Here is a 144,179-nt window from a genome sequence, read left to right as displayed (position 1 = left end):
AATGAAATTAAAATGCCATAATTCCAGATTATGATAAATCACACTCAGAAAACTTCTGATGACAAGTTTATAAATTTTTGTTGTGTTTGTGAGGGCTGCAGGAGGCCTAGGAGATATAAAAAAGCAATTTTTTGACAATCATTCTGAGATTAAAAATTCCACAACATTTTTAGAATTTAAAATTTCAGCTCCCTGTTGCAGAGCTGCGAAACGATGGAGAAAGATCTGGAAAGATGGAGAAAAAAGGAAGCGAGTGATGTCCAGCCTCTCTACCTCTCCTGATCTCCAGGAAAGCTGCTGACACTTTGAAATTCAGGCGACAAGGTCTGCCCAGGCACAAGAGATGAAGAGCAGCTTCTTCCCTGGGGACCCAGTTGGGACCGAGCTGAGCTCCATGCCTAAAGCCACCAGGGGAAGACACCTGAGAGGGACGAAGCTGTAGGTGATCTGACAGCCACTGGCTAATATTGAAGGGATAGGAAAGCTGTCCTTTTAATATGTGAGCGTGTCTGACTCGCGCTCTCTGTTCTCCCTGTGTTCAATAATGTAAATAAAGTCTTTAAGAAGCCCATTACTTTCATCTGCAGTTCTGAGAGAATTGCTCAGATTCTCCCTTGGCAGTTCTGTTTGCGCATAATAACAATACTAATATAGAACCTTGGGAAAACAACCAAACCAAAACAAAAAATATAATAATAGTAAGAGTAGTAATAAAATAAAGTTTTGCCTTTTAAAGATGTTTCCCTTATTTGAAAGAAAAAAAATTTGTGAAGTCTTTGCTGGTATCAAACTCCCCTGTCTGCACTTGCAAGTTTAATGAGGGGCAGCATTGTCTTTTTGGAGACGGGTGCAAGAAGTGTACGACTGAGCGGGTGAGTGTTCAGGACCAGTCCCCCCGACATCTGCAGCATCCATGGGCCAGCTGGGGCAGGCTGGGGTTTTTTCTCCCTTTCACACTAATTTCAATCTGCCTTTCAAATCTTGGTAGGGTGGGTTTTTTGTGGTGTTTTTTTTTCCCCCATTCAATCTTTAGGATTCTCTTCTCGCTTTTCATGCTGGTTCCTTTGTCATCTCATCCAGCCTTCACCTGCCGTCCGTGCCTCTTTCATTTTGGCCTTGAGCTGGTCACTGGAATCACAGGCGATCGAAATGTGCTTCCCTGCCGTGTGCTTGTTCTCCCAAAAAGCCTCTGAAGGTCTAAGCCTGATGCTAGTGAGCTCCTTGTGATGCTCTCCTGAATAGCACATCAAGGAGACAGCGACAACTCTTCCTCACTCGAAAGGAGTCAGGAAGATGTCTATCCCCATAAATTTAACCATGGTAGACCTGCATCGCTTGGTCAGAAGGTGCCTCACTGATGCTTGTCTGGGCTGACTGGAACAAACACGAGGGACTCAGACTTTGCTGGATTGTGGATTAAGTTGAAACCTTTTCCAAAGTCATGTTGCTTTGCTAAGATTTCTTTTTTTTTTTTGAAAGAGAACCTAGTATGGGAAAATTGGGGAAAACAAAACAGTGTCAAACTAGTTCTTTCAACATTTTCACTGTATCACCTTTTTGTTAGAGTTTTTAAAAACCTTTCCACTTTGAATTGCATTATTACTGCACAGTTTTGCTGATTGAAGAATAGAAACAAAACATTTTATGGAAATAAGGTGTCCATCCAACTTCAGATATGTCATTTGCTTATTTTTTCTTTGTTCTTCTTAGTGCTTCTACTCTGTGGAGAATTTTCAAACACTTGTTATTTTCATGCAATTTGGCACTTTGTCAAGTTTAAAAATCTAGGTGGACTTTGCAAAACTGAGTTGTCCCAATCTACCACCAGTGTCTTAAGACATTTCCTTTCCACCCTGAGAGGACAAAACCTCTGTTCCCTCAAATGGTGTTCCTCCGACTCAATACCATGCTCCTCTTCCTATCCTTAAAACCTTACATGCCTAAACATCATGTTTTAAAGGAGATATTTTACAGTCAAGCTTGTTCTGTTACATTTTTCACGTGTAAATTGAGCCAGTCTCATTGTGGTCCTCACATTGCTGGCTCTCTGGTTTACTCAGCTCATCATTTTGGTCTCTCTTCCCTTGGCCAACCTATTTCCCAGGGAAGGAACCTACAAATATTTTATTGTCCGTCTTTGTGAGTCAGTCTTTGCTTCGATTGCATTCAACAAGTTAGGGGGCAACAAGTAGATGCTGTCGCTGGAACAGACAGTGAGGCAGGCGAGGGGTGGTCCATCACCAGCTGCTGGGGTGAGCTCTCAGCAGAGACAGGGAGTAACAGAGGGGCCTCCCCATCCCAATAATGGACCCCTTTGGAGTCCCACTACTCATAACAGCAGGATCTGCAAAACTGGTTAGGCAACATATCATCATTTCTGTCTTTGCTGGAGTCATGCACATTGCCAGGAAATAATAAGCCAAGCACAAAGTTCAAACTCCGTCTCTGCTGGATCGTGTATCTGCTGCTTCATCCTCCCCACCCTGCCTCCCCACTCCCCTGTGCATAATCTCCAGCAAGATTATCTGAGGTTTAGGAGAATAGGTTTGGTCTATAATTAAAAATAATGGGTTTTTTCATTGTTCTATTGAAACAAAAATATAATTCTATTGAAACAAAAGCGTGTCTCAGTAATGCTTCAATTTCCATCACATTTTCAGCAGAAGAAAACGTAAACACATAGTTTCGCTTTTCATTTTGTTGAAGGGGGACTTTTTTTTTTTTTGGCTGTGGTAAAAATGTTCATTTTGATGATATTGTTGAAGTCATACTCTTTAAACACATGGCTTATATTGAAACAATGAACAAACATTATTTGATGTTTTCTGCTATGTTCGCTTTTCATTATAATAGCTCGACATTGTTGGAGTTGAAGATGTTCATAAAAATCAAGCATCGTGATGCCTCCCAATAATATTTTGAAATTTTTGATCCGGGGGTAATTTTACATTTGCATTTTGATGTATAACGAAAACAAATGTTAAAATTTCAGGGAATTAGCTCTGCCTGTTCTGACCAAGGGGGATGGAGGATTTCCTAGTGATTGTGCTTGGACAGTGGTTGTGATGAGAAGCCCTTCTGCAGCTGATGTAGTAAGAGGAAATTTTTTGCTATAATTAAAGAGGGTTGGCAGTTTAAATTTGTGATGTTAAAGAATTAATTATTAACACAAATAAAAATGCTTTAGAAATCCAACAAGATTTTATTTAGCAAAAAGAATCTTTCAAGGGGGAAAAAATCAGAATTTTTTTCAACCATTTCTCTCTCTGTTTAAATTTGACTGAATGGCAGGGGAAGACCCTCACATCCATCACTCAGCTTTCCTAAAAATACAGAACTTTTTTAAAAAACAAAACTCTGTCTTGTTTGTTAAATTAAGGTATTAGAACCTGTCTCTCTGCTCATCTCTTCTCCAGGCCAGGATTATGTTTTGATTTGTAATAAAATTTGACACAAATCTGACAATATTTTGACCAAGCTTTGCATTCTGGAGATTAAAATAAGCATCTGAAAATGGCAGCATCCCTTGCAGCTACATTCCCTGGCCTCCTCTCCTTCCCGCTGCCTCTCTGGCCGGTCAGCTCTCCTTCCCGCACCCCCGACACCTCTTCGCTTGCCGCTGCTTTCTTGCTCCTCATGCCCAGGCTCCGCGGAGCCTCCTCAGTCCCTTCCTTCTGCCCGAGTCCCTCGCAAGGATCACCTTGGCGAGAAGGACTTTCACCCGCTCCCTCTGACTGCCTGGATCCCTTCCACCGCCGTGTCCTCACGTCACAGCAGCATTGCGCGGGTACCGTCGCTGGCCCTTACATTCCTTCACAAATTGAATTCATCATGAACGTATGAATAAATCCCCAAGAGAATAAAAGTTCTCAGAGGTAATTGAATCACACAAGAGTGATGGGACTTTCTTTTTTTTTTTTTTTCTTGACTCATTCCCAGCCGAGGTTCAATCAGCATTCATTACTCCCACCTCCCTCCATCTGAAACGGCAGAACAACTGGGTGAAGGAGGACTCTTAGCCTTCTGATTAAATCTTCCAAACATGATGGCCTATCAAGCCCAGTAATTTGTGAGCCAGGAAACATGAGATTTTAATTCAACACAGATAAAAAGGTGCAACCCATAGAACCAGCTGAGAAGAACAGAGGAACAGAACCGTATTGAGAGTATGATGGTTTAAAATTTTCTTTTGAAAGGACAATTTGATTAAAAAGTGTTTGAAAATATTTTCAAGCACAGAGCCACTTACAGTAGAAAAATGCTGAAACAATTAGCAATCAAAAGAAAATCTTTTGATTTGACATTTTTGCCCTCTTATTTGATTTTGCTTCAGTTTAAGGAAAATATTAGGAAAAGCACCCTAAAATTGAATGGAAATAATAGCAATATTCCACACGTACATGCCACTTGATTAAACATTTAGATTGCAGTGTTGTGACATTCTCAAAATGAAACATTTTGACATTATGAAATGGAATTTTTCAATACGCTTGTTTTGATCTTTCTAGATCAAAAATATCCTGGAATTCTCCATCAAAACGGTGTTTCGAGAATTCACTTCTCAGGCTGATTTGAGGGAACGAGATTTCCGCTGTGCCAAGGCTCCAGCAGCCAGCGACGCGCGGAGGCTGTCAGCCCGGCGGTGAGCGATGGGGAGGCACATCTCACCGGACGCCGTCCCCACAAGGGCTCAGATGTGGCACCTCAGGATCACGTCCAGAGGCACACTCATATGTCGAAGGCTCACACGTGCCTTTATGCCGATGAAACTGAGCCAACCCTTGGCCGTGTACCACGAAGGCCCTGACGTCCCCAGCTGGGATCTAACCTGTGACCTTCAGCACTAAAAACACAAGACTTTGCCGCCTGAGCTAAAGAAAATATTCTGCAGCTGCAAGAAAATCCTGGGCTCTGCAGTGCTTTTGCCCACTAGAGGGAAGTGCATTCACACGCACACGGGGTGAGCGTACAGCAGTGCACATGCGATGGCTTTGTGCGCTCGGTCCCCACGCCGGGACTGAGCTGGACACAGCGGGAAGGATGCTGCAGCGTTTGGCTGCCCGTCACGATGTCTCTACCAAAGCGCTGATGGAAGCTGGAGGAGGCAACAGGCATTGCCTGACTGACCGACCGTATCCCCACGCTCCAGCCCTCACCGTTACCAGCACACTCGCACAGGCACAGCCGCTCTGTGGGCAGATGTCCCCTTAGTGGATAAATTTACAGTGGCAAAACTTGAGCTCTGCAGGGAGAGGATTGAGCTACATGCTCACGTGAAGAATATAAAGTTGTGCCTGAACTGGTGGAGGAACACTAAAGATCTGGCCCTAAGCCATTTCAGCGCTGTCTGCGCTTGGAAAACTGCTAAACGCACAGATGTAATCCATACAGATGGGTTTAAACACGAGCATCCAAGGCGATGCAGCAAAGTGCACGCAGTGACAGTATGTATATGTGAGCAGTCAAACACAGGCTGTATGAAATTATATATATATGACCAAATACACGCTGTGCTGTCTGACCGTTTGTCCAGCCAGCAAGGTTAACATAGATTCTCCTGAGCAGACTGGCTTTTAAGGCAAAGCTGCTACATGCTAATGCAAATGTAAGAGAAGATATATCTCCATGAACGCAGAAGCAAGGTAAATGTATTTGTGACATGCAAATTTGAGCTGCACAAACCTGTGGATATAAGCTGCCTAATTACCTGTATAAATCTGGGAATACTGACATGTGACTGTGCACTGTGCAGCGCGTCCCTCACACGTTTTGCGGGGAAATCGCTGTTCTTTCTCCCTTGGAGTCTCTGTCTCCCTGCTGCTCCATCTCCCAGGGAGTCCAGTAATGCTGATGATACTGGTATTGCGCAGAGACTGATTCCAGCATGAGGTAAAAAGCCTGGCACCTCAGCTTTCAGCTTAAAACACACTTTTGGACAGCAGTGGGCACTATAATTAACCTGTTGCTATTCCCTCCCCCTCCAAGTGTTCAAACTTCTGTGAGCTTTTACACTTCAGCTATTTTCTTTTCTCTGCTGTAAAGGGCTGTCTCCATTCCTGGGGAAAGCCCATTGCACTCCTGTTTTGGCATTTTGTTGCAAAAACCGCTAAAACTTGTGCCTTTTCCCTAGTTCACTCCAACGGCTCTCAAGAGCAAAGTCTTCAGCCAATTTAAATTTGTGATACCCTGTGGAAGGCAATAGAGATTTAATGGAGCTACTTTGTGTTAGAGCATCTGGCCCCAAATTCTCCAGGGAAGCAGAGCATCATGTACCAGATCAAAGGGCCAGGTTGATGTGTGCTACAAACAGGGAATGGGGAAATTTGTTGAGATGGAAAATGATTTTGCCACCTGCTTCCTCACCTTGAGCAGGACCTAAAACAAAGTCCCTGGCAGGGTTCCTAAATGGAGTTATATTACAATAATTAACAGGAATATTATTACTACTAGTAGTAATTTTTGATTTACAGTTTCATGCTTGTTCCTAACTTCTTTTATTCTTTCATCACTCAAAGAAAGAAGCAGTAGAATACTATGAGATGAGGCTGGCTGATGTCATGGTTTAAATATATTTCACAGCTAGAAATATGGAAAACCCATAAAGGAAGCCTGTCCTGATATAGTGAGATTTCCAGGGTAATTTTTTTCCTGATCTGAATACACTGGTGAAAATTCAGCTCAGATTTGGGGTGTTTCTCCATCAAGAACATCCTGAGGTTTGGTCTTATTTCTTGTCTCAGATACCAAGTGCTCTCTATCTCTTGTATCCTTAGTGTAGGATCACTGCAAAACTCAAAACTGGAAGACGTTGTTTATCATTATGTTAGTCCATACAATAATATCATGAAGCAGAAACCGCATGGGACGTAAGGAGCTGTGCTGCTTTTTGGGCCTGAATTTTCCAAATCAGAGGCAGACACTAGTGGATGACTGAAGGTTTTCTTCGGATCCATGTTGAAAGATAAAAGAACAGTGTTCAACCCTACACATGAGCAACAAAACCTAGGTATGAGTTAAAATGTCAAACTGGCTTTTAAAAGATCAAAAGTAAAATAGAGACTTTATCCCAGATTATTTCAAAGTGGCTTACGGACACCGTGAGTGGTAGCTCTGGAGTGAAGGACATCCCGCCTTGATGACACCAAGAGTTCTGCCATTTTGTGATCAAAGAACTCCACTCAGCATCAGTCTTGACCATCTAAACGTGCTCTATCTACTCCATCAAATCAGAAGAGCAGTTTATGGTGGCCTTGGGGGAAATTTTAATCCCATCGAGTTTCTTCTTTCCCCAGCTTTTTTCTCCTGTTGTGGGAGCAGTTGCCAGGTCTCTATTCTCATTCTGTAACTGGAACTCCTGAGAAGAAGCAGGCTGAAGAAGAGCCAGTTTATTTCATTTACCGATGCTGTAAACCCTATCCAGCTGCTCTCCTTGTTCTTGTGAGCACCACAGCCAGGACTGCTGCTGTCTCCACGTTGCAGTGCCTCTGTCAGTGCGATAAGGCTGCAGCAGCACACAGAGCATCTGTCACCAAGGAGCAGCGTGACAGGACAGATTCCCTGACACCGTACGTGGGAAAACACACTTCTGCAAAGAAATGCACACATTGACCTGCCACAGTGTATATGCACGTTTGCATGCATGCTGATATGTAAATGTACATAATCATCTGCCTGCGCCTCAAAAGTCTATGTAAATACATTCCAAGGATCTCTATGGAAAGAAATGTATAAAGCTGCCCCAATCCTGCCCATAGGACTGAAAAGGAGTAATTTTTTATTGGTCTGATAAGCTATGTACTGGAGACAACAGGACAAGTATCAGAAATGGCAGAATTAACTCCTGTGCAGGGGTCACATGCCACCAGCTGAGGTTGTGGAAGAGCATAAGATAATCCTTCCAAAAAGACAGGGAAGCTGCCTTTTTCATTAGCTTTTGGGGGGAGATTTCTGAGTCTGCCACTGCTAGCTGAAAGATTGATCCCAGCTGGCTTCCGCCCAGTGAAAACCTTGTCTTGTGTCTGTGCTGTTACCAGGAACAGGATCAGTAAAAAAAAACCATTTTAAGATATATTTTTTCTGATTTGAGTATCTTGGGGTTTAATTCTTACCTGCTGTATGCTCCTGCTGTGACCCCGATCATGGTCAAGTCAGCTTTACAAAGAACTTCACATGGTAAAAGAAATAACGCCTATAGGGATTCACGAGAGTGCTTACATAAATGTGAAATGTTGGGCCCGTTTATTTCCCTGTTCATCTAGCTTGTGTATGTACTTTGAAAACCTTGCCAACCATCCAACCATCTCTGCAACTCTTCATCACCCTCCCTACTGTGGCAAATCAGTCTGAAGGGCAAAAAACAGAGATATATTAGGTGATAGACGCTGGAAACAACTATTAATTAGATGGGTTTAGGCATGTTATTTCATGGGGATGGGAAGAACTACCCTTTTATTTTTTTCTTTAAAAATATGGAATAACAGATCTTTTCTTACAAACTTTTGCACTAGTTTGTCCATGTGTATATTAGCTTTGGATGCATGGATACCCCCAACTATGAAGGCATCATGCAGTTTAGGCTCAGCTACAAGGTGGTGTTTGCAAGCTGGGATCAAACTGGCACAAAGGCTTTGTGGTCGGTAAGGACTCAGCCCTTCCCATGCCTGTACCTGAAGCTTTTTCAAGCTGTCTAGCTCCTATTAATCCACCACAATGGATGGACAATATCAGGAGAGAAGGTTTTCTTCCTGGTATTTTTGTCATTTTCTCTTTGCTTATGCTTCAGAAATACTGTCAGAATTAGCTTCCTAGATGGTATTTCAGGACATCTGCATCTGATTCCAGGTGGAATCAGAATGATTGGAAAACATTGAAATGAAGAGTGAAATATACTTTTAATGAAAAAGAAGACTCTTGGGTAGGAGTTGGAGGCTTATTCTATTTTTTTTCATTAATCTGAACCAAGATTCTTCAAGCCTTAGATCTCAACCAACATCTTTATCCTAACTAGGAAACATGTCCCAGTAGGTCTCCACTTTAGCAATGCTTCTTACGTAAAGTCTGTCTGAAGTGGAGGAAAAGTGAGTGCATCTGTTTGGGTTTCTTTTTTTCCCCGACATTTTTGTTTTGTTCTTTTTGTTTACACAGGCTAATGATAAATTAATGGGAGAAACCGAAGGCCTTGCTGGAACAGCTGTAAACTCAAAGCAGGAAGTCATTCAAAGCCTCCAAAACCTGGCTGTGTAATGCTGGAGGAGTTAATGATGAAGAACCGAATCCTCAGCTGGAGCAAATTGGCATAGTTTGCTTGAAATACATGAGTTTCACTGATTTACAGCAGTTCAGGATGTGGCCTGAAGTGTCTCAGTATTCTGCTTTGTTTGCATTTTAAAGTGATCTCTGCTGGTTTCTTAATGGTTTTGTCTCCTATTGATGTATTCGTGGGATGCCAGTATCCGAGCCGGTCTCCAGCAAGCGCAGATGGTAGAGCATGGAAAAGCACTAGCTCAGTTTCCTGGGAAAATCTTTTTCTAAGAATTTCGGAATAGCACTGAGGCTATTCCTATTCCTGCAAAGGTTTCTATGGGCTGACAGCTGGTACTGCCATAAGATCTAGTATTTGAGGTTTGTCTGTGCTCTTCTAAACACGAGGCAGTTTAATTTTGGAGTGGCCCAAAGATGGTCTTGCATTATAGAGAATATTTAGATTAGCTTTCTGACACTATTGAGAGTGAAGCGCTGGGAAAAAATAGCCCAGGAAGATGGTGGAATCATGATGACCAGAGAGTTTGAAGGATAGACTGGAGAACACCCTTTGGGTACAGCACTGTCAGGATTGATCCCTCCTTGGACAAGTGGGATTGACTCAAAACAGCAGTTGTGTTTCTTCGTAGTTTACATTTTCTAATACTAAAATTAACCCAGCTTGAAAGACTGCTAAATTTACCAAGAGAAAGAGTGAATAAGAAATGAGATATGCATTTGCTCTTTGGCAGAGCCAGAGCTTTATCAGTCAGCCTAACCAAGAGATAGTCTTTCTTCTGCTGATCATATTACCTGATGATCCCAGCATCATCTGGATATCTAGTCGGTGAGCAAAAAATTTGTTAGCCATGGCAGAAAATATTTTCTTAACACTTGCTATAAAGGGTTTTTAGTGGAGGACACATGAGCATTCAGCTCTGCTTCTGCCTGAAAATGAAAGACTTAAAAATTGGAGGAAACAATCTTGTTGCAATTAAGCATAGGCAAAATTGCCCACAGTTATTTGCAGCTACTAAACTAGAGGCCACTCTCTGAAAGCCAGGCTATCAGACAGAGCAGCTACTTCCAATTATATCCGACTGGAGGGGACTCCTAAGCTGCCAAGACTCATGGAGGAAAGGCATTCAGAAAAATCGTGACAAACTTCTCCCCATGGAAAAAAAAAGCTGCTTTATCAAAGTCTAAACATTTCTTGGAAATACACCAAGTGCAAAAATATTTCCATAAGGAAGATTTATGAGATCCAAAGAGAAATTTCAAAAAGCAGGAGAGAGAGAGAGAGAGAGAAATAACAAACAAACAAACCGCGTGACAGAGACCAATTTCAAAAGCAGGTGTTTAGGGCATAGACCTGGGGCACGGAGAACAAGGCTGAAACTCCAGACTCCAGAGAAGGAGCCTGAAGCTGGGGATCCCTCACCTGAAGCAGCTCTGGACAATGCTGAATGGCATCAGTTTTGCTCCAGATTGGAGCAAAAATGTAAATATGCTCTGCATTTCATATTCCCTCCCCAGCCGGGATAAAGGATTAGCATGACCTCAGTCACCTTGCTTAACCTGTAGATAACTAGAGGAACCCAAGTGGCCTGTCCAGGGGAGGAGGTGGGCCAAGTGCCTTGCTGAGGCTTTTGGACTCTAAAATCTGTGAAATCAGGAACGTGACTAGTCAAGGTGGGACCGCTGGATGCAGAGAAAAATGCACGCTCCAGTAGAGGAACCAGAAGGTTTTTTTATCTTTTGTTTTAGATGATAATTCATAGAGGGCAGGAAGACAAAATTTCTGGAGTGTTAGGTTGTGGAGTCTATGATGAAAATTTGCTGTTTCTAAACTGGTTTAGTTCAAAGAGAGTTTTGATTTAGAAAATGGGATTTCTGCATGGATATTTTGTGAAAGGTGATAGCAAGGAGGGTAGGAAGCAAGAATTCAACAGGAAAATAAAATAGAAGTCATTGCAACAGATTGCTTTCTACAACCTGTTCGGATTTTTTTTCCCCAAATTATTGGTTCACACTGTCCTTAACATTTAGATTTTCATCTGTTTGCTCCTTTTTGTGAGAGAAAAACTATGTTAGGCATCTCATAAATGCTTACATGGAGATGTTTCCCATCTGCTTGCAGATGCACCATGCTTGCTTTCTGCTAGGGACCTGGCAGTTCTCAATGTTTAAATGAAACTGAACCCACTCCATTTGCTGGATGGACAGAATCCAAGGAGCAAAAATGAACATTTCTCAGTGCTGCTGGTTCTGTTACAGAGCATTGAGCTCTGAAAATATTTCCAAACATCCACTGCAGGTTGCTTTCTTAATGAAAGACCCCCTTCAGTTAAGACCAAGAATTAAGACATCCGAAGCCATTCAAACAGCACACACTCATTTGTATTTTGTGCATAAACAGAATTATTATTTCCTTTTCCTTGGCCCCCTTCCAGTTAATTGTCTTCTTTCGCCATACGGCATACGTACCTCTTTCTGATCCAGCAGCACCATGGTACTTCTCCATACATTGTTCAGCGTGGGCTGCCTCCATCCCAGGATGGTCTCACTTCAGCGGTAGGTGGGAGGCACCACGTTTGCTGCATTCACTCTGACACTGAGGTTTCGCTGGGCATTGTTCGTCACTGCTTTTGGCACCCTTAGAAATACTTAGATGTGTAGGGCTCTGCTCTACTCTCTTCTCTATAGGCAACCTAGCCAAAATCCAGCAGTGACGTCCAAACACTCGGAACCTTCCCGGTTCTCTGCTTGCGCAAATCTCATCTGTCTCTTTCTCTTTTGATTCGCCTGCCTCTGAAAGGTTTGTGCATTTTGCAGACAGCATGGAGGCAGAGGGCGGGGGTGGCAGGAAGATGAAGAACTCGGTGATATACTGAGTATATAGAACAGTGTATAATATACTGAGTGATGTAACAGCAAAAGAGCTAAGTGAATGCTACTGCCTTGTGATTTACTGCTTGCAAATGGCTTCTCTTCTTCTGAAATACTGTTAATTTAATAGACAAACATCCTAGGATAAAGGCTCACCAGAGATGCAACTGATGGGATAAACATCGAGAGATTAAAGACCTGTGGGCAAAGTGTATAATTCTGTTATTAAAATCCCAAAGTGCTCCCTTAAAATTAGACCCTAGCAAAGGAAGAGGAGTGGAAAACCTATGCTTAAAAGGGGGAGTTATTGTGTTGAGCACTTCAGAATCATTTGCTAAGCAAAGTTAAAAGGAATAATAGCGCTGAGCTGGGTCTTCCGCTTGTTTTCCTCCTGCTGTCCCTAACTATCAAAGTGGTATCAAAGAAACCTACTTATTAGCTATGTGTCGAGAACATTTTCCAAAGGCAGCCAGAAAGCCATAGTGACAGCATTTCTGTGACCTCCTAATTGCACCCCACACAATGTGGCTGCTGTTAGGCCCAAAAGACAGATGCATTTGCAAAGTGTGTCCCATGTCATTATATCCCAGCTCACGAGCGAGCATGTCATGCCGAATGGTGCCTGTTAGGGTTTATTTTTGCAATATCTAGTGATTCCAGCTGAGATCAAGCTGTCAGTAGGCTAACTGCTGACCAGGCTCTGACACAGTCCATACCTAAAAGGCATGGTCTCAACAGGGAGACCACACAAGAGGAGTTATCGCCACCACACTGGGCAGCCAGAGGAAGCTGAGGCATAGGGATCCCAAACATCTGGATAACCCCAATCTGAACAAACCTACCTCTTGATTCTTTATACTCCATCGACCAGTTTCACTGCAGATTGCCTAAACAATAGACCAAAGTGGACGGCTTGGTCTATCAGGACGGTATTGAACCCCCCCTCTGAACATTTCCTGTGCACCCAGACAAGTGCTGAGCGAGTCTTTTCTGATGTGCAGGTCACGGAGACAGCTAGTTTGCTTTTCTTGGATGAGAGAAGGTCCTGATCTAAGGGAGAGGAAATGCTGAAGTAATCGCAATGATATATAGGAGGGATTTGAGGAAGACCACCGTGAAGCAAGAGAGCTCTGCATTCCCTTGCCACCAGCCATCAGCTGGAGGGACATTGCTTCTGTTGGCTACCAAGAGACTAACAGCTTGGCAGTGGGACGTGAGCATTCGGTAGCCAAAGACAAAGGCAAGGAGAGGTGTAGTACCTGGCTCTGCTTTCTGCCTGAATGCCAAATGTTCTGACTGCTTCTGTTAGATGAGCATTGCTGGTGATAACATGTGGGTACGGTGCGTAAATAATTGATGAGGACTCAGTTGCTTGTTGCTTTGGATAGTATAGTTGGGTACAGGAGTGCCTTTTTGACAGGAATTTTCTCTGGTTATAGCTACTGATTAGCTGGTCTTTTCACTCTGGAGGAATTTTTAGTGCTCTGGACAAAACTTGGAATTTCTGTTTCAGTGTACATTCCAGGTTTTTAACCTTTTATTCTAAGATGACTGAAAAGTCAACATTTTCCCTTGACCTATGATGGGGAAACTCTGAAGAAAATATTTTTAATAGATCTTCAACAGTTCTGCCCCCCTTTCCCCCCCCCCCTTTTCTTTTTCTTTTTTCTTTTTTTGTATATGAGAAGCATAACACACATTTAGGGGAAGGACACTTCTTTAAGATTGAAAAAATCAAAACATTCTGTTACCACAGACTAAACAGCTGTCTTCGATAGAAATTTTACTGAAATCCATGTTTGTTCCTGTAGCACATTTTGATTTTGACAAATTGATGTTTTCCAGTGGGAGAACATCCCATCAAGATGCCTGCTACTTCTGCCATCAGTGGAAATGAAGCTTGTTTTCCATGAATATGTATCCTGTGGTTGAATTCCTGGGTGTGTAGTTAATTAGGAACTCCAACAGGATCAGCTTTTGCATGAAACTTGTGAGAACTTAATATTTTTGAGGCTATTAATCTCTATATCACATTTGATTAAAGCTGTTCAATTAGTTCAAAAGTTATTGAATGGGACTGTGTAGTGGAATAGGTAGATAAAGGTATTCTCATACATTTGCACATCCAAACATAGAGCATGATTTTGTTAGGAAATTAGGCTAATAGCGTGCTTTTTAAAGGTTCATTTTGGGTGTGCTTTGATTGAGGTATGTCATGTTTTCCAGCTGAACACGAGAGACGTGAATGGTGTCCACACTAGAAATCTCCCTTATTCCCCTGATGCTTCCAGTGAACTGAGTGACACTCAGGAAATCAGTGCCATAGACCACCCCATACTGTGGGTCTCTCCACGAGTGGATCACTCCACTCCTTGTTTTATGCAAGGACATTATACAAGGACACAACCATAGCAGGGCTCCCTCCAGACTCATCTTTTGGAGCTACATTAGGAGAGAGTGGAAGAGAACCCCCAGATTAACAATTGTCAATGACAAATTACTCTGAAAGCAACCAATCATGACAAAATGCACTTTATTAAGTATCAGTCACATATCACTGATGGCAATATTAGAGTCCATAAACATGCTTTTAATGATCAAATATTATTTAATGTATGCCGAATCTCACAGTAAGTGGAAATTAAATGGACAATTTAGTGTATCATCTCTATGCATAGGCTCAGAAACATTTCTCCAGCGGATAAACATTGACAATAAAGCTGTTGTTCGACAGAATACTACAGCTGCCAGATGTTACAGGTTTTGGCCTTTGAACGTGTTGTCCCAAAGAAAAAGATTGACGCTTGCTGTTGTATTGGCATATATTCTGTAGTGAGAAAAAAGGAATTCTGATTCAATTCTGAGGGCAATAAGGGCTGTGGGTAAACGAGGGGACCTAAAAGACCTAAAAGATCCATGTTTCCAGGCCTGTAGTTGGTCAACTTAGTGGCCATGTCCTGTTCATCAGCTCTTTTTTTTTTTTTTACACCAACCTTGTCTTCTGTGTAACAGCTTACACACATATCTGCAATAAATCGTGCTAGCAGCTCAGCCAGGTACCAGTCCTGACATTGACACCAAGTTGCAGCCAGGAGAAAAACGATTTATTTAACTTTCCTTGGCAAGACTCTGTCCATCAGTGGTCATATGACCCCCACGACCACCTCAGAAGAAAATGTTTCTATCCGTTTGCTGCTTCTGACCTGTATTAATCCTGCAAAGCAACACAGCAATAAAAAGTATTAAATTAATTTGGCATGCAAGACAGAGAGCACCTGTTAACGCTCTGGTACAATACTGCGTTTGCAGAGGTGGCTGTTAAGAAAACAAATTTCTTTTTTGATTTGTAGACTGAACAAATTTAAACTGGAGTCCTTGAACACAGTCACTGAACCTCATTGTGCTTTTTATTTAAAGACCAAAAAAGGAGACACTCTTCTCAAGAAAATGTTTTAAATACGATGAACTCTCTGCAATTCTACAGTTCTTTCAGACTGCAGCATTTGCAGAAACACTGTTAAATTCACATAGTCCCACAGTACTGAAGATTGAGGAGCCAGGTTCTTGGTGTACCTGTTCACTTTGAGGTAAATTGAGGGAAAACAGTATAGGTGGGGAGGGAAATGAAAACCAGACTCAGACAACAGTGCCAGGAATGTCCCGAGACAGACTGTATTCACAGCAGGATTCCTTCTCCTTGAGTGGTTTGAATGGACATTTGCATTTAAAACTGAACCAAATTAAGGACCTTCAGCAGGTCTCCCACATTTCAGTCCCCAATACCTTCTTTTTCTGTCTGTGCTGTGATCCCACGGTATTACCACAGCTAGAGCTTCCAGTGGAAAAAAAGCTGCAAAAGAATTCCTGCAGACTCAGTGAGCAAGGTATTCTCCTCTGGGGAGAATATTTACAACCCAGAATCAAAATAACTGGCTTGCACCATAAAACTCCCCAACTCAAGCTTCACCTTCAACCCTGCAAATGCTAAAGGTGGCACATGATGCATTTCCCACTCTCTCACTTTCAGAAAATCCATCTAAGATTCTTTGAATAAATACCCAAAGAGAGGGCACATAAGCAACAGTTAACTCCTTGAGCACTGTGGTGGCACCTGTATCCGAAGACAGCCTTACCCCAGCCATGATCATGAGCATCTGATTATATCCTTCCGATAACCTGCTCGGAAATAAACTCACAAGAGTCTTCCCACTGTTTGCTCAGACTCTTAGACACAAATCCCCAGTTTATCCATAAAATCACAATGATGAGCTGAGGGAAAAAAAAAAAAAAAGAATTTTTGTGCCTCCCATCTCAGTATTTTAGTTTGTCCCCTTGCACAGACTTGCCTTCACGCACAGGAGCCATAAATCTGGCCTGTCACTTTTATGATTATTAGTGGTTAGACCTGATGAATATTGATATGTGGCAAGCGCTCTTTCGACATTAAATACATTTGCCAATTTTCCTCCTCCAAACTCCACCCGTTAATGCTTCATCCAATATGAATCAATATTGGTTTAATAATTAACATGTTTAAACATTTTTTAATGTATATTTCATGATGAGAAGATCTATGTTTATTTTATGATGATAAAATATTTAGGGCCCAGGGAATTTTACTGTGCTGTCATCACAGCGTTAGTTTGGCCCTTTTCACTCTGCCTGAGGGGGCATCTCTCTGTCTCTTTTCTGCAAAGCTGAGGCTTAAAAAGGTTTCAGCTACTTGTACAGAAGGCCTGTTTATGTGGATCTGAAGTTATCTGAAATATGTGGTGGGGCTGGAAGGGAACGACTGTGTCGTGGTTTAACCCCAGACGGTAATTGAGTACCACGCAGCCGTTCGCTCAACCCTTCCCCCTGCAAGGGGATGGGGAGGGGAATGGAAAAAAAACTTGTGGGTTGAGATAAAGACTGTTTAATAGGATAGCAAAGGAAGAAGATATAATTATAATTTATAAATAATAATTATTATTTCTATAACACAAGTGATGCACAAATGCAATTGCAATTGCTCATCACATGCAGAAGAGAAAAACTCCAGTTCCCAGCCTGTTTCTGAGCAGTGATCCCACCTCTGGGCTATCTTCCCCAGTTATATCCAGAGCACGATGTTATATGGCCGGGAATATCCCTTTGGCCAGCCTGGGTCAGCTGTCCTGGCACTGCTCTCTTGTGCACCTGGCAGGGTGTGGGAGGTTGAAAAGTCCTTGGCTTAGTGTAGACACTACAACTACCTCGCAACAGCTAAAAACATCAGTGTGTTATCAACATTATTCGCATACTAAATCCAAAACGCAGCACTATATCAGCTGCTAGAATGAAAATTAACTCTACCTCAGCTGAAACCAGGACAGACTGCCCGTGCATTTGCTGCAGAGGGAGAGTGCCCACTGTCAGCAGCGCAAGCTCAAAACAACAGCAATGGAGATGGACAGGGATCTGACCTGGAGAGACTTGTAACAGGTTCAGCTTCAAAAGCAACTCAGACTAGAAGTTCAGACTTCTTCGAAAACATGCACAAAAGTGAGCAAGGAAAGAGAAAGAGAGAGAGAGAGAGACTAAACCTGGCTCTGGGATGGCTTTAAAGAGCCCATGGTGCTTGCTGCATAAGTGGGGGCTTTCTCTTCTTCTTGAAGCCAGCAGGCTTGACTTTCCACTGCTGTTTCTGTACTGGCAAAAGCAGGTGTTAAAACAAGTTTCCCGGAGTGGGAAGATTTGGTGGGAGTTGAAATCCTCCCTACATAAGTGAAAGGGTTATTCCTTAGCGCCTATGTAACATGCCGAGGGCTTTGATAGGCTGACAGGGAAGAAAAATACCTGTATGGTGGAAAAGGCTTAAGAAACACAGATTTGGTGCTTTGCTGCTTGGCTTTAGAGGGGTCTGGCTCCTCAGATCCTACAAGACCTCACCACCACATAACCTTGCAGAGGACAAATGCAAAGAGCACAGACTGCAGATCCATGCAAACGGCATTCAGGGGATGCTTTGGCTTTGCACCGGCTCTTACACAAGGGTGAATGTTGCTCTGGCTGCCCAGGGCCACGAGGGAATCAGGGGTAATGAAGAAACTGGCTCTGAATCCACTGAAATCCAGGTGAAGGTTTCCTGTGAGACTGTGATTAATGTGATAAAGATGATTATGTTTATTTCCATGTATTTGTTGAAAATTATTCAACTGGTTATGGTCCAGCGGCTCCTGATGTTCCACTTCTGGGCAGCAGAACAAATACCTTGTAGTACATCTGATCTGGCTCTATTCAGGTACCAGCCCTGACAACAGCCCTCTTGCAGATGGGTTGGAGAAGCACTGCAAGCCATTTTCAGCAGGGCTGCTGATTTGTAGGAAAACACTTTTCTTGCAAGATTTGCTGTGGAATATGTCTATGCCAGAAATGAATTAAAAATATATATATATAAAAAGAACATATCAAAGTCATGACGTCTCCAGAGAAGAGACTTCCTTGTCAAGGTGTGTTTGTTTGATAGCACATCCAGAAGGTGGAAATGTAATGTGGTTTCACACTTTACTTTTTGAACCTATGTAAACTCCTGGCATTCACAAAAACCACAGTTCTACAGCTTAACTATGCATTTTGTGAAGCTATTAGATACTTCATGGAAGAAAAAAATCCATCGAGGGCATTAAACCCAAAGATAACACTCTGGCTCAGGGAGTCCCTGAGCTGGTGATCACTGGAGGCTGAGAAAGAGTAGGAGAGAAATACTGCCACTTGTCCTGTTTATGTAGTCTGTAGTGGCAATTTTTGGCCACTATTGAACACGCGATACTGGGCTAAGTGGACTTTTCCTTTCATCTGACAGAGCTCTTCTTTAATTCTTATGGAATGAAATGTGAAACAGAGCTGTGGCAAGGTCAGTTAGGATGTCGCTTTCTAAGATTAACCTGTGTTTTGACTTGAGCTTAAAAACCTTTTTGAAAAATGATGTGGAGAAGGTGACTGCTTGCACATCCTGTTTGACATCAGGGAACTTCCTGCAAGATTTGCACAAATAAATAAATATTTTTTCTAAAGCCAAACACCCCCACCCCACCCCCAAACCCCTGACAAGTTTCAAAGGTTTTATTTAACTTCATTGTGATTATTTTCCGCAGCTCTGGTTAGGAGTAGCAATTATATTAATCCTTCTCCTCCAGGTTGTTAATCCTAGTAAAGCAACCTGTTGCTTGGAAGATTGTATGTTGTTAAGGAACTCCCTGAGAACATTTATTCATGCTCGGGGAGTGCATTCCTAATGCACGCACTTTTAATTTAGGCTGAAATTCACTCCTAGGAAGGGGGGCTGTGCTCAAAGCCTAGGTATCACTTAATTCATGCTTAAACCCTTCAAATCAGAGGATAAAATCAAATCCAATGGAAAACTCTACTGATGTGGTTAGGAGACCTCAGCACAGAAATCAGTGGGGCTTTGGGTGAGAGAAGGAAGATCACTGAAATTAAAATAACTTCCTCTGAATTTAATGGGTCTGAGCCGGTGTGAGAGATGGGAGACAGAAGAAAGAAGCTCACATAGTTATATGAGCTTGTATATTTATGCTCCAAACCTGAGTGCATAGTGTAAATCGGATAAGACAAGTAAATTGCACCCAACGAGCAGTGAAAGCAGGCAACAGCATTCATGTGGAATCTCAATTTACACCACAGCTGGGGTCCGGAGGACCTTCACTGAGAAAGCAGAGGTCTGAATCGCAATTTGCTTTTTTTTCCCCCTCTTTTTTCTCCCAGTTCTTCGGCATAGCAGGTATGCTCCAGTGAGACCGGCAATACAGCACCATGAGGCTGCGAACCAGTCACCTGGTGCCTGCAAAGAAGCGTCCCACATCTGAGGATGCGTTCCACATACTGCTAATAGCCTAAGAAAGATTTGCATGGGCACCGTGCTCTGACAGGGATTGCTGTCATTTCCATGTTAATACGCTGCTGTTCACCAGCCAGCAACCTTTGTCCTTGTAAAATGCTCCCGTGGCTTTGTCACAGCAGAGCGGCTCAGGGGGCGAGCCAAGCAGACTCGCTGCCTAATGCTAATGGTGATATGTTCCCTGACTTTTTCCTTTAAACCTATCAGGGAAAAATTCTAAATTTTGTTGCTCCGAGCATATTTAAAACTATTCGTTACGTGGCTGTGTCCCAACCCCTTGCAGACCTTTCTACCGTCTGCTTCCTGTGAGATGCAGGCTCTGCTGCTGCCGGGGCTGCCTCACATGAGGGATGCTACGGGTACGGAGCCAGCAGCGGGCTCACCAGACACTATGGGATGGCTCATCTGCACACTAGGGCTGGAATTCCTCTCTTCTGACTTTCAGCAGCTCCGGCACAACTGTCTTCAGCCGAGCTAGATGTCTAGACTCCCCTTGTAGCTGGGAAAGAGAAATAAGCAATTCCACAGCACAATTCATCTGACTTGTTTTAGACGTCTGCCTTGGAAAGAGATGAATTGGGCCCTAGAAGTGACAGTTTCTCTGCCTTGATCGTAAAGGGAGGCTCACCAACCTGCAGGGATGCAGACCTGCAAGCTCTAGATACCTGTACGCAGCCAGATAAACCCCAGAGTACCTGTCTGGCACGGCTGTAGCCCAGGGACCCTCCACTCTGGGGTGTCCAGCAAGACCCATGGTTGTGCCCTTTCCTGAAACAAGATCTCCTCTGCCCTGAGAAGTGTGAGGTCCCAGCTTGGAGGCTCACAGTGCCTCATTTCTCTTGATCACAGTGGTTTGCTATGACAGATATTCCGATCTGTCCCTGTATAAATCTCTTCTGAAAAGCTGTCAGGCCATGTAAGAAAGAAAGATGGAGCTCCTTCTTGCAAAGTGCTGACAGGGTGCTGCCACGTACCAGCACAACAACAGGGCACTGTGCACGAGCCAGCCACTTCTCTTTCCCCTCAAGAGTCTTGTCCTCTTGCTCAGCTCCTCCTGTCCCCAGCTGAAGCATGAGAAGGCTTTTTGGTTTGTTCTTTTTTTTTTTTTTTTAAGTCCAGCAATAAAATGCAATTATTTCTTTTTTCCTGATGGTCTGCTTATCATATTTAAATCTATGTTTGATTCAATGCTGTTCTTGCCAGGTGTTTGTTTATTTTCTTACATCCCTGATTGCAAAGATATTGTTGTACATTGACATATTTCCAGGGAAGATTTTATTTTCCCCTGGAAAATCCTGACGCAGATATTGAGTGCAAACTGTACTCGTGTCTTAGGAGGCATTTTAGCCCAGTTCACTACAACCTGCTCTTCATAGGTGTCTCCAGCAAGCTCCACTCCCAGTTTCTGCTGCAGCTCTTCCCAGAAGCCTCATCACCCACTGGTCCCAGCCTCCTTGATGCTGACCCAGCATCATGCACACTGACCCCTTTACTAGAGTTGTGTGGCATCTGACAACATACTCCTAAAGAAAGAAGCAGGAGAAGCCCAAGAAGAAAGAAAATATTTTCAAACCTTTATTGGAAGAGGTGCGTTTCCTATGCACACCTCTCTCCACACACTTCCATGGTGCTCAGATGTGACTGAGGGCACAAAGTCGTAAGAGAAATGGTGAAATTGTTGAATCACAGTATTTGAATCCTGTTGACCTCAAGGTGTATGAGTCACCTTCCTCCCACAGGTACCTGTGTGCACTCCCTGAGAGGGCTGAAATGTGTCTTTTCTTGCAGGTACCTGTCTTCAAACTGGAGGAACTCACCAACATCGGGTACTTTGGTCATCAGTTGTGCAGTTCAGCTCCCTACTGTTACCCATGGGCTGTGTGTGGTAAGCAATGATGTACGTGCAACCAGAAACCTCCTCTACACACATGGACATCTGTTTTCTGCTGCTTACATGCTCTCTGCAGGCACACTGGCTTCAAAAACAAGCACAGTCTATGAATGCCAGACACGTCCTGCTATACCTGCTGCATCAACTGGACATTTCTATAGGAAATGTATTTACATCAAACACACACACATAGCATGGAGACACACAAGAATGGGGGGAGTCATGTATAATTACTAGTAGACCCACATACAAATGCAGTGAGACACACTACATGAGCAACCATACTATATTTATTTACTGGAAGGTAGTCCTGTAAAGATCCAAAGTAATCGCCAACATGCAATCTCATCTCCATGTGCAGACGTGCATGCTCAGACTCTTTCCCCTGGATTTTTGTGCTGTGCAGTCTTCAGGGGTGAATGTACCTGGTCTGTCTCCCAGCTCCATCACATTCCAGGACTTTATCCAGACCCCTTCAATGAGGTTTCAAATGTTTCTGTGCATGTTTCAATCAGTTCAGGCATGTCAGACAAGTAAGTGCTGTGGAGGTACCTGCAAATTACACCATCTGGCTGCCTCAGTGAGCCAGACAACAGGCGGGCTGCAGGGAAAAGGAGAATCCAGGCATTAAAGGAAGGAGGAGAACTTAAAACTAACCATTTGCAGATGAGGAACACTTAAAAATCACTCCAAATAATCTTGCATTAAAGGTTTACCCATTTCATTTTATTAATCAAATCTGATAAGTGTGAAAGAATTTTCTTTGGAGTGAACTCAGTCCACTGGAAGATAATTTCCAGCTTAACCTTCGTGCTTTGAGTAATGCCAGGAAATGTCCCGTGTGGCAGAATCTGCAGATTCCCAGCTCTGGGCCTCTGGGGGTAAGAAATGGTTCATAATGGGATGCCAATGGGTTCAGTACAACTGATATAAAAAGATAGCTCCACGGCTAGATAACAGATGACAGGGTCTTTTTCCCCCAGACCCATTTACAAAAGAATATAGGTAAATTTTCATGCATGAGTCTGCATGAAACAATGTCATTTCCAGCTAAAGAATGGGCTGGTCAGGCTTTTTGTCTTGTGTACAGCACTTCAAGTTCTCATTAAAAACAAACCCCCTCATACCACCTTTGCAAGGTGGCTTTAAATCAGAACTGGAGGATTATTATGGAGGGCAGAGATATTTTCAGGGAAAATAAATTATTTTCAGACAAAGTAGACCTTTTCTTTCAGAAAGTTTAAAAGGAGTAGGGGGAAAAAAAAAAGTCTTCTACTAGAAAAATAAGGAAAACCAGTTAAGCAGGCTCAGACTGGGTTCTCAGTCCGGGATGGATGGATAACCCCCTGATTGGGAGCAAGCGCTCAGAGGCAGGCTCGCTTGCCCGGGTTGAGGGCCAGGAGCAGCCAGCGGCACAACGCCTTGTGTCACCATGATGCCGACTGTACTTATCCTGGAGGTAAACCAGAGATGCTCATCTGTTGCGATGTTGATCTGGCAATTTCCCTTAGCAGAAAGGTCCTAGTGGGAAAAACAAGAAAGGGGAATAAAAGTGTTTATTTGTTGAAAGGGAAACGTGTTTTTGTTGACTCAACCTTCATTAAACGGCTCTCATTATTGCCGCAGTGTGAGCTGTTGGCACAAGCCTCTGCGCTGTCACGAAGCCCTAATGCCATCTGGAAAAGGAAGAGACGGGAAGCAGGGCAGAAGAAGAGCCTGAGCGTCCGCCCCTCTTCCCACACCCCATCCCCGAGCTTGCCCCGATCTGAAAGAGAGATGCTGTGCTGGGAGGTGCCGGCAGCCCCGTGGCTGAGCTATAAATCTCACTCAGTCAGAGAGGAAGATTTATACTCACAGCTTGGAAACAACGCCTGTAGCATACATACACACACGCTTACACACACACACATTCCCGCCCGGCAAAAACCAGCAGCTTTGCCAGGACTGAGACTGAAGACAAGGTGCAGTCCTGAGAACAGCTAAATTGCTTTCATGACTTTCCAGCAGCGTTTTGAAGACAAATTGGGGGCTTGTGTTTTAAATGTATCCCCAATTTGCATTTTGATTGGCTAACAGGCCATGCAAATTCCACGGTAAAGTACTGATCTGTCAAAGGCACCTGACAGTTTTCAACAATTGCTGAAATGGCTTTAAAACAGACCTGTGAGAGCTGGGGAGAGAAAAAAAAAATCAAAAAAACCTCTGCCTGATGAGTGAGTTCTTTCATCTGCTAAAAGCTCTCCAAGCCCACAAGCCTCAGGCTGACTTTAAATAGAGTCAATGGAGAAATATCTTCTAGACAGGGGAATGATGAAGCCCTCCAATAGTCTCTCTCCATTTCATTTGCACTCTCTCTCACACACATGTATTTACCTTTCCTCTCTTCCTCTCTCCAGAAAAAGTCCTCTCCAGGCTGGTGCTGGGTACTTTCATGGAAGTCAGAGAGGCGTCTGCCATTCAGCACGTCATGACGTTGACCTTTGGGATGGTTCTGCAGCCACGGGTCATGGGATCTTCTGTTGTGAATGACGTTGAGGCTTTACAGTACTTTTATTGCGGGTAAAGGGATTCTTCAGTTTACAGTATCTTTAAATGAATCACAAGGGATTTTGACATTGGGTTCCCAAACGCAACCTGTTTCTGGATTCGACCAAAAGACAAAATATTTCCTAAGGACATGTCACAGGGAGGCATTAAACTGCCCTGAAATACCACTTGGCAGTGTGAGGTGGAGCTAGTCGCATGCTCCCACAGCAGGCCACTGCACAAGCACTTTAGCCAGAGCAAAAGAGGCTTCGAGAGGCAGTGGCAAAGAGCCCGTAGGGACCTTTTGCCAGTTTGTCACAACATTTTTGGGAGGTATAAGGCAACAGAAAGAGGCTAGGATTTTCTAGGGTCATACAGCTGTGCTGGGTTAGCTTGTCTGCGAACGTTTTCGTAAGTTCAAAAAATGTTTGTATCCTAAAGCAAGTTGCAAAACTAAAACTTCAAGTCCTCTGCAAAGTCAAAATGAGTAAAATAAATATATAAACCCAATCTCTTTTGGTCAAGTGAAACTTTCTCTTTCAGTAGCGTATAAACCTTTTTCTTTCATTTTATCATGTATTGACAAAGCAAACAAAAAGCCCTTCAATCCCATAATTTGCTAAGCTACAGAATAAGAAAGACATTGCGAACTGTCATTTTCCACATTGCACAGGAGATAACCTTTGGACAGTGTCCAACACACACCCCATCCCAAATCTTTGAGTAAAAAAGATATTGAAACTAACCCTATCTCCATCTTAAAAAAGTTTTCAATGAGTTGTCAGTTTGGGTTGGAGGGTCCTGAGACAGTCACGTCCTGAGAAGCATTTGGAAGAATGATGGATACTGAAAACTGGAGTTTCAGGCTACCAACACTCCAAACTGTTTCTGACTCCAGAGATTTAGAGATCTCACCCACTCCTTTTCTGTGTGAAAGAAGTCAGCTCATCTTTGGGTGCCTTTTTATGGATCAGCCCACTGACCTCTGCAGAGCCCTTAGGCCATCTCCGTGCACAGTGACATAGTAATGATGGATAAGTATCATTTACCATTTTGGGGGAGAGGCAGAGCAAAAAACAATGTTTCCCAGGCCTGCCCCAAACTGTGGAGCCCGGCTTTGCACTGACCTGCCCCCTTTCCCAGAGCAGTGTGCAACTTCTCAACCCGACAGCACATTCCTCTCTCTGATACCCCAGCAGCTCCTATACTTTTGACCTCACAAGCATTGCACAATCTGCCTATGAGCCTGTTCCTCCTGCTTCATCTCAGTGATGCAGCATCAGCCTCGGGCGAACTCAACTGTGAAGAAATGACTACGCCTCGAGGCTGCAAACCTTGTGAGATACACATGCAGAATCTACCAGCTCCAACAGGCATTTTTACCTACTCGTTCCACTTCTCTTGCTTTTCCTGGTTTCAGGAAGATGTGATGCATTCCTTCTGCACGGTTCCTAGCACACATCCTGCTGGATGCTGCTACGTGTCATAAGGTGATATGTAAAGTCATCATAACATGGTGGGATGAGGAAAGAAGGTTGGCACTGATATAGCTGCAGTCAAGGGGTTCCATCCCAGAGCTAATATCCCTGAAGCGTCAGATTCTGACCCAGCTCTGCACAATGATGTATGGCTTTCCCAGCTTGCATTAGCTTTGCATTAGCGATGACTGATGAATCTCTGCACCACTTGTCTTTGCATGCTCTAGATGAGGCCTCAGCAAATTTCTTAATCATCCGCTTCTCCTACACACAGCTCTGGCCTCGCTGCATCTCTCTAGTCACCTCTTTCCCTCTTCTGTTCAACATGCAGTCCCCAGTCTTAACTCACTGGCTCCTTCTCTAGTGTTCTCTGCTTATTTAACCCAAGCACATTAGTGACTTGGTCATCTATTTAATCCTTAGCTGAGGCCATTGGAGTTGTGTCCTTGAGAGAAGAAAGAGCATGCAAGGTATTTTCCTCACTACTTTCCCTCCTTCCCCAGGCCTTGCTCTAGGAGGATTTCCCTTTGGCCTCAGCTAATCAGATGATCCAGCTCAGTGAGTGGGGAGAGCTGCCTTGGGACAAAGTTCAAGCCTTTTTCTCCTCAACAGCTTCTCTGTGACAGTTCTCATTCAGCCTTTAGCAGCAGGTATTTAGTTATTAATTTCCAATCTCCATCAGGTGGATGGTGCACAGGGATGGCTGGTCTTGGGGTTCATAGAAGTTTTCCACTTGGGAAGAATTTTTTTTAAGGTGTTGCCCTTGGCACAAACTGGACATCTTGGTAGGTTAAACACAAAGATGAGGAGGAGGTTGGAAGGTGAGGATAACGTGACTTCCACATGCAACTCAGCGATTAGAACTGGATTGCTCTTTTCTTGTTCTTTCCCATTCTCCCCTTGTGCCTTGTAATGGTCATTGGTAGCAATTTGTGTCATGCCGTCCCGGGCTCTGAGATTCTGCAAATCCATTCATTACGGCCCCCAGGAACAAATCCCATCAAATCACCAGTTTATAAACTGCATTTCAGATATGTTACATGAGCACTGATTGCAAATCTGAAGACATTTCCATTTTGCCTGAGGCCAAGATTTTTAATTTAAAAAAAAAAAACAAACCCACAACCCGTCAGGGCCTGTGCAAAGGCTCTTCAGATATTCCAACCAGCACAGTTTATTTAAAAATTCAATAAGGCAGTTTTCATGGCAGCAAGGAAAAAGAAGCAGTGCTGGTGTCTGCACACCCAGTAAGGAGGAAGAAGCAGCCAGGGTCTCATCTCCCAGACCCACTCAAGCCAGACTACGCTGCTACTTCATTTTAGCCCCTAACAGCCTACAGACCAAAAATTGAGGTACCCTTTCTGCTTGACAATTAAATTTTCCTCCAGCAGTGGAACAAGGATTAGGAAGTGGGGAGCAGAAACGGCCCTTTCAGAATAATCTGCTGCCCAGGAGTCACATTAGCTAACACAGAGCAAATATAAATGATCAAAGCTATTTCTGGAGTTCATGAGGATGGTGACAATGGCTAGAGGAAGAGAGCTGTTAGCTTTGCATAGACATAGCCATGGAAAATGGACAGAAGGTAAGTAGCATGCTATCAAAAGTGGTTGTTCTCTGCTTTGTGTGAATCATAAGGCTCTCCTTGGGAAGCAGAGACAAAACTGAATTGCTGTATTTAGACCAGAGGCGAAGAAACGTCCCTGTCTGCTCTAGACCATGTAGCAAAGCTATTTTCTGCTACCTTATGACCATTGCTATCTTGCTATCTGTTCCTCAGCCAGGCATAGACAATAGCCAAGACATCCCCTTGCCTTGGCATGGCATCAGGACAGACGCAAGCTCAGTCTTTGGAGGTTTGGGAAGTTCCTATCCCATCAAGGGAAGAAGTAGCCAGACATTAGTCATGCTTGAAGACAACAGAAAGAAACCCCTGTCACCCATCCCTCCTCTCAAGGCCTCAGCCCAAATACCCACCCCACCAGAGGAGCAGAGGCACCTGTGTGACCTCCCCCATCATAAGTATTCAGGTCTCAGCCCACTGGCAGAGGGGCTGAAGGAGTTTCTGAGCCTACTGCTAACGAGATCATTAAGACAAACATGTGAACCCTTCCAGTCAGAAGGATGAGGTGGGGTTTTAATTAAGGTAATTATACTCAGCTGGAAAGGCTATTTGCAAAGGCATTTAAAGTCTCTAGGAAGGTGCTGTGCTGACAAGTTGGGTTTAAAGATAGTAATAGTGCATGTGAAGCTTGATGTCTGTGTGGATGACTGGACTCAAGCTACCAATGTCACCAGTGTCCTGCTTGAGAAACCTGGTGCTATGTAAGAGAGGTAGGCAATGCTTTGCCAATGGCAATGTCAAGGTTGAGTTTGTGCTGAAGTGTGTCTGTAATGGAGAGGATGCTGCTCTCTCAGTTTGGGAGTTTTCAGAGCGTCAGCACTCTTTTCTCTCCAAAAAGAGGACAAAGACTTTTAACTTCAGAAATGTTCCCAGGTCAGTAATTTGTGGGGAGTGACCAATATCTGTGTCAGGTCAGCTGGCATTTTGTGTTTGTAATTGAGTGTTTTGAATTTGCCTTTTTTTTTTTTTCCTTAAACCCTTTTAGTACAGTGATCTACAACTTCTATATGAAAACCCATTGCAACTTGAAATTGGGAACTTGGCACTCTGACAATGTCAATTCAAAACTTTTATGAATTGTAGAAGATGGGTCAGAACTGACCCTGACCTGCAAGAAGCTGGGATTTTGACAGATCAATGCTTCCTTGTACGAGTCCCCATGGAAAACTTCTAATCAGCCCTTGTGTCCACTTTACTCCCCTTCCCCCCCTTTTTTCCCCCACTTTTTCTGACTAAAAGCCATTTACAAACATTTCACCCCTTGTTAAGAGACCTGTCCTTCACTTCCTTTGTAACAGCTTTTCTGAGTATCGGGGTCCATGTTAAGGACATCTCATTGTTTCCTTATCCTCGGCAAGAAAGACAGAGCAGATCAATGTGACTTACACTTCACCCTTTCCCATTCAGTGCTGCCTCTCATTTTGTTCTGCTTTTAATATCATCTTTATTGCAAGTCTGTTCTAATGCTGCCTGTTTATTTATGGCTATTACTGAGATGATGCTTTAATTGTCGGATCAGCGCCTCCAGTCCATCAGCAAAGGAGCAGGCAGCTCTTTATAAACATCATTTTTTATTTGGCTATGCCACGTGTGCGCACACAATCAGGAACAACAATGGTGTTATTCCAAATGAACCCTTGTGCAGATCTTTGTAACCTTATCCTGTCTTGAAAAGGACAGCCTTTGAGTCTGTTTATTGTTCTTTCTGTGCTGAGCATTTTGCCTTGTAGATCTGGAAAAAGGAAATTTAATTAGAGTAGTATTCAGGATGGTTTTTATATATATTTTCTACCAATTAGCATTTCATTAAGGCAGTTAAATTGCATTTGCTAGAGACAGACACAACCCATTGCAGAGTATTATTTTAAGATCTCATCTCTTTTTTTCTCATCTTGCAAGCTGAAAATGAAATCAGGTAGTGATTGATTAATTATTAATTCATTACTGGTGATTGGGTGGGTTGGAGCTGGTCAGGAGTGAGAGAAAGGGGAAAGTGCTAAGACACCATCTTGTTTTATTTCTTCGGACAACTCTGCAGGCGCTACCTGGGGTGAGCAGACCCATCCTAAAGCCAGGCAGAGATGCTGGGCTGCCTTGGATGCTGGCATGGACTGCTTCTGAGTATATCCTGCCCCGACGTCCCTGCAGGATGGAGATGGGGGATAGGGAGCAGTAATCTCTCATCAGTATCACTTCTAAAATGTTTTGGGCAAGAACTATCCTACTCTTTGGTTAATCCCCCTCTTCCTCATGATGCAGCCAGTCAGCGAGATGGATGATTGCTCTGCTGCTCTTTCTGGAGTGCTGGTGAAACAGGACACGTGCTCACTCGTGGCACGTTCCTGCTGGCTGACACCAGCTGTCCAAACTGCACCTCTGCCTTACTCTAGAAGTGGGTTAAGCTCTGCCTTCTTTCGTTTCTGTTTGCTTTGAAGGCTCCTCTCCATCCCTCCCTCTGTTTGCAGCATGGCTTTGTCTCTCTCCATTGCTTTCAAGGTCACCATTGATCAGATTGTGAGTACTTTACAGCTGCAGCCTTGGATGGGCAGAAAGAGAAATTGATTGCAGTCAATTCAGCAGCAGATTGAACTGTATTGACTTGTCCCCTATTCATGCAGACATGGAGCTTTGCTACCTTTTAATTACCACAGCTATGCCTTCTGAGCATCAATGGAATTGTTGGGTGTGTGCATGGGAGTGGGGGGGGGATCATATGGCCTTGAGGAAAGTCTCTGGAGGTGTGCGGGGATTTTTTTCTGACAAGTCAGGACCACATGAGATAAGAGGACCGGTGCTGGTTGGCCAGGGAGGGAATCCCAGGGATAGAAAGTTGTCTTTCCTCTGTTTGCAGTGGCTCTTTCTGGAGGAGTCTGTCACTGGAACTGATTTATTTTGCATAGTGGGAGCCAGCCATTTTCAAGAGAGTGGCACTCTGCTGAAGAAATGGCAGCCACAGGTCACATAAGGGTGCTGCTCCTTTGAACTGGACACACTTGGCAAGAAAGGCAGAGGTTCTTCTGGCAGAAGTCACACCGTGAGAAACATTGCTCCTTCCCTCTCCCTGTCTTTGAGCGCACAGAGGAGGGGCATGCTGCTGCAAGCTTTCTCTAATAGCTGGATAAGCCAGTCTCTTGTTTAGCAAAGTCCTTTGGCCAAATCCTGAATTCTCTTGTTGAGGAGGAAGAGCTGTTTTTGTGGTTCATGCTTATGTCTAGGGATCAGGAGGGACTGGGGGTGTTTTCCACAGGGGTCAGTTTGAACACAAGATGTGCATGATTGATTTCCAAGGAGCTGCTCAGGCTTCTCACCCTGGATTCTGATTCTGGCTCTGTCCGTGAGCTTGCAGTCTACACCGGCACTAGCACACTAATTCATCGCTATCATAGAAAGTGCAGTTGGCATTTTTGAAAGGTGCAGGATTGGCAGCTTTAGAAGACTGAAATCCTCTGTTCATCTACTGAATTGATGCCAGCAGTACCAAGAGTGAGAAGAGCAGTGATTCCAGCAGGGCTAGTGAATAACAGCTTTTTTAGCAAATTGAAAAGTTACAAAAACAAACCAGAACAACAAAATTACTTCCATTTAGGGTCAGAAAGTATTGCATTTTGATTTTTTTGACCATTAAAACTATTCCAAGTAAGACAACATCAAAGGAAATTTCAATGGAAAGTAATTTTCAAACTGGAGACAAAAAAAATCAACATTTTAAAGACAAGTAGGATAAAAAGTTAATTTTTCCATCCCCTGCTTTGCTTTTTTCCCCGTCCCCTTTTTCTACAAAGAAATTCTGTGCAGTGTTCTACTGTGACCAATACACTATTTTAGCCTCCTATTAAAAACAAACTATTAAAACACCATCAGCTGGTCACAAACACAGGCCACAGCTTCCCTTAGAACCCAGACTGTAGGACTCTTTCCCAGGCTCCTCCATATAATGTGGGGTATTTTTCTTGACTGACTAGGTAGGCAATGCTGTAGAGATCCTAACTTAGTGAGCTCAGATGAAATAGGCAAAGGGGCTTCAACTTTTCGCTTATCTACCAAGGATAACTTTATTTTATTCCTGCAGCAGGCAAAGGTCCTGAGATGTTCAATACCTATATGCATGACTAAGGGTTTAACCCCTGCTATCCAAAAGGTTCTTGTATGGCAGTAATCCCTTGTCTTAACAAAAATCACAAACCCTCTGGACTAACTAAAATGGGCTCAGCCCTGTACTTCAGCCTCTGTGGTGTAGAGATGGGGTTGTTATTGCTGGCAGACCAAGGATATCCATTGACTATTGCAATCAAAGCTACCACAGAGACCAGCTTTACAGCGTGAAGCCCTTCCTCCTGTCTGGGTAGAGAGACCCTTCCTCTTTTCTTTGCAGCATCCCAAAGGGGAGAAATGAATTCCAGCAGTTACAGCTCCCAGGGAGAGAATGTACTGTGATAATCTCCCCCAGTTTCTAGCTGTTAAAATAAATTCTTCCCATGTTAGTAAGACTCCCCTGAGGCCTCAGGAGAACAGGTGCTCACTTGACCCAAGTGTCACCTGCACCTAATATATCACATCAGCCTCGGGGGGGGGGAAATGCAGCCAAAGCTTCCCTCCCCACACCCACCCAGGGGAGTCCTGGCTCAGCACAACCACAGATGGAGACCCGCATGTGCGTTAGAAACTGCACAGAACGCACCGAGAGAGAGACGGGATTTGCTTATTGTGCTGCTTAGCCAGCCTGCCGGCTGCCGTGCCTCCAGTGATGAATGGTTCATTGGAAGGCTCGAAGGAATCATGCAAGGCTCCTGTTTGTCCGTTGCAATTTTTGAGGTGAGGCATGTATACCAAATGTCCTTCTACCAGGTGGCCATCCCCCGACTTCTTCAAGAAGGCTTCTGGATTCTTATGGCTTTATGTTGCATAGCTAGTACTGCTGGTCTTGGTCATGGAGATGAACAGCTTCCTCTGATTTTGGTGAATGAGCATTTTCTTGTGCAACTCTCTGAGGTGGAAGGAAATCAAAGAAAAATTTTCTTGAGAGTATGTTCCTTCCTGCTGTAGAAATTCCCAGGTCATCTAGTAACAACAACTTTCTGTGCTCTCCCAGAGCAACCTTAAGATGAAAAGTGTCACTCGAAGTAGCTTGAATGATGATGCATCCAGAGAAAGACAACTTGGCTGGGGAAGTCTAGGCCTGAGTGTGTGATTTTTAGGGAGAGAAAAAACTATGATGAAAGCAATGGGGCATGTCCTCTGTACATGTAATTCTGGCTGCCCACCACTTGGTTCTAGAGGTGTGTTTAGAGAGCATTAAACCCTACCTCTTGTGAAGAAGTTGGGGACAGCTGCTATAAAAAAAAAAGTTAGAGGAGATTGCCCCTGGTATTAATCAGTAAGGGATGGTGGAAGAGAGATATGTCATTTTATCTGAATAGTATTAAGACCCACATTACATCATTGCAACAGTTACCCCAAAGCCACAGCAGCCAGGTTATGCAAGGATGGGCTTAAAACATAGTTTACATTCTGATCTTGTTCACTACAAACAAACTCAAGGAGTATGCATGCTTAGGCTCTCACTTTTGTCCATACCTAATTATGTATGCTAATTATTTAGAAGATTATTAATTATTTTGCTAATTCTTTAGACTCTGCATGTGACTGGTCATTCCAAATGATGTACAACATGGGTTAATTTCACACTTCATGCCATGTTTATGCTGAAGGCTTATATTTTTTTCATGATTAGAGCAATGTAGAGAGGCGACTGTGGAACAGTTGTTCAACACAAGGTTCCTGGGAACCTCAGATGGAATTTCTAAGTAGCCAGCTCTCTTGGTGTTCACTTTCAGGCTACGTGAAGCTGAACAGTCATCTCTTGCTGAACGCAATGTTGCATGAGGACTTGCATAAACTTTCTATGAGCCTCTAGTTGCAAGTGTTTGGGAGCTGTCATCTAATATGGTTCAACAGGACCTTATGATTTAAGTGACCAATTGCTGTGCAATAATGATCAGCTTGTGAACATTTCTGAGCATCTGTTAGGAGTCCGGGTTGTGGTACTAATGGTTTTGCACAGAAAAGATGCTTCAGAAAATTAAAATCTGTTCATGGAATACTCTGGATGCAGCAAGAGTTTATGTATGGCTTGTAAATTCTTCACTGAGCTCTAAGAATAACAAACTTCTTGCAGAGAAGAAATAACTGGGGATACACACACAGACACAAGTAAATAAGAATCACTGCGGTTTTTTGGGGTGAAATGGTGAGCAAATGGAATTAGATAGGAAATACACTGATGCTTTTGAAAGACTTCAGGTCAGTTTTTCTGAGTGGCTGTTAGTAATTTACTTCTCTGCCTCACTTCCCATGTCTTGGCTAATATTGATACTCATTCAAGGATGGGTGTAGGTCCAGGGGATGGGATGAGAAAAGAGGAAGAACAGAGAAGGGAAACAGCCTTATTTCTACGCCATGTCATCATAGTGCACACTGAGGAACTGGAGAAGAGAGGACAGCCAGCTCCAGAATATGGGTGGAAAAGGCATGGAGAAACTCTTTCCCGTGATTCTCATCTCACTCCCGTTACTAAGGCGCAGGAAAAATACAGTCCTCAGTTGTGGAGCTAAAACTCTGTGTGTGTTTTCCCTTGTAGCAGACTTACAAACTCTTCCTGAGGGCCATGTCTATAGCAAAGCCTCCTCACTGCAGCTGTCTAGGAGTCACTAGAGGCAGGCCGAGTATTGTTGTTATTTATTTCTCTGTTTGCTGTAACCAATTAAACAAAAGCTTACTCAGTCTGTAAAGAGCAATAGCCTGGGGAGTGTGGGAGGGAGAAGCATTGCGAATAGGCATTTTATCTTTGACACACGCTCCTGGGCAGAGGATTGAAGGTCAATGCGTACGCATCATACCGGGCTGATTACAGTGTTGACAACCATTCACTTAGTTTTATGAAATTATCAATTGATCTGTGATTGCAGAATCTAATCAAGGCTTACAAAATAGAGTGGGTGGAAAAGCCAGTTGAGCTGGATTGTTCTACGTCTGGCTCTGGGAGGGGTCTCTCCAGGAACCGTGCAGCTTCCTGGGACAGGTTAATGCTGCTTTACCTTTCACAGCTTGGTGGGAGGACAACCTTTACTGTCAGACACCTTGTTTCTTAGCTGACAGGGCATCCTGTGCTTTTGTTGTGTTTTCATTCAAGGAGCACAAATTTGCTCACCCACTACTGAAATGACAGAGAATTGTGAATGTATTAATATTATGAAGATACTCACTTGGATTTGGTTTTGGGTGAAAGGCTTGCACATCGCAAAAGGAGTCTCTGGCCACATTTTAAAGTAATTAAAGATCTCTGGATGTTGGCAACTCTATATCCCCAAGAAAGCAGTGCAGGGCTTATCTCATGACAGTAATTCGTAAAGGACCTTCAACAAACTTTATGGACAAGGAAGCCACCACTTCTGAAAGAAGGCAACCGCTGGGAATGCTCAGCAGTGCTTGCTGGAGCCTGAGAATGGAGTCAGAAAGGAGGATGGAACATACGCAAGGGAAAATCCAAGAATTTGTATTGTTTACAAAATTATAAGTGCAAGGTTTATCAAAAGGCATCCTGACAAAATATGGGGAAAAAATGTGCACTGATATAACTTTAACTGGGCTATTATAAATTTCATAATATCAATTACTTCCTGAAAGACTCAGATCCCGGTGACACATTATAATTTGGATAGTTCATCTTTTAGCTACTTACTTTAAGGATTCCAGTTTTCATAGTAGAAAATAAAGGTTAGAAAATATCTTTTGTGACCATTCTGAAGGATCAGAAAATAGAAGTCAAATAAAATATCCTTTCCTGTTTAAGTTCTGTATTTTACAGAAAGTTCCTTACACAGATTGTAGAGAAAAATGTAATTTTTTAAACACTTGAACTTATCGGTATTGAGCAATGTGGATTTGGTGTCAATGCATGGATTTTTTCCTGGAGCTTTCCTTTCTGAAGGTTGAACAGACCTGCTATATCACCATTCTTTTTCTAGCAGGATATAGTATTTTCTGGCTATCTATACTTTTTTTTCTATACTGTTTTCTAATCTAAGTATACAGCATTTCCCTTTCAACTCCTTTGCTCTGTTGCTGGAAGTGCAGTGGTCAGGGAAATTATGCAGAAGTTGGGGTCCAGCACTAACCAACCATTAATTAAAAGAATAATGTCAAAAATGTTGCTTCTACACTTTTGTATGCATTCCTGCACACCTCAGCCTTCCAAGGTAGGTAATCATGACAAGATCCAGTATGCCAGGTGGGGTGATATTGATGTTCTTGCCTGCTCTGTCTAACCTTCAGAAAGAACACCCATTAAGAAGCCTTAGGAACGCTCTTGTTATTTCATGTAGCAACTGATGCAATTACTTCAGTGAAAAATCAGGAAAACATTACCATTAACTGCGATATGAATGAGAGCAATTCAGAACTCTTGCAAAGGCTGGGGCTCTGTTGTACTAGGAGATGTTCAGACACATAAGTAGAGACATACCTGGTCTGAGGAGCTTCATGTCTGAATAGTCAGAAGAGGTTTTTGGAATCCAGAATATTTTAAAATGAAGAGTCTGTTCTCCAAGGCAACAACAATGACTTAATACAAGGCTTTTAAAGTCAACAATAACAAAGGGATTTGGAGTGGTGGAGTGTGCCCTCTCTTTTGCTAAGTAAGATTTATATTTTTTCTATTGGTGTAAGGAGGTATGAATGGACTCTTTTGCCAAATGAAGGAAGCAATTCTCATGTAATTGAAATGAAGCAAATAGACAAAGTCTTGACATTCTGGAGCTTCAGTTTACTGAAGCTCCATATATATGGAGCTTATAATGATAACTCAGGTCATAATAAAAGCCCTCCTCTGAAATGGGGGGGTGGTGGTGGTGGTGTGTGCAATGGGAGAAAGGAGTTTTTCCCAAACACCTGCTTTGCAAAAGTGAAGGTAACTGTTCAGAGTCATGCTGGGGGTTGCTCAGGTGGTGGAGTTGTGATAATTGAAATTGGTACCTGTGTTCAAACACCTGCCAGAGTAGTTCTCCACCTTCACAGCCTGGTTTCTAAGCCTCTCTGGTACCCTACCACCACTTGGCAGAAAATAGCTGTTAAGACCCACTACTTTATTTCCAAGACCATGGTTCTTCTGAGAAGTCAGCAGAGAAATTGGAGATGTTATCCCATGCTCTCTCCTGATCTTATTGAGGTGGCTTTAGCAAGAAAATGTATTTCTACTCTCCTTTTAAAATGCTTTACAGTTTAATAAAATGGAAAATCAAATTGAAAGAGAACAATTATTTTCATAAACATTTTTGTGGGCAAAGGGGTCCTTTGGATAATAGCACTTTTATCTCTGTTTTTGAATCTCCAGGCTGCCCTAAATGCATGTAATAACAGTAAGTCATTCACAACATGCACATTCTCACAGAATTACTGTATTAAACAACTGTGTTAAACTGGTGGGGAGTGAAGGTATATCTTTTTTTATTTTCCCTGCAAACAGAACAGAGGCTGGCCTAGCTGCCATGGATAGATAAGATCTAAGCCTATGGAGGTCAGCTTGGACAGTCATCATTTACTACTCAAAGGCACTGTCCTGTGGTCACACAAAACTGCAAATGGAGGGATGGAAATAAATGGTGACATTTGGGGAGCCATAGTGGTAGAAGGGGCTTTTATTTTAATGCTAGAGATTTATATGTATAGACTACAAGTGAAACTGGAGAGCCATGGGGATGAGGTTTCCCTCTTAATCAGAAATGTGAAAACAAATCCTCAGTCAACAGTCTCTGCACAACCTGTACTAGTACTAACTAAGGTCAGGCTTTGGCTAAAACTGAAATGACTTTCACAGCTGAGTGACAGAACTGTAGAGCACTGAGTGAGCTGGTGATGATGGTGTGGGACTGTTGTCCTAAACCCCCCCTCTAACTACTTCTGTAACTTCCCTGCCTGCTAGGGAAGGGGCTGTGACTGTAGATATGGATGTGCTCCAGAAGCCAAACATGGTCATTCCTCAATGCCAGCCCCCGCCTGGGTTTTACAGAGACGAGAGGGACAGAGATAACACTGCAGTCCCACTGTCTGCATTGCCCTTTCTGTGTCAAAGAACACAGGGACTGTGATTTTCCCCCACCCCTTGCTACACCTTCCTTCAAAATCCCTCGGTAGGACAGAGGGTCAAGCACAGGGGATGGGAGGAATGAGAAACCCATAAGGCTGATCCACAATGTCCTTTCCTAGAGACTCCGCTTCAAGGCGTACTCTGCTCAGAACTCGGGCACAGACCCCAGGGAGATGATGTGAACACTAAGGCAGACCCAAGTCAGAATCCCAGACTCTGACCTCCTGGACTCATCTGCACATCCCATCGTGCCAGACTGAAAGCTTCTTTCGCTTCATTTTTACTGTAAGTAAAATCCCATGACCGAAAAGTTTTGTTGAAACAAAACCCTTTTCCCTGCAAAGTTTGGTGTCAAAAGACTGATATTTTTGAATGAAAACCCATTTCATCAGGGAATGTACATCCATCTCTATTCTGTAGATGTTGGTTTGTGTGTTTATAATGAGTGCCAAAAAGGAATGTTTTTTTTATTCTCCTGTGAATATGTGTTTGGGGAAACCATGATTTGATGGATTGCTCTCTGAGCCTTCTTATTAGAGATGTTTCCCTCTTTGGACTCCAAGGGGTAGAAAATTTTATCTTTAATAACAGGAAGCAGATATCATGTGGTGGAAATATTTCACTCCATGCTGAGAACTCTTTAGTAAAATTTTGGTGGAGAGTAATTCTGTTTTTTCTCCTTTTCCCTTAAATTTTAAAACCTTTACTAGCAGACCCTTAAACGAAACATTGGTAGAGCTGAGGCAGTGAAAATAGGAACAACTAGTTATCTCCAGGGCCTCTAGCCTTCCTTTATGCACAAAGCTGTGTTAGTTAATTCTTCACTTATTGCTGATGATATGATATGGGTTTTGAGGTACTATGGACTGAAAGCTTCCATTAGAAGAAGGTTGATCCGGGGGTTAGGAAACAGGCTTGCTATTTTGGAACCAACAGTTAAATTTACTGTCCGGACACATCTTTTCTATGTTACTTTACCGATAATTCCACTCAGTCTGTCAGGTTCTCATCTATAAAAATGATAAGAATATTTCCACCTTATCTTAAATGTGTTATGAAATAAATCTAGAAGATTGAAGGTTTCTGTCTCCCTGTGTGCACACAGACATATACCTACACTCCCTCCTCCCTTTCCGCAGAGATGTTACTTCATTCTTACAGCAGATTCACAGCTTCTAAGAGGCAAAAGTGTTGGCTTGTCCCTGAACCTTCTTTTCTCTTTGCTGTGCAAAATAACATTCTAAAGATGACACAAAATTCTGCCACCAGACATCAATTTCATGGTGCTCTCTGTAGCTGAGGCACACCCTGGTTGAATGTGACTGTGAATAAGCTCATAAAAAGAGGAGTTCGTCCACTAAGATCTGAGTCAAGTGGTACATAGGATAACAATGTGGGTGAAAACCCATTAACTGTATTTCCTAGTTATAACTATAATACATAAATAATGCTCAAATATTAATCAAATTATCATTCCTATTAATTGAATCTGAAGAATGATAATAGATTTTGGCCCAAACATAGGTGCTTTTTTTTCTCTTCCATTAGTCTGTAACAAGCTGATGTTTCTTTTTGTGTGGAGAACACAAAGCCTGAGATTGCAGAACTGGGCTGGGAAAGCTAAAATCTATTCCAGTGATCCATGGGGCAATTCTGATTAATGCTCTGAAAGCTCTTGCTTGAGTTTTCCTACCTGCAGAAGTAATATAGAAACAATGTCTCATTAGAGTGAAGCTAAATTTGTGTTTAAGTACCTTCAGAATAGAGGTGGCTGGAGCTATGCATAGCTCCAAAGTGTGTATCTGTGCACATCCTGACGTACACCTCCCTTTCTGAGGAAAAGAGCCCAGGAAAGCTTTGCCCAGTCACAGGATTTAGGTCTATCTCATCTGCAGCATCAGGGTCAGAACAACCCTATGTCCTAACATATTGCTCCTGTAAAAGTTGAGGGAGCATCTCACCCTGTCACCCAGGGGAATCTCAGGGTGCTGTGGATATATACACAGGATCACACCATATCTGGGGTTGTCTTGTACACAATTCTCCACCTCCCGTTTCCTTAGTGAGTGCACCAACTGGGAGTTTTTTCTATGAGTCTGATTAGAAACCCACTTCAAATCAATAGGAGTCTTTCCTTTCAGCAAGCAGGGTTTGAACGTGATAGTTTGTAAGACTGCTTGGGCCTCACTGGGATGAAAGGCACTGTACTGAAATGTAATACAAAAAAAGTTCCTTCTTCCACACATTCCTATTCACAGGAATATAGGTACATCCACCTACTTCAGTACACTGAAATGAATATCCACTATGAGAATAAAGCTTATCAAAGCCTAAACACAGGACAATCAGCTTTCTATGTAGATGCAAAACCTTACTGAGCAGCAGCAAAAAGAATTAAACCCGACAGAGGAAGACAGAGACTCATTAAAAAGAGTTATAACAAATCAGTTATCAGACATTTAAAGAATAAACTTGTTAGAATAAACCTGTTAAATAAATCCTCAGCAAAGCTAATTAGGTCGGTGTTACGGTGGCACAATGGCTCCCTTCTTCCATAGAAGACTTAATGATAGCATAAGCTTGTTAAAGGAATACGCTAAGTATACAATAAGCCAGCTATTTAAAGGATACCTCAGTCACTTCATCCTCTAAATCTGACCTACCTACAAATTGTCACTGGTGAGAAATGTCTCCTAGGCTCCAAATGCCTATTGAAAACCCAGGCCTGCATGCCTTGTGACACACGTCCATGGATGTGCCTCTCTTTCCAAACAAAGGGACTGGTGATGGCTATGGAAGAAGAACATGATTGAGGGGGTTTTGTTTTCCTTTCTCTCTGTGTTGTACTCAAGGTGCAAATTAACCAATTGAACCTATTCTCAGAGCTTTAATGACAATATTGATCGACTATTGGTGAAGCAGCAAGGAAAGAAAGAGAATAAAAATAATTACTTTGCACCTATATAGTGGCTTTTGTCAGTGCATGTGTAAGGATGGATGATTTGGAGATTAAAGACGTTTAACTGAGGCTTGGAATATCTGGGTTTGTCCCAGTTCTGCCTCTGGTTTTGTGTAAAACATACTCTTTCTACATCCCTCTCATAAACAACAGGGTGAACAGCAGGGTGACTACTTCTTCCTTTTGATTTCACCTGTTGCGATACGTGGATCTGTGAAGCAAGCCTTATAACTTCCCTCAGGATGATCTACAAAGCCAAATGAGGCTTTAGTAGAGTGTGATAGCATTCCCATGATGGCTTAGCCTTGCTACTGCGTGCAACTGCGGGACTGGAGATGAAGGTGCAAACTGTGATGCTCTCAGTGCTGACGTTTCCCACAAATACCTCAATGTGTTGCTGCCTTCATGCTGTTGTGTAGACAAAAATCTGGGTGAGTAACTGCAGTTAGCTCAGTTCTGTCTTCTAGGTGAAAGTTGTACAAACAAGAATAATCCCGACAAGATGAGCGCATTAGATTGGTGTATTATCACTTGTATTACATAGATGGAAGCAGAAGCAAAGGAAGGGTAAAGTGATTCCCTCGAGATTATGTGGCCATCCAGCAGCAGAGTCAAAAATAGAATCCAGGTGTCTGAGTTGGTCCTGCACGTTTTGTGCAACAGATCACTCCCTCCAGAGGTGATCTGGGTGATTTTCCTCAAGAAACATGGGAAGAGTTAAATGCTGACTGGCTGGGAGGGAAGCGATCTAAAACTAGAGGGGAAAGAAATGTTTGTTTCTGGAGAAGGTGTCACAAGCGAAAGAAAAGCTTGAAAACAAGAACTGAACACTACATAAAGAAACACTTGACAGCCACAGCCCTTTGAGTTGCCTTGAGTGTCTGTGTGCAGAATTCACTGCTGGCAACCAAAAAACAGTGTCAGCTCTAAAGGCTGAACCTGGGGTATGAATCTACTGTAAGAGCACTGGGACACTGGAGATGACAGTGCTCTAGGAGAGACATCTGGCCTGGTTCAGAGCTGCCATGGACAAAGGGATACCAAGAGGGGACAAGAAAGGAATTAAGAACCTGCAGGATCCCTCAAACTGAATTTCTGCCTAATGTTCAGGCCACTCCTGAAGAAATGCAGTGAAGGAAGTGTTTGGTATGGAAAGCTGGAACATGCTGGTACCGGAGCATGTCTGGACAGCAGGAGGTGAAGCAGCATGTGGCCGGAGTTGATTGTTAGGAATATTACTATTAGCAGGGAAAGGCAGCAGCTGAGTTCAGGGCTGCTCAGGGAAAGGTGTGCATATACAGAGTAAGTAGCAGTCTTTGCTTTGGGAAGCATCCAAATAAAATAAACAAGGTGGAGTTTTTATACACGCTCTTTAACATGCTGCTTGGGAAACTGTGGCATAAAAGCTACACCTAAACAGTCTGGCAACTGTGTTTCACTGCACAGTAAGATCTTGGTCCTAGACACCTGGATAGGGTACACCAGAGCTCGTTCTTGGTTTACTTGACTGTATTCCTGGAAACAGATTCCTGAATATTTTGATTTGTGCTTTCCTGCTCTGACCACTAACCAGAATAGCCTGAGAGGCTGTGTTTATGCAGAGAGTTTTTGTAAAGCACTTAGGCATATGCGTTTCAATGTAGTTCCTGAAAATCAATCGCATCAACTTTTTTTTTAATAAGATGAAAAGTCCTTATTGTATATGAGAAATAACCCTGCTCGAGGCATGTGGGTACTGTATGGTAACAATAACACCATTTCTCAGGGTACTGGTATGCACCAGCTATCAACCTTGTGACTCACCGCATACCTGAGGCAAAGTGCAGTTATCTCAGAGTAGCAGTGTGCTCTAAAACATGTCATTCTTTAGTGATTCAAATTCAGATTTTCTCCCAAATAAATAATAAATGATACCTACGGGGCGGGGGGGGGGGGGAGAAAAATAAAAATTGCTTCTTACTCTTCTTTCTATATTCAATACTTGCCATGTATATTGGTTTGTGCAAAGATCGGTGATAGTCGATTCTGACCTAGACTACTGTTGATGAAAAAGTGCCATTTGGCTGCATGGATCTGTTGTAAGGTGCTGGACTCCCTACCCTGGTGATTTGGATCCTCAGATCCAGAAAATGGAGTTTACCCCCTTTGTTTTGTGGCAGATAGCCAGGTGGCTTGGTGATTATTTATAATCCAGAGATAAAAAGACAACAATGAAACATCTTGTGCCATCCCTTTCAGAAGCTGAAAAAAATTGCCCATACATTTACAATATATCAGCATCAATTTAACAGTCGTGCAGTTGGATGTGTATACATGTTATGACTTGATTTTATGCTGTGAGTGGTACTGTTACTCTGTACAAACATCCGATTGTATGACCTCAGCACAGCCCTGCTAGATGTGCTCTGGCTTCTCTTGGGTAAATCAAAAAAAGAAGCACTGACCCTCTAGCTCTCATTGATGTGCTTCAGAATTAGCTTAGACTACGGATGACAGTGGCTGTCCACTTCCTCCTAACCCCTGTTAATCAAGCTAAGATATTTCTTTCTCATGCCAGCTTCACAAACATTGAGAGATATCAGTGCCTCTTGCTTTGCTATCTCCTTTGCAATTAACATTTTTGGGGCTCAGAGTTTGAAACAGATGCTGGAACATGGATATACTGGAGTGAGGAATAAGGAGAAAAAAAAACCCCTCAATTGAACATTCTAGTCCCTGCATTTGACTGCATGTGGGTTTCATCTACTAACATTTTTTTGAGTGGTCTGAAGTGCTGAGTGATTGCAGATAGAGGCAGAGTGAGGCTTGAAGCCCTCTGTGCAGTGTACAGCTCATGATGGTTTGGGAGTTACAAGTAGTTTCCTTTTGAAAGCCTTAGTCCAAGTTCAGAAGGAAACTAAGCTGCAGGTGATGAATACTGATGACTTGTACGTGGTACCAGACAATAGTAACAATAGTGAATATGAAAGACTGCTAATAAAGAGGATGGATTTGTGACTAAGATGGGAAAATCAGCAGATATGGGTTCATTTGCTTGCTCTTCTGTGCACCTCAGCAAGCTCTAGAGGAAAGTATTTGACTCCTCTAGCTTCATCCCTCTAAAATTTAGGAATTAAGTGGAAGCTTCTGATTTGTTTCCCTTTAGAGTCAACACAGAGAGCTAATTTCAGAACAAAATCCATCCCATGTTGAAGATGTTGTCTAAGATAACAAGATCACATCCGTAGAGTTAAAATTACCCTTTTCTGTTAACTGGAGAGAATAGTTAGATGAATACCTGGAACCAAACGCCTGGCGGGTTCTAATTCTCCATGAATTCAATGGATCAGATAATTAATTTTGCATCAGTTGTCCTTGGCCAGGAACCTTCATATCAATGATAGTTGGGAAACAATCAGTTTTCACTGCTTTTTCTGCCCACTACTGTTTCCTAGAACTGACCTTATTGTGGTCACTGTCTTTAAGCTTCAGTGAGAAGCTATTTCTTTTTCACAAGACATGTGCTTCCTTCCCAAGACCAGTAGCAAAAATACAAAAAAAATTTCATCAGAAATCTGGATCTCAGGAGACTGAAAACCTCATTCTGCAGCCCCCAGAGGCTCACAGTGCTCAGAACTAGTATCCTGAATGGTGAGTGTCTAGGACAACTGAAGTTCAATTTTGAAGCTGTTGCATTTCTTCCCTTGTTGGTTTGATGTTGGAAAGAGATTTATCTCAAAAGATAAGTTTGGGATATGTTAATTTAGGAGCAGTGCAAAGATGGAGCAGCTCCTACTTGGAAAGTTTAGTGAGTTCAGAGTAGTTCAGGCTTCTAGAGCTGCACTGAAGATGATTCAGTTTAATGCAGAGGAACCAGCTATCAGAAACTCCTTTCAGAAAACAAACAAACAATTCCCAACAGTTTCTTCCCACTCTGCTGGGACCTGCCAACATTTTTGCTTAGCTTGGCAGGGGGGTTCAGCCTTCCTCCCAATTCTTGCTCAAGCCTTGACTGTAAACCTTTAATTCTGCATTGGGGATGGTGGAAACGACCTCTGCTAGCTCCTTGCCTCTTAGCCCTGACCCTTGAGCCCGCTCCCAGACTGCTTCCTACCATCCATCAAAACAGCCTGGTATTTGTCTGGCTACACAGCCCTCCATATCATCCATCCTGCTTTGTGAACAATGAGATGCCCATCCGTGTGTTAAGGGATACCAACAGCAAATTAATATCGTTGGTGTTTAGGAGTTGGATATCTATGCAACCAATGCAGTCTAAATAAGATCACTACTTACTGTGATATTGTTTGCAGAGAAGAAAGAGGAAATACATTTCACAAGAGACTGGGAGAGCACCAAAATATCAATACAATGCTCACAAAGCAGTTTAATCCATTCTTAGACTGTAATAAACAATGAAGTCTGCAAAACCTGGACAAGAATACATTCTGCATCCTCAAGGAGGGCAACACAACAGGATATGTGGAAAGAAAAAGTCTGCTGGTAGCATGAGAAGAACTCAGAGTAGGGTCTGATTTTCTTCCCCAACCCATGGAACTCTGAAGTGAGTTTTTACAGTAGGATCACCACAGCCACAACATGCTTGGAGCACACAGTGGAAACCTATTTTCTTTCTTTTGTGGCAGCTGTAATGTGAACAACATGGACACTTTTCTCTGCTTTCTAGATCTCTGTTTCATGTGATGTCTTCATAAACTTCTAACTGATAGTCCAAATTACTATTTACCCATCCTCACCACCACTTATTTTTTTTTTTTGCCTAGTCCTTACAAATGGAAGACTCCCTTTTTATACCATGTATGTTGTGAATTTCTGTTCTTCATATCCTCCTTTGGCTGACTAGTTTCTGTTTCCTTCATGGGAAGAATATTATAGTATCAAAAAAAATCTACACATTGCTTTTAAGACAACTTTTGAAAGAGGGGCGAAAATGTGAGGATTGGACATACTAAAATTGTTAATAAATAAAAAAAGTCCTTAGGGGGAAGGAGAAATAAAAATTCATGTTCAATGGAGCTTTGCTGATCTGGGATGAAGATGCAGGCTTTGTTCATTGCAGGGAGAAGGTGAGTTGAAATATCCAAGGCTAAAAAGAAGAGACCACTGAAAAGAGAAAGCTACTGAAGTGAAATAATTTTGTTTTTAAAAATGGCATCCAGAAACCTTATCTTTGACACATAAGAACAGACACATAGCTAAATATGCTGTAACCTGCTTAGGTTTCCAAAGCAGCAAATTAAACCAGTGGACTATGCAGTGAGTGTCCATTCAGATGAGCAAAGCTCATTGAACACAACAATACTGTAAGAGAACATGTTGAATACTCAATGCACCAAATAATCCTCTTTTGATACAGAGACAGTAAAAGCTTTTGGGAAAGAGGCAGCAATAGCGTGTATATGAATTGGGGGGAAAGAGAGAAAACATTCTGGGACAGGAAAATTATGAGCAAAACTACTCTCTTTGCTTTATTTTATATTTTCCTCTTACTATATTTTTACAATATTGATTGCAATTCTTATTTCCAGGCAGGACATGAGTCCCAAGAGTTTGTTGACTCTGATTTTCTGGAAGAAGGTGTTACTTTATAGAGAGTATTTGAGTTGTTCTCCAGGTCCATGAAACCTTTGGGTGCCTGAAGAGTATCGTCTTACCTGTTTTCTCTCACTCTCTCCTCATAGGAATATGAAGTATCAGGCTGGGTGGTGCCAGGTCCTGCTATACCCACTGACACAGTACCCCTCCCAGATGTAGTGAGGAAAGACACACAGCATTTTTGCATCAGTTGAATGAGTAAATCCCATGTGACTGCGGTGCTTGCTCATGGAGCCTTTGCTTTGATTTCAGCCAACCTCATGTAGGACAGAAGGATTCCTTTTCCATTTCTGGTAAATGCCAAGAGCACCAATGAAAGAACACACTAGTGATAAACCCAAACATCATCTATATCTTTAAACAAGTGCTTTGCAGATATATGTTCTGTATCAGACCTGATCCCTCAAACTTCTCTGCTGTGGTGTAATCCATTTCTCTGTGGCCTTTTACCAGGGGAATCTGTGAGAATCGTTTCAGCCTTTTATTTGAGCCAATGTGACAGAATCAGGGGTGGCTTACCAGGAAGTGTGCTTTGCAGCTGAACAGTCACTTGGAAAAAAGTAAAACTCAGGAGCTTTGGATACACTGTAACTGAGATAAGCTAAGCTTCAGCCCTATCAGAACAGCCTGGAGTTTAACCAAACAGCTTCTAATTCTGCTTAGGAAAGATTTGCTGAAGATTTAGCTTAAGACAATGTTCTATAGCCACAGGGGATGGGTGAGAGAAGGACAGAGTGTCCTTGCAGGCCAGAGAAGGGGGGTGGAAGGAGGGCGTCTCCCATTGCCCTCCTTGCCCCATATACCCTTTGCAGGGTTTTTTTTTCCTTCTGCCAGCACAGCACACAGCTAGCGAGTGACTTATCTGAGGGGTCCGTGGCTAGAAATCTCACACGATGGCACGAATCGTTAAACGCTCTTCCTTTGTTGAGCTGCTGAGATTTGTCTGGGTGGGTCATGCCCTTGAGGCAACCCCATCCCAAACCTTTCCCGACTCCAGCGCTGGGACTTTCTCCCGCCCAAGTCGAGCGGCGGGACCGGGAGGCGCCGGGAGCGAAAGACGGCTGCCCGCTGCCTCCCGGGGCGGTTCGGTTCGGCTGGGCTGTCGCCAGCCCAGCCCGCTCCCAGCTGCTGCGGGCGCTGCCCGTGGGGGCAGGCAGGGCTGAGGCACCGGCGGGAGCAGCCGCCGCGGTCGCGCAGCGGAGCGGGGCCCCGGGCAGCGGAGCCGGGCAGCGGAGCCGGGCCCGCTGCGCCCCGCCACCGCCCTCCCGCCCGGCGCTGTCCGCGGTGCTGAACCACGCCCGCACGGGGAGGGGGGGGGAAGCGGCTCCTTCGCCCCTCTGCCCAAGGGGAAGTGGAGATTCCCCCCCCCCCCGTGTGCAGTCAGGCTGGGGGAGAGCCTGACGCACGTACACACCCCGCCATCAGCTCCCTGCTCGGCGGATCGAGCTCCGTGCTGCCTGGCTCCGGAGAGGGAAAAAGGAGAGGAGGGGATTTTAAATAGATGGGGGCTGCCTGGAACCGCAGTCAGTCCCGCTGCAGCCTCCTCCCAAAATCCGAGCGGGTAGACAAGTTTAGATCCCCTCACAGCCCCGTACAGCGGCCCTCCCCGGTCTCATCCTCCCTTCCCACGGCCCTGGCTCCGTCTGGCCGGAGCTTAAGTCCCTCCTTTTTGCACCCCCCCCCGCCACCCCTCCTCCTTCCCTAATTATGTACAAAACGCTTCTTAGAATAAAATGGCCAGGCTGGGGCTCCTCCCTGCTTTCCTCTTCCCCATTCATCCTCTCCAGACCGCTCCAAGCCCCTCCCCCGGTGGCAAGCCCAGCCTCTCGCTTCCCTCCTGGAGCCCTTTTCATTTTTATTTCTAACCCCCTCTCCATTCTCCCTGCTGCCTCTGCTCCTTCCCCCGATGGCTACGAACTGAGCAGCAGAAGAGAGGGGGGGCACAGGAATAAGTAAAAAAAAAAAAAAAAGCAAGAAAAAAGAAAAAGCAAAAGAAAGAGGGGGGAAAAAAAGGATAATTTTTTTTTTTTTTTTTTGCCTCTGCCCTTAATGCCCGCGATCTGGATCAAGGAAGGGGATTTTCTGTCTGAGCATGAAAAGGACTGCTAGAGCCCCAGGATTTTCACGCCTGCATTATCAGCCCAGCACCCAGTATGCGAGCTGGACACAGAAGCTCTCCCACAAGTTCCTACCGAGCCGAATAAAACCCACGGGCGACCAGATCTCCGCCAGAGAGGGACATTAGCATCAGGTAAGGCGAGCGCTGCGGCTGCAGCGGTGCCTCTGCCCCGGGCTCCCCCGTCCTGCCTCGGCCGCGTTGTGTAACGCGCCCCGCGGTACCTCTCCGCCCCCAGCCGCGCACACGTTTTGCCTCTGCGTTGCACCCCCGCCCTGGGCAGCACGGAGTTACGCGGGGGGGGCTGGATGGCAGAAGTCCTGCAGTCCGGTTAGCGATTGTGTGTGCGTGTGTGCGGTGAGCGTGGGGCCGAGATTCGCCGGCACTCGGAGGACTGGGAAGACTGGGAGCACTGGGAAGACGGGGGCAAGACGCAGCCCCTGGAGGATGCCCCGCAATAGGGGTTCAGCCCCCGACTTGGCGGGGATGGAGGTGGGGGTGGGAGGTAGCCAGGCTCCATCTGTATTCCGGAGTATCGATACATCCCGGGGGGGGGGGGGGGGACACGGACGGGGGGGGACACACGACCGTCCCCAAGGAGATGGTGTCATCTCCACTTAATCCACTGCTCCGTTTTCGCAAGTGACAAGCAAATCGCGGAGGAAAAGGAAAGTCTGTCGCCTTGAATCCCACACGGGGCTGATTGCCTCTACATCTAGTGGGGACTGGGAGACCAGCGGCAGAGCCGGGGGAGGGCAGCGATGGCGGGGGGGGCTGCATCCCACGGCGCAGGAGATTGGTTTTCCCCGGCTCAGCTCTCAGCGCTGCTTGCGAGGCTGGTGCGGAGCATAACTTTGCCTTTTCCAGTCCGTGGGGAATAGGGGGACAGAGGGCATCTCCACGCCATTACATCATCTCCGAGGTCCAGCACAGCCTGGGTCTAAAGACCCAGCGGTGATCCGAAGAGAGGAGGGCTGAAGGTGTGAGTGTGTGTTTTGGCTTGGGAGAGTCCCTCCGTGCTTTTACTTGGGAGTGGGGAAGGGGAGGGGGTGTCACTTCTTAGATGCAGTCTCCTCTTCATGGAGAGAAACAAGCAGCAGATGAATGCTGGCAGGCTGCGTGTATGAATTTAGCCTTGTGATTGGCATCTGCACTAGGTAGGACAGAAGGGTCCTTCATGCTTTACTCTGGCTGCTCATCTGGGTGCATAATAATAATTTGTTAATGGCAGTAAAGCTGCTTTCCCAAGAGTTGTAGAGAAGTATTTGGGGGATGGTGAGAAGAAGAGGTAGTGAGTAAAAAGGAGATGAGGCTTTGGTGTAAGAAATATGAAAGATGGTTGGGTTTTTTTAAATTCCTTATAAAGGAAAGAGATTGATCAGATCTGCTTGTGAGTGACAGACAGACAAACCCGGACTCTTCCCTCCCACACACCACACAGGCAGGCAGTCGTGGTCTCCCTCGCATGCACGTACACGCTAAGCACACAGAACACATGCTGTCGAACTCGCACAGTCCACCCCATGCTTAAACACAGCATCTTGGTCTCGCTCTCACATCAGTGCAAGCACCTATTCCAGCTATGCAGCCCCGCAGTTCCCCCGCACTCAGACACCCAGACTTGATGATCTACACATGAACACGCACCGTAACGTGCAGAAATAACTGCATTGATATTCTCATTATGCGAATCAAACATCCAGACATTCACATGAGCACACACATGCCGTCTTCTTTGCAGGTCTCTCAGTAGGTGGTTTGTTCCTCCAGCACAGTCTTCTCCCTTGTAGTTAGTTCCAGGCATTGATTTGGGGTTTGTCTGACTCCAAAGCCCTTTGCGACTCAGCAGAAAAAGCTCGCTACATTTTGCGTGTCTACGTTTGTTTTACTGCTCTTTGCATGTTCCCAGGACTGAGTAATGATTTCACTACTGGAAAGGCAGACAAGCGGCAGACAGTGGACCGGGGAATGGCTGGGGGGAGCAGTAGCAAGCCCATACCCATCATGCCCTCTCTGATCAAAGCTGGAGTCTGTGAGTATGGGAAGTGCTCTGCTGGAGTTACGTTGCCTTTTCCCATGTGTGAGCGTGTATGTGAGCAAAACCACATACGCATCTATAGCTAAAACACACACGGTGCAAGGCTCCACTTCAGTCTTACCCTGGTTCAGAGCGAAACCCTCCCATCCTTAGAGCACAAATACTCCCGTGCCTTTGCAAGCCCCTTCGATCAGAAACGGCATAGTATGCGCAGGGGAGATGATGTCACTGGTGTTAGATGTATTTAATCAACATCCCCCTCTGACCTTCCTCCCCTTCCCCTTTTTCCATAGGGCCTAGTGAGGAGACTGTGCAACCCTCCAAGAGCAGGAATGTAATGAGGCCGACTAAAGTCAGTGTTAAAACTTCGGAGAGGAGGAACGTATGGTGAATTAGGTTGCTATAGGTAAAAGGTGTCCCAAAAGAGGTGACGGAGAGTACGTCTGTGTTCCCTCCTCACCTTCGCTGATTACTACATTGGAAGTGTGTGTAAGGCTGACGCTAAACGCTATGTGGGAATGGGTCTGCCAGCAGATGATAATCATTGTTGTCTGTGCAACAGAAATAGTTCAAAGCCAAATCCTTCCGTCTTTGCTCAGGCAGAAGTCCCTCTGCCTGTGCCGAGTGCCTTGCTCAGGTAAGCACTGCAGGAACTGGCTCCAGAACCGGCACATCCGTACCCGTCTCCGTATCGATGCCGTATTTACAGCTGATGCAGAGGTGTTAAGAAGGCAGGAAAATATAATTTTAAAAGAAAATCACTAAAGATCAGAAATGAGGGTGAAGAGCCCCAAAGGCACCCCGAGGCGTGACATTCGCGGACGGAAAAAGAGGGAGGGAGGGGGAGCGCTCCGCCACGGATGCCCCCCCGGGGAAGGGCCCCCTCGCCGCTCCGCGCCCCGCTGCGCCAGCGCGGATCCTCTCCGCGGCCGCGGGGCGGGCGGCACCGCCGTGCCCCAGGAGGGGGCGCTGTGGCTCCATGCAGCGGCCGGGCGCGGAGCTGCGCGGAGCTGCGCGGAGGAGTGGAGCTGCGCGGCGGGGATCGCCCGCCTCCCCCCCCCCGCCAGCCTGCCCGGGGCTCGCGGAGCTGGAGCCAAGCGCTAATAATAATACGGAGGCGGGAGGGGGGTGAACGATAAATAACAACAGGGCTCTCTTCTCCAAGGAGCCCAGGTGCAGCTGAATGGGTTTGGGCCGGATCCTTTCCGGCTGCAAACCCGCTGGTGCGTACGGGAGTTCTGCTGAGGATCTGGCCCGATACATGCAGGAATCTTTTACCCGGTGATGAAATGCAGCTACTTCTGGGACAGAGCCCAGCAGCTTTTCCGTGCCAGCAAATACTACAGGGGAAGTGAAAAATCACTTCATGCATTGAAAGTGCAGAGATGAACTTAGTGAGGCAGAATATAAATTACCCAGAGTTAGGTAGCTTGCGCCCTGTGGTTTGATTTACACCATCCCTCTTGCAAAAGTATCGCAAGATTTTTAACAACTGTAAGGACCTTGGCCCATTTCCTTCCAGGCCACACAGAGCAAGGGAGAATATCCATGCACAGAGAGATCTGGCTTCTAAATAGACCCATGGACCGTGGTCTGATCCTGCGGTTCTTCCTCTCGCCTGGAAGATGGCTGCCGCCTGGAGCAGGATGCTGAGTTACTGAATGATGCTGAGCTGAGTCAGGGCAGAGCATCTCCTCCCAGCTATATGCGATACCCCAGACTGTTCTCAGATGCCAGGGGAGGTTTTTCCCTGCTCGCTGTGCCTCTGCACTGCCACGTCCTGCCGACCTGCTGGGACCGGAGCTCGGTTGGACAGGGCTGCAGCAGGCTGCGGCTTGTAATCGGTGTGGAAAAGGGAAACATCATCAAGCAGAGAGGCCTGAGGAAGGAAACTGGATATATCTACTGGGTTCTTGTGTCCGGAGAAAGTCAAACATGGGCAGAGCAGGACTGGAAAAATGAGGTGGCATTCACCAGGGTTTGAGAGTAGGCGCAGGGTAGCTGTTGCTGACTTGATGGGTTAAGCTGTACTGTTTCAGGGAAGAAAAAGTGCTAGGACTAGTGGGAGGAGGAATGGGAGAAAAAGCAGAAATCAGAGGAGCAGCTGAAGCTGAGCTGAAGACAACTGAAGGACTCAAGTTTACTTCAGGGATGCTGGAGCAGATCCTAAGTGAAAGTGGCATAAATTGGGCATAAACATGTAATTTTTAGAAGGAGCTAAGAGTCAGGCCCAGGATTCCCTCTGTGGCTGGGTTGGGGAGTTTATACGATATGTCTACACCTTTGCAGCCCCCCCCACAGTGAGCTGTTTTCTTGCAGCCTTGAGGCAGGACCTGCAAGCAGCATCACAGGAGAGAGAGAAAAACGCTTATTTATTTTTGCTATTTGTTCTTCTGAAGTCATGTGCTCTACATCCATTTTATTGTTGCCTACAAGGCGCAGCTGACAGAGCTTAGCTATGCACAATGCTGTTGCTGTGTCTGCTGACAGGCCCGTTCGGAGCATAGTGCTGGGTGAGAGTGGTACCCATGGCAGCACCGATACCCCTGCGGCTCTGGTGATGGCACGTCTCTAGGTATTGACATAGTGTTCCCCAATGCTTGAATTCTCATACACACGATTCCCTGCTCCTATTTCAGAAAAAAACAACTAGTTGCACTGCTGATGGATCGCCTCTTACACTGGCAATAGAAATAATAGTAAGTCAGAGCAGCAGCAACTGATCGGAGCAAATAATCCAAAACAGCTTCAGATGGTGGCCTCCAGAGGAGGACAGAGTGAATAGCCTTTGCCAGACAAATACTGTTGTTGTTCACTGTTTATATCGGTGATAGAAATGCTGGGCAGAGGTAGAAACTCAGGTGCCAGGAGCACCAGTACAGCTTTCAAGCCCTAGAACAAATTCTCTCTGTGTGTTAGCACTGGGCACTGTTCAACCGAGTATTGCCATCACAGTGACATCTTTCCTGCCAGAGGTTCACAAATTACAACAAAGCTAGCTCTGGCCTGACACATACCAAGCAACGACACAAAAGCTTGCAAACCAAACTATGAGAGGTTCTCACACATATGAGAAGCTCCAGAAAAACAATTTGCTCTGGGGCTTTTTGTTGGAAATCAAAACAGAATATAGGAGCAGAAGGAGCTCTCACACTCCCATCCATTCTCCCGTACTGCCCGATTTCCAGCAGAGCAGCCCTGGCTTTTCTAGTGTCTTCATGGTTGGGACCTGTCTCATGGCTATCCTGATAGAAAGTGCCCTCTTGTTTACAGAAGATAAAGCCTGGAGCCTTTATAAGACAGGTTGTCTTCTAGCTTGGACTTTTATATCTATGCATATTACAGCCGAAATATGCCGTATAGCAAGTACCTGTGAAAAGCTTGAACCTCTTGCTGTAAATCATCACAGCCTGTCGAAGCCAGGGGAGTTAACTGGCTTCATGGAGAGTGAGGATCTCTTTCTTAGGGTTTGATTTAGTGCGTGATTTAGAACCTGGCCTGTGCTCTAGACTCTGCTGTGTCCATCATGATTTTGGATGCAATTTTGGCCAGAAGTCCTGAGTCGGCACAACTGATCCCATTTAGCCATCTCTTTACCCTGCTGGAGCTGTGTATGAGGTTGTCAGACACATTGCTAACACTGGAGACCTTCGTGGTAATTTATCCTTGCAGTTGTGGATGCTGATTTCCTAAGCTGGGTGGAAGATGGGGAGGGCGAGCTTTAAAACCGTTGCCTCGTGCCGGCAGTACGTTCCAGGTGTGGCTGCCAGGACAAGAATAATAAATAAAAGAAGTTTGTTCAATAGTTCAGAGCAATACTTAGAAAACTACAGAGAAACCAAAACTAACCAAGGAAAGATGGAAGGAAATTAACTGCGACCCTAGGGAGGAGGCTGATGATTCAGGGCAGGCTGGAGGACCAGGACGAGCAGGTGTGAATCTTTAGCTGGACTTCTGGGATCAGTGGAATAAACAGCAGTGAGGCAGGCCACGAGTGCCGGAGCAGCCTGGCTGCTTTCGGCATGTGACTGCTCTTCAAGCAGGTACAGATGGTGAGCGGGCAAGCGAAGCCCTCAGACATATGCTGGGGTACATATGTGGCTATGGGTCCCTCCTGGCTCAGACCACCTCCTTGCCTAGAATATGAGGATGCCAGAGTTATTGCAGGCATTTCTTGCACTGCTCTGTGCTGGGGGAGACTTGCAGTCAAAATGGAAGGTGTGTTTTGAGGGAGCAAGGAGAGCTTAGGAGGTACAAGGTGAGAGTGAAGAATGCTTGAGAAATACTGAGAAAGTTGAAGGAAAGGACTAATAAAGACAGCATAATGTTTGTGCTAAAATTGTGAACGGAGATAAAAAAGCAGCAACGAGGGTACATGTAACGTAGCCTTAAGACCAGCAGCTATTTCTAGAATTGCTTATGTCATGTCATCCAAATTCGGAGTTGCTTCTGCAAAACAACTCCAGGCTTTGCTGTTTTATGCCTGAGAATGCTGATAATGTGTTTATCTGCCATTTCCACTCTCCTAAAAGAGAACTATAAAGTATTTGAAAATGATGGTGGGTTGCTGTACCATATTTTAGGCGAGTGAATAGATAAATCTAATCAGCCAAGGAAAAGCCACCAGTTAGGATTTTCCCACAGTATTTATATGGTGCTGGCTTAAAGTAACTTAATAGCGGTAATTTGAGTTCTCATAAGTGTTTTGATAAAATCCTTTTTGTATATTTGGAGATACATGTATATCAATCCTCTTGTTTGCTTCTTGGGGGGGAAGAGTTAACGTCAGAAGACAGCGATTGGAACTGGATGTGCTGCTCGGCATATTTGCTGGTGACATGGAGGAAGGAGTGATACGTTTTGGTGACGGAGCCGGATCGGGCCTCGTTAAGACTGGGAACAAGTGAAAAGTGGTCTACCCAAAACAGGGGGACACTGAGGGGATCAGAAAGCCATGGATGAGCGCTATCACTCCTGGGATAACTTTTCAGCTGCTTGGGGACGTGCAAAGTCAGCAGTTGTCTCAGGACTGTCATGCGCAGCGTCACTAGGAAGCCCAGCTCTTGTGAGTATGGCTAATTCTTGATTGAGTCCTTTTATGCTTTTGGTTTTCACAATATTCTGCAGTAATGGAATTAGTTATGGGTCGTGGGCAGAAGTATTTTGTTTGGGATTTTGCAGATCTGGTACCACATAATTTCCTTGGGCGTCTCCGACTTTCTATGGGAAAGAGGAGGAGTGAATAACCATTTCTCATTGTCCACCTCTCCCCTGTTTGTGAGCAGACAGAACTCGGTTCGTACCCCTTGTCTAATGGCAGACAGACCCCTCTTCTGCAGATATCGCTGATATTGATATTAGGTATTGCTCAAAGAATATCAGATATAGGCTTGCTTTCAAACACGTGCTCAAGCGTCGCTGACCCTGTGCAATCACGACTGCAAAGAGCCCGATCCTGAATCACAGACGAATTCTTAATTACAGTCCCACAGACATGATGAAACCTGTTTCCAGGATCAAAGTCTAAGCAACTGCAAATCCATACATGTGCTGAATGCAGAGTGAATCATGTTTATGATCCACCGAGTTCAGCTTCTTTGTTCCAAAATGCCGGTCAGGAAGGTAGAAGAAATATTCCCCAGGATATTATAAAGACTAACATATCATCAGAGGGAGAATCAATGGAGATTGATGGCAAATTAGATGGATACTTGAGACATTAAAAGGAAGGATGGAAAATAGAAGTGATATTATAATTGAACCATATTAATATATTTTAAATTGCTTTACAAATGTTAACAAGCTGAATAAGGAAAACCTGGAAATAATAGTTTATTTAGTCTGGGAAAGCTAGGAGTACGAAGGGACATTTGGGTTCCAGTGCAAAAGTATATGAAGGTCAGAATGAGAAGTGATCAGAAACATTTTAACACTTTGATGATACAAGAACAAGGGGACACATCAAAATTAAAGGGCACAACTTTTAAAGCAAATTAAAAGGAAATAGTCCTTTCTTCAGCATACAGTGAAGCTACACAATTCCCTGCTGCAGGATGTCGCTGAGATGAAAGTCTGGATGGATTTGAAGTGTAAAAGGCTACATAACTTTGTAGCAATTAATAGCATTTGCAGCTCTGCAATCTAGGACAATGGTAATCAGATCTCATGCTTCAAAGCAAAAGGTGACCATCTTCTGGGGTCAGGAAGGACATTTTCTGCCCGCATAGAAAGAACATAATATGGTTGGCCAGGTAATATGACTGGATATGGTCGATCCTGCTAGAAGCTAAGTCAGCAAGAGATTAGTAAATTGCTTCTGTGGGTGCTGGATTAAGGTATTATAAAAAGGTTTTCATCAATGCCAGACAGACTATCAATCCAACAATCTCTTCTTCTGTGTCAACTCCCACAAAAGTAATTTCACTGATTACAGTAGATATTGAAGTAGGACATAAAATGAGTGGTTATAAGCAGCAGCAATGACCCTGAGCTGCGCATTTCAGTTTCCTCTATCACCACCATTATCTGCAGGATGGTGCAGAGCTGAGAAGAGCCTGGAGTCTCCCAGTGCTAGGTACCGTACAGACGCGAGCTCCCTGCCCTCGAGGGCCTGTGGTCAGACAGAGGAGGAGGAAAAGAAACAGGGAATGCCGTCACCTCTGCTCTGTACCAGAGGAAGTGCAGCACAAGGCTCGGGGATCAATTCAAATCCTGTTAGAGTCAGTGGAAGCATTTCAGGTTGCAGGAATAGGAGCTCGGGCTTGGCTTTGACAGATTTTGAAAGTAGTTGGGGGCAAGGTAATGGAATGTTTTAGAAAACAAGGCCTTAAATATGGCAATGGTATATGCTGAACACTTGGAAAATCAGCCTCCAAGGTGTTTGTAAAATGTCACCTAAAGAATTTGCCCAAGTTTACGCAGGAAGGCTGTGGCAGAGGTAAATGTCTGGATGCATCTAGAGATTTAACCAAACAAGCCTGGTAGGAGTGACAGTGGAGGGAGATCAGTAAAGGAGCCCATGAGTGTTCCATCTCCTCTCCCCACATTTTCTCTCCAGTGCCACAGCCCCACGCACCAGTGGGTCCCAAGATGTCCCCCCAGACAGAGGTCCACCCTGTCTGCCATGTGCTGGGCACAATCCTGCATCCTGCCCACGGTCTTCCACCATCGCTGGGGCCATGTTGGTGGGAGGAAGGAGGAACCTGCCTTTCTCCATACTCTTTCTCATATCAGCCATTTTTTTCCTGTTGCCACAGACAGACGTTTGGGTGGAGGGAGGACAGGCTGTTGTACACAAAGAGGGGCGTTCAGCTTCGGCAGGTGACACTTGCTGAGGGCCACTTGTCCAGTGGCTAAAAGCATCACCAGGTGAGCAGAGGAGACTACTCTTCCATGGTCAGCTGTACCGGGGCTGAGACAGGTAATAAAACTGAGTTTGCTGCAGAAAGGTGGGAAGGATGAAAAGCTGATGGCTACGAGGAAAGCGTATACTCTAGATGGAACAAAGCTCTCAGAGAGATGCGTGACCGTGGCTGGGAGGGAGAGGAGACCTGGCAGGTAGGAACACAAAGTTCACCGGCAAGGCAAGTGCGAATGCCAAGACAAAGTGCCGCATCAGGACAAATGATTTCTTTGCTTCCTGCATTGTAAACAAGAGAGAGATGAGACGGGTAGGTGCAAATCTGCCGACGATGTGTTGTGTAGGTGTGATGGTTACTGTGCTTATAGGCTTGGCTGGAAAGGGGAAGGATGGACAAGGGAGCTTTCATTCTGCAAAATGCATGAGAAAGATGCATGCATGCAAAGAAAAAAAAAAGCTATGAGGTAGGATTGCAGTTTACCTTCATTACTGGAAGATTGATTTCTGATGAAAGGAGCAGAGAAGGGAGGGGAATAAAAATTTTATAGATGGTAAGAATGGGGATCAGAGCTTTAAAATGGCAGTTGTGAGTTAGTATTCTTGAAGGATTGGTTCAAATGTGACTGCGGAGACCAGTGCTAGTTTCTGATTTCCAACCATCTGCATTTGAAAAAGAGAGAGAGAGACCAGCAGACTGGCCTCAGTGAAATTCTGCTGGATTTCCCCCAGGGAATCAGAATTGTCCCTGCATTTCAAGTACCTGGAAGACTTAAAACACTGAAAAGGCTGAAAGGTGAGGCGAGGGTCGAAAGGGAGAATGGCTGGCAGGAATAAGCAGATTGTAGAGTAGGCTGGATAATTCAGGGATCTGTAATAAAACTGCACGGTGATGGATAGTGAATAAAAGACTATAGGTATATTATGGTTTACGGAGCACAGGACAGATGTGTCTCTAAGGAGACTGCGATAAGGAGCGCAAGGTAGCAGCAGACCGGCAGCAGCGGCTGTTTTGGGATGCAACAGCACTGTGTGAATAAAGCAGCACCGTAGCAAGATAGTTCAATCCCGATGCTGTCACCGACGTGTTATATATGACCTTGGGCAGGTCGCTTAGGCTGATATCTTTAAGAAGAGCTTTTTAAATGCATGTGTTTCCATGCACAGGAGCTGAATTTCTTACAGTCAGTGCCGCGGTTCTGAGCCCTCCAGCTCACGCAGTGGATGTGAACCACTCAGGGAACTTGGCTCCAAGTTGGGCATGAGGAAAAATCTGCATTTTTTTAAAGATTCAGCAAGCCGTGTCCTTAGGAAATGTAGCACCCCGAAGACTGATATTCAGCAGTACTGAGCCTACATTTCCAGTGCTGAGGAAAAGCAGCACTGGTTTGCATCTAACTCCCCTCCACCCCAGCAAAATGGCTCCATGTTTAGGAGTCTGGCCTGAATTAATTTCTCTTCTCGTTACCTAAGACCACTAATGAAGTTGGCCTTTTACTGGAATATATAAGGGAAGAATATGCTAATTGTATCTCTTTCCCTCCCTTGCACACAGATACGGGGCTTTTACTTATACAACACGTATAATGAAGTGTGCAAGCGTGCGTGTGCACACACACACACACACATATGCATTGTGCTTTAAGGAGCCTGAATCAAGACTGCTGTTGCAGCGCAGCATATTAGTCTTTTTACCCACTTCAGCATTTGCGGTAAATAGCAATTAATGATAAAGCTGCTTACATTAAAAAGAAGAGCAAAGGAGGCTGATGAGTCCTTCCTACCAGTGGATTCTCCTGCAGTGCTTCTTATGACTTTGTTTGTTTTCAAGTTTGAAGACAGAAATTTTGTCCGTGGCATTTTATTTTCTTCACTGCTGCTCCTCCAAGGGAGCTCTTCCGTAGAGCCTTGAGATCGGTGAAGTCCCTAAATCCTTTGTGTCTCAGATAACAGGGACACCCTTTGGTGCTGGGGGTATGACCCTCCCTCGGGTGCCATACTAGAGATGGACAGAAGGGCTGGGGACCAATGCGCGCTCTGTTGCCCTTGCGCAGGGTTACTGCTTGTCTGCAGACCTCCATAAATAAGATTGGGAGCTGGGGAAAAGGAAATCACCAGGAGAGCTGAGATACACTCTGGATTTTATTTTTATGTGTAATTTTAAAATTTCGGACTCTGGAAAGGCTATGAGAGCTGATTTCCAGCTCAGTAATGCAGTGTGTCTATAGTAGGCTCAGGATGCGTTTTGCCTGCCCCACGTGCACGTGCAGAGTGTTTGAGCGTGCAGTGTCTTCTGGGACGGTGCTGAAGGACTGTGGAAGATGACAATAAGCTGTTGGAGGTTTTGTGCTTGCTCATATTGCCCACAACTGATGCTAATAAAACAAAATATAGCCAGAACTGGGTTTCTTCTTAGTGGAAAAGCTTGTTTCCTCCTGAAGAAACCCCAAAAGCAAGCTAATACAAATGCAATGTCTGTGGCTAAGGAACCCAGGAGCCAAGTTCTTTGACAATGTAGAAACACCCAGAGATATTTAGATGCCTAATTCCTATATATGTGCCAAATAAATCCACTGGATGCAGGAAGCTAAGCAGGTGATGCTTCCCTAAATACCTCTGGGCCTGAGGTTGCCAGTGGGCGGCTGTGCGCAGGGTCCTACGCTTGAGAGATCAGACCCAGAAACGGGTGCCAGACGATGCCTGAGGAGCAGGATCCCAGTACGTGCCGTTCCCATCCCCGCGTGTCTGCGTCTCGTTCAGGGCGCACTTGGGTGGTTTGAATCAGGGATGGCTGATTGCAGGGAGCTATGTTGGGGGTCTTTTTCGCTTCACATCAGATGCACTTGGGCATCCCATGTTCCAATTTTCTGTAGGGACCTCATGCCTATTTGGTTACATGTTAGAGATAGTGGTGCTTTGGAAAAAAAAAAAAAAAATCCCAAACAGGAGAGCCAAGAGAAGTGAAAAGAAAGAATTCAGAGAAATAGAGGGTAAAAAGGGATGCTCTGATTGTCTTAAAATAAAACAGCAGTATATGGCAATTTGTAATGGGAAAAGTAAATCCAGTCTCAGATTATTTCCTGGGAACTTTTCTTTCATTTTTGATACAGGATTTGCTCACTTATTTTTCTGTAAATCTTATTATTTCACTTTAAGTTCTCTGTTGAATGCAGGTTTAGACTAGAAGAGAGCAAAGGACTATGAAAGTCATCAGCTTAAGAAACTCACAGAAACTCAGCCTTGCTGAGATCCCTCATGTTGTTATGAAGATCTGACAGACAGTTATTGTAATTCCTAGTAGGGATAGGGGAATAATGATTTTTTTTTTTTCAGTTTGGTTCTGAAACAAAAAAAATGAAGGGAAAAAATTAATTTTAGTTATTCAAACATAATTGGCAGGAGGGAAGAATGAAAATATTTTTTTTTATTTGAGACTAGAAGGAAAGGAGAATAGATAATCACTTCAAAACTTTAAATTTTGCAGAAATGCATAACTTTGTTTTTCATAACTGTATTATCTCACTTTTGTTTGGGGTTTTGTGTGTGGGTTTTTTTTTCTTCATTTCCTTCTAGATCCACTTTGTAAACATTTCAATATGAAGCATTTAAGTTAAGAAATAATGCAGTCATATACTTTGATTCTTTTAAATTTTTCCGATCCCATTTTTTGACAGTAACTATCTAACAAATTCAACCTGAATTAGTAAACATTGGCAGTCAATCCCCAAGCACTTTGCTGTGCCTAATTTTAGTATGTGTTAAAAATAATGTCTCGCATCTTTAGTGCCTATGATTGCAGTTTCCTTTATGCTACACACAGTTAAAGACAATTCATACCTCGAGTAACATATACTCAAAGGGTACAGAGCAGTGGGAGATAAAAGGAGAAAATAAAAAGATTTGCCTGAAGTCTCAGAGTAAATCAGTAGCAGAAGCTTATAGAGAAGCCTACGGTCTTGACTTCCATTCCCCTGCTCTCTCACTAGTCTGCAGATTAATTATAAATCTCTTTCTCACCCATTAGATTTTTCTCATCCTTCTTCTACTCCTGCACTCTCTCATTCACACCTTCAATTCTTTGTTAGTCTTCCTTTAATCTGACTTTCCTTACTCTCCATTTTTGCACGCTTTCCTCTTTTCTCCTCCTCTGCTCCTCCCGTAGAAGATCACTAACGAAGTGGCAAGTGTTAACAATGTGTCTTGGCTGTGCCAGCCGCGACGGATAAAGAAGGAGCAAGGTGGGTGAAGGAGAAGAGTGGCAAAGATGGAGGGAAGGGGGTGATCTGAACTGATTTCAGGCTCCGGGTGAAGGTGTGCAGGAAGGCAGAGTAACCAGCTGCACGCTCGGAAACCCTCGCTGCGGTGGGAGCACAGACTCCAAACCGAATGTTGAAGGAGGAGAGCATAAGCATAGCTAAAGGGTGGGACTTGTATCCTCAGGGATACGGGGAGCAAAAGGAGAGTAACGACTCACAGGACTGGGAGATGTGCGGGCAAAGGGTAACCAGCAGATTTCTCCTCTTTGCTGTGACAGGACCTCAAACCCGGGCGTCTCGCACTTGATTCATCTGGATGAGTTTGTGCGCAGGGACTTCTAGTGCTCGAGTAAAATCAGACGCGAGTATGCATATTCAATCAGACAGGGGTTACGGGTGCTCTCTGCGCACTGGGCATTGCGTGCTGGCAGGGATTAGACCGCCATCTGCTCGGTACAACGCACATCGCAGGGTTGGTACCTGAACCCGGGATGCTGCCGGAGCTCCTGCTGACTTCCTCAAGTCCTGCAGAATAACATTTTTGTCACTGGAGCCTCTGTTGTGTGGTTAATGGACAAATCTGGACAGAGCCTATGGATTTAGGGAGGAGAGGCATTAAGGGTCAGATAGGAGAAGCGGCTGAAGAATCCGTACTTTGGGCTGATACCTATAGCTCCCTGAGGAACGCAGGCCAAGCGCACAACAGCTGGTGGGGGGAAACTGAGTTGATGCCGTGGGAGCAAAAATGTTGTGTAGTCTGCAATCCAGGCAGGAGGAGGGAGAAAACAGAGATGTAAATTAGGAGGAAGCTTCCTAGAGCTGCTTTGGTCCAAGAATATTATACCAAGAATAAAATGGCCAAGAATAGCTGTCTGTCATTGTAAACAGTCACATTAGACAGGATGGATAACTTCAGGCTATGTCTTCATGAGCACAGTAGACTCTAAATACCCTTCTTTCTTTCCAAACTCCTTTCAAACACCTTCGATTTGACAGGGATAAGCCAGCTAGCTGTATTCCTGTTCTGCATTTGTTTTACCATTCACCAGAAATTATTTAGCTAGCTAGCTATTTATTATCTAATTCCATGGCTGCAGTTGAGGAAAGTCTGTTTATTCCTTTTCCACAGCAGTGTCTCTTTCTCCAGCAGCTCTGACCAGCCGCTAGATGCCCTGGGGAATGTCAAAGCAGAATTAATTAATCATGACCAGTGATGGAGGTGTTTTTCAGATTTGGATTTGGCTAGCAGATTGCACAAGATCTTTCTGTGAGTCAGGCTATTGAAGAAGCAAATGTGACGCCTGCTCTGGATTGCTTTCAGACAGAGTCACTTTGGGAGGCTGCAGAGGCATGTAGGGTCTATCAAGCAGTGGGGAAAACCTAGCAGAAGTCAACAGCGTGCATGCTGGTGGAGGGGACTGCTCGCTCCCTTTGGCAGGACACCATGCCAATGAAACAATAAACTACATTTTAGCATGTCCCGTCCTGTTCCCAGCCTGCAAACCTGTGAATCTTTCAGCATCCACAAGAAAGTCTTCTGGGCATTGGTTCTGAATGTCCCCTTTGGAGCAGGAGGAGTTGTGATGGCACCTGGCACATGCCAAACTGGAAGTCACCCCTTCGGCATGCCTATGAGTGATGGCAACGCTGGCCAACTGCACAGGTTGTGCTGAAGCAGCAGTGTTTGTTTTACAAATAGCTCTGAATTCTTCCAGAGCCTCTTCCCTCCCTTTGTAGAGACTAGTAGAGCATGTGCTATTCCTCCTGGTCAATGATTTCCTCCTGGCAATGGAGAAAGGTCAAGTGTCCATGCCAATTCTTTTTGATCTGTCAGCAGCCTTCAAATCCTCTGGCCATGAAGGACTAATGATTTGCAGTGTCTGGCATGGACAGGCAATCTCTCCCTGCAGGAGCATTCCTCCGTTCCAAAGAGACTCCACAGTGTGGCTTGGAGTGATGAAGCATTTCCCTCAAGGACTCTTCCAGAGGGTAATTCAGTGCTCAGTTGTACTGTTGCTGTCAGAGGGATGGGGCTACAATATTACGGATGTGCTGATGACAAGGGATGAGATCAACTTTCAAGTAAATAATCTGCAATTTTCAAGATTTGTCATCCTCGAACACCTTTTCCTGCCTTCAACTTGTTCCATTGTTGTCCAACACAGGAACAAATTGAGGCACTTCCCTGCTTTCCCACCCCAGAGACGAGGCCACGCGTACAGAAATGTCAGCTGGGATGGAGCCATTTGTGGGGCGGGGAGGTGGAAACTTCAGCTTTTAATGGAAGTCGCAGACTACAGCAGCACTCACTATTAGCACATAGCTGTAATCTACAGTGACAGGCCAGCTGGAGCAACCGTAGATATCCAGGCGAATCTGCATGCAGAGGTGCGCTTGGAGCAGCTGCGTGGGGGAATTCAGATTTCAAACTGCTGTGCCTGGCAGTAGAGGCATGTCCCTTTAAGAGAAAAAGCAGACAGAAAAGCCCCCCATTACTTTCAGTAAACCTCCAAAGACTGGGGATGCTTCTCCTTTTTATTCCCATTGCACGGAACACCATGCTCCCCCCTGCAAAGCCCACGGTGGTGCTAACCCCTCTCTCTGAGGAGTCCAACGGGGAGGAGCAGCCCTTACTACACCTTTAAACTTTCTTTTAGCCTGATGAAATGGAGAAGGGAACCGAGGGTGGTCGCGCATAGCCACGTTCTGCCTCCCGCTCCATCCACCATCCCTCAGAGCCTTGTATTCCGGCCCCGCCTGCGGGTATATTGTTCTCTGCACGCACGTGTGAAATGGACTCCGTCCTCTTGCCGTTCAGCCCCGCAAACAGGCGCTGGCAGCACCGAGACCCGCTGCCCTCAATCTCTTATCGAACTGCAGTGAATGCACAGGAGCCGTTGGGGACATTTTCATCCATGAAATGAAGAATCAATAGAGTTGCCTCATTACAGGCTCTGCTCCGCGCCGCCGTTCTCTCCTTCCCTTTTGCCACTTGCCTTGCCCTTTTTTTCAACCCACTTTTACCACCACCTACGCAGGCTCAACAGCACAAATTCACGGGTAGCAATTCCCCTCTGCTACGCATGGAGGAGCAAAAATATGGTTTGAAAGAAAGAAAAAAAAAATAAAATCAGGTAGACTTCCAAGGAGGAGGTGGAATACATCTTTTAAAAGTACATAAGTGGTTTGGAAGCTGAAGACCTCAGGAGGTCAATGGCATTCAGACTTTTAAATCCCTGATGCTCATGAAAACATTACACGCAAAATCCACCCTGGGAAAATCTGCATTTTCTTTTCTTTTTTTTTTTTTTTTTAACAAGCAGAGAAGTTGGTTTTTTGATGTGCAGAGGGGAGTGGAGCTGTGCTATGCAGTCATTGAGCTGACAGAGCTGCTTGGAAAATGGACATGCTATTTCCTTGGGAAATTCCTGCCTTTTGATTTGTGGTTGGTTTTTTTAAGCTCCGGTTGGAATGAGAACCATGCTCTCGCAAAGCTCTTATGGCCTAAAAACTGAAAAGCAGTAATAATTAGAGACCATCAATATCTTCTCTTTCTGTGGTGATGAAGCACTAAAAGGCTATGGGAAATATTTAGCATTGTATAATAAAAACACATATAATAAATAAAACAACATCAAATATTTTATGCAATATACAGTACGTTTTAAAATATATCAGTACAATACAGAATATGTAAAAATGTCAAAACAAATTAATTGAAACAACATAAAAATAATGTGTTTATCTCCTCAAAATGAAACATTTCAGAATAACTGAAATGAAGAGAGAAAATCAAAATGATTTGTTTTGACACTTTAAACATAAAAAAGTTTGTCAAAATTGACACATTCCCATGCAACGTTTCGATTTCAAGAGAACTGCGTTTTCCTGCGAAAACCTGTTCTGTCAAAATTTTTTGACCAGCTCTACTTACAGTCTATCTAAACAGACAAGCATCACAGCCAAGACTCTCAAACGCTCCAGGTGGTCAGAAGATGGATTTAGCACAGAGCAGAACAGTCTCAAAGAAGGAAATAAATAAAACTCACAGCTAGAGGTGGCCTTAAACTTGGGTACCAAACTGCTTTAATGGTTGAGATGCTCAGACCTGAGTGGCTTTGGATTTTAATCCTAGCAAGGACTGAGTTCCTTCGGTTTTTAGCAAATCTGTGTTGCAGGGTTAGTGCGCTGATGGAAGAGGCTATTTGTGATGGTGAGATTCTCAGTATCCTCTGGGATTTTTTAGTTCTTGGCATTGGTTGGGGTCTAGCTAGTAACAGCCCTCTGTGTTTGACAGATTAATACCGGGAAGTATGAGGTGGCTTTATTTTCCACACGTTCTTCTGTCTCAGTGGAAATCCCAGGCTTAGGGTTTAGGGAACGGTCTGAAATGCAGTGTTGCAGGTAGATTGGCTCTGGGATTCAAGGCTGGTGAGAACAGCTTTGGCTAGGAGTTCTCCCACCTTCATGATACACAGATTTTAAATCTTCTCATTACATAAATGCAGTTTCAGGTTAATTTGAGCTTCTAATTTAATATGCTGTTCCGAATTAAGAGTTAATATGATATTTGATTATCTTTTTGCAATGAGATCCAACCTAAGGCTCATTGACTTCAATAGACCTTCCAGCAGAACCTGCAACTACAGAGCCTGCGTAGAGGCATGCTTGGAGCAGGAGACCTACACTCACGATTTCTACCTTCTGTTTCAGAAGCTGCCAACAGAATGGTGTTATCTGGGGCTATTACGCATTCTAGCTCACATTTCTAGCCTGCATTTATGCACTTGTGCATTAATACGCATATAACTTCCCCTGTATGGGGAGGCAGGGCTATAGAAGGAGCTGAACCTGGGTGTGTTCAGCCTCAGACCAGTGTCCTATGCTCTACAGGAATCCATCCTAAATACTTAAATCAGCGACTTGTGTAACACACCTCTAAGTCACTGTGCAGCACCCGTCAGGTAGTTGCAGGGCTATGAAGCCCACGTCAGTGACCAGTTATCCTCACCCTGGTTCTACTTGCAGCTCTGGTCCCCTGCAGAAGTCTGAGCCACGCCGTCCTTGCGAGGTCACACCTTGTCTCTGGAGTGTCCTGGCAGGAGAGTTGTACAAGGGTCTAAGGCAGTGGCTGCAGGAGCTGGTGTGGCTAAATGCACAGGGAGAGTTTTATGGCCACAGTGAATTCTTCATCCGCTCGGTGTGATAAGAGAGGCGGATCTGCCTGGGGCCAGAATTTGCAACCACCAACAACTCAGGGTCCGTTTTCCCTCCCCTCTTCAGCTGCCCCTGGTTCCCTTGGCTTCATCCAGCGTGAATGGTGGCAGAACCTGGTGCCCATAGGAAGCGCTGAGTTAAACGGTGCTTTTCGTCCTGGCAGGCAGGGCTGTCATTGTCCAAGCAGCAGGAGCTGTACCGGGAGAAGCAATGGCCTGTGGATTTTAACCCCTTCTGCTCCTCCAGTAAGAGCTGAGGAACACAAAAGAGCCAGGTCAAGAGCTAAGCTCCTTTCTGAGGGACAAGAAAAACAGGAAGATAAATCACTTGTGAGGATCGTTAGGTAACCTCAGCTTCCTAGCATACCAGAATAAGCAGAGTTAGCTTGCATTTCCCAAACCCTCTCGAGCAGGATCACTCCATGTGGCTGTGGTGGTAAAGTCCCGGTCCAGGAATGAACTTCAGAACAACAAAAATATTGCAAAGAACGTCAGGTGTGGGATAACAGTTGACCTTTTGGATTGAACATTACATTATTGCTCTTCAGGGCAGTTTTGGCATCGATTTTTTTACCTTCGGACTCTCCGCTTACAGGTCCAAATTGTTGCAATGGAATATATGAGAAAGGCAAGACTGGCACACAGAATGGAATAGGTGTGAAAGCAAAAACCAGAGTTTCTGGACTCTGACACAGGCCTCTTGGAACTCAGTTTTCAGATTGCTCTCTTTCTCAAATTTTCCGTAAAAATGTAGGGAATAGTATGATTTTTGTTCAGTTTATTGTGTATGGTGTGCAGGTGTTTCTTGTTCCAAAATGCCAGAAAAGTATTAAATTAATTTGGACATTTCCTTTTATGCATAAATTACAACATCTATTTTGGCTCAGTCAAAACATACTGTTTAAGAAAACACTTCATTTTGATTTTTAATGTATATTACTCAACATGTAATGAAAAACAAAACACAATCTTGAACCGATCCTTTCCAAACAGAACACTCGACACATTCTGTTCCAAAGAAAAGCTGACTTTATCAAAATGCTTTTTTTCCCCTTAAATCAACAAATTTCTCCAAAGTGTTTTGCCTCTGATGAATTGGCATTTTTCTGACATAAAATGAGCAATCCAAAAAAAATTCTAAGCAGCTCTGTGGCAAGTCTTAGCTAATTCTGGAATAGTAGCATGAAGGTGCGTAGGAAGGGTACTGCAAGGAGACGTAGCATTGAGCCGAGACTTAAGAGATTTGGGTTTTATTCCTGAAACAGTTGTAAAATGATCTGGGACAAGCCATTAATCTACCCCATCTCTCAATTCCCGTTCTGCAGAATGGGAAAAACAGCACTTCCAGATCTCCTAAAGCTACTGCAAGGATAAAAACCTATTAACACTTATGAGATTACTGGACTTTGATATGAGGTGTATAAATACTGAGGAAGACGGAAGACAGAGTTGCATTTGTGTGTAACTTAGAATGAAATTATGGGGAAGTGGACTAGCTTGGACAATAATTTAATAATAGTAGGAATAATTTCAAGTTCAGGGCAGTGTTTAATAGAAATCACTGCTCACCACCCACCATATTTTTTTTTTTTAATAAGCAGCTCAGAAAAGTGCAATTTATCATTATTATTATCATCTATATTCATTCTATCTCTGCCACTTCCCAAATGAGAGGAGTTCCTCACAAACATCTACAAAGCTAGCTCATTATCCAGCCTCCCTATTTATAACTCTCATTTATGACAATAGCTATCAAAATCTTGCCAACAGTAGGGCTGCTGGTGTGCTGACACCACTGCTCCACAGCCCGCTGAGCGGTATTATCTCACTGTTCCCTTGCGTTCCCCCATCTGTCCCTGGCCATCTGGTGTCCTTGCTCTTCTAATTAGATTGTAAGCTTTTTGGGGCATGGACCGCCTTTCTGGTTTCTGTTGGTACAGCACCTAGCACGATACCGTTCCAGTCTCAGATTCAGCGGGACTGTCTTTAAAATGGGATACTTCACCACATATCTGTGTGCACATGCAGAAGATCCTTTTAATTCAGTTCCTAATCTGAGCACTGTTGGGTGGATCTCCTTTCTAAGTAGAGCCCTGAACCAAGTGTCTGTGGATCCTGGGTTCAGAGCGGTGGCTTTGGCACCTTGGCTAGCAGATTTATAAGGACTAATGGAGTTGATTTCCCTCTGTCCAGCACCAACCGATGCTGTGACTTGATGGAGGTTGCACACCTGCCACAGTTCTTTGCTTTCAAGCCACCTCTCATCCTCATCACAATAACACCAGTAGTTTATAATTAGCTGAAATGTGGGGACAAATGAGCTGAAAACAGGTACCTGGTTGTTACCAGTGTGATTCTCGCCTCGCTATAGGCAGGGAGTAATTAGAGTTTTTGCACAAAACCTGCTCCCTTTAGGCTGCTGGTTGAATTGCATTAATAACGAAGGGTTTGTAGGGTGTTTTTGGTTCACTGAATATTCTGACAAGTTGTAAGCCAAGTGTTGACAAATTGAAAAGAAAAAAACCCTTTTCTCCTCTAAGTCATTTGGGGTCAAAAGAAATATTTTTATCACTGTTCTCTCTTAAGAGGCTGGAAAGACAAATCAAAAGGAGGAAAAGAAAAAGCTCTAGTAGTTTCAAATGAAGATTTGGAAATGTTTCACCTTGGTGCTCTCACAATCAAAACGCTGACATCTCGCAATCATTGTTTTTTTCAGCATGAACAATTTGGCGAAAGTGAAGTGAATTCGTGGACCGTGTTGGTATTTTTGAAGAGGTATTTCTCATCCTCCCTCCTTGCCTTTTCTCATCCAAAAATGAGAATATCCCTCAGGTCTAACCACTCATGCATATTTTTAACTGAAATGGTTAAAGAGTAAGTGCAAATTTAGACACCGATCAGTGCAGAATTACCAAGGTTTGGGGAGGGATTCACCCATCACTGCCTGAAATGGAGAAATCACATTTCTGTAAAGAAATAGCTTTACAATCATTTGGGATTTTACAATGTTACATGCCACAGTCACCCAGAAAGTCAGAGCCACTGCCAAATTGCAGCTCCATCTCTGGCTCCAGTCAGATATCAGCGTCTGTAGTTTGAGCTATAAAGACATCTAGGTCAGAAGTGGCCAAATTCTGTTTTCCCAGGGCTCAGGTTTATCCACAGAAGTTCATATGACTTAACTAACCCCAACATAGTCGCTTCCCCATCCTTTTCCATCCACGTTCCCTGTTTTCCCCTGGCCGTGACACAGAAAAGATGTCCTCAGCTTGGCTGGATCGCTGGCCAGCGTTTCCAGAGGACAGCTAAAGCTGCTTCACGGGCGGTACCTGCCTTCCAGCACTCTCATGGGCCATCTCTGAATTAGGTGCAGGACGTAAATGTTATTGCTCCAGTTGCACCCAGCGACCTAACACGAGTTAAATCCTAAAGGCATCGGGCAGTAGTTACCTGTCTAGCAGGAATGTGAGCGCGCAGTTAACTTAAAGCAGGGATGGCTGAATAAAATCTAGAAGAGCATCTCCCATACTTAAAATTAAGGATATACTTAAGCTGTTTGCTGAAATGAGGTCAGGCGTTCGTCACTTTACAGGGTCGAGCTCTAAACTAACATAAGCTGTTTCATCTCTCCCTTGACACTTCAGTCTTTTACTAATTTATCAGCATCCTAAAGCAGTGTGTGAAGTTGCTGCAGAACAGAAGTGTTTCAGATACAAATAGCAATTGTTAGCCTCTTCCCTCTGGTAAATGGCAGCAGGCAGAAACCTCTCTCAACCTGCCAAGAACCAAATGTGGGACACAAGAAAGAATTATTGGTGCATGAAGATTAAAGAGATAGAGGACTTATTTCTTTACTGCAAATAATGCGTTCAGTAATTTCTCTTTCCTGAGTCTGCATTTCTGATGGAAATAGTTTACAACAATGAGCATGAGAAAACAGAAGGGATGTGTGCAAGATCAATTTGAATCTAATAGAAGGGATAAATGAAAGGTACAGAGGTCAGAAGAAAGGTAGAAAAATCCCAGGAGGCAGAGGAGTAGCGGAGTGTTTACAGCAAGTAAGGGAGAGTCAGAGCTCCTGCATTCTGCCTGCCCGTGTACAGCAGCGATCCAGGGCTACGCAGCCTCCCGCTATGAAACAGACCTCGCAATATCACTTTGTACAAAATCTATCATTCTGAGTTATCCCACTGTATAAAAATTACCTTTTAAGTGGCTAAGTAGACACCCAGCTTTATTCCTTTCTTCTTATTTCAAGAAACAATGGGAGTAACAGCACTTGCCTGCCTTACTAGAGTGCTGAGAGCTTTAATTAATGTCTCTAATTCAATTTGAACTCCTTGGATAAAAGGCACTGCCTTGTGACAGCAAAGGTATTGCCTAAAATAGAATATAATTAACACACAGATATCAATCACGATGAAATTAAGTGTACATTCAAATACAACTTGCACTTTACAGAAAGCACTTGCCTATTTTTCCTCCAAGAATCCTGAAGACTCATAAGACAAGGAACATTTAATGTTCCAGGCTGAATTCAGATTAGACTAAGGCCATCTTAAACCACCTAACGAACTAAAAGGGGTTGTAACAGAAATCTCCATTTGCAGTGATGGATGTGCCTTCATGATGGACGATGCTGGAAACTGACTGTAATGTGACTCAGAATCAGAGCATCTAACATTTTCTTCTCCCACTGCTTATTTAATCTGAACTCCAGCCTATGTCCTAGCGCACCCGGTGATCACATTTATTAACAGATGTGACAATCGCATGATCATGTTTGTTGACATGAACCAGAAGGACCCAGATCACTGCATCGCTTTGTGTAGTGCTCCTGAGTGGAAATGGGCTTTGCAGCTTGGATTTTTTTTTAACTAACTGCTGCATTACAAAGCTTGCCGACACCTTGAGATGGGTGTCGTTCATTGCTTACAGGACAAGAGCACCTCGTGAGCCGCACGGGCAGCAGGACTGTGTTTTGCTAAGTGCTGTACCCAGATGATGGCCTCTCCAACAAGGTCACGGTCCAAGTAGTCAAACAAATACTATTGTGTCTCCAAGCTGATAATTGGAAAGTGAGGCAAAAAAGCCTGTAAGGGCACCGCCCAAGATCGTAGAGGGTGTCTGGGGCAGAACTGAACAGAACGCTGGATTCCAGGATCAAAAACCAGTGTCTGGCTTCCTCAAACCTTCCCTTTAGTGCAAAGATTGCTTCCGTGCCATATTTAGCTTTTAGTTATTCTTGAGTCTCCTACCCAAGGGCTATATACTTGGAGACATTGCCTCCCTGCCCCTTCTTCCCCTGTCCCCTTTGCAAAACCCCCAGCACATATCTTACATCAGTGGAGCCCCATAACTACACATAACAAATTAATTTCAGGTTCAAACTTGTTAGGAGTTAGATTGAATGCACCTCATAATATTGCCTTAGATGCAAAATAATCCCACTTTAGTAAGCTTTATAGCTTCCATGGGGACCAGCCCTGTGGTGTGTATTAATCTTTAATGTGAAACAACATCTCTACAGCAGCTACAGGGGGGAAAAAGATACTACTAAAAAATTAAAGTTGATGGTGCGATAGTTGTCTAGACCCAATCGCGCTCTACCATCTTCCATTGCCTCAGGCACCATTCCCTGCTCTCAGCACTGATACAGCCAGCTTCCAGACTGGAGACGTGTCCGTTTCTTCTAGTGATCTCAAGGCGTGTTCTCCCCATGTCTTAACCCTTGGTTAAGAGCCATCACAACTCTAATCATCCCAACTCGTAACGTTGACCTAAAAGAAAAGGAAGGGAGGATGAAGAGGTGCGTGGGGGGAATTAGTGAATATCTCCTCTCTTTTATAAGCTGATATTTCCCCAATGTATGATGCTCAGATGTGGGAGGACACACTGGGATTTCTCTGAAACCCATTTCGTTTGGCTCTTCTCATATTTCAGTTCGCACTTGCACTGTGCTGGGAACTGGCGGTGAGCTATCACTCCACTTTGGTAGGTGAGAGCTCCCTTCCTCTCTTTGCAATAGAAATTCAATAGAAAGTGAAATGTTTAAAGGGAAACTGATCCAGGCTGGCTGATGAAGGAATTAGTTATGGAGGAGTTTAATGAACAGACAAGCAAGCGAGTTTGAACAATGTGTACAGAACAACTGATCTTTATCAGCAGCAAATCTGCCTACCCGTCTAATGGCAAATATGCTGAGTTTGCAGGTGCTTACTGCGATGGGACAGTGCTGCAGATCTGCAAAGGGCAGCAAGGCAGAGAAGCAGCCTGGATGGAGAAGCGGGAGAAACGAACTCCTGAACTGGAATTTGGAAATGCTGAGGGTGGGATGCAGCTGGGAGCATTTCCCAGTAATCACCTCAGGTTCATCGCCACTGTGAGTGGAAGCAGAGATGTACTGTAGCCCACTTGGAATATGCTCTGTTCCTCTCAATGTGGGGCTAGAAACTCCCCAAACCCCAGTTTTGCAAGGTAAAGTAGAACCAGTCCTTTCTGAGAGGCAAGGGACTAAAGCACCGAGAATTGCCACATTTATGGGTGAAGTAGGAGTCAGTGGTGAAGGCTAATATTAAATACATGCCTCCAGAACAGGAACAACCTCCTCAGTCAGGAGCTACAGGTACCATTAGGTGTAATAACAGTAATATTCTATCTGCAATTGGAAAGAAGCTTATATGTTCCCAACAGAAAAAGCGAACATTCGTTGACTTTTCCATACTTAATTTATTTCATCTCTTCATGTAGTGCAACAGCTGACTGTCATTTTAACCAGACTTACACAACTCCATTTTGTCAAGTGCTGCTGAGCTCACTGCAGCTCCACAAACACATGCTGTGCACACGTGCAGACTCCCACACGCTCCAGCGCGCACACACACTCGGCACTTGTGCTCCCCGTCGCACTCCCAGGTTCAATCCACCCGCGCAGTAGACACGCATGCTCGCTGCCATGGGCTGCAGATTTGCCATGCAAAAAATGGTGAAAGCTCCTGGAGCGGAGGAGACGGCCACGCCGACCACAAATGCTGATGGCATCTGGTCTATACTATGCCGCTCACCCCAGGCAAGGTCTCACGTTCACACGCAGCGCTGCAAACGTGTGTGGCACCTCTAGCACACCTCAGTTTGGCCTCTCCTACGCTGTTAGCAAAACCTTTTCTTTCTGGGAATTTCAAACTTTTAGAATGCTTATGGTGGACTCAGACTCAAAAGCAGAAGGGTTTCTGGAGGTGTACCTATAAGCCTGACACTAAATCTCACTGCAGCAGAGCTCTTCATAGCCTAATTTCTCCTGCTTTAAAGAGTAGCTACAGTGTCTCTGCACTATATGCTGCAGAAATAGGTGGGTATCACCTGTCCTGAGGACAACTTTTGGCCAGGTCTGTGCACCCAGAAGGGCGGATGGAGCCTCAAGATCGCTTTGCCTGCCCGGGCATGCCCACTGTGTTGGCACATCCTCCGCAAAACTCAGCGAGGCAGCCAGATGGACAGGAGGTGGGCAGGAGGAGGAACACGTCCTGCGTACGGAGAAGACTTTTTCAGAGCAGCATCAGCAACTCCCAGCGATGAGGAACATCCCCCAACGTGCTGGGCTGCTGCTGCAGAAGGGGAGGGGGTCCATGCCAGGCACGGGGTGCCAGCTAAGCAAGCCGCTCACCTTCTACCAACGGAGCACACGGCTTCGTTCGGAGAGAGGCATCGCGCCAGCAGCATGACTGCGGAGGCGGATGATCTAATGGCTGAAACGCTGGAAATGGGAGGCAGGAGACGAGGGCTCTCTTCCAGCTGTACCCGTGGCTTGCTGCGTAACCTTTGGCAAGGCATTTCACCCCTCTGTTTCCCTTCCCACTCATCATATGTCTTGTCTGTTAAGCCATTAAACACCTTGGGGAGAGGAACTGGCTCGTAGCAGGGCTGTCCACAGCCGTGATTTGACGGGGGGGGTGCGGCAGGACAGCCGCTCTCCCATCGTGTGAGCGACAGCGTGCCCTGCACCAGGTGGTGTGAAGCATCCCCTAAAGCTGCCTAGTAAATCTCCTACGCTGAATATGCATGTTCAGTGTGTTGCCCTGCAGAGCCTTGATCTTGGGAAGAGCCTCGAGGTCCTACAGCGATCGAAATAGCAGCAGTCCCCCTCCACCAGACACACACCTCCCAAACACCCAGGCAGGAAAGCAGGTTGAGGTGATTTTTATCTTTCAAAGTTTGGCAGGATTTCATAATCGTGTGTGTGTCTGCGTGTGCGTGTGTCTGTGTGTCCACATGTGCTCATCGCTGAAGCCCGGATAATTATTTTGTTTTATTTCTTTTTTGGCAACACTTTAAAGTAAGAGCTGGGTCTTTATAGATTGCTCAGGTTGCATGGAGTATGGATTACAGATCATCAGAGAGACATGAAAGCAGAAGACACATTTCTCTGGCACAGCATTAAAGGGACAATAAAGGGGTAATTGTAGCCTAGGGTGCGGCCACCTTCTGCGCCCAGCCTTCACTTGCCTTTGCGGCACTGCGGAGAACTTCACGAGGGGAATGATGGAAATGATGTCTCAGGTCAGGACCTGGTTATTTCAAAGGTGATATATGCTCAGGAGGTTAAAGGCACCACTTAGGTACATGAATAAAACACTGCCAAATACTCTAAGCTGTAACACAGGCAGACTGAAGTCTTTTAAAACTTGATTTTTCGTGTCTATTTTCACCCTGAGAGACAGTTGTCAAAGGATCAAAGCAATTCCCATTTTTAAACTCTCTCTTTCTCTCCCTCCTCCCTCTCCTCCCCTCCATTTCTCTCTCTCTCTCTCTTTCCTTCCTCCTCTTCCCTCTCTTTTTCAACAGGACTCCACAGAATGGAGCAAGAATGAGAGGAAAAAGGCAGACAGAAAAGCATGAACTGGAGGCTTGTTGAGTTCCTCTACCTCCTGTTTATATGGGACCATATACTAGTACAGCCCTCCCACCAGGACCCAGCTGCTACCAACCAACATGTCTCCAAGGAATTTGATTGGCTTATTTCAGACAGGGGGCCTTTCCACCACTCACGGAGCTACTTATCCTTTGTGGAAAGACATCGTCAAGGATTTACAACCAGATATAAAATATACAGGTACGTTGGTTTCCTACAGCACCTGTAGCGTGGATAAGTTGTTAGGTGGTGGGAACTCAGCCAGTTCCCATGGGCTCAAGGCTCGTAGTCAATGGGAGATGCATCATTGTTCCCGTTCCACCTGGAAACGCTTCCTTGGTTCTTCGTGGTCCTCAGCTGGCAATGCAAATTGCTGCAAAGTCTCAGATGTAATGCTCTGATAGTGAGATGAAGGCACTGTGGTACCATGGCAATGTGCACAAGATAGATCGAGATAAAAAGGAACCAAGGGTGTGGGTGTACTTTGTTTGTGGTGACAGAGAAGTTCATAGGCAGGTTCATAAGCATGTTTTGCAAATCAGTGTACCTATGGGCAGACCAAACTCTTACATGTGAACCGCCAATAGCTTAAGGTCCACATGGGCAAGAACAGACATAAAGATGTCAAAGCACACATCAATACGGCAGTTCTCACACTGCTGTGCATCAGCCTTAGCTGTGTATTGCCTACCACAGACCTTTGCAGGTTATCGTCATGAGTCAGACTGGTCCCAGAACTGCGATCTCGGTTTAGAAGTTTTCCAATTAAAATCTACAGAGAATAGGCAGATTTTAGATTTTCCTCTGCCTTCTAGGTTTTGAAGCCTTTGTTGTTGCCTGTTTCAAGCTCTTCTTGCCAGTTGTGATGTCCAGAAACACACTCTTCTTTTTTCATTTTAACATGAAAAGCTGGGGTGCTCATATGAGCCACCTATTAAAGCAGCAAGCGCTTTGGAGTGAAGGGGAATAAGCCAGCAAGTGTCATGAGATTTGTGCTAAAACCCAAAGAGACTGCAAAACGCTCATAGACATGTGTGCATTTACATAATTATAGAGCCCTGTTGTGTTTCAGAAAGACACTTGCAAACACAACCATGCAAACTAGTAGGTGGGAAAGTACTAGTGAATAGCCCACTGGCAACGTGGACGTGGATACACACACACGATGACTGGGGGATGGGGGAGGCAGGGAAACCACATGTGTGCAGGCAGTGTTCTCCCATGGGCAGAGAGCCAAAAGCACTTGCAGAGTAATAGCGACGTGCGAGACATCATCTATGTACGGGGAAGAAAAATGAGTTGCGCCTGTCCCATGGCCTCCAGGGAGTGCAGCATCCCCTCCCCTCGCACCAGCCTGCGGAGCGAGGGCAGGTTAGCATGGGTTGAAGGTATTGTCCTGGCTTGTCCTCTTCATTCAAAACAGCTCAGGGGGAAGACAGCCCCAAAAACTAGAAATTATGCTGCCACGCTTCCACTAAGGATATCTCACTGTCTTTGCTTGCACAGAGGAGCAGAGAAAACATGCCTTTTTCAAAAAGACTTTCTTCCCGGTTGTGGATATCCCCAGCTCTCCTCCTGCCCTGTCTGACAACATACACTCTGATCGAGACTGCAAATCTCTGCCCCACGCAATGCCCCTGGCAGTGGCTCTGCCCTTTGCTAAAGAGCTGTTCAGCCCTGAATGCCACCACAGCGGTCTACAGGGGCTGTAGTGGGAGAGAAATGCATGCAATGTATGTGTTCAGACACATCTAAGAGCTGTCACTGTAGGTCAGGCCAGAGATCCATCAAGCCTGGGATCCTGTCTCTAAGAATCATGGAGAAACGGGTCTGGAAGGACCTTGAGAGGTCATTTAATCCATGCCTCTTCCCCAAGGCAGGCTCAGACATACCTGTGTCACATCTGACAGGGGATTGTGGGCAACGTCTCCTGAAAGGTTTCCCGCGACAGAGAATTCACACCTAGAGCAAGCAGCCTGCGCCACGGCTTTGCTGTCCTCACTTTTACAAAGGAGCTAAAATCTTGTTTGTATGTGAAGCCTGTGATTTCTAGTTTTATCTGCGATGGGGTGAGCAGCAAATTCCCTTTTGGTTTGTAGGAGACTGGTAAGAATTTGAAGGCTTATCTCGGTTCTGGATGAACTTTATATCTGGGAAGTGGAAAGGGATCTGTTTTTCTCCATTTGTGCTGAATGTTGCCAAAACACTCATGAAAGACACTTGTAGCATTGGGGAGGACACAACGTCCTCCTTCCTCCAACACGGGAGAAAACGGGCAGCAGCATTCTGCATGCGTTGGGGGGTGTCTGAGAGGGGTCTCACAGATGGTCACAATGCTGGAGAAGTCATTATTCACAAGAGAAACTGGAGATGAGACAAAGTCCAGTGGAAGTAGTTAGGGAGAGAGTTTAGAGAGACATGGGAAGACTGCAAGGGCACCTGGGGATGCATCTCATGGCCAAATACTATGCACTAAGCTGAAGGAGGGAGCTGAGGGCTTGGGGAAATCCAGCCATGTGTGTCATGGTTTGAGCTGCTGGGAGCTGAGCTCTTTGGAAACACACTCTTGGAAACACACACTATTGCTCCCGCTGCAGTCAGCTGAGGAGGAGGGGAAAACCTCATGTGCTTCAGCAGAGCAGATGGAGCCATTAGGTAGGAGGCTGGCTAGATGTTGGAGGGTTGTAGGTTTTTAATAGCTGGCCCTCTTGGTAGAACTGGTCACTTAAAAATTAGGCCTATGCATTTTTTAAGGAGTGTCAAAATCAGTCTAGCTATGGTGAATTAGTGGAGCCACAGCCAATTCTAGCAGTTGAGCTGGACTCTGAGCATACACACCCTCCAGAACGTATCATTTTACTGAAACCCACAGGGGTAAAATCTCATTTTGTGGGCTCCTTAAATTGACTTCGAGAATCTGTAAAGCTGTTGGGATTTTGTCAACTGTTTAATTCCAACATAGAAGCTTCTTTCCTCCCAAATGATGTCTCTCAATTGCTCTTTGCACTAGACTAGCCCAAGGGAGGCACATATTCTACATTAAGGATATCGCTCCTTTCCTCAGAAAAGCAGCTGATACGGAGCACGGGATTTTTCTGTGTAGTCTTCTCTTTCAATGTTCCTTTTCTCCCATACATTTTTTTGGTTGGCTGGTTTGTTTTTTATCTGTCGGTTGTCCAGTTCCTTGGGGCACTTGTGATTTTGTCGAATGAGGTTTGACCTGGCGCCTGCTCTTCTCCTAAGGCCAATAGCAGCAGACCTCAAACCAGCCACAGCAGCCAAGGATTTGGAGTGGATGTGAAATCAAGCGAGAGGACCTCACCCATCCCTAATTGAAACACTGTCGCCTGTTTAGTGGTGATTTCCCCAGTGTCTTGCTGTGCGGGAGCATGGACACAGCGCGTTAGGACCGTGTCATTTACACCGAAAACCCACAGAGATAAAGCCACTGTCGATGCTGCGCAGCAGTGCAAGGCAAAATGAAGCGTTTTCTCATTTTTACAGGTGATGTTAAAAAGGAAGCAACACCAAACTAAAACATGCAACACTCCTCCTTCCATCACAGCTGAAGTCCAGAAGTCTGGCAGCAGCAAGCAAAGAGCCTGTTTCAGTCAGCAAGGCTATTTTATATGCTGCATAAGCAGAATTGCTGTAGAACAGCATAGCTGCCGATATCTTTTCATAGGATGCCTGGATCCAGATCCACCATCCTAGCACGGAAAGGCAGTTTGCTGTTACAGTGTCCAAAGGCTCCTTCCCTCCTTCTGTGGGTTTCCTTTTAGTAGATTTTAGGTCTCTCTCTCACAAAACTTGGACCACTGATTTTCCTGGTACCCTCAGTCAAGGTTTGCACCTTGCACGTGATATTAGGAGGAAGGCAAGCAAAGGGGGAGATGCTTTATATTAAATCATGAACAGTAGGGGTAGATACAATTGCATTAAGGAAGCACATTAATCAGCATCGATTCATACTAATAAGGCTGGTTTAGGGGGGCCTCTGGCAGGAAAATGCTGCTTTGATCATTATCTGTGCACTCTGATGCTAATGCAGATAGGATGGCAGATGCTGAGAGTGGTTTGTGGGATGTCTGAATATTCATTATCACTATCTTTGTTGTTGTTCCTAGTCATGAGAGCCTTGGGTACTAGGTACTGCACAAAGGCTGGGAAACAGATGAAGCTCAGCTTGGCTTTGGGACGAGGGCACTGCTCAGACCAGGAAACATTCCTGTTACCACAAGACAGTAGTTAACAGCTTCGGTCCACTTCTTTGAAGTATATTGTTGTGCTGCCCGTTCTTCTTCTCCCAGAAACTGATTATTTAGCTATAAGGCAAAGCAAAAGAAACAGTAGACTGAGCACTTGAATACGCTATGCAAATAGCCAGGCAGAAGCACTGACACAGAACCATTTCACTAATGATGCCGCTCAGTTTAACCACGCTCTAGAAAACCAAATCTTTTCTAGAAAAAAAATGAGGCTTTGCTGTTCAATGTCAGAGGTGAGACGCGGGAGGCAAAGAGGGAAGCGGTGAGATGGTGGACAGGCTGCCACTGCCAGTTTTCCTACAGCAAAGCAGGGACAGGACACACCGCCTTGGAAAGAGGGACTCACGGATGCAGGCGGTATCTGTAATTTTGCCCCAGGCTCATGGTGTGGCTGTGGGTAATCTCACATCTCCGTGCCTCGGTTCCCTCGCCCCCCCTGCCTGGAGAATGGGAGATGACAGCGTTTGTCTGCTCTGCGTTGCTGGGCAGACTTAATTAAATGCTGCAAGACGTTTGGACGTAAGGGACGACAGCAATATAAGGTGGATGATCACACAGGGCTGGAAGGGGAATGTGTGTGTACAGGAAGAAATGTGGATTTTGCACGTGTGGGAGTTTAATTCCATTTTCTGAAATGACAGCAGGGACAGGGAAATCTGGCTCTTTATGTAAGAGAGCAGGGAAACCCTGGGGTGTGAAAGGGAGATCTGCTCACCTTGCAACTTCTCCTGCAGCGGGACCATTTAGAGGCTGCCTAATTTCAGGAAACCTGCAAATACAGAATACTTCTGAGACCTCTGCCAAGTCTGGTCAAAATGCACCAATGGATTCAAAACTTAGTTGGGGAATGTGACAACAAACCAGCCAGTCCTGCCCCATCCCTCCGCCTGCAGAGTGACAGGACAAAACTGATCGCAAACGTACACTGGTTACAGTAAGGTCCCTGGATATATAAAAAGGAAATACAGCTCCTGAGATAGGAAAGGTTGTGAAGAACTGGCTGCACAAGCTAGCCATAAATTGGTGGGGATGGTGCCTGGGGAAAGCAAGTGGATTGTTTGGGGTTTTTTCTCCAAAAAAATTGTTTCCTGTTTCATCAGGAGGGTGGCGCAGGTCTGGGACAGGTCAGTGAGGGTTATCTCCATCCTTGGTGGTTTTCAAGGCTTGGCTGGACAAAGCCACAGCTGATGTGCTCAAGAGCTGGTGATAGTCCTGCTTCGAGGGGGAGGTTGGATTAGGGACCCCCAGGGTCCCATCTAACCAACATTTCTGTGATTTCCCTGATTCTCCGATTCAGAGTGGACACTAAATTGGGTGCTCATAAAGGGATTTGCACTACTGAATGCATTCGGCCACGCTAGAGATTTTTATTTAGTGCTAGAAAACCCACAAATCTGAGCAGCTACGTGCTCTCTAAATGTGTCATTCCCTTGGCGAAGAGGAAGAGAATTATCACGAAGTGAGGATCTTTGCTGTGCACGTAGCACGGGCTACAATTGACTTAGAAATGCATATGCTGCTCTGCTGCTTAAATTTTCCCGTAGAGGAAAAAAAAAAAAAAAAAAAAGGGGAAAAAAAAATTTGGTCTCACAAAACTGTCTCACAAAACTTTCTAAGTTTTATGGCACCACAAATTAAAAACAATGAGCCAGATTCTCTGTGACATAAATATGTGAAGCTGTTGACTTCAAGGAAAATTCACCAATTTATTGGCTGGAGAATCTGTTCCAGTATATCCAGCATTGCCCACCGCCCCGGGCCCTGCAGACACAGCACCAGGGTTTATAAGGCTGCTTGCCCTGGTTGTCTGGCTGGGAGCATTATGAGCTTTTATTATTTCTAAGCGAAAGCAAAATACAGCTCCTACATTCAGGCACTGGACTTGGACAAGCTGGCTAGTGACTGTGAGTTATGACTGGTTTTAGCAGCTTCTATTACAGAAGTTTTGCCTTTCCTGACCAGACCTGCCAGGCAGATTTCATGCAAACCTGTGATTTCCACAACTGGGGAACTGGTCTGGCAGAAAACTAATCTGGCAAGAAAAGAGAAAAAAAAAAAAAAAAGGAAAAAAAAAAGCTAATTTTCAACTTGTTCAATGTGTGGTCAGGTGCTAGCAAAGGGACAGGACTGTGTGGGTGGAGGCAGGAAGGGGACTAAGGGGACTGGTGAGACTGCTGTTTTCAGCAGCGATGTGGATTAAAGTCGTATTAAAGTGGTGGTAAAAATGCATGCTAAGTTTTGGCAGAGACAAAATCTATTAGAGCTGCTTCCACCATTTTTTCAGTCCATTCTTCTTCTCCCATCTCTCCACTCCTCATTGACTCCTTTTGCTGTCTCTCTATTGCATTGAATTTAATCTACTGGTCAGTAGAGCTGTACAAATAATTGATTTTGTGGTTCACTGGTTGCACGGAACAAAAATAACATTAAAAATGGGTTGATCTGCAATGGATGTTTGTTCAGCTTTTCTGTAAAAATCAAAAAAATCAAAACATTTTGTTTTAGGCTCAGGGAAAGGTTTAAGCTTTGCTGTTTGTTTTCATTTTATTAATCCAGTGAAAAACTTTTTTTTTGCCAATTTTTAAGGCATAAAAGTTTATTTCAAAACACAAAGTCAACCAATGCCACTTAGAAAATGTCAAAAGGGAAATATTTTGATTTTGAATGTATTTTGTTTAGCTGTTTGCTCTTCAACTTGCTCATTCAATTTATGTTGAATTTGCAAGTAGTTTTTATGTCCTTGAAATAAGGAAGGAGGAAAAAAAAAAGAAGAAAAGACTGGCTGTCCTTATTGTTCACTCTGAGACTTTGAAATCTTTAAATTCCCCAGGGTTCAGCTTTGACTTTTCCTTGGGCTTGAGCTTTTAGCATCTTAGCATAAAGAAGAAAAAAAAAAAAAAAATTCCCCAGCACACTGGGCAAGGGAGGCACAGCCAAAACGAGCAGGATTGCAGCTTTGCTGTGGGATGGCTCATGCTTGTTCAAAACGAAGCTGGATGCTGAGACCTGGGTGCTACTGACTGAGACAAACTGTCCAACACGGGTGCAGTCATAGTTCCTCTCCCACACACATATGCCCGCAAGTTTTCAGTCCTGTTCCACTTGTTGGGATGCCTGAAGCATCCAAAAAAGCACCGTGAAGGTTCTTCTCAAACAGCATTAAGGTGATGCTTTGCACTGGTACAAATTGATAGGCACCGTTAGGCTTTTTAATCTTTGCTTTGGCTTTTTTAGTCATGCTGAAGTTCTGCTGACAAGGTTTTCCTATTAGGTTTTTATGCGATCTGTTTAAAGGGGACATCAACTTTTATGTTTTCCAGTCAGAGGGAAGGCTCTTTTAGGAGAGGCAACGCAGCAATTGAAGGACAGAGGGAGCTGAGATGAAAGGAGGCTCTTGCCTCTGTGTGGAATGAGCAATGGAAATCCGTACGGCATTGCATGGCAAAAAACCCAAAATCTCCATAGTTTACATTATGCATGTAAACGAGTGATGTACATTGGTTTGTAATCAGTAAATGCCTTGTAAATAAATGTGTGTAAACCAAAAATTTAAATCTATTTCCATAGTGCATGTAAACAATGAAGCCTTCTAGTGTTCTCTTCAATGTAAATGTTAATCTAAAAATGACATTACTACAAGTTTATGCAACTTTACAAGAGAGCCACGATTTACATTCCTGTCTCACCAGCTCTAACAGCAGCTTGGCAAACACGAGCCATTCAGTGATGGGCGTAAACCAGCCAATTCCATCGCGTAGCTTCTCCTTTAGCCACAACCTTCATTCTTCATGCGGTTCAGGGACCAGTGTTGTTACATTCCCTGCATAATGCGTCTCCCTGCGCATGGGAAGCTTTTAATATATTTGCATAAGCAGAATAAAGGCAGGAGTGGGGGCTGGCAGGGAATGGCTCAGGCTGAGCTGTGCAGCGCTTAGTCCTGGGAGTGCTGGGCTGAGCAGACAAGGAGCTTGGCCCACGTCGGGGCTGGAGGAGCAGCTGCTCTGGCTCCGTTCGGATTCAGATGGCGAGGGCTTGCGAACATCACCGGCAGCTGCAGGACTTGACAGAAGGACACACCTCTCCTTCTCTTTGATATTCTTGAAAACAGAGGGCAAATGGAAGGATAAATGGCACCAGCCTTTGATATGCTCAGAGGTGCTGAGATATGGGAACAGAACATCTGGCCATGCTTTGGGGAAGGGCAGACCCTCATCTCAGCGTGGCGGCGCACACCCAGGCCATGGGGAATGGCGCAGGAGCAATGCAGTTGATAAGATCGTATTCTGATAGGGTGCTCGTGGTCGGGACACGCCAGTTCCTCTGGAGACAAGTGTGCACGTGAGCTGTGAGCCTAGCAAGGTGCATCACTGGCTGGTGCCCTGCCCGCTGACCTGAGTAAGCTCTTGGCTGGATCGGCTCAGCCCTAGCACAGTTCTGCAGAGTTGCACGCTCGAGCACAAAAATTCCCTTTCTGAATCCAGAATGAAATATTTCGGCCGTGTTCCCAATGAATCCCAGAAGCAGCACAGGCAAATATTTTTAGTCACTGAACCTTTCCAAAGAGATCTGCTAGGAGGGAGCTTTCTGCACAGTCCCCTCCGAGACCTTGCTTGGTGGGGGGATCTCTTCCGTTCTGCATGAAAAGTGGAGGGCTTTGCCGAGCAGATCTCCCAGGGCTGCTCCCCAGCATGCTGCGACAGCAATGACTCTGCACTTCATCTCAGATTTCTTCGGACCAGCAGACTATGGTCCAGTAGCTTGGGAGCATATTTTAAAGGCTAACAAGCCAAGGAGAAGCCTTCACTCTTTTTTTTTTTTTTATTCCCCTTTTTTTTTCCATTTTTTCCTTTTTTTTTTTTTCTGAGCAGATTATTAATTCTGCTTTCAAATCAGGCAGATGCTTATTTCAGCAGAGAAGCTGTTACATTAAAAAAAAAAAAGTCATCCTGTTAGATGCATGGAATAATTTTGTTCTGGCACCAGTAGCACTGGGAGATGGCATGACTGTACCTATTATAGGGGTTTTTCTATTTCTGGATCCCTCTAATGTTTCCCTTGGGTTCCAGAAAGTATTTTTTTTTTCCCCTTTCTTTTTTGCTGATTGCCACCCACCAGCCTCTGTAAATGGAACAAGACGCGTCCCACCGGGGCAGTCGGAGCCATCCGGGCTGCTTTCCCGCGTTAAACTACTAGACGCAGGTACAGAACCCAAGGACACACCCGAAAAGAAACCCAGGAATCGGCTTTGCCTGCAGCAGGGAGGGAGAAGGGTTTGGGTCAGCCCTTTGTGCCAGGATGTCCTCTCCAGGCAGTGTGAAATCAAACGTGCCTGTGCGGAGCCAGCGGTTCCTCGTGTGCCGCAGCACGCGCGCCCGGCGAAGGAGCTGACGCAGCACCGAGCGGCTTCCCCCACTGAGAGCCCCAGGCAGGTGGTACCCGGTCTGCTCCCGGGGAGTGAGGAGTCTTTAGCCTGCCAGGTCGGTGCACTAGGGATGCCGTTCGCTGGTGGCCAAGCCTGGAAGCTCTGTGTCTCGGGTGGTCAGACCCGATGTCACACCCGCAGCACTTTGCAGCCTTCCACCACTGACACAGTGACCACAAAGTATTTACGGGCAGCTGCAGTGAGGTTCCTTTCACCAGGGAGTCATTTTTACCGGTTAAATACATCCCATCAGGTGAGAAATACCTAGAGGGAGGGGAGCACAGGGGTAGGGACGGGAGCTGCAGGTTGCAGAGGTTTTTACACCCACCCAGCCGTCGGGGCTGCAGGCAGGTGCTCCTCCTGCCTCCCTGCCAGACTCCTCGCACCTGCCTGGCTCTCAAACCACTCTGTTTCAACAGGATTCTCCCCGTCCCCATGCTCTGCGGCGTGGGAAAACCTCCGAGCTGCTTCAGCGCCTGCCCTGAAAGGCAAGCCTTGGGGTCCGAAACCCGCAGCTGCGAGCAGGGCCAGGCTGGAGCGGAGCGGAAGGACGGGATTCTCTGAAGTATCTGCTAGGCTTCTAAATCAAAGTCCCGCTGACAACACAGAGCACTAAATGCCTGCCTCGGTCTCTGCTCCTACAGTCATGTGACGGCATCAGAATTTAAGCTTTAATTAAGAAATGAGTGCGGGGAGGGAGGGTAGAGTCTCTAGCCCTTATGACTGCAAAAGAAAGCTTGGAAACATGACCTGAGTGCAACCAACATCTGCTTTAATGTGCAGATGGCTCCCAGCAGAGGGGTAAGCAGCCAGGAGAGGAAGCCATCACATCAAATTCCCAATCAGGTCAGGCCCACTTGTGCTTCTGCATGCAGTGAAAGAGCTTACCTCGAGAAAGGGGAGGTTGCATAAAAGCCGTGCTATGGCAGAATTACCCCAACGTGCCCTCCCTTGCTGTACATGGCTCTCGTGCAGCCTTGCAGGGCCGGATTTTACACTAACGCTCTGCTCGTGCACAGCCGTCGTCTAGGGGTGGCGAGAGCACAGTGACTGCCACTGCGTTCCTGCAGGCTGAATTGTGCTGCTGGGGTGCAGCGCTTTTTAAGCAGTGACATAGAAATTCTCTGTTCTGGGATTATGGCAGGAGGTATTTTGCTTCCTGGAGTTCTTTAGCCCAAATTGAAGGGACTCCTTTGTTATGCCTGTATGGCACGCCACCCTTCAACACTTGCTGGCCCGAAAACCCTTGCCGTGCTTTCTCCTGCAAGGGCAGGGAGCAACATTTTTGAAGACCAGTTAAGGAGAAGCCTCTGGATGCTCGCCACCTCCCAGGGACACACCTTGGGCAAAGTTCATTGAAGAAGAACCCTATCTGATGGCTACGCTCTCAGCCAGCACAAGAGGGACCGGAGGCCCAAATACTCCCAATATTGCAACAACCTCTCATTCCCATGAATGAGTATCGTGACAAGGCAGTGGAAGAGCTGTTCTCCTCTAAGGTATAGCTGGGACCTGTGTCTGGACTCTGACTTAGTGATAGCTCTTAAAAGCATCCTGACACTGATCCCCTGCCGACGTGGCCAGAAATCTTGTCGTTTCTGCAATAAAAGTGCCCCTCTGCAAGCTGCAGACAAAGGTTTCGCGGACTGGTAGCGACTGGCAGGTCTCCTGGAGCACGGACTGGGTTTAAGCAGTGATTTTGATAGCAGACCATCACAGTGCAGTCAAGGGATTCAGCTTGGATGAGGATGCAAACACTGACCAGTGAGGGACACAGCCTCCCCACAGCTACCTGGAGGTGGAAGAAGGGACAAGGTGAAACTGAGCGTTATGTCGGGAGGGCAAAAGTGTTTTACTTGTCCGTGCATCCCTGTCCAACCTCATTTTGCATTTCCTTCCCTTTCTTTCTTACTGATTCTTTCCCTCTCAGCAAAGGAAAACCTGCCTATTGAGGATTCAGCATTAAATATTTCAGTGTTAGCTTCCAGCTTGAGCAAAAATCCAGAAAGAACACTACTTTTTACTCCCCTCCGAATGTCTGGGGCTCTCCCTGGGGAGTGCAGGTGGGCAGCCCTGGCTAACACTAATAAGAGAGCTTGGTACACGGGGAGAACTGTGTGTTTCATGGTGAAGAGCAAGCAGGAGAGACGGGAATAAGAAAAGAAGGTTGTTAGCTTCATCTCTGGTTAGAACTAAATGAATAGTCGCCAGCAGACTAAAATGTTCTCCTTGCATTTTGTCTTCCTTCCCTGTTTTCCTCCTCTCACCCCTCATTCATGGTCAGACTGTGAAAGTCTCAGATTCCCCCTTCCCACCCGTAAAAGACTCCCGACTGTTTCTTGGGAGGATTTGATATTTGAAATCTGTGCCGTTACCGATTCAGCAGCCGAGTGTTGCCAAGTCACATGATGAGCTGTATCTCAAGACTATTTAGTGTCTCTTCAAAGCCCACACTTTTAGAGTCCTGTGATTATGTAAGAGTCTCAACTCAATTTTTAAAGTAAGTTTACGGCCCTCATAATTGCAGAGGAAAACTTGATAATACGACTCCTACATACTCAAAAAGCAGAAGGCAAAAAGGAAGGGAAAAAAAAAACCCTGAAGTTTATCAGATTTTAAAAGTCTCATGAATTTTAAAACCAATCTCTTAATTCTTTTTTGGAGCCTGACTCATGATTTTCAAACAGTTAGCAATATGGCTGTAGGGATTGTAAGGCTGGTTTGTTATCTTATTAGATAACTTACATAAAATATCCAAACCCACGGAGACTCAGAGATTGAGTATTGCACTTCAGTACACAGCTGGAGAGAAGTGTCTTTTCTTCTGTATAGATGCTGAGGATCTCCTCTTAATCCAGGTCTCTAGTCACTACTGCAGCATAAATATTTCCCAAAATTATATTAGTGCTAATCATATGAATGAGAATAGCCATAATATTGATCTTCATAATACTTAGGTTATTAAATTTAAGTTTGAAGGTAGTTTTGTGGTGCAATTCATAATAGTAAATCTCGTCAGCATGCATAAGCAGGGAAAGCAAGCCACAGAGCAATAGCATTGCAAACCCAGAGAGAAATATATTCTAGAGTCTTCCATCCTACCACAAGATTGCACACCGAACAGACACATGTGAATAAGTTAGCAATGCCAGAACTGACGTTTTGCTAATCGTTTGATAATCTCAGATGAATTTAATTGATCTGAAAGGGAAGAAAAACCTTCGCATGGTGAAACAGCTTGTTCCAAAGTTTCTATGAGGTGTACGCACCACCCAGGGGCACTTTATTACTGGACTATTTGCACACACACATAGAGGCAGAGATGCCGGTGTGATAAGATGAAGGGGGATTGCCACCGTTACCGTTAAGTGCTGGCCTTGCCTTCCACACACGTTTACTCAGGCTGTCCACATTCGGTTTAAGAGTGGCCCGTACTGAAGAGGTAGGGACGTAGCAGAGCGTACCATGGTTGTAGCTGTTCACGGAGCCTCACGCGTGCCTCGGTGCGGACCAGAGTGCTGATGTTTGAGGTGCACACGGGTACTGGGGTGGCTGAAGCATCTTGCGTGGCCCATGGTGGATTAAAGGAAATCTGAGAATAGTTTCCTGTGAAATGGCTCTGTAATGGGGGACAGAAAAAGTCCTACCAGCTCTTCTAGCGTGTAACAAAGGAGGAACAAAGAGTGTGGGAGAAGCTGAATGCTACTTTATAATGAGCTTACAGGATAAGTGCAAACTGTATTTGGACTTAATTTTCTTCTGCAGAAGAGTCATAAAAATAAGTTTACTGTTTTCACTCCTGGGGACTGAGATATTTGCATCACGTCTTGTAAAAAAGACAGTGCTTTATCTCCCCACTTGAATATATCGGCTCCATTGGTGACTGCCTCCTGTACGACTGTGGATGGAACGTAAAGACTTCATATGCACCACTGCTGCCTGCTAGCTGGAGTAGAAGTAGCTCAGCTTTCTGCCAGAGTCTTGCGAGTGTTTGTACCACTGGGGTGGGATTTTCACTCACGGTGGTGGGGACTGTGCACCGAAAAGGGGAGCAGATCTGGGGTAGTTCTACAAGGACGGTGGAAGGCAAATGACAGGATGGCAAAGTCTTTGCATTTTAGGCGTAATAAAATTGTCTCAGTAAGGTAGAAGAATATTTTCTTCAAGGTAAGCTTTTGTCAAAATGCTTTATTTTGTTAGTAGTATAGTGTTTCAGGCTGATGAAGTGGATTCAGGGCATTTTGAAGTCCTGGCCTCTCTGGTCACTAGTTATTATGGCAAGAGAGTGAGATCGAAGAAATGAGCTATTTTGACAAAATTTTGTCTAGTGAAAACATTACAAGCTGTTCCAGATTCTTCCAGCATGGAACAAAGCCAGATTCCGCAGCCCTGAAAGTAGCTACAAAAAGGAATAATCTCCTGGACAGCTCCAGCCACAACTGAAGTTGGAGCTCTCCCAAACGTGTGCGATTTAAGCTTTGTCTGGAGACACAAAACTGAAGCCCTTACCAATTACAGATGAGTTATCATCAGGTGCCACAGGGACAGTGCAAAGGGACTGAGTAGTAAAGGATTAGCCAGTACTCACAGAAATATTGAGCAACTCACTACTACCTCCTATTGTGCTCATGCCAGTGGAAATCCTTCCTAGAACGGTGTATTTTATTCAGTTTTTAAGAGCTCTCAATTTTTCATTTAGGAAAGGAAGTTGGAGCAGCGTCCAATCTGTAATCAATCAGCCCGCCTTTGCAGAAAAGCTCTGAGGAAGCGCTCTTGCTCTTTGCTCCTTTATCTTCTCTGTGAACTCACAGAAATTATATTTCTGAATGGGATTAAGAGTGCGGGAGAGGGAGGACTACAGCCAGGGCAATCCTCAACTAAATCTTACAGACCTCCATCCTGTAGTAATTAGCTCTACTGAAACTATCCCCAACCACAACACTTCTGTCTCCAGACGGGAGCAGCAGACAATGTTTCAGATAAGCTTGGCCCAGACTTAAAAAAGATATTTAAGCACGTTGTGTGGGTACTTAACTGCCCAAGTGCCAAATTCCTGTAGATTTTAGTGGGCATTATAAAATCAGGAGCTTTTGAAAAGGATCTGTCACCATCTTAAACGAGGCTGTCCATAACGTAAGCCATGGATTTATTATCCCTGGTAATAAATCACTAGAAATACACAATGATAAAAGGAGGAGTAACAGACACAGCTCAGCCAGGGATCTCAAAGCTCTTAGCAGCCATTACTTAGGGTTCCTTATGATAGCCGAGGAAAAGGCTGGGTTTTGTTTGTTTGTTTCGAATGAATAAATTAATCATTAGTAAAATATTATGCAGTTCATCAAATATATTATTCACTAGCTATTTGTCAAAATAACAGCTCAGTCATATATTATCAGAACTAAACATTTATAATGTGTGTATATCTAGTCATCAGATGATTTATTCAGGCTTTTGGGGAATGAGTTAGTTATTGACCAGTTTAAATCACCGCTCCCTTGGGAGGCAGAGACATGAACTTTTGGTCAACTCCACCAGCTTTTCTGCTGCATTGTTGTTCAGCACCTGGCACCGCAAGCAGAGTCCAGTGTCTGGGTTTCCTTTCAGCACTACCTCAATAGAAATAGTTATAATTCTGTTCACTTATAGCCAATGCCATGTCTGTCCCAGGCAGGAAAATTCAACCACTGATTCAAGACCAAACTATGACCTGAATTCTCCATGTTCTTGTAGGACCAGTGCCTGAACCCACCACCAAGGTCCTCATCCCTTCTTAGATATTTCAACTGTTTAGCGTCTTTCCACCTCCCAGTTGCAGGAAAAGAGGGTTTAGGAATCCCAGCTCACTGCTCCGTGTGATAGATCACACAATTTCGTTAATGCTGGGAAAGAACAGAGGAGCCCTTTACCAGGTCCCTCCCAGCTCCCTCTCCCGTGCCAGCAAGCTGGCCTCCTCCCAAAAGTGCCTCAGCAGAGCGAATCTACGTGACCGACACTCTCTGACTCCCCTTGTCATTCGTGACCAGCATCCCAGAAGGCTGCAACTTCTTCCATGCCTTTATTGGTGTCAAACATCACAGCCTCTCCCCTGGGTTTTATTAGGGAAGCTGATGCCAAATCACCCAGCTTCCTCCTACTCGATAAAAAATGTTTATAACCCAGTAAATTCTAACATATCAGCAGCTTGTTATGGAGGGAAAAGGTCACTGGGAGAGAAAGAGGAAAAAAAAAAAAAAGGGTGCCCTTCCATCGGAAATTCTGGCTGGGTATATACGAAGGAATCAGCGCCAGGAAAATATCTTTTGATATGATAAAGTCTCATAATAGAAAATGTTGCTGCAATACAGGCCTCGTTTCTTCAGATAAATATTTAATATAGATCACTAAAGATTAATCGAGTACAGAAAAGAGTCTCTCCTATGGTTGGTGTAAAGAAAACATCTTCTCGTTAATTTATTATGGAGCCTGAAATGAGAAAAATCCTATAGAGAGAAATGCAGGGTACGGTTTCCATAGAGAAGCAGCGCACCGCACCAGAATTTATTTAGTGTGTGGGCAGAGGCCTTCCCAGAACCAGCTGCAGCGTGGCGTTCGCGTGATAAAAAATCCCAATGTAGGAAGAAGCCTCGCAGACTCATCGTGTTTTGCTGAGCTGACTCCTGCAGATCCCAGGGTTTCCAGAAATGGTGAGACCGTAGGACCCATGGGCTCTCCAGAACGTGCTCCACTCTGGATGAGGAGCGAACGATGGCATGTGTAACATCCCGAGCTGCTCCTCCAGGAAAGGACGTTCGGTCCTTTTGGAGTGAGGTGATGCCCCGAGCTCACTGCGAGGAGAGGACCCCCCCAGCCTGATCCTGAAGGCTGCTTGCTTTAGGCAGAACTCCCTGTGAGCATCTCCCTAACAGTTTCTCCAAGGCACAGTGGCCATTTCACACTGTGCTCCTGACTCTATTGGGCAGCAAAGAATCCAGGGTGCTGGTCTGAGATTTCCATCTCCCACAACGCTGGGATGTATTTAGTCAGCTCCGTTGTGATGTGTAAATGACAGGACCCCTTTGCTTTCTACAACATCATCCACAGAAACCATCTTCCCAACCATTTTGCAGCATTAAATAGGACAGTTACAGAGAATAAATCATAAATAGCAGCAGAGGCAGTATGAGGGAGAAAATAAGAGTCACAGGCAAGGGAGGAGAGAAAAAAGATACAATTTCAGCTGAGACTGAAATGGAACAAAGAGTCAATGAGACAGAGAGATGTGTGAAGGTTGTTCCAGATGGCCAGCCCCACTGACGTGAAGCCTCTTGCACCACCAGCATCCCAACATGTGAACGAGGGGGGACTGCTTGCTCTTTGGTGAGCAGTGGCACTGGGTGGGAGAATCCAGCAGATCTGTCTGTGCTCAGGGATGGGGGAAGGAGAGGACACCTCCCCCCCATGAAATGCATGTGTTAAAGACCAGAAACAACTCTATAGAGAGGGAGGCTGTTACATTTTTCCACCTCTCCAACAAGCCATGTCTGGTTGCTCCTCCAGAGGTGATACTTTCTCTGTTTTTCTGCTTGACCTTTTCCTGTGGACATCTTTCCTGTTTTGGGAATGTTTGTGTCGAGCAGTTGACAAAACGCTAGCCCACATATTTAGCTGTCCCCAGCAGACAGGCCAAGGGAAGGAAGGTTGAATGCCACCAGTCAGATCCTTGTCATGCTGCTCTGTGCATTGCTGGGAGGCATTCAGGAGATGTAGCTAGGAGGAAGATACGGTTAGAAAAGGATGGTTGCCTTTATTTTTGTGGGCTATGCAACTTGGAGTGTCTCTGCTGCTGCCATGCCTAGTTGATCTTGCAGGACACTTTTTTTGGCTCACAATGGAAGTCTGTGGAAGGACAGAGAGGCCTTAGCATCTGATATCACAGCCAAGGAATGTGGGACTAAAAGGACCCTCCCAGGGTCACAGCTTCCCTTCTCTGCCAGGTACAGGGTTTTGCTGTTTGAAGAATGACAGTCCTAAACCTGTAAGACAGAACGGGCGGTCTCTTTGCAGACTGCATCTCCCAGGCTTTGGCTGCTCCCAGAACCCAAGTAACAACTGAAAACCTAAATAATAATTCTCTCTAGTTCTACCACAGGCTGTTGGACTTGATACAGGTGCAACTGGATGGCAGGCACTAGCCTGGGGCTATCCGGGGGAAAGACTGACAGATTTTTAATAGCAGCAGGGACCGTTGCAGTCATCTAATATAAAACTAATCTGTGTTTAGAACGTTTATTTGTGGCGCGTGGCACGGATCTGGTCAGGAGAATTGCAACAGCTAAACTGCCCCCAGGATAACCTGGGGCTGATCAAGGGGCTCCTGTCTTCATCTCTGCAAACGCTGTGACTGCACTGCAGTTCGGCCCCCGTCACCTTGGCAGGGGCTTTCATCAGCCGTGCCCCTCCAACTCTGTCATGCTTCGTCCTCCTGCCGCAGCGAGCCACAGATATAATCTATGGAACACAAACATGATTTTATAATAAGTTTTCTATGCAGCCAGGATAAAATGCCAAACAGAATCAGAAAACAATCAGTCAGTGAAACTCGGCACTGCTGATGAGTGCGCTGTTTGTAACGGTTCAGTGCCCGGGAAGATTGAGGCTTTAAATACAGCCACCACCTGCCCTTCCGAACGCGGGGAGACGTGGGGAGAGGAGAGACGGGCAGGCAGGGGACGAGGCTCAGGGAAGTGGGAATACCCAGTACATCTCCTGGTGGGAATAAGTTACAGCAGGAGCCACGTCGGAGCTGCAAAAAGACACCTGAGTGTGGAGTCGCTGGTTCTTACATCCGGAGATCAGCGAATTCGCCAGCAGCTGGGCTTTGTCGGTGACAGCACCAGGAGCAGGGACGAACAGCTCTGCTGCAGAGCCAGAATCCCAGATAAACGTGCACTTATGGTGGAGGCCTCTGGGTGATGCTCTTGCACAGGGCCGTGTAATTGATTCCTCCCACCGAGGGCAGTTCCAGGACGCCTCTTTCCCCCCTCCGCCAGGCTTCCGACAGCCCCTGCCCGGAACGAGATGAAGTTTACATCAGGTTCCACGTCCTGCCACAGGAATACGGGCCGTAGGGTCCTGACTCTGCCCGCTCAGCACAGTGCAACAGAGAGACAAAAGAGAGGAGGGCTGGGAAGCGTGAAGAGGGGAAGCAACTCCACCAAAGAGCAGGAGAAAGAAAACCGAGTCCCTCGGCATGGAGGGGAGTGCTAATGCTTAAAAAAAAAAACCAACCCCCCAAAAAACCCAACAACACCACCCCCCCAAAAAAACAAACAAACAAACAAAAAAAAGCATCCTGCTGGCCTGAGCAGCAGCTCAGCTAATCTGCAGTTTACCCAAGCCCAGGGGAGGGGAGGGCTGTACCCCTGGGGATACACCCCGCCCATGGCACCGAGGCAGACTGTCACCTGTCCCCCTTCTTCCCAACACTTGCTCAGGCACGAGGAGTTGTCAGGTTTCTTCTCAGTAGCAGGAAACATTGGGACCAGCTCTCTACCAGACAGCATAGATATTTTTTATTATTTTTTTTTCTCCAGTCTTTGTAAGAGTTGGGGGATTCATATTAGTTTTTTTCCTGTCTGCTTTAAGTACTCCAGGCTTGAGTCATATTATTGTATAACTCACAACTTCCATTTAGAAAATAAGAATAGGCTGTCTTTTAGGATTGCAAAGAAAAGCCAGAAAATATGAGTCTTTAAATCTCGAAACCCAGAAGGCAAATAAAAAGCATTGCAGATATTGTTGTTTTGTTCAGTAGATAAATATATACATATGCATGTGCTTCAAAATTCTGGGGTCCAGTTCATTATTTCTGAGCAGAGGCTCTGATGTGCAATAGCACATAATCCCTTATTCAGCCACATGGATGGGTTTAGCTACCAAAGGAGCTGGTGCTTTTACTTTGCCCAGTCCTCACCTCCTGAAACAGCCATGAGGGGAGGTCTTATCCTTAGCTTTTCTGCAGCACCTGATCTCCCCAGACTAAGTGTGAAGTACCTTGCCTCAGAGAGATCCTGACTTTAACTTAGCACAAACAAAAAAGCCTGTCATGAAAGCAAGCAGCGCAGGCGAAAGGGGAAGAACCAACCGTGTAGAAGCTCCCACCCAGACTCAGCAAAAGATTCCTGATCCACGATAAAAAGCACAAAGCAAATACCTGCTAAGCCAAAACGAAAATCTGAGACATAAGAGCCCTTACTAAAGAACAACCCCCTTCACCCTCCATTTCACTCCCTACTAAACTTAAAAAAAAAATCCCTCCCCCTCAAAGAAACCCAAACACCACCCTGCCCCTTGCAAAAAAAAAAACACCCAAAAAACCAAAAACCAAACCAAACAAAAAACCCCCACAACCCCCCAAAAACACAGCTGACTTCCCTTTCCCCCTAAATAGACCTTGCATGGTGAGGCTATAAATCTTTGCAGCTGGGCTTGCCCTGCCCTGCCGGAGGGAGCCCCGTGTTTGGGGAGGGGGAGTGTGCCCTTTGCTTAACAGCAGAGCTCGGCTCCAGCCCTCTCTCCCAAACCCTGAATTTTGATGCTTGCAGCCCAGAGACCTGCTGGGCTGTGAGACTGCATGTGGGGCTGGATGCTGCCGGCACTGAAGTCGAGGAGGTTTTGCTCTTAACTTCTCCAGGACCTGAATTTCACACCAGGACCGTAACATGTGAGTGGGTTTTGTTCTGTAGCTGGATTAAGCGATTTGTGGAGATAGGTGCTTATGTGGCTCTGTGCGCGTTGCGGGGCAGTTTGCAGCTTGCGTGTACTGCCCTTTCACTGAACTCCCTCCTTCCACCGGGCTGCAGATCTTATGCCTGCAGCATGTGCATAACAACCCCTCCCAGCTATTTTAGGTGTGCTTGAAGCTCCGTGAGCTAAAGAAGCACTCTGGTGGCCGTTTTTACATTTAAACAGTCTCCTGTATCATCTAGCTATGGTATATCTGTAAAATTGCAGGATTGCAGACAGGCACAACCTGAAGCAGTAAAAACTAGCGTTGCTGGAGGCCTTAGAGGTCTTCAACCTGCTCTCCCAGACAATCTGGCATGTTCTTTGCTGATTTGAGCACAACAGAGTTGGCAATCAACGTAACCTTCCCGAAGGAAATGGCTTGCATTTCATTCAATTGATTTCACAGCCTTTGGGGTCCTGTTACTTTGTAGAAGATAAATATCAGGGGTGTGCATTTGATCCCTCTCACTACAGAACAGGTCCAACACCCTCCTTGTTGTATGACTCCAGCTCACTCCGTGTTTTGAAGCACATGGCTCTTGTGTCCTCCCCGAAGGGCTGGGATTCAGGAATTTATGTGCAGTGGTGATATTGAGGCATGTACCTCTGCCCCTGCTTCTCTTCCTTGGAAAAGCTGTTCATCTCTTGCTGCCTTAGCTTCTCTGTGTACAGTGACACATTTGTTTAAAAGTGCTTGGAGATCCATATATCAAAGTCACAAATAACAGCTAAAGGAAGCATGACTCATGATTGGGAAATTGCTAAGCATGTGCCTGAATAACCAAGTGCTTCAAAGCTTCACAAACAGATCCCAGAAAACAAAAGCATTTGCATTCACTAGTCCCTGTTCCCTTGATAGGACAGGACAAAAATAAAGCTTTTCCATTATGAAATGTTGCACAAAAAGCTTGGTTGTCTCTTTATTGCAGACCACGTTGCAGCATGCAAAAAGACTGCCTTTCTTCAAGAGTTTGTGAATTTTTATTTTATTGTAGTCTCTTTATTTCCTCCATCAAAACATGTCTGAGTTTGAAATGGCATGACTAGGAATGAAAATTAAATACATCAAAACTGATTTTTGTTGAAATGAGATTTTGGAGCAACTAGGGAATGTTCAAGGCTTTCTCACAGCTTGTGTTCAGTTTTTTTGCTAAAGAGGGATGTAGTCTGAGGAAATGGGTCACCTTTTTCCTAGAGAAAATTTCTTCAATTTTACTGTAATTCTGAAATGTCATAGGCTTTTTGGGACAGGTTTTTTTTTTTAATCTTGAACAAAGCACAAATGTCTCTGATTACGGATGGCTTGAGTTTTGCTGTAGCTATGCTCTGCAGCCTAATTTTTCTAGCCCTTCAGATCTCACCTCGTGCCTTTTGCTAGTAATTTCAGGCCCAGATACCATCTGAATCCTATGCCAAGAGGGGACGGTCTCTGCATGTAGCCACTGTGTATATCCCTGCTTGCTGGATGTCACTGTTAAAATAGCAGCCCTTGGTGTGTGGCCTGAAGGTAACAGCACGGCTTGAAAACCAAAGGGGTGTTGAGCCACAGCTCTTAGGGTGAAGGCACAGAAATGGGTGTCCTGAGGAACCGTGAGGAGGAACCACCATTTTCTCCTAAACCAACTTGCAGGAAATAATGTCACAACACTATAGGAATAAAGTAGCAAGGATCACTGTGGGAGGGGAGGGAGGGTGGATTTATTTTACAATGAGAAAACAGATTTTGTTCACTCGTACTCTCATACATCCTCCAGGTACTCATGAATGCTTTCTGCAAGACTCCTTGCAATGGCATGGGTGATGAAGGACGCCAGTCCTCATCACACCTCCTGAGTTATTCTGAGGCTGGTGACTGTGTCTTGGATCTGGGTGTGCCTTTAGGAGCATAGAGCAATTGGTCTCTCTGTCCTGCTGCATCTCTGCAAGTCATGATTTCCCTCCCTATTCTCTACATGCAGCCTGGAGCACGCTTTTCCATCTGAAGGACATTCCCTGGCAGGGAAGGGTATGGACCCTCTTCACTTAACCTGGACAAAAGCCTCTCATCTGGCCTGCAGCAAGAGATCCCTGATGTAAACAGGTGGCTTTGCCAACTGGCTGTCTTTAGGCATCCAGGCAGCCCACCAGCACCCGCCTTACATGATCGCTGGTGTCTCCATCAGCTGAGAATGACTCAGGGGCGAGGGAGTGGGCGAGGGGGGACAGCTTTCCCATCACTGTGCAAGCGTGGTAGCTGTGCCCAGGTGGCTCTGCCAGGACTGCCTTGAGGGCACAGCTGGGTGTAGGAGGCAGGAGGGGCTGTGGATTTAAACATCACTGGGTTTTTTTTCCTCCTGATTCAGTGAATTTGGGTCTTTGCCAACTGAGTAGCACAACTGACCGGAGGGGGGTGATGGCTCCATTTTCTAACAACAGTTCAAGTTTTGAAACATGGTTGCATGCTGTGTTGGAAAAAATTTTGTGCTTTTTGAGAAAAAGGGCAATCAAGGCTAAATTTCTGATACTTTCCCAGTATTGACAAATGCTGTGCTTAAGTTGCCAGTAGTGCAGCAGCCAGGTACCCTAGCCTGTAGCAGGAGAAATTAAGGTTCAAGTCCACATTTCTTGCAGTTTTTTCATCTGATTTAACTGTGAATCATGATAAGTAAAGAGAAAAGCTTGGGGCTGTGGTGTCACAGGCTGAGGTTATCAGCTTGCTACAGCTAAAATTAGGAAAAAAAACCCGAAAACCCCTGTAGTCCACGCACCTGTATCTTCAGGGAATGAAGCAAATGCAATTTAATGAAATGACTTGTTCCAAACTGTGTTCTTGTTGCAGCCTTTGATTCATACTGTTGTGCTCATATGAACACTGGTAGGCAATTGTGAACGGTCTAGATGGTGAATTTTGGGGCAGGGCAGGCCTAGCTTGCTGAGGGGCTGTATGGGGTAGAGAGTGCTCACCATGACTTGGTGTGGGCCAGTCTTCCCCTGGGTGATTTGTTACCTGCTCTTTAAATTCAAATCTGTCTGCCTGTCTTCCATTTCAAACTTGCTTTCAAAAGTAAAAGATTTAAATACTTTTGTGGACTATTTAGCCATATGAAGAGGGGCTTCATCAAGAGTTTAATCCTCTAACCTGCTAGACCCCAAACAAACACTTCCATGTGAAAAGGTCTTTTCTTGTTGTTGGTTGGGTTTTTTTCAGTTGCTACAGCACAAGACTGAACAATTTGAGGCCTTTTCCTGTCTCTGCCCCATGTTCCTACACAGCCTTAGTTAATTGTCTCACCATCCTGTGTCTTAGCTGCCCTTCCAACCTGTTGTTGGCTAAGTCTAAGTGGCTGATGTATGCCATCAGCTCTCTGGACAAGGATCACGTGTTGAGCAAAGGAGCGTACAAGAAGGGAGTTGGAAGAAGTTTGGAGAAGAGAACCTAAAATTGTACTGCTTATCCCAGGCTTCCTCAAGACTGTCTAAAATTCCTTCAGTGACTCAGATGTTTCTATCTGTTGCTTCAAAAGTGCTGTTCTTTGAAAGCATCTCCTTGACAGCTCCTTGACTTCCCAGGATCTGCTTCATTCTGAATTCTGGGTCAAACTCATAGAAACATAAATTCAGGAGACCATGCTATGAAAAATAAGTGTTGTAATCATAACTGTAGAACTCAATGCCTGTTTCATAGATGAGTTTCTCTAGGCTACCTCAGGTATTTTAGTGGAGAGTTGTTCTGGCTGCATCTCTTGTGATTTTTATCATAATTCACAGTGAAGGAACAGGTGTCTCAATATTGTCCATTCCAGTGCTTGGAGCATAGGACCCTGCAGCCTGTTAGAACAGAATAGCTTAATAAGCCATGTCTGGTTTAGGTAACCTTTTAGGAAGAAAACAGCAACAGAACAGAACATTTCCTATTGTTGATAATGTTTGTTAAGCTGCAGCGGTGCTAACAATGCTGGGAGCTCTTGTAGAGATGTCACTCTGGCTTCTAGCAGCTAGTATCAACCACTATGTAAATTGTAGTGGCTTAGAAGAAGTGCCGTCAGCCCAAAGCTGAAAACAGCTGAAATGGTGTTAACACTAATGGGAACTACTTATAAAGCAAGTCTCCAGGGTGGACAAGGCTTAAGTAGGCTGGAGTTGGAAAGGGTAACTCTAGTGCCTGAGGTGTGTGCTGTTTGCAATGAAATCTGCACAAAGAACTTTATGGGGAAAGTTGAGTGGAATCAATGTCCCACAAGCAGTTTGCAGTGTAACCTGATGGGTGTGATGAAAGGGAATTGCAGCAGCTGACTTGGGTGAAATATGGGAACAGATCAATAGATAACAGCTGAAGGTAGCTGGTGAGTTTATTGTGTTGAAGTTTAGAAGTTACTATGTGTTATCTGGGGATGCATAAATGTGTAAATTGGAGGTGACCCCATTCAGTTGAAGGGGTAGTAACTTATTCTGCTATGTTTAGATTTGAAGTCAGAGCTAGGAATCATAGCCACATCCTGGCCATGACCAGATTTAATAATAAGCAAACTTAGTAATGACCAAATTTAATGACCTATCTTTTAACTTGTACTATGCTGACTCACTCTGCTTTGACTCTTTAGTAATAAATTTATTCCAGCTTCATCTTTTTTAAACAAATTGATCTTTTCAGCACCCAACAATTACATGTTGCCTCCTAAGAGACTTGAGTGTAGTCCCATCCTAAGAGAGAACACAAGACTCAGTCATGTCTGTCTGATTGATTTTTAATTCAATGCTGGAACAATCTGTTTACCAAGGCACTTTCAAGGTCACATGAAATCCAAACTTTGAAGTAATTTTCTTTCTTTTTTGCTTCTTGCAAACCTCATGTCATTCTGGACCTATTATTTACATCCCTCTCTTCTACAAAAAAAAAAAACCAACCCTGCAAGTTTTCAACCCTGGAACAATTTAATATTTTTAAGAAAAATAGCAGAGAGAAGAAAAAAAATCTGTTTAACAGGGAAATCCAACAGGCTGAAATGGTTGCCCAGAAAAGGGGAAGCAGTTGAGGTTTCAGACACCTCAGCCAACACCAAGCAAAAGTATAGACCAAGGAAAAAAACAACAGAAGATTCTTCCGTTGTCCTGTGGAGACAGGTGAAGCAGTAAGTAGTCCAACAGCACTGTTTTATTTTTGCCATATGATTCTGGTGAATGATCTAAATGCTGATGATCATCTTGGGTTCAGTCCTGTCCAGGTAAATGCCCCTGTAGGAATGAAACTGCTGCAGACAGCACAGCATTTATCAATAGATCAACTGTCCTGTGTCAGCCTGTCTGCTTGCCTGGTTGTTATGCAAAATGCTGTTACGCTTTCAGCTTAAGTGATTTCTTTTTCATACTTCTCTGGAATTAGATTTTTGTATTTTTTCCTCTTTCTAACGGCAGAGCTTCATCCTCTGTCTAATTTGGAACTAGTTTGAATCTACGGACTGGAGTTTTCTTAAATAGATTAGGGGGGATGAGTGCCAAACCCTCACAGGAAACTAATTCTTGTAGGTGCTTTGAAAAGCTCAGCTTTGAAGACTGACTTCTTCATGCTGGCCTAGATAGAGAAGAGGCCGAGCTGCAGAGGAAGCTGCTAAAGGAATATTGCACCGCTCAGCCTGGGGCTGTCTGGCATTTTGAGGGCACAGACTAGAAATAAAACATCACTGACCCCACCATAATCACAGATACCCCGTACAGACTCACATTAAGCCAGATCTGGCGGTAAAAGATAAGCATTATAGTGCTGTTCTCATGCTTGTATCCTGCCCCCGTGGCATTGTTTGCGGAGTCATGGGCTCACAGTAACCTGGAAGAGCTATCACCCTGAGGATTGAAGATAACTATTACTTTGTGCAGCCCGTGACTGGAACAATTAAGCTCAGGAAAAGCAAGACAAAACAACCCCCCCCAAACCACCAGCTCTCTTGCAGGAGCATCTGGGAGGATTCTGGAGGACATTGGGTTAAATTTCTAATGCTAACATGAAACTTGTTTTTCACCTAGGCAAGGCCTAAAATCTGTCTGTTTTGGTTCACGCTCATTCTAACAGCTAATAACGCTTGTCTGCAGTGTACATAGGGGTGTCCAAAACTGTCTCAATTATTGCGAGGTGCTTTTATGAAAACAAGGGGCAGAGACATGTCTAGACGGATGCCATTCTATATACACCAAAATCCAAGAGAGCAAAAGGCTCTAGGAGTTTTCCATCTGTGACTGGGGATCCTACTGACATCAGAGAGTCAATAATGCGTGCAATAAGCCAGGTAGAGGACATTAAACAATGTTTGCATCCTGTTGTTACCGAAGAAGGTGTTGCCTTTGGAAAGGCTCTGTCTGCTCATCACCTGTGTGAGCAGTTGATGGCTTTTGAGCTATTGTCTATAAGAAAAGATAAAGAACTGCTGTACAGAAGGGAGCTGGTGCCTTCTCTTTGCCCATCTCCCAGCGAGTGATGGGGCTGGTCCTGTTTGCTGAGCGTGGGCTGCACTAACGGCCCTGAAGGCAATGCATCCAGCAGCAGGAGGTGTTGGGGTGTTCTAGTTAGTGAGACAGAGGCTTTGCTCAGTGTCTTCCTGCTCTGCTTTTTTCTTTTTTTCAAACAGGCTCTGTCTCGATCATTGTTTAATGCATTTAATTTCTTTTTGATTTCAAGCGCCAGCCCCCGAGGTCTGTACTGAACTTGTTTTTTCACTTATGTCCTTTGGTTGTCTTGGCCATTTGAAGATGGGGAATTTAATTTGCTCCGACGGCCTCTCTCTTTCAGACTTCTCTCCCTGGGTAGAGATGCTGATGCCCTTGGATTCTCCTAGCCTCTCTGCTGGTGCAGTGGGGGGTCTGGGTGATGTACCCATTCCAGGCTTTTGACTTTTCCTCCCTCTTCAGCATTTTTTTCCCCCCTTTTTTTCTGTTTCCCTGGAGGGGTCATAGTGCTAATGAGCACTGAGACATCCCTAGTGGCTCCCTCCATCTCTGACATGCATGGCCTTGATGGTGAGCTCGTTAACGCAAACTCTGAAGGGGCAAGTATTTTGTCAGATACAGCCGCATACAAATAAAATATATTGTCTTACTGTGACAGGGAGGAAAGCCTGAAATGCACATATCTGCCTCCCTGAGGCAGTACTTCATGCCTCTTTTTCCTCTCACCTCCCTCCCCCTTTAGGCATTAGCACTCCCTACCCCTTCCAGCCATTAGAAGAGGAGGCTCTTCAGCGCTTTCACCAGACATTAGAGAGCAGACTCCCCCGTTGACCTGGCGGGCATTTTCCCGGGTACGCTCTGCATTAGCACGGGCTGTCTACACTGGCGAGACATTAGAGCATAAACAAACGCCTCTCCCCCACTGCTCAGACGTTAGGTCATAGTTTCCCCTTATCCCGTCTCTGCATCAGGGATACAGACTCGTCCTCCTCCTCGCTAAGAGGTTTATCGTCTTTCCGAAGCCCTTAAAAGCTTCTCTACTGGCAGACGTTCAGGTCCTTGCTAGGGATTTCCCTGAGAGTCAGAAGACTCTGTGCTACTCCTAACCGTTTCATGGGGTGCCATCGTAATCCTGGTCAAGTCTCTGCAACTTCGTCACCTGGAAAATGAGCAAGCAACAGTGTAATATTTATTTTTATAAAGTGCCCTGAGACCTGCAGAGGCCCCAGCTGTGCTTTCCAGGAAGTGGCATGGAGACTGTGGTGTTACCGGTGGTTCTGAGAAGCAACGATCAGTGAAATGGCATTCGAGAATGATTTCTGGGAGGAAATATTTCAGTGCCCTTTTGCACACATCATCCATGAATCCAAGGCCTTGGTAGATCCTCCAAAGATTCATAGATTCAAAGATTCAGTGGTGACAAACAGATGAGAGTATGCTTACCTAGCCCAGTGCCATGGATTCAGTTTTGGGCAATAGCAGCTGCTTCTGCAGAAAATACAACTAAGTCTAGCATGGAAAGCTAATAGAAAACCTGTTCTTGGAGGTGTTTCTTCACAGACTTAAGGAGTTACAGGTTGGATCATTCCCTAAGGCCAGAGCTATACTGTTTCCTGCAAATAATCTTTAGTTTTTTAATCACCTCAATTTTAAGTGATTTCCCTAGCCATATTCATTAATGTTAAGTCTGTTTTCCAAAATGGTACCATAATCTTGGCCTCGGGTGCATCTTACAGCACAGAGTTCTATAGGTTGCATGGGAGATTGCTAGTATTTAGGGGGTTGCTTTCAATGTAAAATATTCTGGTACTGGCAAAGCCAAGTTTAAAATGTGTTTCTGGTCATTAATCAGGCAGTTGAACAATACCATGTCATTAGCTTGACCAATCCCAACCAACCAACAGCACACAAAGAAGGAATATACCCAAATACTATGCAAAACCTTAAAAAAAGAGCTTGAAAAATGTCACTAAGTAAATTCAAATAATGCATAAATTAGAGGGAATTGCAACTGGCTCATGGATATTCTATGAGCAGAAGATAAACATCTAAGTTAGTTGCATAAATTATTCATCATAATGTATTTGCTCAGCTTTTCTCATCAGCTATGAAAGCCACACATCCAAGCATTTGGAGAGTATAATAGAACTGGGCTTTCACCTCAACGATACGCCCTAGGAGTAGGAAGCCCTGGGGAGGGATGGCGTGCATAAGAACTGAGTAGTAAAAAAATCTCCTTCACTATGATATTTTAGACGTGGATTCTGCTCGGGCCTTGTCTGCTGCATGAATGGCGACTGGGATTGTCCCTTGGCAGCAGGCAAGGTCGAAGATATGGCAATGATTTCTTTTAAACTCCTTTTGCCTCCTGCCAGTGGTGCCATGAGATGATGTCAGACCTGATGTAAAAAAATGAACCCACTGTTTACCAAATTTTCATTCTCTGTTACTACCTTCTCCCATCTTTATTGCCCACTGCTCTCTGGTGTGTGGTCCTAATTAACTGTCCATCTCCACACACTGAATGGAGGCACTCCTGTGGTTTAGGGGTTGATATATCAATAGAGCCCTACTTGAACAGTTGCATGTTTAAACTCGATGGTCTTTGCTTTGGAGTAGATAACTTGACAGTAACAAAAGCAAACTCTCTGTACTTCGGGAACACGAAGCATTCCCCCAGCCCTGGCTCTGGAGGGCTCTAGTCCCTCCTGACTTTATTGATAATGCTTGCAGGAAGCACGAATCTTAGAGCAAAAGTGTGCTTGAGTTTTGCAGGAAGTAATAATTGTCTCTTTGGAGAGGAAGCATGGATGGCATTTTTCCTACGCTCGCTGGTTATCATCTTTATGATAGGAACATGGGGATCTCTATTTATTATAAAACCTTGCCTGTCTTAGCATCCAGAGCTGCGTCTTCCCATACAGTGTAACCGCTGTATCCTGAAGGGACCATTCCTTCTTCATGCAAGGGGGATTTCCTTGTATAGCCAGGTTTGGGATCACCGCTCTAATCATGAATGATTAGAGCAACCTCTCTCTGTAGTGTCAGAGAGAAGCTCTTTGTCTTCACTTTTAAGGTTCTACCATTCATTAAAAGCAATCGTGGGACCCCCAAATGTGTCTGTCCCACAGATACTAAGTATTGGACTTTTATTCTTGGACAGCAGAGGAAAAACAATATTCCGCTCCATACATTGAATGTGCGGACATTGGTAACGCAGTTGTTTTCTGCAGACGGCTTCAAAGCCAATGGTCTATGTTTTCTCCACTCCTGGTATGAAGATCCTAGTCTATGGGGAGTTTGGGGTGGGTTTGGGGTTGTGGTTTTTTTAGCCTTTTGACAGAGGTTTTTCTAGGAAAGACCGGTCTTCCTGTGGATTTCAAGGTTTGACACTAATGCCTCTTAGGATGTCGTAAGAGGGGTGTTTTGTTTTGGCATTTTTACTTGGCTTGTGAAAGCCTAGGAGCTACAGAGGGGGCATTAGCTCAGTTGTAAGGAGATGTTTTGAAGTAAAAAGCTGGCACTTTGCTATTTTAATCAATGCAACTGCTGTTAGGCAGCCTGGGGTGTTGTGATAGGGTGCAATCAAAATAAATACATGCATAATTGCATTAAGTAAAATAACCTAACATACATAAAGTGGACTGGGTATAGAATCAACCTGGGGAAAAAAAAGATCTGGTTTGTGATCCTGGCTTTGCAACTGACTTACAGCATCTCCTAAACCTGCCTGCACGTCAGGTTCTCTACCAGCAAAGTGGGATTGCCGATGCTAGTTGACACACATTGATAGAAGGTGCTGCGTCAGAGCCAGGTATTGTCATTCCTATTATTTAAATGAAATTTTTGTCTTAAACTCAAGTTACAGGAATAAGTGAATGAAAAGTGACAGAGAAGCCTCTGACTCAATTGTCTGGGAGATGGCTTAAGATAGTGCAGGTGTGTTGTAGGAGAGTGGTTATAAATAATATCCTTTCCTTTTAAGAAGGCCTTGCTCAATATTTTTCAAAGGGCATTAATAGGTTTCTCATCTTTTAGGTGCTCAGCTGGTGATGTATTTCAGAGGCCTGATTTTTAGATCGCAGGTGTGCAAGGTTTTCTCTAGGCATTTTCCTCCGTGTCATTTCAAAATGGATACCTGCAATAAAGTGCTGCTTTTGCAAACATTAACTTTATTTTTTTTTCCCAGTCACTATCAGTTTAAAGGAAGGGATTTGAAAATCACTTTATAGGGTTTTTTAAAAAAAAAAAGAAAAACAAACAAAACCTCCATTTTCATCCTGGCCTCTGCTTATATCTGAATCGATTCTTTTAGATGGTTTATCAAGCGTTTTGTTTTTCAAAATGATCTTTTGCTGTACTCCCTGGTGCTGAAAGATTAAGATGTATGGAGAAAGCACGTTTCCTTCAGCCTTGCTTTACAAAAGCAGTAGCCACAAGGCAGGCTTGTGGGCATGGGGACACAGACTGGTCTGGATATACAACTGTCCAACTGAGCAGCTCTTTTGCTGACAGAAACCAGAATTTGCTGCTTTATGGAGAAGTGTAAGACCCCAAAGTGTGTGAGGGTGAAAGGACCAGGCTGCTTTCTTTGTAGGGAAATTCAGCCCTGTGCCAGACATCTCTGGAGACTCTGAGACTGCCGCCTCATCAGCCCAGACCCTGATCCTCAAACTGTGGTGGTGTTGTGCTGTAATGTCTTGCTTTTCCTCTTCTCCTCCCCTTCCCCTTCTGTCTAGCCTTGTGGCCTCACGTGCGTATCCGTGCAGGGGTGTCCAACAGGATTGTCCCCTTTGCCGTCCTCCTTCCCTGCCCTCGGTGGCTCTCCCTGTTCCCCCAGACTCTAAGCCTCACCGCTGTTGTGTTCCTGTGTTGTCACGTAGGGAGTTTGCCCGTTGGAAGGTGAGGAACACAGCCATCGAGCGGAGGGACCTGCTCCACAATCCACTGCCCCTGATGCCTGAGTTTCAGAGGAGCATCCGCCTCCTGGGCAGGAGACCCACCACGCAGCAGTTCATTGATACCATCATCAAAAAGTACGGCACCCACATCCTCATCTCTGCCACCCTGGGAGGTAGGTGGCAACCTGGGCTGTTTTCTTTACGTGGGTGTCAGCGGTGGGGTGGTGAAGGCACCTGCAAACCTTGGCCACGTTGCGTGGAGGCTGGCCGGGTAGCGTAGAGCCGGGCTGCAGCTCCCCCAGCCAAAGCCCGTCTCATCGTCAGACGTTGTGTGAAAATCCCCAGAGTACAAATAGCCTTTGCAAATGAATTCACAGCGCAACTCGTGCAAGTTCAGCAGCTGTGATACGTCTGCACCCGTGCTCCTCTGACAACGGTGTGTGTGTACTGGTGTGCGTCAAGATAAACATGCTTCGGGAGCCTGTCTGTCATTCCTGCGCCCCTGTCCTTAATTTGACAATAGACCGTGTTGATCCCTCGTTTTTTTCAGAATGAAACCAAATGCAGGAGGAAAAAAAAAAACCCCACATCCTTTCTTGCTGGAACTGGAGGAATTTTAAAGAGCTCCAGGAAAAGGGAGTTCAAGGAGTTGGGCAGGGAGTGTGTGCAGCAGGGGAAGAGATGGCCAGAAAGCCCGTGCTGAATGCATAAGTGAAAGCAGAAACACGAAGTAGACTTTTGAAAAAAACCAGCAGTTAAGTAAAATTCAAAATGTATATGCGAGGACTGGAGAGAGGCTTGCGTGTGCGAGCAGAATGTGTCGGTGATGACATAAACCGGAGTACTGTAGGGCCGTTAATTCACATGCAAGCACCGCTGGTGGTGCCGCATAAACAATTCAAGTACTGCGTATTGAAAACCGGGAGGGGTGAAAATCAGCAATTCCTCTTGATATTTGCCCCTGACTTTTTTTTTTTTCCCTCTCTTGTGCTATTTTTACCATTCTTTACCCCTTTGGGGTGTGCATTTAAATGCCTTTCTTTTGAGAGCTACTATCTGTAAGGGGGATTCTGCAGTGGTAAAGGGTCTTAATTTTAGTACAGAGTTTGTTGTTGTTGCTTCTTCTAATGTACCTGACCTCCAGACTTGCCACGTTGCAAAGTTTGTAGGGAACTTTGAGGAATTTCTGGCCATCTGTCTGTTCCCAAAGCATTCTGCAGACATTTGGATGAGACATAGATGAAATTAGATGTGTGCATATGATTCATGCACAAATTAGGTGGTAGGTAAATTGGCGTGGTTCCACTGAAGTCAAATGGCCTCTCGTGTGGCAAATGTCCTTCAAAGAACCTCGAGCTGCTCTTCCAGTCCAAGCATTCAACCTGTCTGTTCCATCAGCAAGAAAGGTGTGAGAGCGCGTGCTTCTATGCACTGAAGAGTACAATTACTGTCTGCATCAGGCCTTAACGAAGTCTGTGTAAAGATAAACTCCTTTTTATTGGGGAAATCACTTTTCAGGACTGTTTTTTACAGAGCCCAAGCCAGCCAAGTAAGAATCCAGTAAAGTGTTGAGAGGGTTTTTTTGTGGGTTTACTTTTCTTTCCATTGTTACGCCTTTTTCTTCTTGCCACTCACATCTGTGCAAATTCAAAATAAGAAAGACCTTTGATGGTAAAATATATTTTTAATTTTGCCTGGGTGAGGTTGTGAATTATTCACAGTGGCTTGTTTCTTCTCCTGATTTTACAACACAACAATTTTAAATATGCAGAGGCTTGTAACGAGAACTGGTGTTGGAGAGGAGTGCTAAATGCTCCATCAGCCCAGAGCACGGTGAGCAATGGTGGGGGAGAAAAGAAGGATTTATCTTGGCAATGGCAGTCCCAGAGAAAATGTAGATGAAGCTGAGCATGCATTATGCAAGGAGGACACACTCTAATCACAGTCTGTGGGCTAAACAAGAACACTGGGATATAAAAGCACACATGTCCTGGCACCTTCGCTCTCCCAAGACCTCAGGTCTCCTCAGAAAAGTTCCAGGAATTCTGCTTTGGATTACAGTGGTTTATAAACTTAGCCTGATGTCTTGCTAGGCTGCAAACAAGTGACAAACACACAGAAAATTGTTTTGCCTTTAAATGCCAGCTGTTGCATGGACCCCGGGAGGCTGGGTGACGGATTGGGCCAGCCCACCTGAGTCCAGCAGCTATTTTCACACCTGGCCGTATGGGGAAGAGCTCGGATGCCCTTCAACCTACGGAGCAGTCGGGTCCCCCTGGAGCCTAATAAAAAACCAGCTCTGCTCCAGTTTAGTTCTGACAAAGGGATTGGTGAAGGGTCATTTTGAGGGCATCCATGCTCCGGGATGGAGCACGCAGAGCTGAGAGCCAATTTGCAGGGAAAGCCCTGAAGGAAAGACAACTTTGAACATAGCATCCGCTTAATAAACGAGAAATTAAGACTTAATAATGCAGCAAAAGTCTATTAACCTCTCTTGATCTAAGGGTTGCTTTCTCATGCGCGTTCTCTGTGAGAATGTTGTGCTTTTCCAGGTCTGCACACATGTACACAGAATAGGTTTCCAGCAACGTTATTCCTGCTCAGCACCCTTCACTGCTAGGGACAGTATTTGTCCCTCAGGAGAAGCATCAAATATCTTGGGCTTTACTTTCGTGTTTTCTTCCTCTTCCTCCCAGTGGAGGGGTCCAAAAACCTCAGGGAGGAAAAATGACAGTTTTTGTGGGGAAATCACTGATCTCCACTTCCCTAGAGCACAGGTTTCTCCAGTCTGATGTTTAGGAGCTGTCTCAGCCACTCATTGCCTGCTTCGTGTTGTCTAGGGACCAAAGGGTAATGGTGGATCTCCTGGTGATCTGAAACCAGTGTTAGTGCCTGATGTGATTCAGCCCACGCTTCCTGGTTGCTCTGTGTCCGAGGGATCTCAAATCTCAGCGTTCCTCTACCAAAACGAACTGGCCTGGACTGAAAAGCTCCAGATTTTTGTGCCTTGGCTATTAAAAGAAGGCATGATAGTTTTCCACAAAAAGCTGTTTTTTTCCAGTTACCGGTGGAATTGTAGAAGAGTTGATACCTGGATCCCACATGTTCCTCTGAGAATCGCAGCCAAGGGGAGAATTATCCCAGGTCTTCCCTCTCCTTTCAGAGCCGTGTGAAATGGAGGCAAAGCATCATTTATGTCTGCTGCATCTCCATGCAGATAAATACTTCCATTACATGAGAGATACAAAACTTTTGGCTCAAAATACAATACCTTCACGCTGATCCAGCCTATCTTCCCTTCAAGCCTCTTGGCTAACTCCCATGCAGACATCCTTTTGGTGGCAAACGAGTTGCCTCATGAAAATTCATAAAGCCTGACCTTCCTTCCAAGCCCCCTGTAAAACTCAGCTCAAAGATGAAACCTGAAAACTGCATTGACAGCGGCCAGGCATCTGGTGCGCGGTGACCGCTGTTTCTCACGCTAATCACAGTCATTTTATTGCCTCGTGCTTTGCCGGCTGTTTGCTGTATACACCTGTGGTGTCTCATCAGGTACGTGGGTTTTAAATCCTCTGGGACAGGAAACATCTTCCGCTGTTTGTGTGGATAGAGCCTGATGTGACAGAGCCTTGATCCCTGCCAAGGTCTCCTCGCGCCGCTCAACGCATAATAATGTTAATGGTGATAAAGGAAATCAAAGCCAGTCATTTTCCAGGGAAAGTGTTTTTGTGAGAAGTAACAATGATGATACTGTTACCACGACAACTTTGGTTGCGGTCAAAGGATAGTATGTTATTTTTAACAAAATATTAAAGAGTGAAAGTTTTACATGGCAAACTTCTCCACTTAGCTCCCGCGAAGCCAATTAAAAGATTTCAACTGATCAATTCTTTTGATGAAAAGTACCTTTTTCCACCAAAAATTTCCATTTTTCATCTCAAAGCCAAAGGCTCAATTCTCAACATATCAATTGCTCGAAAGACTGAAATCTAATAAAAATATTTTGATTTTCAGCCAGAATATTTTTGGTTTGTTTTCAGGTATTTGGCTTCCAGATAAAAGCTGGAAAATTTCCAGGGAAAGCAAGGGAGAGAGCTTACTGGGTTTGTTTTGCACGTATGCAATAAAAGAAATTATTTGGACAAATCCAACAATTTCAGCTAATAGGAATTTTTAAGAAAAGCGCCTGTTCTTTAAAAAAAAAAAATGCTGCAGAGCAAAATACTTCTTGACCTAAAAAATGGTGGTGCATTTTTTTGACCATGCTATCATTGCCAGAGGCAATGTATTCATCAGTGGTTCATCTATCAAATCAGAACAAGTACTATTCTTATTGAGAGCGCTATGTAGAAATGGCGCATTCCTACCTTAGGTATCTATTCTCTTCATTTATTAAAATCAGAACTTCAGATGTTAAGAATGCAGGATGGTATTCTACCTTTTTAGTCCTTCTATAATGCCAGCCTTAACATAAGAATGAACTGGATTTTAATCTGGCTCACACAGCACAAATTGAACTTTTAGGTAAATATTACTTCTCGGCTTCTTGTCCTTTTCATATATCTTTTGTTAGATTCAGGTTTCTGCTGATGTTTAGGATGTTTGATGCTATCAGGTCTTAACTGCTTCCCTCCCAGATTTTGTGATTACTAGCTCAAAGTCACCTGTTGTCCTTTATCTTGCACAGTATTTTTTGCTCTCCACTTAAATTCACTGAATGAGACTCTAGGAGAGGGGAAAAAAAAAAAAGCAGAAAGGGCGGTTGGTTTAACTTAACGTTCTCATCTGCTCTTTCTTCTGATTGCTCTCCTTCACTCAGCCCCCTGTCCTTATCCTTTCCAGTGATCACTGGAAGGTAAAGAGGTCCAACTAGCATTTGCTTGGCCTCTGTACTCACCTATGTATCTATATGCTATTTGCAACTTTAAATCATCATTTGTTCCTTCTAGAAATTGGGTCAGAGTTGTATAAAAGTGGCATCTTCTCCAGTCAGGGGTGCATCGTTCTAGAGGCACTGCCCACAGAGAAAAGCGTTCCTCAAGTGGGACAGACGGTCTGAATCCTTTCCAACAGTTGTGGTAAAGCTATGCTGGCTAATAAATGTTCAAAATGTTATCTACTCAAGTGGAGCTGATCTACAGGTGTGGTGGACCTGGCCTTTCTGGCTCAATAGAGAAGGAGGCTCACATCTACTACACTGAGGTTCTGGTAGTGGTGAGGAAGGGTGGGTTCACTTAAAGTGCTTTAGGTGTCAGACTTTTCTTTCTTTAGGTGCAACAAGTGACATTGTGTGTTCCTGTTTAAGATGACTCTACATGGCAACCTCCTGGGCCTTACTGAAATCTCCTTTTCTTTCTGCTGCAGGAGAGGAGGCCTTGACCATGTACATGGACAAGAGCCGCCTTGACAGAAAGTCAGGAAACGCTACCCAGAGTGTTGAAGCATTGCACCAGCTTGCTTCCTCCTACTTTGTAGACCGTGATGGCACCATGAGGAGACTCCACGAGATCCAGATCTCTACCGGAGCAATCAAGGTACTGTATCTTGCCTTGGGAAGAGAAAGAAGATTGTGTGTCCATACCAATACTGTAGGGATTTGGGGCAGGACTTTGCCAGTCCAGTGTGATGGGTTTTTTTGATCACAAGTTCTGTAGTTCCTGCACTGATTTTCCAGGGTAAATTGTTCTCTTGTGTACCTTACTGAAGAATTGATTTCCCCAGGGCCAGTAATATCTGGAAAGAGGTGGGCATTCAGTGTGATGGTTATGTTAGACACTTCCACTATGTCTGGCAGTGACCTCTGGAAGGAAGAGAGGAACAGATAATCCAGATCAGCGATGGAGCTTGGAAGGGAAAGGCAGGTCTGTGAAATGGGCAACCCCGTGCAACCCAGAAGTATTTTCTTCTTATGGGTATAAGACCGCTAAACATCTCTCAGATGAATTTACTACAAGAAGAGGTGAAAACCTCAGTGTGGTATTACTGAGGTATCTGGAATGAAACGGACTGAGAGACAGCTTGGGGGGTTGCAGCAGGAAGGAAGGGGAGCTTCTCAGAGCATACAAAATAGAGAAAATGGCTCTGCAGACAAAGGCTGCCTTCTCTGAAAGCAATCATCCTGTACTGGGGAGGGATTTTATTGTTGCAGAGTTCACTCCAGGGAAGGCGATGTGGATGGAGTTGTCATTGTTAGCCATTTCTGAAAGGTTTCGGCTCTTGTTATTGTTCTGTGGTGTCTCATGGCTGAGTCTGTTCCCTTCTGGATGGGAAATCGAATTGAGATATTGAAACAGTGACAGCAGATAATCACCCTTTGTGAATTCAGGAAGGGCAGCTCTCCTCCATGGCTGGAAACCAACAGCAACAGCACTGCAGGTCATCTGTGCCTCCATCTATCTCAGCACAAGGATGGTGTGCACATATGTTGTGGGAGCACGAGGCACCACTGTGGGCTGGCAGTCCAGCTCTGTATCTTGCTTTCCAATAAGAGAAGCCAGGGAATAATTCCTCTACTGGCTTCTGATGTTCTCCAGTGGAGATCCTCTATGAGAAACATCAATCTGCAGGACCTCATTGCCAAGCCTGGAGTAACATGCAGTACCATAAAGAAAGCAGATACAATTCACTCTCTTTTTTCAGCTTGTGAGTGGGCCAAACATTAGCCGTGTCTGTCCAGCGTGGGGCATTCTTTCCCAATTAGGGAAGATGCATTTTGGATTGCATCAGCTGGTGATGAGGGGTCATTATACTACAAAGTCTGAACCTGCCTGGGAAAGATGTGATGCTGCGATCAAAGGGAACACTCTCTCTTTTCTACATCCTCCACAGGTAACAGAAACTCGGACTGGCCCCCTGGGCTGTAACAGCTACGACAATCTGGACTCTGTGAGTTCTGTCCTTCTGCAAAGCACTGAGAGCAAACTCCACCTGCAAGGTAGGGCACAGGAACAAGGACAATGGTAACACAGGGCATGGGGTGGGGGGATGAAATGAGAGGGGAGTGGCCTTTTTTTCTAGCCTTTCCCCCTCCTCTGCCCTGATCACCACCTTTGCTGTAAGTTCCCTGAAGCAGGACCGGTGGCTTCATATGATGCTCAGCACAGCAGAGCCAGGGACTGAGCTAAAGGTGCAAGGAACTGCAGACTGGACCCCGGTGAAGTGTCTGGGTGCCCCCTGCCATTGAATTTTGATGGACTTCTGTGGATTATGCATACACTGATCTAAATAAATGTGACCTTTTCCATTAATATGGAAGGGGCATTCTGTCCACGTCTCTCTCTGTCCCTCCCAAATTGCTGATTTGCGTAAGAAGTTTGCAGATCAGCTTTTGGGACTCTCTAATGACCGTAATCTTTGGAAAAAGTCACAGAGGTTTTATTTGGATGCTAGAAGCCATGGCTCCAGTCCCAGATGGGGAGCTAGTCCAGAAATCAACAGATAGAGGTCATGACTGAATTAATAAATAAATACATGCTGGTTAGCAAGAAGTCAACTTCAGTAGAAGGAGGAAATTCACTGGGTGTGTAATTTACTAAGGTTATTCCCAAGTTTTTGACAAACTAAGGAAATGTGGGATTTAATTGCTCATTTGCCCAGATGGTTTTATTTCTGGAATCCTTGTACTTGCACAAATTTTAATTTTTCAGATGAATAGGCTACATTACGTCTTCCGCTTTGAGTATAATTTGGCAAGTGCTGTTTTAATCTTGGTTTCACAGAAACTGGGTTTCATTTACTGAGTCATGTTGTGGATATATTATTATTGTTGTTATTATTTGCCTTTAAAAATAATAGAAAGGTTGTTTCCACTATTCCAGTGATTATCTAAATCACTGAGTTCTGATTCTTACCTAATTAACAATAAACAATTTGAGGCTTTTTATATACTACGATGATGGCTGCTGGTAATGAAAACCCAAGGGTGACACATCAGATAACTAGGTAAACAGCTAAATAAGCAGACAGCTCGGTTTATAGGCAGACAAACTGGTAAGTAGGTGAATCAATAGATCTCTATTGGCTATCTGATCCTACAAGAGAAGAGAAAAAGCAAGATGCCTGGTTAGGGGGAAGGACGTGGAGGAAGAGGGAAAATTCAGGAGAGAGAGGGGATGTAAGGTGGGTGAAGCTGTGATTTCCGATGGGAGCAGAGGACCTCAGGGGTCAACCAGACGTCGTTTCATGGAGCTTCATGGTATAACCCAGCACAGAGAGAGGCCAGACCCAAGCCAAGGGAGACAGCGAGGGAAGGGAGGAAGATAAGGGCTCTTCCTAATAGAACAAAGTGACCTTTAAAGCTACACCTGAGTGTTTTCCGCCTAATCTGGAGTGCGGTTCTTGGGATAATTACCCAGGATCCTTCCTCTGCTCTGAGAGGCCTCATTAGGAATTAGTCACAGGACTGCAGGTAATGGATCGTGACTGAGTCTCCTCTGATCTGATTAGCAGCCGAGCATGAGCTGCTGACAGAAATCCATGTTACTACCTTCATGTCACTCCGGCTCCGAGGCTGGCTCAATAAAAGAGCAGCATCTTCGTGACAGGGAGAATTTCTGTTTCTGAACTTGCTTGCTGCCGCCCAGCCCGGAGAGTGGTGGTTTCAAAGACGTGCCCTTTAGGAGATGCAATGGTCAGGCACAGAGCTAAGCTACCTTCACGCCTGCATATAGGGTTCGGGAAGGTCAGCCAGCCTGGAGATTTCGGGGAGGACCTGGATGCATGCACAGTGTAGGGTGTCTGGTTCTGCACCTGCGGTTACACAGACAGAAAAGCATCACTAATTTATAAACTAGTATTCACGTGGACCCAACATGCACGTACGTCTGTGCCAGATGCCTGCACTGGGGTCTATGCACAGGTCCGTCTGTCACAGTAGCTCAGGTTTCCCTTTTTCCAAGCACTACCTCGGGGCAGGTTCCCCATCCTGTGCATGGGGAGGGCTGGGCAGTGATGCAGCCTCCCCTCGTGGGACCGCGACGATCCTGTGGTGGGCCAGGAACTTACAGGTGACTGCACTTATTTGCACGCTGTATCCTCCCGTTCCTGTCGCCCGCACAAAACTGTCCCTTCACCTGCCTCCGGTGCGGCTGATGTACGAGCTGCCTGTGCTGCCTGGAAAAGGAGTAAACCGGAGCATGGGAGGGGAGGATGCTAACAGATCTACATCAGTCTGGTGGAAAATGGGAATTTGTGGTCCCTGGAAAAGTGTCCTAAGCTGAAATTTGAAAATTTGAGGGGAAAAAAGGGCAACATTTAGAAAAGTTTTGGGAAATTGAAATTCCAGAGACATCCTCTTGGACAGTGTGACAGTATCTGTCAATATTGCAACATGGCACTATTTCAATAAGGTAAAATCCTTCTGTGCTATTCTAAACATTGTGACATTAAACAGGAAATATTGCGTATTAGGTAGTTTGTTACATCAAATATGGCAATAGAACATTAAAATTTACATTACAATTAATATTACAGTCTTTGCCAGGATGGGCAGAGCAGTAATGACAACACAAAACATTTCAGCTTTTCAGTGCACCAAAATGAGAAAGTATGAAAAACACATTTAGACCTTTCCCTGTCAAAAGTGCTTTTGGAGTCAACATGCTCTCACAAAATGCTTCAATGAAACTGCATTTTCAACAGAGAACTCTTCTGTGGAAAATGTTTCAAATAGCTCTAATTTAGAGCTGGGGAAATTTACCTCTTTTAATGCAGGAAGCCTTTTATGTACAGTCCAAAGCCAAACATCTCTAATAGTTTTTCTAGGTGAATTAAGGACATGTTCCCTTGTCAGATGCTTCATATTCTGCTTGTAGTTATCTAAGACAAACCTATATCAAATAGGTGCTGCTCTTAATTTTTAAAGAGGAGCTTTATGCTTTACAGAGTGGCAGAATTCCTCCTCATCAATAAGCTACCTTCAAAACTAAGATATTCTCCCTAACATCCGTCACCAGCAAACTTACCTTCTGCATGTATTATCAGCTACTGAGGCTGCTGTGAAGGATAAGCCCATTCCTTCTGCACCCATAAAATGGTCTTTTAGACCAGGTTGCCCCCCTGCTTGGCTGCTGATGTGAGGTTGCTTTATCAGTAGACAACGCTGAAACATTAAATTTTTTGGTTTTTAATGTTTGCAATATTCAAAGAAATTTCTTAGAGAACAAAACAGCATCTTGGGATGTTTTATTAAGGTTCGTGGCTGGCAGCAGGGCTTTCCTAGCTAGCATGGCTGGCTGCAAGCTGCTCTGTGGGGCTGGTGGGCTGTTCCAGTCCTTGGGACTACGGCGTTCCTGCTTTAAAGGTGGCAACTGAAGCACCCAGAGCAGTGATCTCAACCAGCACGGCCTTCTTACAACCTCATGTTTGTAAAGATTACCTTGAAAATTATTAATCACGCCTGTGCTTTATTGACAGCTGTAATCCACTCAATTTCAGCAATATTTAGTCGCTGGGCATGGTATGGAACGACGTATGAATGAGGAGGGTACCAGGACTGAGATGCTACTGACCCAGGACTTGTAAAATATCTTGCTAGGATCTGGTCATAAGGATGCTCAATACAAACCCAAAAATATTAATATGAAACTGCCCTGGTATGATGACAAATGTGATAATATTTATGTCAAAGTACAAATGTGAAAGCAGGCATGGGTGTATTTCAGTAACCCGAACGCCGATTTCTTCCACAAGGAAATTCCTGGCTGGAAGATCTGAGTCATATGTAATCCCTACGGCATGTTTGCAGATTTAAAGTTAGGGCTTTGCGTTTGGCGTACGCACACTCATGTTTCACTGAGTAGCTGGATTGGTGTGTCAGTTGTGTTCCTGGTCTAAGCACATATTTGAGTATGTGCTGCTTGTTAAATGCTACAATTAACTGCATGGATTCCAGCAGAACTGCTTACCTGATTAAAGTTAAGTATTTATGTAAGTGTGCTGTTGAATTGGTGCTCAGTGTACAGGTGTTCTGATTACCTCTTAAACATGAGATTATTTCTTACAAGAGAAGGTTATCCTAGAAATATTTTTTTTAGAAACCACGAGTTTTATGGGCAAAAAGCAAGCATCCACGAGGCACTGCACAGTGTAGGATGGGACCAAGTTATGTTTTGGAGATTACAGGGTATTCCTTTTTCTGCATGTGCTGAGATACACAATGAATGTCCCTTGCAAAGGGAAGTGCTTTCCCTGAAACTTTAGTTGCTTTTTTTTTTGCCTCTCTTCCCTCCAGAAAAAAAAAAAAAAATCTCCAAAGCCAATATCATTAGTCGCTAGGACCAGACAGCTTGTTGGTGCTGATATCCAAGTTAAAATTCAAAGAGAAAATATGGTGAGCTGAAGAGCCTGCAGTCATTTGGGCCCCATATTCAAAGGTTGAGGCCAGGGCAGGTTGCTCCTCCATGAAGCAGAGAGTGGAAAGATTTATTCACGGGACTTGAACCATGAATAAACAGGGTCAATACACATCAAGAAGTCCAGACCCCCTCCCTGTAAGCTTGCAAGCTCAGTGAGTACAGCAGCCTTCAGGCTCTCCAAGCCCCTTTTGTGGATCTCAGTTCTCCAATAGCGCTGCACTTTCCTCCATCCTGAAGGAAAGCCTTGGAGCCGGGCAGGTGGGACCATCCCTAATGTCAGTGTGAAGGTTTGGAAAGGGACTGTCTCTCTGTGGTGGTTGCTTCAGATAAATCCCTAAAAGAGACTGAACTTTAGTGCTTCCTGAAGACAACATGAAAAAAGCTAGGCTTCTTATTGAGAAACATCTCAGGAAAGACCAAAGGGACCTCAAAATGCTGATCACAGGGATGCTGTAGACTGTGTTCAGTCCCTTGCATGTTCCCTCCCTTCCCTGCAACAGCACCGCAGAAAAGGTGGCAGGAGCTATACAGACACAGTGCCTCCAAACGCCAGGTTTGACATCCTTCCTTGTGCAAGTGCCACAGATGTCTTCTCCAGCTGAAGGCCGCTCTGCGTTCATCCTGCCTGGTGGCTGCCCTGCTCCGTGCTCGGCTCCGGATTAGGTCAGACAACGGGGCAGCACCAGAGACCATGCCATGGCAATAGCACGAGGGGAGAGGAAACAGAGGTCCCTGTGCCTTCCACAGCCTCCTGATCCCCCAGACTTGGTCTTCCAGAGGGACCTCGTCAAGGCTGAGGTGTCTCTGTGGGACCAAAAGGGTAATGGGGGTCCTGGGGGCACTGCCCACCGCTTTTCTCTTGTCTGAGGTGAACATGACCCACCACAGAGATGGGCCTGAACTCCTGAAAGGAGTCACAGCCCTTCTTGCCCTTCCTGCACGGTCTCATCCTCTGAATTATTGTCTTATTTTCATTCCACTCCAATGAGCTGTCAGCCACAGATACAGTAATTCAGCGCAGTAGAAACACAAACAGATGGGTAATTGACCCGCGCGCCTTCATTACACTGGAGTTCAGCGCTGCTGTTCAAGCCATAAAGTCCTTTATCTGCCACTCCAAAATCCCTGGGCCTGTTAGGAGAAACGCGAGTGGGCCAGGCCTCCCGCGAAAGGCTCGCTCCGCGTTCCTGTCGTCTCTGCCCCGCGCGCCACAGACGCTGACCGAGTCTGACGAGCGGGACTGGCCAGGTAGAAGGAAACAGCTGTGAACCCTCAGGGACATCTGCAGAGAGCCTGGAGACAGGGGCTGGAAAAGGACGGGACGGAAAAACGCGTACGCTGAACACAGGGGCAAACACTTAAGCTGTTGTCATGTCCTCTGGCACCTGAGCAAGCGTATGCCTATGCTAATGCTGCACGGGGGGATGGATACACAAACGCTCGCTACGGAGAAAGAGACGCGGGGATAGATCTCTCAGCTAATGTAAATCTTCAGAGCACCACTGAAATCATTGGCACTAAAACCATTTGCACTTTTATAGGATTTGGCAAGTAGCCTTCCTAGCAGGGAGCGAGCTGAAAAGAGTCAGGTACCCCGCTCCGGTGTTTATACTGTGGGAGCTGAGCACTTAACTCTGCAAGGGTCTTTTATTAATCCCTCCCTGTATTATTTTCCTTTCTTCTGTTTTCCTTTCTTCTTTTCTCTTTCAGTGTGTAGCTTTCTTGTTTCTGTGGTACAAAACCAATTTAGTCTCTCTCCAAACAGGACAGAACAGCGTAACGCTCCTCACTTCCGAGCTAGCGCTTGGTTGCAAAGTACCTGGGAACGAGGGCGGCTTTGTGCTCAGATGCTTCGTACTGTGCTGGGATCCAGGACTGGCATGAAGGGGGGACGCTGGGCGTTGGGGAGGGGGAAGCTACTTGTCACCCTTCTCACAGAGCAGATGGCATGCAATTCGTACCCCACCTTCCTTACTCCTGACAGCTCTAAAAGAAATATCCCAGCAGCTTTTAATTTCTCAGCATCACTTTCCCAAGCTGTTAATGAAACAGGTTTTGAAAAGAAGAACAGATACCTGAAATAACTTTTTCTTTCTTTCTTTCTTTCTTTCTTTCTTTCTTTCTTTCTTTCTTTCTTTCTTTCTTTCTTTCTTTCTTTCTTTCTTTCTTTCTTTCTTATCCCTGTCTCCTGTTTCGTGCCAGGTCTCCAGATCATCTTTCCTCAGTATTTACAAGAGAAGTTTGTCCAGTCTGCCCTGAGTTACATCATGTGCAATGGCGAGGGGGAGTACATCTGCCGGAACAGCCAGTGCGGCTGCCAGTGTGCGGAGGAGTTCCCGCAGTGCAACTGCCCCATCACCGACATCCAGATCATGGAGTACACGCTAGCAAACATGGCCAAGACCTGGACAGAAGCCTATAAAGATCTGGAGAATTCAGGTAACCGAGCAAAACACATTTTCTGATTGATTTATTTCAAACAAAACATGTCAGATTATACCAGTTAAGACTCTTGTCTTCCCTCAATATAATGGTCCAGTTCGGATAAAAAATAGAGGATATTGGACTCAAAAATGTGATCTTAGTCTGGAGGGAATACCTTTGTTTATCTATTACACATACAGACAAAACCACACAGCACATGTAACTATGTGTAAGGGGATATTTTCCATGGAAGTATTTGTTTGATTAAAAATTATGATTTTTCATACCAAACCAGCTCAGAATCTCTCCTTAATAGTTCTACAGAGAAACTTCCACAATATGAATGATGCAGAAATTGCTTTTCAGATTTGCATGAATGATTTATTCTGCTTTGGTGAAAGGCAATTCACAGAGAGAGAGCACAGGCCAGATGACACCTCATTTGAGATAGAGAGGAGAAGGGAAAATGACTTCTCTCTCCTACAGTGCAGATGTCTGCTGGTGTGAACATTTCTCTTCCCTCTCCACATTCTCCCAGTGTGACACTGGAGGTGTCAGTGGAGTTCGTTCCACGTTGATGCTGGTGTCGCCCATAGTAGCTGTGCTGTAATGCTTACGTGATACGCACTCTCACGGGCTTGAGGTAGGAAAGACAGCAATAGTAGCAGCGCGATTACATCCTTTCCTTTAGCAAGGGCTCTGCCTACCCTGAAGCCACGTGGGCACAAAGCAGAACTTCATCGAGAAGTAATCCCTGTGCTGACTCTCATCTCTTAGTGTTAGCCAGTTACTTCCCAACACGTTTTCTTTAATGATCGTTGTCATAACTGTCCAGGTCTCCATGTTAGGAAAGAAAACTATGAGGAAGCTAGCTAGCTCCATTTTTCTTCAGAAGTCTTCCCAGCAGCAATTTCTTTCTTCATGTTGAAGGTCATCTTAATCCCTTTAATGGTTGAAATGAAGCAGTCTATGTTGTTTCCTCAATGGGCTGTTGAGGACTGCTTCATACTTCAATATGTGGACCCTGCTGGCGTGTCTGCTGTTGCACAGATTCTTATGTCCAACTCATGCTGTCAACTTGGTGCTCAGCTGAGCAAATCAGAGGAGTAGTTAATGGCCCAAGGCTGATGATCCCCCTCATATACTACAGGGAGCCACAAGGCTGGAGCAGTTCCAGAAGTAGGTCACTAGCTGAAGATGTCAGTGGTTTTGTAGAAGTTTCTATAGATTCATGGATGGGGTGGTACACCAGGGCAAACCAGAAACGTGGATTTCAGAAGCTTCTGCTAGCTCAGTGCTATAGAAATTAGGATTACTGGCAGCGCCTGCCAGCACAGCTCTGCCACCAGTTATATGCTACTAGTTGCTAATTCCGGCACAAGATCTTCACACAAGATGCTCAAAAGCCACATGTTGGCCACCACTCATCAAGCCCCTTCACGTTCCCAGGGGATCTAACCCAGATGCTTAGAAGGTGAGAGCCCTATGGAGAGAGAAGAATTACAGTCCCACAGTGATTGTTTTACTGTTACATTCTGTACTTGTTGCACTCAATCTAAGCAAAGACTGTCATAGATAATTATATTCAGTCTCCCTCCCCTTGAGATTTCAACAGGGGAAGGTGTTTTTCATTTGCCATGTTAAAGTGACACATTGCAGTGCAATTCTCTGCTGTGCCGTAGCCATATTCCACCCAGGGCTGGAGGCTTTTCAGGGCTAGATGGAGTGATTATCTTTATGTTTAAAGCTGCTGCATCTCATTCATCACTTTGTTGCATCATGCGTGAACTTATCCTTTGAGATGAAAGTTGCTCTCACAAAAGACTGTAGTATTAGTATTTTGCTTCTTTGGTTTAATAAATATTCCCAATAACTAGAGGATTTTCTTCATTATGAAGAGCAGAAAAGAAATCTCTAATGACATCTGAAGGCTTTTCCAATAAAGTGGGCTGAACAACACATGAGTGCTCTGAAAGCAAATATCATTTGCACAGGAAGCTGCTGATAGCCTAAAAGATCTATATTCTGTTTCTGATCTGTGTTGGATTCCTATATCAATGTGAAAAAATTGTGCAGGACAAATCAAGAGTTGGTGTGATTTGGGATAGCATCTTCAAAGTCAAGGAGGCTGCAGTGAACTGATGCTGCTTTAAATCAGCTCACGCTCTCTCTCTCTTAGTCCTGTGCTTCATTGCTCATGAGTAAGGTGAGAAAAATAACACTGCCTTATTCTTGGCATTTTAGTATGGCTGGCCAAAAAATTCTGCATCAAAACTGTGTTTCTGGATTTTACAACAGCCTTTTGATTAAAAGTCATGAGGGGGTTTTTTGCAGTACTATTGCTTTCTGATGAAAATGTGATTTTTTTTACCCCAAAAGACAAGCACTGGAAAAATGAGTTTAATTTTTGAAAGAGATGTTTGACATGGCCAGTTCTCTGTGATGCCACCATTCTTCTCCAGAGGTTGGACCCTCTGGCCCGTACCACCTGTGATGACAAGTCATTGCCATGGGACTGCCATTGCCCGCGGGGACTAGGCGACTCTGCAGAAAGGGAGGTCATGTTGCATTATGGGAAGTGTAGTCCTAGCCATCACCAACATTTTCTGTGCTGACAAATAAAAGCAAATGAAAGCAGCCTTATTAGTTAATTGGAAATGATCTGGGTTAAGAATTAACCGTTCCCAGAAAGGTACAAGACTTAGCACAATGCAGCCACAGTCTTGGTTGGGGCCTCCGGGGATCGTTATAAATAACTATAAATAAATAATGAAGAAACTATTCTTTTTGGAAAGTATTTTCTTTTTTCACCTCCCTTTTTTAAAAAACCAACCCCATCCAGCTTTTATTTTGCTGGATTTCTTTGCTCATTTGTTTTTCCCCCAACGTTGCACTGCAGTATCAAAATGCGCGCACTGCACTGAAATTTCTCCCTTACCCGTCTCTATGAAAAATGTAGCACATTCATCATCAGAGGGAAAAGAGCTTGGGCTTTTGCACAAACAGGCTTTTGAGGAAATTGATTTATAAGGGGCGGGAAACAAATGCAAGGCTTTTACTCCTGAAAGGTACCAGGAGTAATCAGCATGGTCAACAGAAGCAATTAGACATGATGATAGTTTCAGAGGACCACTGAACAGGAGAGAATCATTTTTGGGGAGGAGAATGGCACTGAAAGCAGCATTACAAATAGAGTCAAAACCCGAGAGATGATTAAAAAAAAAAAACAAACCTCAGTTATCTTTGGGGAAGAAAGGAGACAAGCAGATGTCCTGTGGATCTTGATAGTGCAATGATGATAATTATTTTTATTAGGTGCTCGGTTTCACCATGTGCCGAGTAGGACACGAACATCCATTTACCATCTATGTAATGATGGGACTGACTAATGCATACATATTCTTTGTTAGGCAGTTAAGCGTGAACTGCAAGTTGCTGAATAGGAAATCTGTTATGCAAATATATATAAGCTTTGTACGATAGGTTGTAAATTATCTGGTCTGATTTTCTCCAATAATTCTATGTATTTTTATTTTTTTAAAAAGATATCAGCCTTTACAAGCTTTCATTGTTTGCTTTTTTTTTTTTTGGCTATTGTCCTCTTTTCCTTCTGAAAATGGGATGAAGGAATTTTAAAAAAAAAGATTAGGAAAGGAAGAAAAAAATGTAGATAACTTACTAGGAAGAGATGGCTGCATGTCTTGTTGGATACTTTGTGGGGTTTATGGCAGGGCTCTAGTCCAACCTCCCTCTAGAAGCAGGACTACCACCAGCATTAGATCAGGTCAGCCATGGTTTTGTTTAGCAGAGTCTAAGATGAGAGGTTCTTCTACACCTCTGGGCAGCACATTCCAGTGCTGCATTTCCACCAAGCGAAGTTGTTTTTCAATAAATCATTTGAACTTCTCAAGCTGCAAACTGTCTGTTACTCCTTGTTCTATCATCTGTCTCTAATAAGAGTTCCTCTCCTTCGTAAGTACCTTTTAAGCAGTTGTAGGCTGTAATTAGATTGCCCCTTGGCCTCTTCTTCGCCAGATTAAACAAGTGCAGTTCCCACCACCTGACCTTGTAGGACTTGTGCTCCAGGCCCTTGACCATGTCGGTAGCCCTCAGCTGTGCCCTTCCCAGTTTCTCAACACCCGTCTTTAATCGGGTGTCCCTAAAGCTGGCAGAGAAACGTAGGTGCAGCCTCAGTAGTGCCAAGAAGAAGGGAATATTAATTTCCCCAACATACTGGATTTAGCCCAGTATGGTTTGTGTTATTTCCAGTGAGGACATAGTGTTGACTCACCTCCAGCGTGGTGCCCACCATAACCCCCAGGACCTTGCATTTCTCAAGGTCTCAGTGTATCAAACACAGTTTTCCGGTATCAAAAATTGGGTTATTTTCTACTGAGAAAGTTGGAACCATCTGGTTTTTCCATATGAGGATGTCCCAGCCTGGTAATGAGAGTCTAAGCAAACTATACTTCTCAGTTAGGAAGAAAGGGGAGGTCATAAACAGAAACAGTATCAGATTTTCTGTTTTGTGATGAAAAAAAGCTCAAAGAAACCCTACATAATGTTTTTTTCCTTATCAAACAAAATCAAACGGAAATAAAGTGATCAGAAAACAACATTTAGCAACATATTTTGGGATCAGTTAGATTTTTCCCTTTGGCTAAAATTGACACATTTTGTTCTGACTTTAGCCCTGCAAACTATTTTATTTTATTTTCATTGTTGCATGAAGCAAATCATTTAACTTCAAATGAAGTTAAATGAGAAAAAAAGAATCAGAATGCTCTTTTTTAAAAAAGGAGAAAGCAGGACATTTTAACACAATCCAAACCCTTCCTCTGGGGATTTTTTAAAGCTTTTTTTCTCTTTTTTTTTTTTTTTTTTTTTTTAACGACACAGCCAACGTGATTTGACTTCAACAACAAACGGCATTTTACGAGCAGCTGAAAAACAATTTAAATGAGAACTCTTTAACTGACAATGATTACAACTCCCTGCTTTTTGTTCATAACCCCTAGACTATAATCCCATGCTCCAGGGAATTTGCTCTCTTTTTTTCTTCACCCTGTACACATTAACCGTATTGTTTCCCCCTAATACTCTCCGGGTTTCATTTCCCATATGGGAGCAGTAACAGCCATGGAATTAGTGGGCTTCCTGGGGCAGAATGACAGACCAGTGAGTTAATGGACATCACCTTCCGGTAGCAGAGCACTGATGGCCTCATACATCATTGCTGCTTCTCCATCCCGCTAATGAAAAGCTTCGTAACTTTGTTATAGTTCAGAAACCTCTGTATTTCTCCACATTTTTGTGTGTTCCAGATGAGTTTAAATCCTTCATGAAAAGGCTACCTAGTAACCACTTCCTGACCATTGGGAGCATCCACCAGCACTGGGGAAACGACTGGGATCTGCAGAACCGCTACAAGCTGCTGCAGAGCTCCCTGGAAGCCCAGCGCCAGAAGATCCAGCGCACTGCCCGCAAACTCTTTGGCCTCAGTGTCCGGTGTCGGCACAATCCTAACCACCAGCTGCCTAGAGAAAGGTACCGTCATCCTTCATTGGGAATGGGCGCGGTGTGATGGGTGACTGATGGAGCTGAGCCTGGGCTTGGACCTAAAGCCAACGGCCTAAGCGTTTGGATATAGGGTGTGCTAACATGGAGGTTTGGGGGAAAACGGTAAAGTCTGGGTTGAAATTTCTGGAGGGGTAAGTAAACTTTATCACATACCTCAGCATATTCACATTGCTTCTGTGTGGTCTTAACTACCCAGGTGAAGGGCACCCACTTATTCTGTAGTGTTCTGCAAGAATATTACAGGGGTGACATCAGACAGCCAAGCAGACTAAACTGCTTTTTAAGCAGTTTTTCCTTGTGTACCACAGCCAAGCTTTAAGCAGCCTCCATTTGCTGTTAAAGTAGACATATGGAGCACAAGATGCTTCAGCCCATCTTTGAGTTGTACTCCTCAACGAATACAGCCAGAGTGAAAGAGAAGCTTTAGCTGGAATAGATCACATCTCTTCTACAAAATGCAGGGTGAACCTGCAAACCTGCACTGACCAGAAGCCTAGCGATGTTATTGCAGATGGAGAGAGGGGATTTTCCATTACAGCTACAGCAAATATTGATATCCTATAGTCACCTCCTGCTGGCTCCTTTCAGCCCTGACCTATGGCTGAGTTTAGGTTTGCTTCCAATCATTTTTGGAGACTGACATCCATGCATTTTAATAAACATCTCTTGCTGTTTCTTTCTATATTGTCTGGAGTGAAGTAACACTGAAAATCTTGGAAAAAATGAGTCCAAGTGCCTTTTCTTCCATGCTTCTCTTGGAAGGGTCAGGCCAAGTTAACATTCATAGAGGAACTCTTTTTTCACCTCCTTCTTTACGTAAATACTCAGTCTCAAGAGAAAATTACCTGATCGACTGCTGTCTCCTGTTATCATCCAGCCCCCTGGCCGCTAAGCACACTGAGTTTTCATTTCACAACTGTGCAGCTCAGGAAACTTCCAGGGCTTAACATCTCTTTGATTACCAAGAAATCTCATGTTTCTGGACAAAGCCTTCATGGATTACTAGGGATGAGGAGAAATATCTATTAAGAGATTAGGATAAAAAGTCTTTAGAGAACTTCCTAAAATTGGCCCATTCCTGCCAATTGGCTGAGCTGCTATAAACAAGCCAACTGGTGGAGGAGTCACAAGCTTGTCCAAGCATTGAGTTGTGCCACAACAACAACAAAGCGAAGCGGCAGCGAGGAAATATCCAGCCAACCACGTTGCTGCAAAGTAGTCAGATAAATACGTCTTTAGCGTTTCTCTTCTATTTTAAAAAGCCAGCCACGCAGAAAGGGAGCTCCAACTAATACTATAAAATCTGGGGGAAGGAGGGCGAAATGGATGATGGCAGCCGGGTTTTTAACTGACTGATGTGCTTGATTTGTTTAAGTCAACACCACCAGGCATATTATCTTTTCTTTTCTTATTTGTCATTCCGCATTTGTAGCTAGGCAGGGGAGGGGCTCGGTAGGCAGGTATGTAGCGGAAGAGGTATGCATTTCATCGTTCTTTTCACTGAGCTTGGAAATACTCTAATTTTCTAATTGTTACCGTACAGAAAGACAGACGCTTATCAAGCATGCCAGTGGCTTTGAAAGGATGGAAAGGTTCTATTAAGAGCAAGCCTCTCTCTCTCTTTAATACACGTAATAGTAAGCCTACATTATATATTCAAAAGCAATGTAAAAAAAGAAATAGGATTGCTGTTGATTGTCCTCCGGGCAAGGAAGAGGTGGTGTTTCCGAAAGAAAGGAAGAGTAGGGATTTTGGCAGTTAGGCTGATTCCACTCCTTAGTTGTTAAAGCTTCAGTGTTGAAGGAGTACCTACAGTTGCATTTTAAAACTCTGGATGTAAAATATAAATGAGATCCAAAGGAGGGGGGATTGATATATGTTCTGGGCTCCAGCCAAATTGTCATTAGTTAAGAATACATCTCACAGCTGCTGAGAATAAAAATAGCATTTTTTACTTCAGTATTCCATACAGAAAGCCCAAACATACCTCCACAGCAGCTTGTGCTGGCTGGAAAGTGAAAGGTGAGTTTGCAAAAGAAAACTTGTTAAATCCTTACCTTTTTTCCTGCAATTAAAAAAAAAAAAAAAAAAAAGAATCTGTCCTGCTGGATCGGGTTTTTGATTGGGGTTTTTTGTTTGGTTTCTTTGGTTTTCGTTTTGGTGTGGTTTGATTTTGTAATCAGCTCAGACACCATCTACAACAAAGCTGCATCTTTGTCTCAAGGAACGCCCATCAGACTCTTCCCCTCCCCACATCTGATTAGTCCTGAAGGATGACGAGTCAGGAGGAGAGAAAATTATTCATCACCTTTCTGTGTAACCTGACCTCTGCTTCTGATCTGAACGCCCAACACTGTCCTGCAAAACATTTTTTTTTTGGTCACAAGAGATAGCTTTTAAATGGTGAAACAGCTCTGCATGATTGCCCGGCTCCCAGTTTGAGCATTGCCAGGGGACTGCACGTCCCCGTGAGCAACAGCGAGAAAACTGCAAAATAACTCTCACTCACAGCTTTGCCTGGATGTCATTTTTTTTTTTTTTCATTTTAGTTTGGAATGTAAGATATTAAAGCTGAATCTAAAATTGCTTGACAGTGACCTTTGAAGACATAGTTTTCCTTTTTTTAATTTCACGTGCTCTAGAACTGGCAGACGTAGCAATCGCTAGGCAAAATACTTTTTGCAATGATATTAAGAAAGAGAAAGATAAACTGATGACTCCTTAATAAAAGAGAAAATAATTAAAATGAAAACCAATGGCTACTCTGCTACTGGCTTTCAGCTTTTAAACAGTGGCTCTTTTCAGCATCCTTTTGACCTGACATCTCTTGGTTATATTCATCACGGGTGGTTTTTAAGAACTTCCCTCCCGTCAGCTGAAGGGCTGTGACTGGTCCTGCGTATATTCTTATTCTGTCCCAGTTGCAAGGCAAAATGGGGTAATTTATACTTTTCCTCCTCTCACTCTATCACACTTCCCATTGTCATGTTTGTAGCTGATGCCCAGCTCTGCCCTAGATTCTGCATTTTCATTTAATTACATCCTTTATTGCTGCCATCAGCAGATGGTGGGCTGTGGCGGGTATTTTTTTTTTTTTTCTTTTGGTCGTACTTGTGTCTTTGCTAAATGCTAAGACATATATACACCCACCCCAAAAAAAACCAACCCTCTTTCTCCTGATCTCCTCCCATCCTTCCTCCACAGAGTTGATCTGGGAAACAGGAAAATTACTAGTTTCGATTGCAAGATATCAGCCGAGACTCTTTTCTCGTTTTGATCTGCCGACTGTTTCTAGAAGAGAAGGACAGGATGATAGCATTTTGGGGTTTTTTTCCTAAGACAGAACACACCTAAGACAGACAGGATATGGTCATCTGACTCTACTTTTTGTCGTATCCCCAGCTGTACAGCCTGGCAGTCCTTGTCCCATGAACTCAATGGCATTATCAACGTGTAAAACCCGTGTGAAGCATCAAGCCAGGGCTGCACAAATACATTGAGAATCCTGTGCGCGAAATCAGGAGAGACGCGTTCACTTGCAGAGCTGGAACTGAGATCTAGGCGCGGTAGTCGCTCAGCGTGTGTTTGGTGGTTGTTTGCATATGCAGCGGTACGAGGCTATGGGCAGCCGTACAAAAGTAGTGTCCATACGTGCACACAGACACACCTCTGACAGTGCTGAACACCTCATCAAACCCACCTCAGAAGCCACCTTTGGTCCTATGAGCAACCGTTACTACCTCATCTGGCAGCCCAGTCCCACAAAAAGCAACAAACGTGACCGTGGAGAGAGCCGTGGAAATCAGGGAAATGCTGACCTCGCCTCACGGGCAATGGTAGGGATGCTAAGAGGATACCTGATGGAGCTGGACATTTACCATCTACCTGCCACCAGCCTGCTGCCTCAGCTCTTCATTTTCTTTGTGCCATTGGGCTTCTCCCCGTCCTTGTCTTGGTAGAAATTACAGTGGGAGTGCGAGCTAGGGACAAAGTTTGGGGCTGCAGGAAATATTCCCTTCAAAGCATCCTCTGATTTTCATCATTGCTGTCAAGCCCAATCAAGGGAAGAAGGAGCTTGCAGGAACCCTGTGCTTCCCTTAAGCAATTCCTGCAGCCCGGTGAACGCAGGCAGCCGGTGTGCAGATATTGGAGGGTTGCTTTGGTTTTAGTTCATCCTCCACTTGCTCGCCATCCCTCAGCATCATGCTTAGATTAATGGTTAGAAGCAAAGAACGAAGCTTTCAAGGAGGTGCATGGAGGAATCGTGGTGGGCTCACAGCACCTTAGGGAGATTGAAACTTGGAATTTGGGTGCTTTGCTAAATTCAAGTGCATTTGGCTGGCTTTCCAAACAGGAACTGCAAGGCTTCCGATGGGGTAAAAAAATATGTGTATTGCTGAAAAAGCATGCAAAAATTCACCTATGAGCAGAAGGCAGACTCAGTCGCCAGGGCATGGTTTTGAGAGTGCTTGTTGCTGTCAGAAACGTGTTTTGCAGTCACGCTGTGCTGTCCCCTTCCCTCTGAAGCAGAGCTGTCCTAGAAACCAGGAGGAGCCCTGTGCACTTTTTCTAGGGACCAGGGCTGTCACGGTCTCCCTCTAGAGAAGGTACTTACGGAGGTCACTGCCTTGCTCCCAAGCGCCCCAGCCAGCCTTGTCTTTTCCACCAGCGGGAGAGCTCCTGCTAGCTGTGAAAAGGGGAAAGAGACCCCGGCAGCCCCGTACCACAGGAGCAATGTGAAATTTGTCTCTTCCCACATCCAAGGCTTCAGAATTTTCCTGCTATTGCACTCCCTTTTTCCTCACTCTGTCTTTTTTTTTTTTTTTTCTCCTTTCACTCAGTTTCTTCCTGCTTCTTTTAATTCCCGCCTGTCCTCTGTCTTTAAGTTGTTGCTGTTTCAGTTTTCCCCTTTCTCTATCCCTATTCCTCCGGCCCACTGCATTTCTCTCTCATTTTTCCTTTTACCTGCACATTTTCCCCCTCTTTCTTCCCCTACCCTTTCTGCTTCTGCTCCTTGATTATTCCTTTCCTTCCAGCGCTTTCCTCTGTTTTATACTCTCATCCCTCCACTCGCTCCCTCCCCCTAATCATCTTGCTGTTCTTTGCTGCTGTATCATTTAATGCCTTCTTTGATACAGCCTACAGCTTAATGATTATTCGGAGGTCAGGCGATGCAGGTGCCATGAATTTCACTAATCCAGCTCTGAGAGCCTCTGTCCATAATCACTCCTCCCGTTCTACAGGGACTGAATCCTAATTTGTCATTAGCCAGTCCTCTCACTGCAGCTCTACCAAGAACTTTTTGCCCAGAGGAGACAATGAAGTATTCATTAGCTGGGGGGAAGGCGGAGGGGAGGGAGCAGGCGGCTGAACAAGGCGTTCTGCTGAAGGCTGCTGAGAAAGGAGTCGCTGTGCTGAGATTTCCCGGGGAGGGGGGGAAAGAGGGGGCAGCGAGGCAACATTGCAAGTGGGTTTTACAAAAAAAAAAAAAAGCAAACGTGGGTTACGGTGTCATTCATTAGGAGTTGTTCCAGGGCTGCAGGACGTGGAGGTGAGGGCACTGATATAGCAATTATGGGAGTGGTGGGGCCTGGGAATGGGCAAGCGTGGCTGCTTTTTAAGGGGAGAGGCTGTAAGAGGAGGTTAATTAGCAGCAGAGTTTTTTAAAGGAGAAGCTGTTCTAGCAGCTTTGTCTCTATGCACCCTGACTTCCACCCTCTTTTCTGCAGTTACTGAGCTCTGCACCATAAGCAGAGGTTACTACTGGCTTTGCCTCATCCCATTAGAGGTCTGTTTTTGGAGAGTGAGGGGAACTGCCAATGACATGGAGAGGAGTTTTCTCCTGCTAGCCTAGGAGTTATGCTGACCTGCAATGTCTGATAGTGCCTCAGCCTCTGGCATGGCTTTATCAGCTCCATTCCCATGGTTGAACCTTGTCACTGTGGCACTGATGGGATCCTTGGCAGGAGACTCTGCCAGTCTCAGCTCCTAGAGCAGTGTGAGGAGAGAGACTTCAGATGATCAGTTCTAACATCTAGCTATTTCTTAGAAGCCTTTTGCTCTCCACCAGGAATAAACAGCAGATGAAAGATTCAGTCTAGAAATAGACTGGAATAGCTCCCAGATGCCACAGCAGGGCATCAATGTTCTGAGAGCTCTGCGTCAGATCTATCGCTGAAAACACTGTGGCTCTAGTACGATGCCAACACCAAAGACTCCGTGAGGCTCTACTATACTAATGCTTTCTTCTTCCTACCTGCAGGACAATACAGGAATGGCTTACCCGGGTCCAGTCCCTGCTCTACTGCAACGAGAATGGGTTCTGGGGGACCTTTCTGGAAAGCCAACGGAGCTGCGTTTGCCATGGTGGCACCAGCCTGTGCCAGCGCCCCATCCCGTGCATCATTGGGGGCAACAACAGCTGTGCCATGTGCAGCCTTGCCAACATTTCTCTCTGCGGCTCGTGCAACAAGGGCTATAAGCTTTACCGGGGTCGCTGCGAGCCTCAGAACGTAGACTCGGAGCGGAGCGAGCAGTTCATCAGCTTTGAGACGGACTTGGACTTCCAGGACCTAGAGCTGAAGTACCTGCTGCAAAAAATGGACTCTCGCCTGTACGTGCACACCACCTTCATCAGCAACGAGATCCGCCTGGACACCTTCTTTGACCCCAGGTGGCGCAAACGCATGTCCCTCACCTTGAAGAGCAACAAGAACCGGATGGACTTCATCCACATGGTGATCGGGATCTCCATGCGAATCTGCCAGATGCGCAACAGCAGCCTGGACCCTATGTTCTTTGTCTACGTCAACCCGTTCAGCGGGAGTCACTCTGAGGGCTGGAACATGCCCTTTGGGGAGTACGGCTATCCGCGCTGGGAGAAAATCCGCCTCCAAAACAGCCAGTGCTACAACTGGACCCTGCTACTGGGCAACCGGTGGAAAACCTTTTTCGAGACCGTCCACATCTACCTACGCAGCCGGACTCGGCTGCCTTCCCTGCTGCGTAACGAGACTGGCCAAGGGCCCGTGGACCTTTCTGACCCCACCAAGCGTCAGTTCTACATCAAGATCTCGGATGTGCAGGTGTACGGCTACAGCCTGCGTTTTAATGCTGACCTGCTGCGCAGTGCCGTGCAGCAGGTCAACCAGTCGTACACGCAAGGTGGGCAGTTCTATTCTTCCTCCTCCGTCATGCTCTTGCTGCTGGATATTCGGGACCGAATCAATAGACTGGCGCCTCCCGTAGCCCCAGGGAAGCCCCAGCTGGATCTGTTCTCTTGTATGCTCAAGCACCGCCTGAAACTCACCAACAGCGAGATCATCCGTGTGAACCACGCTCTAGATCTGTACAACACCGAGATCCTCAAACAGTCGGACCAGATGACAGCCAAACTCTGCTAACCCGGACTTTTCAGTGGACATGTTGGTGATTGATCCTTTTGCTGTAAAAAAATAAAAGAGAAAAAAAAAAGAGAAAAAGTAAAAAGAAAGAAAGAAAAGTGGGGTGAAAGTAAAGGAAGGGGGGAAAAACAAGATTTGTAAAATGTAATTAATATACAAAAGAGAAAAAAAAGAGGAAATTCTTCATTTGTTGAACACTAAACCCGTTCTAGCAGCTGTATAAAACTGTCAGGCATGTTTGTTATTTCTATAATCCGTCATAAAAGGGTAACACCTTACTCTCTCTTGACCTTGGGGGTGTTGCTTGCTAGTCCTCAGGGGCAGCAGAGTAAACAAAGGGAGGAGCAGAGAGAGGGGCAAACTTCTGTAATGAACTGTAAAGTTTTCTGCTATGCAGGTGCCAAGACAAAGAAACAAACAAACAAAAAAAATCAAAGCAAACAAACAAGAGTTATATGTAAATGTAAAAGAACTGCCATTATTCCTATAGTGGGAGTAAATGGTTAAAGATAAAAGATATTTCTTCTGTTGAGATTTATGCCAGCTTTACGTTGAGTTATTCATGCAGGCTGGGCTGAGCTTTGCTGGAGGACACAAGGTGATGGCAGTCCTTTAAGAGTAAAAGTAATGCCTTATTGGTGAGAAGACACATAAGAGGTGGAGGGTGGGTGCAGGTCTCAGGTGTCTTCACTTTGAGATTTCCATCTCAGAAGAAGTTTCACCAGAGGTAGAGTCTCAGCACTTGCTGAAGAACGGGGCATGTCATGTCCTTCTGGCCACTTGCTGAACTGGAGTTCATATCCTGCATCAGACTGCTGCTGCCTTCAGTGATGTCAGAGCTTAACCCCTTGAGGATCAGCACCTGTAAATCTTCAGAGTCACTCATCTTTAAGGTACTTCAAGAGAATCCCTAAAACACAGAAAAACAAATTCATACACCACTTTGATAGACCTAGACTTAAAGGCAAATCTGAGTTTGGCTTTTTTGCCTCAGGTTCTGGGTTTTCCAATAACACTGGGAAACCCTCATCACCACAAAAACCAAAGCATAATGCAAGAAAATACATTTCCAAGGAAACCTGGAGACACTGAAGGGTACATGTCATTTTTGTTCTTGGGAAAGGAATAATCCCTTTTACTTTCTTATGTTTCTGTGGCTGTTAATAATATCCTTGTTTCTCTTACACTTTCTTTGTCCACCAAAAAAAAATATACAGAAAACAGATGAGAAAATTTCATTAAAATATCCACAAAAGTAGTAAAAGGGAGGGTTGGGAGGGAAGAGCACAATAACCAAATCTACCCTGAATTTGCAAGGATAAAGCAAAATTAAAAAGGATTGAGTTATCAAAAAAATAACTAAAATAACAAAGGTGGTAAAATTTTGTGGAGTGTGTGTTCACGTGTGTTTGGATTTAAAAAAAAAAATAATGAATGGAGTGTATGAATGTAGATCAACTGAGCTGGGTCATGAAGCCTGAACAGTGGGAGGTGAGCAGTTGGGCATTTCTCTTAATCTCACTGTTTTTTAGTTAAAGTTCATTGTGAAAAGTGCTAGTGAGAGACTAGAATTTCTGGGCTCCTAGAAAGAAGAAATAAATCTCTAATCCTGCCAGTGTCTAGAGCTGGAGGAGTGTCCTGGGGGAAAAATAGGCCTGAGCAGGAGGGACAGTCCTAATCCAAAGTCCAGGATTCAGATCTGGCTTGAGATTTAGCTGGTTGATTCAACTGAATAACGTCAGTTCTTCTGGAAAGATCTAAATGTATTGCGGTGTTATTCATGTGACACCAGGGACTTAGACAATTAAGTTTGGCTTCAGGTTTAGTTTAATTTGTGTGGTTGTGGTTGATGCTCATCTGAACTGAGAAGGAATTAGATACCTTAAAGAAAATACACACTCACTGAACTCTCCTGCTGAACTAGCAATTGAGGACCTAAGAGAAGCTACCTGGGTAGCTGGTAAGAGAACAAAAAGGAGTCCTAGTCACAAAAGCACACATCAGTCCCTGTCTGCATGCATCTGAAGAAGAGCTGGGTGAAATAAAAAAGATGTTTCCAGGGACATCCATTGATTTTTGTTGGCAGCAACTTTGTGTTTTCCCTAACTTGCATTCAGATCTCTTTCTGTCTCTACTGGTCAGTCCATGCAAGAGGTTGCAAAGTTGCCTACTTTTCACAGTTTGTTCATTTGTTTGTTTTTTCATTTGATTGGTCTTAGCTTTGTGTAGTAGAGGTTCATGCCTATAGACCCCACCGCTCAAACAGGTTTCTTTATAATTGTGACATTCCTGTGTCAGCTTTCTGATGAGAGAAAATTCACCAGCAATAGTATGCATGGAAGTTAGTTTTAAGCAAATAGTGGAGAGTATTCATGGGAAATGAATGTCAAATTTGTAATTATGAGTGGAAATAATGTTCCTGACAATTACATCCATCCAAGCAGGGAATAGAAATGTACTGTTTAATTTACATGTATGACCCAAAGAGCTGACACTGAAAAGAACTATAGTTATTGCTCTAAAAATACTGCATACTGTTTATGAGCAACATATAGCCTGAGATGCAGTCTGCGTTCAATGATGGGATTTGTTCATGGCTGGGAATAGTGAACGTGCTAGCACAAAGTGAAATTAATTCGACAAATTGTTTTCCTATGAGATAAGTATCCCGCTCTAGTGACTAGAAGCCAAAGAAGCTGCAATTAAATCTCAGATCTCGTGGGTAACTAGCAACACATTAGCTAAATCTTGCCCTGTATTTGTGGTACTGTTAGGGATCAAATCAATTACTCTCAGGGATCTTTAATGATGCCTTGGGATGATCAGCCCCCGGTATTACTTGGCTTCAGCAAGGGGGGCCAACACCGCAAACCTTAAACAAGACATCTGGCGTCAACAGAACATTAAATCAGTGCCGTCCGGTTCAGACCCAAGCAATGGTAGACAGCTGTGGAGTTAGAGAGGCATTGTCTAACATGAACTAGCATTTCCACCACGGCTGGGAGCTTAGAAAAACCACTTTCAGGAGATGGAAGGAAGTTTGGTACAGATATGCTGTCAGCATATGGAACTTACCTTGGAAGTACCTGATGGTGCAACATGGCACCAGGGTATGATGGCACATCTACACAACAATCTGGAGCCATGTTGCAACATGACTAGATGAAATTTTGTGATGGAATGAAGCCACAATGTCAAGAATAAACAAGGGAAAAATGAAGCTGTCTGGCAGCTCAGCCACCATTTTGGGCTCAAAGTTTATGTCAGAGAGAAAAAGGAAAACCAGAACCAAACAACCCAATCAAATGAGGCCTGGACCATGCTGCACTCTGCTTTTGATGCCAGAAAAGAAACGTCTGCCACAAACAGGCCACATGCTCTTTCATTGCTCAGTCCCATAAGCCCTTACCCAGGTAAGGGGACAGACTGGGACAGCCAGGTCCAGAACCAGATCCCACAGGTTTGGTTTAGGGTATTTGTTCTGTAGGCAACAGAAGACATGGAGGCACCTGGCATACTTCTTGATAAGAGAAAGTAGTTCAGATCCCCCTAGAGAGGCCACACCAGTGCTACTACGGTGTTAATGGGCTTCTGAGGAAATTATCTGCAAGTCCTCCACTTGGTCAGAAAAAGATGTTTTACAAGACAATGACTGGAATGGAGGGTAATTAATAGAGGAGAATTAGGTAGGGCCCAGAGAATCCTTTCACCCCTAAAACTAGATTCACTAAACTGCATGATCAGTAGGTATTGTTATAGAGCTGAATGATAAAAGGCATGTTCATATTTTGAAATACGAGTAAACATTCTGTGACTGTATGAGAATGAAACTCAGCTTCTTTCCTCTGCACAAGGAGGAGGAGTTAGGGAGCAATCCATAAGATTGTCCAGCTCAGCTAATACAGAGATGGTCCTACCAAATTATGGCAGATACTTGTCCCTTGCTGCAATTAAATTAGGGACTGCATGAAAGCTGGAGCTTCCAAATAACCCAGAGTAAAAAGAAAAGCCAGATGCCAGGTGTCCCAAAGGCAAAGCATGGCAAAAAGCAGCAGGTAGAGCAGAATCTACCCGTTTCTTCAAATGCAGAAGACTTCTGGGATCAGTTGCTCCGAGTCACCTGACAGAATGCACTGGGAGCTTACTAAGAAATGTGCTTTTTTTAAGTTATTCAAATTTAGACTTACCAGCCAATGTGGCAGAAAGCAAAGGACGTCAGCAAGTCTTATTAATATGCTGATGCTACGGCTTCAGAAGTGTACAGAATGCCCATTTGGATCAGGGCTAAGAGCACAGCATGGAGTTGCCATGGAAACGTGGGGAGGGCATTAATTAGCTATCAGATGAAATCATCAGGAAGAATCTGGACCTCCGCAGCTTTGCCCTCCTCAGAGGCAAAGGGCACAGCCCCAGTGACCCTGCAGTCAGGCCCCTCCACAGCTCCAACAACCACCGCGTCCTGCAGCAGAAATGTCTACTCGGAGGCGTGAGAAGTGGGTGGAGAAGTAAGGGGAGGGGGTGACAAGGGCAGAAGGCAGGGAAGTAAATAAAGGATGGAGACGGTTGCCCCTCTTATCTCCCCCTTCCCAGGAAGCCCGTTTGCTGTTGCATAAAAGATCACAAGAGATCTGCTGCTTTTTGAGCTGGTGGGACATATGCCAGTGACCTCAAAGAAATCAAGACTGGCCACAAGGCCCTGGCAAACTCAATTAACGGAATTAGCATCTTCTTGGGTGAGCTGCATCTGGGATGAGTGAATGCCAATGCTCCCTGGTACTGTCTGGCATCTCAGAGCTATCTCTGGCCATGCTAAGCCAGGAATCCCTTTTCCCAAAGGGAACCATGGGCAAGTAAGAGAGGCTTTTGGCCACTTTCCCAGTCTCCCTCCAGAGCCAGAATCCACCTCCAGCCCAGGCTGCGTGCGTATGTTCCTGTGACAGCTGTGATGGACTTCAGCTGCCATGTACAGGATGTTCTTTTGAGCCCACTTGCTAAAACACCACTGAGGAGGACGTCTGGCAGATGGCATCTCCTGCACCAGGGTGTAGCAAGATTGCCAGCCTGGCTGCTCAGTTCCCAGTGCTGGAGGAGAAATGCTGAGTGGCAATCCAAGCTGTGTGCTCCTGTCTCCAGCTAAAGTGCTTTCCTTGATGAATCTAGCCTGGTGGTTGTTGAAAGGAAAAAAATGGCACAAGGATTAGGTGCTGCAGTTTCTTGTCTGAAAGCAGAGACAGAGGAGGGGAGTCAGTGGTGTGTGTTGGGGGGAGGCAGAAGGGAGACATGAGACAAGGCATAAGGAGGTCATGAGGAAGACATTTCCATCTTCTTTCTACCCTGGAAAGTTTGAAATGACACATTAGAGCTGCTGGACCCAGTCAGATTATAGACCTTCTTGTCCAAGATACTTTTTCTAATCCACTTATCAATTAACACCCCCTCACATTTTCTTTGTGACTTCTTCCAGTAATCTTTTTTTTTTCCCATAATCTAAAACTGCCTTCTCTTAATGTCATCAGGATTATTATTCTTCTGTAAATTAAATAAATATGGGAAACAGTGAGGACTAAAAAGCTATATAAAAACCTCACTGGAAATTTCAGTCCTTCCTCCTGAATTTTCCACTGACAAAAGATGGGTGCTTTGTACAAATACATTGTTCAACCAAAAAATGACTTTCCTTTTGTTTAACAAGGAAAAAAACCCCACAAATAGTACCAGTCTATACCCCTTGGATATTCAAAACAAACCTTCTCACATACAAGACTGTCCATATGAATTCTGACCACAAGAAACAGGCGAGCAGTGGTACTCCCCAGCCTACCAACTCTGCAGCTTCTCAGCTAAATACCGACAAATATACCACCAGACTCTGTGGTGAGAGTGGGTCTCACAATGGGACTATCTTTCCAGTCTGAGCTGGATTAAGTTTAGCAGGATGCATGAGATGGGATGTAGCTAGCTAAACATCTTAATGGAGTTTAATGCTACTAAAGACATCTACAGGAACAGCCCCAGGTACACCATTTTGTGTCCCCGTCACTGTGTGCCATCACTGGGTGGTTCCTGTTGGCCTCCAGTACTTGCTTTTCAGACAAGAAGGAAATTTGACCTTGTGTAGAGACCTAGAAAAAACAGGCCATGGGTCCCTCCCCAGGAGAACTACAAAAGGTATTGCTAGAAAAAAATAATCATGGCAGTAGAACCTGTGGAGGAGCGAGATCTGGTTAGGTGACCCTGAACAGATACAGGCAGGCACAAAAGAAATTGGATTACTGACCTCACCGCTCAGGGAGGACTCCTTTCACTCCCCAAACCCATCCTGTCTCTCATTGTCTCCTCTTTTCAGTTTTGGCTCAGTAATGAACAAAACCAGCCCATTAGATATTATATATAACACACATCATGTAAGTGCAGCTTAAAATATTTTAATGCCACTGAAAAAGACAACCAAATTGAACTGAACAAAGCAGCAAAATGAAATGGGAAAAGCACACAGACTCATTCTGTTTATTAGGGATGCTTTTGCCAGTGATGAATTGCTGTGAGATGCCTTAGTTTTTAACAACACAACAGCTTCCCGTAGAAAATGTCCAACTGAATTATTTTGACTGAAATTTTAAAGGAGGTCTAAAAAAGAGAAATTTAAAGTCAAGATTTTCTGATTGAAACACATAGGATGGGTACTACTTTTTGAGTATCTGAGCTACCCCTGTTTTTTAATACTGTCAGTCATGTTGTCTAGAACATCGATTTGTCTAAATGAGACAAAGAAGTTCAACTGGGATATTTTCCAAGGTGCTCACAGATCTCCCTGAACAGGGTGTGCCAAGGGGAGCTGAAGGTCAAGAGTTCTCAAAGATGCTGTCAGGAACACAGGAAAGAGCACCCGGATTATGATGCTGCTAAATTGAAGTGAGGAAGGCAAGAGACTTAATGTGACATCACGGAGACAGAAACACAACTTATACCTTTTGTATTTCTATATGCAGGTATATATTTAGTTAAGTTTTGATATATTTATATTAGATATCTTTTAGCTTATTAACAGATATTTATTAATTTATCTATTAATCTATACTTTGAGGTCTTGATTACAATCCACGTCTCATTGTGTTTGGTCCTGGGGACACACAGAATTAATATAAGCTTGTCATTTAAATAGACATGATCAGTTTAGGGTTAGCCTGATTTTTATAGGTGGGAAAGGGAAGCCCAAGATGGACAGAGACTGGCTTGTTATGGCAAAACCTGCACAGAACTGGGACCAGATCCTGTCTTGAGTCTCAGTCTTGAGACTGACCATTGTATGAAGAGGAGGAGAGACAACAGGGCAGGAACGGTATTCCAGGTATGCTTTTAATTCCACCCACAGTTCCTGGTGTCTGAGTGTCCCACTCTCACATGCATTGATAGTGACCGTGAGAAAGAGGTGTAACGGTGTGCTACCACAATGTGGACTTTGTTTCAGACTTGTGACATCCCAAATGTTGAGCCTGAAGGAACTGCCTTTGCCTGATTTTGGTGCAAAGAGAAGCCCGTAATAGAAATTTTCTAAAGATGAAGCAATCCTTATTTCAGCCTGTTTTCTGGGACAGGCTTCTTGACAGCATGCAGCATCTCCCTCTGAGTTGGGCTGTGGTGTAATTTAGAACTGAATCTTGTTCTGCAATGTGATGACAGGATCATATTATACAAATGTCATACAGCTAAATACTGAGATCTGGTTTTCAAACTTCCCTAAGACATTTAGACTCAGGCTTCTGTTAAGATTCATTCTATGATGAGAAAGCAAAACCTGGATATTGGCTGGGTTGGATTTAGGCACTAATTCTGATCTTTTTGAGTTTTTACAAGCTACTCAATGAAGGGAGTTCACTCCTGACTTACTTACTCCAGGATACTTGGGAACTATCTCTATATTTTCAGTCTCCCTTGATATGAAAATCTAATCATGTTCATTGCTCAATATCAACGCTGGTTGAAGACTAATGCAAAAAGACTCAGCCTAAGCAAGCAGCTTGTTCAGGAAATGTAGATAAGAAACCCTCACGGGTTGCTTTGAAAGTCAATAGACTTGGGTTTAGAAGGATTAGTGAAGGGTTCAGTCCTGCAAGGTGCTGAGTGCGATGGATTGCAATACTGAGTGTCTGCATGTGTGCAGGCAGATGCGTGGAAGTCAAAGGGACTGCTCAAAACCGTATGAGTTAAGATCATGCCCATATATTTTTCTGGCTTGAATTCAGAGTTCTTAATAACTGGTAATGTGTGTTGGGCTCTGGGGGAATCCCAGATCTCAGGGCTGTAAAGGCCCAGGAGTCCCAAGATCAAAAACCAACTTGCTAGCCTGAATTACTTTTTTAATCTCAGTGGCTGGGTTGGGTTCAGTAAGCCTAGGCTGCTGTGATGGAGCATACACAGAGCCTTTTAGACTGAGATGAACACTCACATTGCACCCTGGAGCAGCCAGTGAAGTGCACAATGCATGTCCAAATGAACACCAATTGCATCACTTTTTAATGAGAATTAATATCAGTGATGTAGCACTGGAGGACCTCAGTCATGCACCAAGACCCCAGTGTAGCTGGCATTTTACTGAGACGTAAGAAAAAGGAGATCTGGTTTCAAGAAGCTTCTGAGAAGAGCGCTAATTAAGAGGAAGATGCATGTGGCACCAGCTGAAGTTCCCAGTGGGCTTTCAAGGGTCAATCCCATAAAGGTGGACCAGCCCTTCATCTGTTTTTTAGGGTGGTTTTTTGCTGCCCTCTCTTCCCAGGAAATGTTGAGCGGGAGCCATTGCTTTTGCCACTCTGAATATATTCCCATTCACAAAGTGATTTTTTACCTCTCTGATATTCTTTATAGGGTGAGCAGCATTTCCTTCAGGTCAGCATAACTTGTGCATTTATTATAGGATCCAGTTAACGCAAATAAAGACCAGCAAATTTAGAACAAGAAGTAGAATAAAAGCCAACTAGATGATATGGACATGAAACTCTTGCTCCAAGAAGTATTTGTTTAAAACAAGAAAGAGAGCAGAACTAGATGTCGAAAGAGTTGCCTACGGTCACACGGTTCGTCAGTGGCAGAAGCAAAGGAAGAAGAAGAATTGGGTCTCTTGCAGCAGTGCTCCGGTCATACCCAGGCCACGTCAGTGGTCTTCAAAGTCAGTACCTACAGAAGCAAGAGTCAACTGGGAAATTTAGGGTTTGTTGCCAGGGTGAAGAGAGCTAAGGAGCCAAAAACACATGTCTACCATGTGGCTGCCTTATTCACCAGTTGTAGAATAGCTATAATTTCTCTGAAATATCAGGTATTGGCCAGAGGCAAGGTATTAAACTCCAGGGTACCCAATTGTTCTAACGGACCTGGCATATCCTACCTTTCTGCACTCTCCTGTAACAGAATAATGCCATTTCTCCCATCATCATGCATCACACATCAATCTGGCTGTTCATTAACAGCTCTGACCTGAATCTGTCACTTTACAACAAACTCCTGTAGGATTCCAGGTTTACTGCCATATAACTGCT

The 144,179-nt window shown here is 44.7% G+C and overlaps 1 protein-coding gene across 2 annotated transcripts; it reads left to right on the top strand.

Moving 5' to 3' along the window:
- Window positions 1-48,072: 48,072 nt before the first annotated feature.
- On the top strand, window positions 48,073-135,849 carry BRINP1 (BMP/retinoic acid inducible neural specific 1). Of its 2 annotated transcripts, XM_054848955.1 has the most exons (8): window positions 48,073-48,473; window positions 76,047-76,314; window positions 107,871-108,061; window positions 113,253-113,422; window positions 114,717-114,822; window positions 121,445-121,681; window positions 126,991-127,213; window positions 133,509-135,848. In XM_054848955.1, exons 2-8 carry the CDS (start codon window positions 76,097-76,099, stop codon window positions 134,647-134,649), a joined length of 2,286 nt encoding a protein of 761 aa, XP_054704930.1. In that variant the 5' UTR covers window positions 48,073-48,473; window positions 76,047-76,096; the 3' UTR covers window positions 134,650-135,848. The 2 variants fall into 2 exon arrangements, with proteins under 2 accessions (XP_054704930.1, XP_054704931.1); XM_054848956.1 differs by lacking the exon at window positions 76,047-76,314 and having other exon boundaries at window positions 48,081-48,473; window positions 133,509-135,849.
- Window positions 135,850-144,179: the final 8,330 nt, after the last annotated feature.

Source organism: Grus americana, chromosome 20, assembly GCF_028858705.1.
Source record: "Grus americana isolate bGruAme1 chromosome 20, bGruAme1.mat, whole genome shotgun sequence".
Classification (NCBI taxonomy): Eukaryota; Metazoa; Chordata; class Aves; order Gruiformes; family Gruidae; genus Grus; species Grus americana.
The sequence above is the reverse complement of the archived record's forward strand: the minus strand, read 5'-3'. Positions and strand labels throughout refer to the sequence as shown.

Coding starts and splice junctions, on each gene's coding strand:
- BRINP1 (XM_054848955.1), top strand. CDS start 76,097: ATGAACTGGAGGCTTGTTGAGTTCCTCTACCTCCTGTTTATATGGGAC. Junction 113,423..114,716: donor TCTCTACCGGAGCAATCAAG/GTACTGTATCTT, acceptor CATCCTCCACAG/GTAACAGAAACTCGGACTGG. Junction 114,823..121,444: donor GAGCAAACTCCACCTGCAAG/GTAGGGCACAGG, acceptor GTTTCGTGCCAG/GTCTCCAGATCATCTTTCCT.